The 124,633-nt window shown below is 39.1% G+C and overlaps 4 protein-coding genes across 4 annotated transcripts; 2 read left to right on the top strand and 2 right to left on the bottom strand.

Moving 5' to 3' along the window:
* Positions 1-6,877: 6,877 nt before the first annotated feature.
* On the bottom strand, positions 6,878-26,977 carry PLAA (phospholipase A2 activating protein). The gene is made up of 14 exons (XM_030467237.1): positions 26,743-26,977; positions 23,844-24,037; positions 22,513-22,613; positions 22,310-22,430; positions 21,807-21,974; positions 20,640-20,775; positions 18,994-19,163; positions 17,936-18,093; positions 16,788-17,007; positions 15,719-15,787; positions 14,643-14,714; positions 13,717-13,818; positions 10,167-10,337; positions 6,878-9,591 (listed from the first exon to the last, which is right to left on the bottom strand). Exons 1-14 carry the CDS (start codon positions 26,889-26,891, stop codon positions 9,029-9,031), a joined length of 2,394 nt encoding a protein of 797 aa, XP_030323097.1. The 5' UTR covers positions 26,892-26,977; the 3' UTR covers positions 6,878-9,028.
* Positions 26,978-27,142: 165 nt separating this feature from the next.
* IFT74 (intraflagellar transport 74) lies at positions 27,143-70,128 on the top strand. Its single transcript, XM_030467118.1, has 20 exons — positions 27,143-27,221; positions 27,931-28,065; positions 29,487-29,622; positions 30,111-30,159; positions 30,980-31,078; positions 31,240-31,300; positions 31,751-31,810; positions 32,859-32,920; positions 46,077-46,215; positions 47,195-47,257; positions 48,181-48,324; positions 48,971-49,011; positions 50,429-50,508; positions 53,570-53,623; positions 57,678-57,775; positions 60,396-60,522; positions 64,005-64,168; positions 65,010-65,135; positions 67,514-67,574; positions 69,255-70,128. The coding sequence occupies exons 2-20, from the start codon at positions 27,955-27,957 to the stop codon at positions 69,368-69,370; spliced, it is 1,791 nt and encodes a 596-aa protein (XP_030322978.1). The 5' UTR covers positions 27,143-27,221; positions 27,931-27,954; the 3' UTR covers positions 69,371-70,128.
* On the bottom strand, positions 36,066-42,572 carry LRRC19 (leucine rich repeat containing 19). Its single transcript, XM_008495819.1, has 5 exons — positions 42,546-42,572; positions 39,848-39,940; positions 37,962-38,472; positions 37,557-37,763; positions 36,066-36,385 (listed from the first exon to the last, which is right to left on the bottom strand). The coding sequence occupies exons 1-5, from the start codon at positions 42,570-42,572 to the stop codon at positions 36,066-36,068; spliced, it is 1,158 nt and encodes a 385-aa protein (XP_008494041.1).
* An 8,387-nt stretch (positions 70,129-78,515) lies between the features above and the next one.
* On the top strand, positions 78,516-121,345 carry TEK (TEK receptor tyrosine kinase). The gene is made up of 23 exons (XM_008495859.2): positions 78,516-78,662; positions 90,786-91,097; positions 95,932-96,042; positions 98,826-98,978; positions 101,086-101,217; positions 102,373-102,513; positions 103,223-103,351; positions 104,387-104,541; positions 104,803-104,944; positions 105,307-105,468; positions 111,044-111,178; positions 111,874-112,167; positions 113,518-113,817; positions 114,284-114,441; positions 115,739-115,949; positions 116,846-116,956; positions 117,297-117,487; positions 117,864-117,977; positions 118,806-118,876; positions 119,460-119,500; positions 119,750-119,846; positions 120,304-120,403; positions 120,508-121,345. The coding sequence occupies exons 1-23, from the start codon at positions 78,611-78,613 to the stop codon at positions 120,580-120,582; spliced, it is 3,387 nt and encodes a 1,128-aa protein (XP_008494081.1). The 5' UTR covers positions 78,516-78,610; the 3' UTR covers positions 120,583-121,345.
* The last annotated feature ends 3,288 nt before the right edge of the window (positions 121,346-124,633 follow it).

Raw genomic sequence — 124,633 nt, 5'->3', positions numbered from 1 at the left:
GTACCTGGATGCGTGCCCCGTAACAGTGACAAGAAGGGGTGGATATCTGTATTGGTAAGACCTACATCTGGTTATTGACCTTTCGTAGATCTTGTATTAATTGCCATTTTCCCGATTTTTTGGGGACCACGAATATTGGTGTATTCCATGGGCTTACTGATGGTTGGATGTGCCCCGCATCCAATTGCTCCTTTACTAAGTTTTTAGCAATTTGTAGCCGCTCTCTCTGTAAAGGCCACTGCTCCACCCAGACAGGGGTGTCTGATTTCCATTTTAGTCTGGGTGTTGGCGGTACTCTTGCAGTGGCCCCTACTGAAAATTCTGGAGGGATCGGGTGGGCTCGGGAATGGAAAGGACAGCTCCGAGTTGACTCATCACTTCTCTCCCGATCAAACCTCCGAGTTGTCCAGGCAAGGCTAGTACATAGGGACGCACGGATATCTTTTGACCTTCAGGAAAGTGGAGTTGAATCGGTTCTAGGGCTTGCTGGGGGGTGGAACCACCACCCACTCCCTGAACGGCGTCGCGGGCTGTGACGAGCTTCCAGTGACGTGGCCATACGTTGAGATTGATAATTGTAACATCGGCTCCTGTATCCAACATCACTGAAAGTGTCTTTGCCTCGTTTTCGGCGACCATTTTTATAACAATAATGGGTCTAGTCTTCATCTGTTGTACTAAGCTTACTAGCGTGCCTCCCGAAGACCCAAAACCTCGGTCGCCTCGCGCCGTGTGGGCGTTCTTCCCTATGTTCATTTTTGGAAGGAGGACAAGTTGCGCTACTCGGGTTCCTGCCTTGATTACTAGGGGAGGTGTTAACGTGAAACACGTAATCATTATCTCCCCTGTTGAATCTGCGTCTATGACTCCAGAAAGCACAACAAGTCCTGCCATTCCAGTTGATGAACGTCCTATTAGCAATGCCCCAGCCATGCCATTTTCTTGATGGATTGATCTGTGAATCCCTGACAGTAGCCGATAGACCTGGTTTGTTGTCATTGTAATATCTATTGCACAGGGCACATCGAAGCCCAAGCTCCCTCTTGTGGCTGGGGTGGGGAGTTGTTGCAAAGCGCTGGCCCTGCCACTTGTGTCACGGCGCGGGGGCCTTGCGCGCTGCGCCGTCCGTTTTTTTTGTACCAGCATGCCCGATTGTTGTGATTATCCATCTGGCAGTGGTCACACCAGACGGTGGCTGAACACTCCCTCGCTGAGTGGCCTGATGTCCCGCAGCGATAACAGAAGGGGATGGGATTTCTCGGTCGACTTCTCTTCTTAAAATGGTTTCTTCTTCCACCTAGTTTCTGCGCTACTGCCGCAAGAAGCTTTTGGGTGGGCTCTAAGGCGGCAGCAAAAGCATTAGCCATCCCTTGGTGCTGCTGCGTGTGGGTGGCCCTGGCAGCAACCTCCAGCATGTCCGAGACCCCTGCTGTTTTTGGTAACGTTGAAAATAGTGATTTCATTTTCGGGTTGGCGTTTTCAAATGCCAGAAGTTTGAACATTGAGTCCCTTTGTTCGGCCCCTAATTCAGATTGAGCCGTGACAGACTGCCAGAGTCTGTCAACGAAGTGTTGGTACGGCTCGTTTATCCCTTGTTTCACGGCGGTAAATGAAGGGAGCAGGGTAGGCTCAGGGACTACGTTAAACACCTGGCGGGCCAAACACGCCGTAATATGATGTAGTACGGCTGGGAATTGGAGCTGGACCTGTATGTCCGCGTACTGTCCTGCGCCCGTGAGCATTTCACCGGTTACCCCTGCTAATGGGTCACCGGCTGCTCGCGGGCGGTTTGCCTCTACGTGGGCCAGGTGCTCCCACTCCTTTACCCATACAATCTGTTGGGACAGAGTAAGCAGGTACCTGGCTAGATTATGGCAGTCATGAGGACAGTTAGTGTCCGCGGTGAATAACCAGTCTAAGATGGCTTGGCCGCTTTCTGATCTTAGTCCCCCCTCCCTCAGGGTCTTTTTCGCCTGTTGGAGCGTCTTCCAGCTGTGTTGCTCGTAGATGGGCGGCCTGTTGCTATCATACAGGATAGGGTAGGCTACGGTGTTAGGCTCCCAATCTCCTTCGATGATGGCATCACGAATGATGCCGGACCATCTTCCGGGTTGGGATTTGCCGATGCCCTGGTTGGTCTGCTTTGGCAACAGTGGTGCTGGTATGCTTTCCTCATCATCATCGGGGAGGGAGGGTGGGTCTCGGTAAGTGTGGAATGATGACTGTTGTTCTAGGTTCAATATTCTCTTCTCCAAGGATTTCATTGCTTGGGTGGATTGTTCTAATAATGCTTTTATCGTTGATTCTGGCCCAACGGGTATGGCTGATGGAGTGACTGCTGTTTTGTCACACTTAATTTCTGGGCTGGGAGGTAACGGTAGGGAAGGTTTTACATCGCCACTAGAGTCACTTGTTGATGGCTTTACATTGTCTGGAGCCTTTTCATCCTTTAATCCGAGGTTGGAGAGGAACTCGGCTATAGTGTGATGTACCTTCCCTCTCATGCCCTTGACGGCGAAGCTGTTGTTGCTTAGGATAGGGAATGCCTTCTGGGCTCCTTCATCCTCGGGCGGCAGTGGGGGTGCCGAGGGAACCACGCTGGTTTCTACCTCAGGAGGCGGTGTTTTAATAAAGCTGCCGTTTGGTGGCGTTGCTGCTATTGTGGTGACGGCAGCCCTTGCCTCATTCTTTATCCCTTCTAAGGCGTTAGCCATCACTTTCCAGGTGGCCTCTACCCCCGCTATACTCTTTTGGACCTCCTGATCATGGAGTTCATTTAGTAAGTCTCCGACCTCCCTCCAAAGTGCCTGTGCAGTGATAGCGGATGGGGAGTAGGAAGGTCCCTGTGCAGAGGTGCTGGAAGAGAGTCCCATTTTTAGTGATAATTGAAGGATAATGGATCTTCTTACCCAAATGCCAGTTGTCGTTTGCCCTGGGTCAGGTCCTGTTTTTTTTTTTTTCTTGATCCGATGGAAATTTGGGCTAGACCAAGGTCTTTGCCCGCATTCTCCACCAGATGTAGCCGGAAAGGAGTCTCTTGTCCGGGATCGACGCGTTGATACAGTGATATAGACTCGTAGGATGTGATCTGAGTCTATTGCCCACAGTGTGGAACGAGCAAAGATGGTCTGCTGCTATGGAAGCAACCAGCCACTCTCTCAGTTAGCTCTAGAATGAGCCGCCTCAGTGGGTGTGAGCCTCACTCTTTATTGGCCCCATGGTCTTGCACATGCTCCATAGGGGCCCTGCCCTGTCTGGGCACAGGTGGAGTTGACAGCGGCTCACACCCACTTCTTGATGATCAGAGGCACCTGGTCGCTCTGTTCCACTACACAGCTATGTGCAAAAGATAAGTGAGCTGGCAGCAGAAAAGAAGAATAACAGGATGGGAAAGCATCGCATAGACAGCACATAAACAGTTATATTTAACCAGTTCTGAGCCCCTGAGAAAAAGAAAGTTATGGCAGATAGAAAGTTGCAAACAGGATGCCTGGGATCACCTAAGCAGGACAAGGACGCAACACGACAACAGGTGTGTGAACAGCTACACGCAGCCAATCAACATGAGCCACGAAGACACCAAGACCATATAAATGTAATGCTTTGCTTAATAAAATTGAGCTTTGTTGCTAACTCATATTGAGTCATCTCTTTGCTCCCCAAGCCTGCACCCTCCGACAAGGAAGTAAAAAAAGGAAAGCAGTCTCTTATATATAGTAACGGATGGATCAAACTCAGCTAAGACAAGCTTAACTAAATATCTACAAACAAAAGACTTCACACAATTGGAACCAGCAGCTTATAACATCTCCTAAAGTGCTTACAGTTACCTCCTTTGTACTGATATATTCTATAGATTACTTTAGTAATTCACATTAGAGAAGTGGCAGCATCCAATGAATCATGAATGTATAATTCAATGTACAGTACTTTCAATGAAAAGGTTTGCAGACTGAAGTTAGTGTGTCTGCAGCCTAAGTGTGACTGAGTAGTTTTTAAAAATCCACTTAAGATCAGGCCCAAGTGAGAGCAAGGTGCAACATAATAAAGAGAATTTTTATGAATCATGTGTGCCAGGTTATATGACTATAGTCTCCAATTGTCTTGGCACATACAGCAGTTGGTGCTTACCTAAGTAAGTGTTGACTCCTCATTCAGTGCCCTAGTACATTTTATATTGTATACTGAGCTCTCCTCTAAACAGATCCCAAGTACTTCCACTTCATAAAACTCAAAGCAGGCCTAACAACAAAGATTTAATGTGAAGTGCTACTACATGCTCTTTGCTGTTCTTGCTAAGAGCTTCCATTCTAGCTTAGAAAAGATGTGAATGGAAGAGCTTTATCATCTGCTGAGAAGCTTTGAATCCTTAGAAGACACAACTTTTCTTCAAGGGGCTTTTAAAATCTCTCAAACATACTTTTAGTGTACCCCAGATGAATCAAATCAGGAATATTTGGTACACAGATCAACTTATTTGAAGTTTATGGACAGATGGAAGGCCAGCTCTCAGTTCTGGCCTAGGCACAATCTTGTTTGTGATGTCCTTCAGCCTCAAATGATTTTACACCATGGATCTCCTGTCAGGTATATTTCCTAGACATAGATTTAGCATTCTTTTGCTGAATGGAAACTTCATCCTGGTGACATCCTGAAGGGTTTCTATTTCTTAATGATCTAATCAGCACTTTTTGTAGTACGCTTACATCTAGTTGTGTGTTTATGTACGCTTTGGTGTACCAAACTGGAGTTTTAGAGCAGTATTGCTTAAAGCAAGAGTTGTAGCAATTATTCATGTTCAAGATAACTACTGGCATAAAGAAAATATTTAATGGCTTTATGCTGCAAGATAGAAGAAAATGTCCATTGCTTTGTAAAACTTGTGATCTTTTTGCACTCAGCCTGTGTTAGCACATACCCGGTTTTGCTAGCTTGGGAAAATACTCACTGAAAGCTACTGCACAAATGCATGAAGGCATAAGAATGCCAGCATACTGGAATGTGTGTCCTGTGTGCCCTGGCAGCTGAAAGGGCCAAGAGTGTCCTGGGATGCATCAAGCACAGCAGAGCTAGCTGTTTGAGAGAGGAGATTGTCCCACTCTGCATTGCACTGCATTGCGATGCCCCACCTTGAGACCTTCATCCAGTTTGGGCACCTCCATATGAAAAAGATACCAAGAGGGGGAAGGAGGACCAGCAGAGGTGGAGGTGCTGATCTATGTCTGGTGACCAGGCACAGGACACAAGGCAAGAGAACAATGATATGTCACAGGTAGTTCAGGCTGGACATTTGGACAAGGTTCTGCACTTCAGAGGCTGGCTGGTCACTGGAACAGGCTAAGAGAAGTGGTATCAGCCCCAAGACTGTCAGAGTTTAAGGAGCATCCGGATGATGCTTTTAGGCATATGGTTTAGTTTTAGGTAGCACTTTGAGTACCAGGGAGTTGGAGCTGATGATCCTTACGGGTCCCTTCCAACTTCAGATATTCTATGAGTCTATACTTGCGTCAATTAAAACCAAAAATCCCTTATTTTAAATCTTACCACACGCTGCAAGATCTTGCTTAGTGTTGTAATTATTCTTTTTTAATCACTACCTCTACATATTACCTCCATTGTCTATGCTGCCACTGCATTGCTGTGGAGACAGATATCTAAGGACAAGGTGCACCCTTCACTGGTTTAAAAACTGGTTGGATAACCAGTCCCAGAGGGTGGTGGTGAATGGTGCTACATCCTGGTGTCCCCCAGGGATCTGTATTGGGCCAAATCCTACTCAACATCTTTATGGATAATGTGGATGGGGGCATTAAGTCTACCCTCCATAAATTCACAGATGACACCAAACTGGGGGTAGTGTTGATCTGCTGGAGGGTAGGAAGATACTGCAGAGGGAGTTGGGCAGGCTGGGTCAATTGGCCAAGGCCAGTGCTATGAAGTTCAACAGGACCAACTGCAGGGTCCTACACTTTGGCCACAATAATCCCATGCATCACTACCACCTGAGGAAAGATTGGCTGGAGAGCAGCCCAGCAGAGAGGGACCTGGGAGTACTGGTTGACAACTGGTTGAACATGAGCCAGCAGTGTGCACAGGTGGCCAAGAAGGCAAATGGCATCCTGGCCTGGATCAGGAACAGTGTGGCCATCAGGACTAGGGGTGTTATTCTCCCCCTGTACTCAGCCCTGGGGAGGCCACACCTTGAGTCCTGTGTCCAGTTCTGGGCCCCTCAGTTCAGGAGCGAGATTGAGGAGCTGGAGAAGGTCCAGAGATCAAGGTGGCTGTGAAGGGCCCAGGGGGAGAGTCTTATGAGGAGATGGGGTTGTTTAGCCTGGAGGAGACTCAAGAGGGACCTTATCACTCTCTACAACTACCTGAAGGGGGTTTAGTCAGGTGGGGGTCAGGCTCTTCTCCTGGGTAACTAGTGACAGGATGAGAGGATTTAGGTTGGATATCAGGAAGCACCTCCTCATGGAGAGGGTGATCAGGCATTGGAATGGGCTGTCCAGGGAGTCACCATCATGTGGCACTTAGTGCCATGGTCCAGATGGTGTGGTGGTGTTAGGTCATAGGCTGGACTTCATGATCTTGGAGGACTTTTTCAGCCTCAATAATTCTGTGATTCTGTGACAAATCCTGAGGGGATAGAATCCAATATTCCCCAGTCCCTCTGTATCTTCAAACAGTGATACAGCATGGAAAGTGAGGCATCACTGTACCCTGCAGCATCAGCTGTCCTTCTATCCAAATATTCCTAGATTGCTTTTTGAATAGATTTGCTTTTTTGAATAGATTGCATAACATGATGGATTTTTTTCTGCACCCTGTAATTTCCCTGCAAATTTAAGTGAATTTTTAAATTTTCTTTAATATACAATTTGTTGGAGTTGCCAGAACATGTTTATTAATACAAACATTTTTGGTCTGGGAAATTCATGACAATTTTCATGTAGAGAGGTAATCTGTAACAGAGCAATCCCACAATAACAAAACCAGAATGTGTTAGGGGTGTATAGATTTCTTAAAATAGCACATGTACAAACACAGTTAAAAAGCACATTAAAAAGCTTACGTTTCAAGAACAATTGTATAGTAGGCAACCAAAATTCAACAGACCAGCACATTATTTCACAGATATGTTTCCTAAAGGTAGTTTCTTAGATGTTTTGCCAGGAAAGGATTACCTATTGTTAAGCAATGTAAATCCTGAATAATCTCATGGCCTGCCTTATAGATGGATCAGATGGTGGATCCTACAGTGGATCAGATGATAAAAGTGTAACTAAGGCTGTGATGAAGCTGGAAGATATATATCTGGAAACTCCTTAGAAGTGTAACAGTACAAGTGTACAACTAAGGATCTGAGAAACAGGTTTTGCTGGAAGTGATTTATTTCAGACAAATCAGTTAGATGCAGCAAAATATAGCTTTTGGAGACAAAATCCTTCCCACTTGGCACAGATGAGAAAGACAGGTCTCATGTGATAAAAAGCCCATGAGCCAGAAATGCTGCTCCCTTATTTTCATGTTTTCTATTTTCTTAGTCTAATGAAAAACATACCTTGAACCCTTGCCCATCTTGAATTCAACTTACTTCTATGCCAAAGTCTAACTTTTCACGTGCTGTGTAGTGAGAGGACAAGGGCAAATGGTTTCAAACTTGAAGAGGGGTATTAGGTTAGACATTAGGGAAAAAAAAATCTTTTAGTGTGGCAAGATGCCAGAACAGGTTGCCCACAGTAGTTGTCTGCTGGCTGCTCACTCTTTGGAAGTGTTCAGGGCCAGGTTGGATGGGACCTTGAGCAATCTGGTCTAGTGGGAAATGTCCCTGCCCATGCAGGGCAACAGCTTGGATCTGCTGGAATAGCAATAAAGTATCATTTTCCCTTTTCACATTCATCAGTTACCATGTTAAAGGTACTTCATAAGTAGACTTCACAAGTAAGACTTGACTTTACAGTTGTACAATTAGAATAAATTACTTCAGCTGGAAAGCAACTACATAAATCATCCAAGTCCAACTGCCTGACCTCCACAGAGCTGACCTGAAGTTCAACCTGGTGGTTAAGGGAACTGTCCAAATGCCCCCTGAACACTGACAGTCACATGGCATCAACCACCTCTCATGGAAGTCTGTTTCTGCTGCTCAATCTGTGCTCCACATTTAAATTTCTCCCCCACTCTTCCATGGTTAGGAAAAAAAAAAAAATTCTTTTGTAGCATATATTAGTGATGGAGTATTCCTGTGTCACCGTTTAACACTGGCCCGGCAATTAAACCGAAAAAATCACCTTTATCCTGGCCCAAACCAGGACATCCTGTAATTGAAAGTCAAAAGTCACGTACCAGTTTTTGTAGAAATTCAATTCTAATTTTTATAAACTACAGGAGAATCACCAGTGAAGCACAAAAGAATCTACTCTACTCTTAAAAAGTCACCTAGTTCTAGGCTAAAAACACTAAGAGCCATAGAACATCTAGGTTTGAAAAAGAAGTGGGAAAAAGCTAATGGGAGAATTAGGTAAATGCTATTTCCTTACCAGACCTACCAGCACATTTTACCAGGGTTAGTATTAACCAATGTTAACATAAGCTTGTGAAAAGTACCACTGAACTTAAGTCCTCAGGGCCCCTGCTCTGCTGACAAAAAGCAAGGTCAAGACACAGATTCATGGTGCTGAAACTTAGAAATGTGAATTGATGTGTCGCTAGAGTTTACAGTCATTGATCACAGCCATTCCTAATTTTCCATCTAGGTGACCTTGAAGTACCAAGATGGATTGAGTTCATCGTGATATATTTTGATCTGAGCTACATCAGGACTTCCTGCAAAGATCCTGTGTACTATACACTTCAGAAAAGCAATCAATTGACAAACAGTGTAAAAAGTTTTATTGGCTATGTATCTTGCAACAAATCAAGTTTAATTAATCCCCAATATTCTCTCAGTTATAGTCTGTCATAAAATAGGAATAAAGCATTTTTTTTTTCTGCATACACTGTGTCTTCGAAGTGCTAATAGAAACAGTTATAGCAGATTAAGAACAAACCTACAGCATTCCTTTACTTTAGCTGGTTCTGATACAGAGGCATACTTTTTTACTTGAGAGTCAACTCCAAGAGACTTAGCTAACTGCACAGCATTTTTATCATCACTGATTAGTGTCCCAAGGGCCACCAGCAGTCTAAAGACGGCTTCAAGATCTTGAACAACTTCCATAACTGTGCTGATTACTGATAAACATTGAGCTTTGCCTTCAATGTTGTTGACTTTATGTAAACATACAGCATAGTTCAACGTCAGTGTGGCAAGCGCAATGTGGATGTTCTTATTGCCTGATTTCAATTCTATTGCTTGTGTCAGTATTTCATCTCTCTGTTCCATCATGAGCTTCTGGCCTGCCTGGCTGACAAAACAATTGCAAAGAGCTCTAAGGGCCAGCAGTTGGTTTGCTTGCTTTCCTGTAGGGTTCAGAAATTTAAGGAGAAGGACGATAAATTCTACAAGATCCTTTTCACCGCAGAAGTTCTCATTCACAGTGGGATGCTTGACAGACAATCTAAGAATGTCTAGGGCTGGAAAGACAATATCTAAGAAACAAAACAAAAAATATTTTAGTGTTAATATTGTATTACAGACAAATGTGCTGGTGCGTTTCTTTCAGATACTGACGTTCTTAAACTCCTAGTTTTTGAAACAGACTCTAAGTTTAATGCAGGAAATGATTTACATAAAGCACAAGTTGTTTGAAATTTATAAAGACAAATATTGACAAACACTTCAATAATCACAAAACCCATGCTCCTTAACTTAAAATAAGCACAGTGCTTTGCCTCACACTTCTTCACTCTGTTTCCAAACAAGCCTCACACTTCTTTCTTGATGCTCCTGCTACTGAAACTTGACTGATGTTTATATCGTTTCTCCTTTATGTTTACTGTTGTGCAAATAACAAAACCTTATAATCTATTAGCAGTTTTGCAATTCATGCCACTGCCCCTGCTACTATCAGTACTATTAGCATCTCCTTACCATCTTCTGGTTTCTACTTCAGTCTGTAAGCTCTTTGAGACAAACTCTGTGTAAAAACCAACACAGTAAGACTTTTGGTTCATGGGAAATTATTTATCAGCTGACAGTACAAAAAATAACTGCAAGTATCTACCTTCTGGCCAGTTAACTGCTCTCCATAAAGTCTGAAGTTGCTGGGCTGTAGGTGCTTCTGTGGAGGTGCTTCTGTTGCATGTTGCAGACAATAACTTTTCTAGGATTATTAAGTCATCTTCTGTAAGCTTATGTTCTTCAGTTGCATTGCCATTAAGTTCTTTTAATTTGCCTGTAAAACAAATAGAAGAGGGAGGGCTTTCTGACTCCACAACTTCACAAAAGGACATCTTGAATGAAATACTACAAAAACACTTAACAAACAAGTTAAAGCTATTTTAATTGGTTGGGGGGGTGTTAGATTTTTAAACATTACTTTTACCAGTTTGATCATCTTTCTAGTTTTAAGTTTTTAACCACCAAGTACTGCTACTATAAAGTAGCCCACTAACACTGCAATATAAGGATTCAGAATTCACATCTTAGCCCAGGAGCAGGCAAAAATGCAGAAAATAATCACAAGACCATTATTTTTTATAACTGAAGTAGTGGAAACAATAAAGAAACTCTATGTTCTTAGTGTGGTCAGTGGTTTCTTACTTTTACTTTTTATCAATCCCATTCCCACCATGGTATTGGAAACTTTATTTAGCCAGACACTGTTACAAAAGTGTGTGAAGCTCAACTAAACTAGTTATCATACCTGAGGCTTCAAAACCAAACTACATGCTCAGACTGTGGCAAACATAGTTGTTCTTCAAGAACATTGGACAAAAAATAACTAATACAGTGTTTTAGTGACTAAGTCTTTGCTTTGCTAATTAACAGAAGTCAGTGTGTCTTGTCCCTCTCCATCTTAGTAAGTTCTGAACAAAATTCTACTGTAAAATCTGTGCAAAACTAAGTGGAGGCTAAATCTATTACTCATGACAACCATCAGAAAAAAAAAATTTCTAGTGTGCTAATCCCTTATCTTGTCCTGGAACAAGCAAACACCAGAGCACAAGAAAATCCAGGGAAAGAGGACAAGGCCAGCTGAAGACCCTTCCTGGTATTTTTTCAACAGAAAATGAAACCTAAAAAATCTGTTGAAGAGCAATACTGCAGAGAGAAGGTCCCTGAGAGTCCTGTACAAGGGTCTTGTGTGAATGTCCTGAGGTTTAATACAGCTATGTGCCATGTCCTGCACCTGGATGGGGGCAATCCCCAGTATCAGGACAAAATGGGTGAAGTCCTGATACACAGCAGTCCTGCCAAGAAGGATTAGACTGGTAGATTAGATCCCACCTGGAGTCTGCATCCAACTCTGGGGTCACCAGCACCAGAAAGACACAGACCTGTGAAAGAACAGGTCCAGAGCAAGATCAAGAAAATGATCAGAGGCACAGAATACTTCTCTGGTCATGAAAGGCTGAGTGACTGGGGGTTATTCAGCCCAGAAAAAATGCTCTGGGGACACATTAGGCAGCCTTTCAACAAATAAATGGGGCTTATAAAGAAACTAGAGACAGACTTTTTAGCAGGACCTATAGTAACAAAACACTGTAGGTCCTATCCCTGAAAGTGTTTGAGGTCCGGTTTGCTTTGAACAAGGTGACGTAGTGAAAGATGTTTCAGCCCATGGCAGAAGATATTTTACGGTCCATTCCAACCCAACCCAAACCTTTCTATGATTCCATAACTTTAAAGCCAGGAGCTTGTCCTCTTAAAGAAGTTGAAGCAGAACTGCTTATTTTAATAAAAACTTCCTTATCAGACTATCTAGACATCTACAATATTTTCAAGCTCTTTACATAACAGGGAGGAAAGAAAGTGAGAGATTTTAAATTTGGATACCTCCAAGGTGTTTACAAACACTGTAGATATAAACTAGTTTTACAAAGCCTATAAAAGTACTCAGGCACTCTGAAATATGCAGGTAACAAATAGGCTACATATTCTGTGGTACATTTACAGAAAATACAGAAAAAGATAGTAGAATAGGAATGAAACAGGGTAAAGAGAGGAAAAAATAAGCCAATAATATCTACCAGAAGTATGATAAATACTAAATATTGTATATTTTTTTTTCTTTTTTGCAGAGTACTCTAATTAAACAGAGGAGTGACCACTGTCACATGTTAACTTTCAGAATACCTTACATTAGAACTTAATAAATTACACTCTGCAGCTATCAGGTGAACTAAACTTTCATGCGCAAAATCAGAATGGGACTACACATGATCTGCATACCCAGCAGCTAGATAAAAAGTATAGAATCATAGAATTTTGAGGGTTGGAAGGAACCTTTAAGATCACCTTGTTCCAACCCCCCTGCCATGGGCAGGGACACCTCCCACTAGGTCAGGTTGCTCAGAGCCCTGTCCAGCCTGGCCTTAAACTTCCAGGGATGGGGCTTCCACCACCTCTCTGGGCAACCTGTGCCAGTGCCCCACCACCCTCATGGTGAAGAACTTCTTCCTAACTTCCAATCTAAATCTTCCCTCCTCTAGTTTGGATCCATTGCCCCATGTCCTATCACTACCTGACATCATAACAACTCTCTCCTAAGCTTTCTTGTAGCCCCTTCAGATACTGAAGGCTACAATAAGGTCTCCTTGGAGCTTTCTCCTCTCCAGACTGAACAACCCCAACTCTCCCAGCCTGTCTTCACAAGGAGAGGAGCTCCAGCCCTCTGATCTTCCTCATGGCCCTTCTCTGGACACACTCCAGCACATCCATGTCTTTCTTGTAATAGGGGCTCCAGAACTGGACACAGGACTCCAGGTGGGGTCTCAGGAGAGCAGAGCAGAGGGGGAGAATCACCTCCCTTAACCTGCTGGCCATGTTAGTCTTGATGCAGCCGAGGATCTGGTTGGCTTTCTGGGCTGCTAGAGTGCGCAGTTGACTCATGCTGAACTTCTCATCCACCAGCACCCCCAAGTCTTTCTCCTCATGGTGCTCTCAAGCCAGTCCCTGCCCAGCCTGTATCAGTGCTTGGGATTGCCTTGACCCAGGTGCAGGACCTTGCACTTGGTCTTGTTGAAGTTCATGAGGTTGGCATGGGCCCACCTCTCCAGCCTGTCAAGGTCCCTCTGGATGGCATCCCTTCCCTCCAGTGGGTCAGCCACACAACACAGTTTGGTGTCATCAGAGAACCTGCTGAGGGTGCACTCGATGCTACCATCCATGTCACCAGTAGAGATGTTAAATAGGACTGGTCCCAACACAGACCCTTGAGGGACTTCACTTGGCACTGGCCTCCACTTGGACACAGACCAACTCTTTGGGCGCAGCCATCAGGACAGTTCTTAATTCACCAAGTGGCCCAAAGTAGCATAGTATCCAAAAGTACAAGCTTGATAAAAAACCCGAAACTGACCAACAGTGGAAATGAGCCAAAGCGAAAATAATTTGGTATCTCGTATTAGGCAGAGGTCTTGTGCAATTTACTCAGACTCCTAAGCCATCAAATACATGCACCTATAAAGTGATTAATATAATTTTTAAAAGGTCAAGGCCAAGAACAGTAAGAAGGCCATGGGAAATTACTTGTCTTTTTGAAAAGATCAGAATGAAGTTACTTCAAACAGATTAAAAAACAAAACCATCTTTGACATCAAAATACTGACCTAGTATCTGCATAGGATTGGCCTGGTCAAAGGTGACAGCATCCTTTTTTGGAAAATAAATATTTTCAACCTTATCTGCAGCTGACTGGTAGGCACTCATTCCTACATAAAGAAAACACAAGAAGTTCAACAGTGTACCAAGCTGTGTGACATAAAACAACACTCTGTAAGTCTTTCCTTCTGGACATTACTAAGAAAAAATATCTTTTAAAAAAACAGAGTGCTTATGCAAATACCTGTCATTCCTTCCATTGTTTTTACATTCAAGGCTTTAAGCTTAAAGCAATACCTTCACAATCTTTTCTCCACCAATGTAAAAATTTACTGCACAAGTGTAAATTATTAATAGTAATTTCTGAATTACACTAACTGAATGCACAGTCATTCAAATGAATGGGTATTGCAGTTCAGACATGAAAATTACAAGGGTCATTTCAGAACAAAGATCTATCCTGACCCCGAATTCTTATCTTTTCATTACTTCAACGATAAATAGGCAAAGTTTTTATATACTAAATGATTTGCAGATATGTCCAAGCGACGTCACATGCAATAGCAGCATGAAATGTTTTTAAATATGACATATAATAACTACTTAGAATCACAGATGAGTTACCAATATTGTGTAATTTCCATTAAATACATATAGCAATTTCTTTGGTTAACAGCATGACTAACAGCAAGTTAAAAATGCTTCCCAAATGCAAAAAGATTACTAGCATGTATTTTAAAGCTTCTGTGCATTCCCATGTGTAAAACAAAGGCTCGTTATCCCTATTTCTGAAAAATTTACAGAGTGTAAGCAACATCAACCCACTCATTATTTTTAAATAAGTGCAAATTTGCAACAATATAGAATCCACATCAAAATGAAAACCAAAGCAGAAGATCAGGCATGCTTTTCATTAGCAGGCATCATCTCTTACCTGTATATGGATCAACCCCACCCCCTGGAGTTACTGCATTTGATGCTGAACCAGGAACATAGCGACCAGCACCTGAACAGAGACATTATGCTTTTTAAACACTACAGCTGGTAAAGAAGTACCTTATACCTGAATTCAGTTACTAGTTTTCAACCATCACTACTAAAGGTGCTATTTGCACTTAAAGGATTAACAAGAAGTCTCCAGCACCTCCTGAAATTTAAGGTTTAAATCTATGCATACACGAGGGTGGTGTTTGTGATGATGATGGCAGTGATAATAGCATTCAGAAGCAGTGTAACCCACAGCTGGGAGACATTCTAGCATGGTCTCTGGCAACTGCTGGTGCAAAGGCCTTCAGCACAGCAGAGACCATCACAAGCTCCAGGGGCAGAGGACAGCTGCCCAGCCCTCTGTAACTGGCACCAGCAGTGGCCACTCCTGTGGAAGATGGACTCACTCTGTGGCACTGAGGCCTCAGGGGATGGAACTGCAGGGTCTTTCTTTCTGCAGAGATCATAGCCTGAGCCACACAAAACAATGTTATACTGCAGTACAACAAGAATAGAGAAAACAGAGATGGTGAAGGCTGAAGGCTGTGGAATATATTTGTGAACAGGCTGGCTAAACTAGTGAGGAAGACTTTAAACTAGCTATACCAGGGAAGGTTAGATTCTAAGATTTAGAGTGAGAGGTACAAATAAAAGCCACATAATAAGAAAAAATGAACAGTAGAGACAAAAAGAAAATTACTCTTATGATCACAGCCATTCACACGCGTATCAGACTTCGATAAAACACAAGGTCTAAGACCTTAGAAATGAGGTTTGAGATGCTACACCTCTGCACCCTGCACAGGACAGAGTGACATGAGACAGACCAGACAGCAGAGGGCTCTCCTAAACAGATATGGACGTGGTTCCACAGTGGAGGAGCTCACCTTAGCAGTCTGTCCGACACTCCTGCCCCAAATGGAGAACTGAAACAGTGATCTGGAGCCCAACACTGAATGCCACTGAACACAATAAAATACGCTTCTTTAATAAAACCAAGACAGACTACAGGTTTTACAGTACCTGTAAATGGGTCTGCTGCAGGTATTGTACTTGATACAGATGAAGACCCTGGAACATAACGTCCAGCACCTGGTGAAACAGTAATAAAAGTAATGACTACTGTGCACAGCTTGATGTTATTAGGATGTCAGTACTTTTCAGAAAGAGGCAGCTCAAAAAAAAAGCACCGAACATCAAATACACCTTATCATTACAATGTAAAAAAAATGCTATTCAATTTATACAGACATCCCCTGATGCTGAAAAATACGAGAGGCAGAAATTTATTTTCTGGTGCACACACATTACATTTGGACACAGCCAAATCACAACCTTGTGCCCAAGTTATGTCTGAAGATGGATTCATGCCTTGCACTTGAATTTCTAGTTCACTGAAATAAAAAGATTTACCTCAATTATTTTAATGACATTTCATTCCTAACTTCCTCTTGGAGAAAGCAGTTGAAATAAGAGTAGTTTGTTTTGTAAATACAGTAGAGCAGAATGTAAATATTTTTACGTGGTTCAGTTTTTAAGTAATGAACTTGTTCTAGTTCTATTTACTCCCTGGAAAGGGGTTACTTATGTAATTTATTCATAGCTAGATTTTTGTATTTTATTAACTGCATGAATAGCACCTGGCCACCTCTTACTAACATGAAAAGCGGACTCTTCCACTGGAAAAAAGACTAAACTAAAAAATAAAAATGGCTTGATTACAATTCTCTTGAAGATTTGTTCTGATAAATACTTCACAAGTTCTTAAAGTCTTCATATTTTTCTTGTCAGATCTATCTGTGCCTTTCCCTCAATCATTTGAAGACAAGAAGTGCAGGAGCTATGACAATGAAGTCTGCCTGAGCAGGCTGGGAGGTATCTTGAAAACTGGCCAAGGCCAGAGGGTGGTGATCAGTGGCAGAACATCTAGTTGGAGGCCATTCACTCCAAGGGTCAGTACAGCATTTAGTCCCATTCAACATTTTCATTAATAACTTGGAAGATGGCTCAGCGTGCACTCTCATCAAGTTTGCTGTTGACACAAAAAATGGGTTGAGTGACTGATGTCATCATTTAAATTTCAGATTTTTACCTGTAAATGGATCTGAAAATTGATCACTTGTACTCAACAGTGTTTGCCCCTTCGTGTTGTCTATAATAAAGTTGGCCACTTGATCCAGAAACATAGGATTTAGATCATTCTTTTGCAGGAAGTTGTATGCAGTCAGCCAAGGATCATCAGTGATGTTATATGGCAGTTTGTAGGAGGGCCCACTTTCATTTACATCAATAGTAAAAACATAGTCATACTCCTTTAAGCAGAATGAAAATAAAAATAAATTAGAAGTCTGTCAGCACTTTTTACATATAGATGTATCAAATGCAGACTAATTATGGCCCAGGGCTAACACTAAAAATTTTAAAACTACTATTTGCAGATTGTACCAGTAATACTCTTCTACACAGGCCGTAAATAAAAAATGCTGAAACCAGATGCCAGGTTTTCCAGAATTCTCTGTCTCAGGAAGAGCTGACTACAACAATGTATCATAATAACTTGAGCAGATATATTATAAAATAACAGAAGTATCACATAACTCTCATGGACAGCTCTGGCTGCCTACTAAGCTGGAGGGCGGTCAGATGTCTCAAAAAAATTCAGACAAACAGCACATTTCTAATACCAGAAAACAACAAGCTTCTAAGGTTGCTCTAAACCACATGAGACATAAAATTAGTATCTCTAAGGCACTCCTTCAGTGCTGATACTAGTAGATACTTTTCTGTGTGTATTTCAGTAAAGGAAACATTTTTCAGATTATCTGTCCTTAGGTTCAAAAGTTACTGCAGAAAGGAGTACAAAAAGCCTAGTACCTAACATTTTCAGTAAGCCTCGTGCTGTAAATAGCAAGTGCTTCCTTTGGAAAGAATGTTAAAACTAATTTTTCAAGGTATTAGCAATAAGTACTGGTGAGCTTGATAATTTCTCTATTAAAAGTTTCCTTTTCCCCCAAATAACTTGTCTGCATTGGTTTGCTGGCTTAACAAAATGTACATCAAAAGTAATAAAGCCAGTAGTACTTAAATTTCTTTGTATTAGTAGATCAAAGACAAAAAGTACCAACAAAAACCTACTTTCTAAATTATATTTTATCTAAGAAAAGACTGAAATACACTTTTAACACAAAATGAATAATTTTCCTTAGAAAGTAATAAAAGCAACTGAAGTATTGCATATACCTTTCCTTCGAATAAGACCTTTCCAGATGTTTGCTGTGTGGCTCCAGAAGAACCAACAACATCACCAATCTTTATCCATCTTCCTTCACTAACACTCCACTGATATGCCTCTACTTTCCCATTATCTTTAATAAGCCGTGTCTGTCCATCTCTTGTCCCTGCAAGGAGGAGTGTTTTAGAGTTTGAACAAATTCAAGTATACAATTTACTTTAGGAGAAAAGTCTTCAAACAGCACTCAAATTCAAAGATGAAAAGGTAGCTAACCAAAACTTGAAGTCTAGGCAGAGAAAGTAAACAGTTAAATGGCAGAGCAAGAATAGCAGAAATCTTGACAACAGTATTTTAAAATTACAGTAATGATGCCTTAAGTCAAGTATTTCAAAAGTTCACCATTTTGCCAGAGGGATGACAATAAAGAAAGGTGATATTCTGCTGTGGTCTAACTAGATGGGAGGCTTCACACAATTATAAGGCTTATGGTACTTGCTTATCAGAAAAAAGGTGTGATGGCACTGTTTAATTTGCCACAGGAAAATGTATTTATCTGTTTAAGAGTAATCTTAATTACCACCGCTTCCACTGTATTCTTAATAATCTCCAAAGTACCTGGAAAGTGTAAACTGCCTCAAGACTACAAGATAAACAAGACAATCTCTTTTTCAAGTCAAAAGCTAAAGCAAAAAATTTAGATCTATTCTTAGGAAAAAAATAACACATTCAATAGTCCTTTTGCAAATTATGTAATTATTTTGTATTATATTGGCACAACTGATGTAACAGATACAAAACATCCTGAACATACTGCAGGATCCTGAATTCTACCTTTTCCTACATTATTTCATAAAATAAATTTACCATTTCAGTCTACAAAAAAATAGATCTATATAAACTACAGTCTTGCCTCCTGTAGAGGATAGTAGAGCAAAATTGAGGCGTTTTCTTCCACAGATGCGTTGAAAGTGATCCAATCCTTAATTTTGGAAACTATGGAAAATTTCAATACCTAAGAACCAAGATTGGGAGTAATCTCTAACATGACAGAAGTAAAATAACTTACCAGGATCCTTAAGATGTTCTCTTCCAGGAAGGTCATCAGCATTAATATCTCCCAAATCACCAGTTTTAGGGTCAATGGATGCTTGAGAAAGCTCATTTTCAAAAGCTTGAATCTCTTCAGCACTCGCTGTACGTTCCAAAGACTCTGTAAATACTCTTATAATTCCATCACTAAAGAGAAACATTCAAGCAGAAATACGATTTCAACTGTCAAAATTATTACATACATTCTGATTTTGAGTTCTGTGTCACAAGAAATCACTATTATTTTTAATTATTCCTCCATTATTTTTATGAAAGGAATTCACTCTCATGCTAAAACATCCAGAGAAGGGGCTGCATCCAGTTGGCAGCCGGTCACTAGTGGTGTCCCCCAGGGATCAGTGCTGGGCCCGGTTCTGTTCAATATCTTCATTGATGATTTAGATGAGGGGATTGAGTCCATCATCAGCAAATTTGCAGACGACACTAAGCTGGGGGGGAGTGTGGATCAGCTGGAAGGCAGGAGGGCTCTGCAGAGGGACCTGGACAGACTGGAGAGTTGGGCTGATTCCAATGGGATGAGGTTTAACACGGCCAAGTGCCGGGTCCTGCACTTTGGCCACAACAACCCCATGCAGCGCTACAGGCTGGGGACAGAGTGGCTGAGAGCAGCCAGGCAGAAAGGGACCTGGGTGTCTGGATTGACAGGAAGCTGAACATGAGCCAGCAGTGTGCCCAGGTGGCCAAGAAGGCCAATGGCATCCTGGCCTGTATCCGGAACAGCGTCGCCAGCAGGTCCAAGGAAGTGATTTTGCCCCTGTACTCAGCACTGGTGAGGCCACACCTCGAGTCCTGTGTCCAGTTCTGGGCCCCTCAGTTGAGGAAGGATATTGAGGTCCTGGAGCAGGTCCAAAGGAGGGCAACCAGGCTGGTGAAGGGACTCGAGCACAGACCCTATGAGGAGAGGCTGAGAGAGCTGAGGCTGTTCAGCCTGGAGAAGAGGAGGCTCAGGGGAGACCTCATCACTCTCTACAACTCCCTGAAAGGAGGTTGGAGCCAGGTGGGGGTTGGGCTCTTTTGCTAGACGACTTTCAACAAGACAAGAGGGTATGGTCTTAAGTTGTGCCAGGGGAAGTTTAGGTTAGATATTAGAAAGAATTTCTTTACAGAGAGAGTGATCCGGCATTGGAATGGGCTGCCCAGGGAAGTAGTGGATTCTCCATCCCTGGAGATATTTAAAAAGAGACTGGATGTGGCACTCAGTGCCATAGTCTAGCAACCGCAATGGTGGTAAAAGGGTTGGACTTGATGATCTCTGAGGTCCCTTCCAACCCAGCCAATTCTATGATTCTATGATTTAAGTAGGTTAGCCTATCTGTAGTATAATTTAAAAATTGAAGTAAGATATGACTACCAAAACGATTCATTATAAAATAGCTGTCAAACCATTTTCAGTCTAGTCATGATTTATCATATTTCTGAAGAATTCATTCTATGGCTGTAATTCACATAACAAAAGAATGACTTCTGGATGAAGTACAACACGTTTAAATTTAAGCCCCCCACACACTTTGATAACTGTACTTATAGATGAGTGATATCCAAGATAATGCCTGCAATTTCATCAAGAGTTTGCAGAGTAGACCTAGAAATACATTAAGATACCTTGCACCAACTACGATGTCACCATTGTCTAACACACAGCAGCACCACACAGACTGAGCTGGGAGTCTGATTGTTTGAGCACATTCCCCTTGTTTCCAGATTCTAAGAGATCTATCCTCTCCAGTAGTTACAAAATCTGAAAAGAAAAAAAATATTAAAAAAAAAATACTTTAAAAGTATATTTTTGTGGACTGTGATACTAGATGCCATTCTACAACTGGGAATCACAACACAGAAAAAGAACCTTTCTGTAATTTAGTACTTCTCTCAGTTGCAAGAGAGCTATAAGAAAGCCACTGCAGAGTTCTCTTCTCGGAAAACCCACAGTGCACAAATTGCAGGCTAAGCAGGCAGATAAGGAAATGAAATTCTTCTCAAGAAAACAAAACATTCCTTCCTCCTTTAAAGAATTTAAACAAAGAATTTTAAACAATTTTGTTACCATCACTGTTCCATCTTGCACTAAGCTTGCATAGTTTCACACTTGTTTTAAATTCAGATTTTTGTAAGGTAGGACTGTTTTTTTTCAGGAAACATGCATAAAATACTCTCCAAAATCTATGAAGTCCCCAATGAGGAATTTTGCTGCATAAGAGATTTATGACATACACATAGACCAATACACATGTACTTTGCCTGTGGAAAAAATGTGCAAGTGTCCTATACAACACACAAAAGTCACTGACTTGGAATTTCTCTTGTAACAACTAGTTCTGAACCTCTAAGCCTCTAACTCTGAAAACAAATGCAATTAAGCCCCACACATAAAATTCTTAACCTAAACTATTTATAACATACTTTGAAACCGCCCTGTGGAAGTAACTAAATTTACATTGTCTCAAACTGCTAAGTCACATATTACCATTTGAGTACTCCATGACAGTGCTGAAACATGGATGTAAACCTAGAGGATTATTTTGCCTATGGCTTTGCAAAAGTTTCACTGAGGTCATAGAATTAGGCACAACCCAGGACCTTCTGTCTCATCTGCTGCTGGAACAACTCTGCCAGAACGGGATTTGGAGTCAATCACAGTATTTTTTTAATTATTTATGCTAGAGGAAGGAAGTAAGCTAAATGCAACCTGAGTTCTTTAGTTATGGTGGCTCCACAGAACAACAGAATGCCTACTTTTTCATTTCACAATAGTTACAAAAACAACCTCACCTTTACATCGAGGGAAGACAGAGATGCTGTATATGTAATTTGTATGTCCATAATACACCTGCAGACACTCGCCAGAGATCTGCCATCTTCGAACACTAGCATCATTAGCACAGGAAAGGAATTCCACTTCACTGAGAATAGCTAAACCTCTCACACAATCTTCATGTCCTTTACAAAAGAAAGGAAATCTTTTAATGCAGCTTTTTCTTTCATTTCTATTATATTCCATTTCCATTTAGCTCACATCTATATCCTGGCAACCTATGCACTATGGGAACAGTATTAAAAAAAAAAAAAGACAACAAAACAATTGTTCATCATTCTATGAAAAAAAACCTAATTGTTTTTAAGTCACGTGATTTCTAGGAATAAAAATTGAAAGATTTGAAAAATCCTGCCACAAAACTGTTCACTTCATCTATGGTTTTGAGGGGTTTTAGTTTTCTTCCATTTTTAAAAGAACACAAGACCCTGATGATATTACCAACTGCAGCAACATTTACCAGTGAATGTTCTTTCACATCTGCCTGCCTTCCACAGTTTAATGGTTTTATCAGCTGAACCAGTCAACATTAATCCCTGTTCAGGCAGTATTTTCACTGCCCATATTGCAGCTGTGTGACCCTGCAAGAAAAACAACACTGTTAGACTTACCAGAATCAAATTCAGAATACTTATTTTATATTTAAGAAGAGGAACTTCATACCTGTAATGTCATCATACATCTGTCATTCAACCAGACCTTGGCTGTGGTATCCCATGATCCACTTAAAAGTGTGCCAAATTTTCCAGATGAAAGGCTGCAAACTGAAATGAACATTCAAATCAGCATGGACATGTTTCCTGCACTGCCACCAATATTATGCCAGCAATTTAAAAATATTTAATTAAAGATATTTAGTTGGTATTAGTAGTATATCTAGTGTTGAGGAGACTGGGGAAGAAAAAAGGGGAACTGTGACACCACAGTGGAAAATGGACATTCTACCTTTTTCACTTGTAATGTCCTACTTTTTCCCCACTTTAAGAAAAATCTAAGATTACATTATTATAAAATCTGTTTCAATGTTTTATATTACTGTATAAAATCACTACAAATAATTTTTTGTAAAGGAATTTGTAATGTGCCTAGAACATCTCATCCTTTTTTACACTTCTGCATGGAGCATGTCACATGCTCTTCTAACTGCTCATCAAATCCAGGTTTCTCATAAGGTATGTAAGGTATATTCCATGTCATCTTATTTTTTCTTTTCCTCACAGAAAATCAAGATATTTATAATACAAAAATAATTTTTAGTTGCTGCTTAGCAGTCCAGGGTATTTTTAAGCCAGTTGCTGAAAACAATATTTAATACATTTTTCAAAAGGCTCAAAACAACAAAGATCTGAAATGCTAATTTTTGACACTTTATAATTACATTATTAGATTGTTCAAAAGTCTACTAAAACTAGATCAGTTTACAAATAGGAAAACTTAGTATGCTACCATGAAAACAGCTGCATCTTTTTTTTTAATTAGATCAATACAATGTACACAAGGTTGGTTTAATTTGTCACATGTTGCACTGACCTGACTAAAGAGACGAGATTTCTGCAATGAACTTTTAGTCTTCACTATGTATTTAAAGCAGCAATTAATAATAGATCACCATCTAGGTAACAAAATGGGCAGTGAAAGTTTGTGTGTTTAAGAAGCTCACTTCTTCTACTTACATCAACTTTGACATAAAAATTAGGCTTAATACACTGAGAACTAAATTAACTGCTTCTTAAAAATGCACCTCTTGACAAAATGGTAACAATTTTGTCAACTGTTGTATGTTCACCCATTTGATAAAAGTTCAAACCTCCATCAATGCAAATTTCGAAGCCCCTGCAATGAACTGTGACTGCATGAATGGAGATTATAGAATCAGCCATAATTAAGTATTTTTCTGCATTAAATAGCAAGGAAGTAAAAATTTATTAACTTCATTTCCTAACAAATCATGTTAACTTTTATATAACAAACTCCCAAATAAAACTGCTACAAACCTGTGTTCTTATGGCCTTTAAGGATGTAAAGAGGAGCTTTGCTGTCAACTGTGAAAATGCAAATATTATGATCATTGCCACCGGTTGCAATCAGCCCACGAGGATAGAGGTCACTTGGAGGTATGATGCACACACAAGATACAAAATTTGAGTGGCCACTCATGCAGTGCATTTCAGTAAAACCCCTGTTAAGACTGAACATATATGATAATCATTTTAGAGTTATGATAGAAACAGTACTTATTAAGAGGCACTAAATTACAACAAGTGTTTTATAATCCACCTTTTGAGTTAATAACTATGCTTGTGCTAAATAAATACCATGGATAACACAGAAAGAATGAAAAACTTATGAGAAAAATCATATTCCAGCATTTTAACCTAGCAAGCAGTATTTAAAGCAAAAGCACTATTTAAAGCTTTTCAGTAATGGCAAGCCTGGAAGGATCTAGTTTTGGTTTTCCTTGATCATTGATAAACACTACTGAAAATATGATCACAAGTAGGTGCAGTTTGCCTTTAGGAAATCTTCTGGTGTCTCAAGACTCCAATATGTACCCTTAAACACCCTAAAATAACAGAGCATGTAAATGAAGGAAGTTCACTGCCTGCCAAATCTATTCACTGCCTCTTAATTGGCAGTGAAGATTTTTAATAGTTAAATAGATTATAACCTATTCAAGCAGCACGCTTATTTCTTCATCATAAAGCTGCTTCAGTAGTTACAGCACTAACTGGAAAAAGTTATTTATCACCACACAGTTGGTGGTGTGGAGTTGTGGTGCTGTTTTCTCTGTTTGGAGTTCCTGCCCACCTCCCACCAAAACCATAACATACCTTATCACTCCACTCTAGTGCCTGTAAAGCTTGGAATAGATAAGGAAATGCTAACACTGTAAATTCTAAATCACCCTCTCTGCTAAAGGTACAGAAAACAAATGAAAGTAAATTATCTTCTGTAGAATTTAAATAACATGCATTTTGCTTTCTCACTGAACTCTGTCTACCATAATCTCAGAGTTCTCAAAGCATAGGGAGATAATTACCAACACTGTGATGCAGAATAACTTACTCATGTCTTCCTCAACAAGCCTTCAAACATTATGGGTTAGAATTAGACTTTGCTTCCTGCAATAAACTTCTATGAAATTTAACAAGTTCTTCCCAGGAGAGAACTAATTTTTACTTTAGTGATTTTATTTTTCAGTTAAATCTCATGTAAGTAACTGCATTTGCTGAAATTAAAAGCATGTTTTTCAGCCAGCATCTGCTTCTAAGACTGGTAACACTTGAGTTCCTTCTTGATAATGGTATGTAGAAAGCCACTAGCTTATAATAACTTCTACAGAAACAAACATCACTATTTGGTTCTGCTAAACTTCTCAAGTGGAGGAAACAAAAGGGAAGAAAAAGGGTCATCGTTATGGTTTTCATTAAAGCTAAGCTATTTCCATTGTATAAGTCTCTCTCCCTTATTCTCTTTACTTTCCCTTTCTGGGAAGGGAGAAGGGTTAATAATAATTAATAATAATTAATTAATAAGTGAGCATCTGTCAGTCACTTATTTTCCAGCCCAGTGTTAAGTCTTGGCATTCTTCCTACCACTCAACTGCAGAACCACAGAGATCAACTTAAACATACACACAAGGATTCAAGAGAATTTGCCAATTATCTGTTTCCATGGAAGGCACCAGAAAGAATTTTTATGCCTAGTAACTTCAGAATGCAGCTCACAATTTGAAACTCTAGACAGGTCTGGAAGTATGTCCTGCGCCCTACAACTCCACCATCTTCTATTCAGATTGATAGCAGTAACTCTTCCAGGCATAATGATGTGCTGAAAGATCCACTGAATTCAACAAGACAAAACCAGTAGGAGACAACCCTGAGGAAGAAGAATGCTGCAGAAAATAAGGCTCAATTTTTCCACTTTTCTTTGTATTCAATTTTTCTGTCTAGTTTTTTATTTATATTCCATTTTATGTTGAAAGAAGTCTGCTCAGTAACAGCAAGAATTTTTTTTCAAAAATACTCAGAGCATACCACCTGTCAAAAGTGCAGCATTGTAAATTAGCAGGGTTATACTCACAACTGAACACCAAGAAGTGGAAACACTAATACCAGCTGGAAAAAAGATGCCACGATTTACAGACATTATCAGTATCTGTCCTGGTTTCATCTGGAATAGAGCTCATTTTCCTTTTAGCAGTTAGAATTGCACTTTTTTTTTTTTTTTTTTTTTTATTACATTTAAGTCTGTCCTGTTTTGAAGGATCTGGTATGAGAAAAACACTGATAATACACCGATGTTTTCAGTTGTTTCTAAGAAATAAAGGACTTTTTCAGTTTCAATATTTTGCTAGAGTGCAGGTGCACAAGAAGCTGAGGTGGCTCACAGCCAGAGGAAGAACGGTTCCAAACTGGACAGTGCAATTCTCCGTATCACGCAGTACCCTGCTCAGTATAAAGATATGGGAAGGTTGCCCTCTTCGTGGAACGCAGTTTCAGTTTTTCCCTCCTCCGGCATTGGGTGGTGAGCAATCGCAGTGTACACCACTTACTCTTATGTTCTATTGCTATTATTATTTTATTCCAATCACTAAATTGTTTTCTATCACCACCCACGAGTCGTTTTACAAGCACAACCTTCCCCAAACGCAGGCGTGCAGGCGGTGATGCCTCAGCCGCTCAGGAACTCACCAAAACAGAGTCCCACGGCCACGCACAAGCCCGCCCTTCTCCAGGCCCTCGCCGGCTCAGCCGGGAGTCCCAAGGGAGACCACAGCCGGGGAGACCAACCTGGCGGCTGCGCCTCCGCACCCTTCCTCTCCAGGCACACCCCGGAGCGGCCGCCCAGCGAGGGCGACTCTGCCGACGAGGGCCGCGGCCCGGAACTCACCCGTCAGGAGCCCAGAGCCGCGCAGTTCGGTCCCGCGAAACGGACACGAACCCGCCCTGGGGAAAGAGGCCTCGGGTTAGACCTCGCACGTCCTGCCCATGCCCCACCAGGGAGCAGCGAAGCCGATAAGCGCCGCCTCCGCCCGCCATGGCGGGAGGCCGCCGAGATGTCCTGACACAGCAACTACACCCACAGCCGCCACTGCCGGAAGCCGCCGAGCAGCGTGCCGGAAGAGAAGTCCCGGGGCAAGCCAGAGAGGTGCACAAAGACTCCATGTCCCGGCAGGCACCGCGCCCCAGAGTAACGGGAGGGGGCAGAGGGATGGCGTGAGGCACGCTGGGAGTCGTAGTCTCCGTAGGCTGCGGTAATGAGATTTGGGACTCTCGCGACAGTCACGCTCCGCGCCGTTTGGCGCGGTGGTTGCTGCGATACTGGGTCCGGTGCTGTTTGCGGAGGCTTCAGGGCTGCTTGGGAGTCCGGTGAGGGGACGAGACTGCTGCCTCCGGGAAGCGGGGTCCCCGCCGGCCTCCGGCGCCATGGGACGCCCCGGCGCTGTAGCAGGGGCCGTTGGCGCTGCGGCCTCCGCGGCTCGCCTGCCCCAGAGGCCCTTGGCCGGTCTGGGTCAGGGTCGCTACTACCGCGAGGGAACGGGGAACGGGGGAAGAGAGAAACAGGCTTCCTGCCTGTTTGGGTAATGTCCGACAATACCGCAACCTCACAGGGCTCTCCGAGCGGCCGGGCAGCTTCAGCCAGCGAAAGGCTGTGTGTGTGATGCGGCTGCGGAGGAGGAGGGACTGGAGGGGCTGGAGAAAGCTGCCAGGGGGTATCAGGGTGGGTTTGCGGGGATGGCTGGTGGTGTCTGGAGGCTGTTGACGGACCACCAGGATGGACGTGCTCAACAGCTGTTTGTTTCACGAGGGATTTGAATTGTGTGGACGGATGCCGAAAGAAATGCCACAAGAGGTAGCAGGACTTAACCTATTTAACAATATAAAATGAGCACTGAAGAGGGACTTATGTCTCACTTTGCTGATGGAACTTTGGTGGTTTGTGAGTACCATGCTGTTCCAGAACAAAAGTGAAAACTAAACTCCTTTTAATTGGCATAAGAATTTAGCTTTAAAGAGTTGGTCTTAGCTAGTTTTAAGGAACTTATGCAAACTGGAGGACCGTTTTTGTTCTTTCCAGGTAGATGTTCAAAAGGGGACAGAGATGGCCAGCAGTCAGAAACCTCCAGTACCTCATCCTTCTTCAAGATCAGGGCTGACCACAAGGCCTACCTCTGCGTCAAGGACTCCATCAGGAAGCAGAACGGGAACTGCAGTATGTTAAAGAATTTTAACACTTTTGTCAATATACTTAGATTTTTTTTCTTTTTTTTATTTATAACTTTAAAATTTTTATTCCCATGACTAGAATGATAGTTTCTCAGGAAGAATGTTAAGATTTTTATTTTGTAGAGAGTTTTATCGTATAATTTTTACAGAAAAGGGTCAAGGTCTTGTATCGAGTCACCTGGAAGATCTTAGTAGTATTAGTGTTGCAGAGAGAGACATCAATTAACAAGTGCACAAAGGTGATCTCTTACTTTTATGCTGCCTGGAGTGAAACTTTATTTACCTGAAGAGATGTGAATGCTAGAAGATTCTTAGGAATGCATAATGAGTGTCACACGTGTGATGAATGGTGCTCCTCCAAGGGTCAGTACTCAGACCAGTGCTCTTTAACATCTTTATTGGTGACATGGACAATAGAATAGAATGCACCCTCAGCAAGTTTGCTGACAACACCAAACTGTGTGGTGAAGTCAACACACTGGAGGGAAGGGATGCCATCCACGGGGGACCTTGATAGGCTTGAGAAGTGGGCTTGTGCAAACTGCATGAAGTTCAACAAGGCCAAGTGCAAGGTTCTGCACCTGGGTGGAGGCTATCCCATGCATGAATACAGGTTGGGAGCAGAAAGGATTGAGGACAGCCCTGAGGAGAAGGGCTTGGGGGTGTTGGTGGACCAGAAGCTCAAAATGAGCTGTCAATGTGCCTTGCAGTCCAGAAAGCCAACTGTGTCCTGGGCTGCATCAGAGCAGCACAGACAGACAGTTGAGGGAGGTGATTCTCCCCCTCTGCTCTTGTGAGACCCCACCTGGAGTAATGTGTCCAGTTCTGGAGTCTTCAACATAAGAAGGACATGGAGCTCCTGGAATGTGTCCAGAGGAGAGCCACTAAATGATCAGAGGTCTGGAGCACCTCCCCTATGAATAAAGGCTGAGGATATTGGGGTTGTTCAGTCTGGAGAAGAGGAGGCTCTGAGGTGACCTTATAGCAACCTTCCAATATCCGAAGGGGGCTTCCTGGAAAGCTGGGGTGGGGCTTTTGACATGGGGGTGTAGTGAGAGGACAAGGGGAAACAGTTTCAAACTTGAAGAGTTTGTGAGCATGGGGAGATGCTGGAACAGGTTGCCCAAGGGAGCTGTGGATGTCCCCTCCCTGGAAGTGTTTGAGACCAGGCTGGATGGGTCTTGAGCAACCTGATCTCTTGAGAGCCCATGCAGAGGGGTTGAAGCTGGATGACCTTTAAGGTACCTTCCAATCCAAACCATTCTATAATTGTATGAACAGTGTAGGACTAACCTAAGTATTTAATTGCTTTGGCAGTTTAATGAGGACAACAAATTAATAAATCAGATTTGGGAAGTTTGTGTGGATTTTTTTTTGTTGTTGTTTTTTTTTTGTTTGTTTAAATAGATGCCTCCTAGTTCATCAAGACCCTGTTCCCGTGGTGTTTCTTCGACTACGGGAGGAGTTTTACCATCTCAGATTAAAGTCGCAGACCGCCCAGTGACTCAACAGGGATTAAGTGGAATGAAAACTGCGGTGAAAGGTAATTTTTACTAATAATATCTGTGAAAGTGTCTGCAATTTTTTAAAGAAATACTTAGGTTTTAAAGGTAAACTTTTTGTTGCTATCTTAATTGCAGCATGAATAGCTATGATTAATAGGAGCAAGAGAAAGGAGAGGAGCAGTAAAGCACTGCTCTTTTGTTTTCTTCCTCTTGGCAGTCAGAAGACAATGGCTTTCTGTGCCTGAATTCTATTTAGTAATCATTCAATGGTATAAAAAAGAGTATATCCTATCTTGTTCCATCACTGCAGAATAATTGAAATACTTTGTTATGTAGTAAATATTCATTTATTATTTTTCTCCACAAGTCTAAAATGAATTTCTGACTTTTTAAAACAAGGTAGAATATGTTTTGGAACACTGAGAAGATGGCTGTTCTCTGCAAATTCTGCAGTTTATTTTTGTAATTTATAGTTCAACAAAATTGATTTTTTCTAACAAAATGTCATCCTACTCTCCTTTGTCAGGTCCTCAGAGACAGATAATGGATAAAACATATTACCTTGGACTGCTGAGGTATGTCTTAACAACATGTTCAAACTGCAGAAGGTTTAATGCTCTGTTCCCTTTTTGGCATGAAGTTTGTTGTACTGAGCCATTGCATGGGTTAAGTGGTGTTCATTTCCAATGAAATCTGTCCTATTATAGGACTTACTTTGCATGTGTTTTATAGGAGGAAGGAGTGTCCTTTGACATTTTGTTACTGGCTTGCTCAGTTAAATGCACTCACAGTGTTAGTAAAGGGAGGGTTAATGATTTTGAGCCTCCGTCTGTAACGCTTGCTAGGTCTGATAACTCAATTTTTAAGATGTAGCATCACCACACAAACTTTACAGTGTGGATATCAGGTGACTGACTTGGATTAAACATTGAGTTAACACTGACAAAAGCAAGGCCTTGTGGAAACTGCAATGCATATGCTACTCTATCAGTTGACTGTATTGCAGTATTGAATAATCAGCCCTCAAATGTGTAATTTTAAATATGGATGATACCCATATGCTGTGAAACGATCATGTTACTTTTTTTTCCTATCCATTTGAGAATAAGATACATTTGTTTCACCACCACAAAAAGTGTAAGTAAAACATTTTATTTCAGATTCAGGTTTTCTAACAACTTGTTGGAAAACGGTTTGTTCTGACCCACTCTGCTTTGTATCTAACTTATCCAGCTTTTCTTTGAAATACTAATTTGAAACACAGTGCAGTTTGAGAAAGAGATACTGATTACATATCTCTTGTAGTAAAATACACTATATGTAGTAGAATTGTTCTGTGTTTTTAGTTTTACATTCAAATGTTAATAATTCTTTTTTTTTTATTATTTTTTTTAGAAGCAAAACAAACGAACTCACAACAGAAATTAATAAGCTGCAGGAAGAAGTAGAAATGTACAAGCAAGAGAAATCTGTCTATTTGTCATATGAAAAACGGTGAGATGTAGTCCACCTAATGTAGTCCTACCTTTCTCAGTCACAGGACTTGTCAGATAGTGTGCAGGCTTTAAGGACCTATTAAATAACATTTTTTTCTTTATTTTCTTTTTAAACATAAAAGGCTTCCCCTGCTAAATTTGGCTTTTTTTTCTATTTAGGGCAGAGACTTTAGCTGGTGAAATCAAAGAATTTCAAGGTCATCTAGCAGACTACAACATGGTATGCTGCTGTTAACTTGAGATACTGAATGCTCTCTTTTTATGCTTTTGCTTTATTTCAGCATCTTTTTCATTGATGTTTCTTTACAAATGTTTTGGTTAATAATGCCTAGTATTCAGCTGTTGGAAAGGGAAAATGTGGATACTAAAGGAGACAAAATTTTAAAAAACTGTTTGGTGGATGCAGCCATCATAGGAGAAGCAGTTTCATGTGGCTTTAAGAAACTGCTGCTGCCACGTACATATAGTACAGCTATATATAATGATAATTACTCCTGGAAATGATATGTAATCTATCAAGATTCCCAAATCATGTTTTTCCATTTGCAGTAACAGAAAAGAGTTGTACTTTCTTGAGCAATTTGTGAGTTGCAATGTATTGTCTGGGATTTTTTTGTGTGTGCAATTAAAAAGGAAAGCAATAAGAGGTTGGAATTCTCTCTCATTACAGGTTGTGGATATACTTAACACCAATACAGATATAGCAGAAGTAATTCGAGATTACAATATGGTAAGAATTAGGATATGTGCTGTGTTTGAAAATGAAATAGTTTGTGTTATATTCTTGATGCTTAAATTATAAGACATATATAAGAGAAGCTGGAACTACATTAGAACTTATCTTTTTTTTCCCCAGTAAAATTATTCATAATACTGGCAAAGTATTTTTAGTGAGACAGATGTCTGAAGTGTTTCATTAACAGCCCCATGCCAGTTTGTTGTGTTTTAGGCTTGAGATAGCTGTCACCCCAGCCCAAATTGTGAATGTTAAAATATATTCATTGTTTGACTTTGAATTGTAGAACACAAATGCAAAATGCATTTGCAAAAGGCAAATGCAGAAGCCTGCACTGTCTTGTGCACTGTCTGGTGTTCTAGAAATTTAGTTCTCTTTTCTCTTCTGCCTTTTAAATGACCCCAGTGTAATAAATACTAAATAGATCTCTGACATAGCCAACCACAAAATCAATGAGATTTGTTCTTCTTTTGCTTTTTTTCTTTATTTTCTTAAACAGTTGGACTATTTGGACTATTCCTCTACATGTTAAGGCATGAGTGCTATTAAGTACCTTCTTTTCTATGGTCACTTTGTTCAAGAGCAAAAGAAAGTTGTTTTAGGAGAAATTTTTTGGTACATTGAAAAACCATTTGAGTATTTCTTGATGAAAACAATTGATTTTTTTGGCCCTGCATTTTCTTGAAAGAGTTTTGGTGTCAGAAGAATACTATGCAAGAATTGTATTTTCATTTTGTTCATAGGCTTAAACAGTATTTTACTAATTGTTCCAGTAATAGCTCCCCCAGTAATAGTAAGTGAGTTGATTTGTTACAAATTTTATCATATGTCTCTTTAAAACAGAGTTCTGGTTTGCAGTGGAAGAAGCTCTTTCTTCAGTATAAACTCTGAAAAAAATCTGGAGCAGGAGGCCTCTGTTGCTTCTTCCTGTGCTGCATCCTGAGCAGCTTCTTGTTAATTTACATGAAACCTTGAATTTGTGTATAAAATCTGAATCTTTTTAATTAAATACTATAAAAAAATACCTTTTCCTTTTTTACAGTTAAAGGTGCAGAATGACAGAGATGCTCAGAGTGTGGATAAAATTTTCACAGAAAGACAAGCGTAAGTCCATGTAGCTGTTAAAATTATAACTGAGCTTGACAGAATAGAGATTTTACCTAATTCAGAAATTCCTTAACAACTCAATGCATACCATGAGTGATACACTAGCAGTTTCACAGAATCATGGAATTACTGAATGGATTGGGTTGGAATAGGTTGGAAGATCATCTAGTTCCAACGCCCCTGCATGAGTAGGGACACCTCCCACTAGACCAGGTTATTTGAAACCCCATCCAACCTCGCCTTGAACTGTTTTAGTGGGAGGGCAGACATGGTTTCCCTGTGATGTTCCAGTGTCTCATCACCATCACAAGAAATAATTTCTTCTTAATGCCTAACTTAAATCTGCCCTCTTCAAGTTTAAAGCCATTCCAATTTTTTCTGTCACTACATGGCTTTGTAAAAAGTCCCTCCCTAGCTTTCCTATAGCTCCTTCAGGTACTGGAAGGCAGCCATAGGTCTCCCTGGAATCTACACTTCTCCAGGCAGAACAACCCCAACTTAGTCAGTCTGTCTTCATAGTAGAGGTGCTTCAGTCCTCTGATCATTTTTGTGGCCCTTCTTTGGACTTACTCCAACAGCTCCATGTCATTGTGTTGCAAGAACTTCAGAACTGGATGCAGTACTCTTAAGTGAGTTCTCACAAGACTGGAGTAAAGGGGGGGATCCTCTTCCTTTACCCGGTGGCCACACTTCTCATGATGCAGCAGGGTACAGTTGGCTTTCTGGGCTGTGAGTGTACTTTGCTGGGTAACGTTGAGCTTTTCAACCACAGCCTGAAGTCCTTTTTCCTCAAGACTGTTCTCAATCCATTCACTGCCCAGCTTATACTTGTGCTTGCGATTGCCTTGACCCATGTGCAGGACCTTGCACTTGGCCGTTTTGAACTTCCTGGGATTGGCATGGGCTCACTTCTCAAGCCTTTCAAGGTGCCTCTGAACAGCCTCCTGGATGGCCTTCCCTCAAGTGCATTGATGGATTGTTGTTGTCCAAAAACTTGCTGAGGGTGCACTCAATTCAGCTGTGTGTGTGTCTCCAACAAAGACATTAAACAGCACCAGTGCCAGTACCTATCCTTGAGGAATGTCACTGGTCACTGGTCTCCATTTGGACATCAAGCTGTTGACCACTATTCTTTGTGTGTGACCATCCAGCCAGTTCCTTATCCACCAAAGGGTCTGTACATCAAATCACTAACTTTCCAATTTAGACCAGGATGTCATGTGGGACAGTGTTGAATGCTTTGCCCAAGTCCAGATAGATGATGTCTTTTGCTCTCCGCTTGTCCACCAATGTTGTGACTCCATTCTAAAAGGCTACAAAACTTGTGAAGTATAATTTGCCCTTGGTGAAGTCATGTTGCAACCACCTTCGCGTTTTTCATGTCCCTTAGCAGAGCAGGTCTTCCCTTTTTCCCTTTTTGAAAATGGGGGTTATGCTTGCCCTTTTCCAGTTAGTGGGGACTTCACCAGACTTACAAAACTCCTCTCAGGAAGCTTTGCAATTTTGTCTGCCATTTCTGTCTGGAGCCACAGATGGATTTTGTCAGGTTCCATGTGTTTGTGCACTTTCAGGTTCTTCAGATGGTCTTGAACTTGCTCATCTTCTACTGTATGTGTATCTTCCTTCTCCCAGTCCCTGTCTTTGCTTCCTGCAACTTGGGCGGTGTGGCTCACACACTTGCTGGTGAAGAGTGAGACTCCTCAGCTTTCTCCATATCTTGGGTTACAAGTCTCCTGTTTCCTTCTGGAGAAGGCCCTCATTTTCCCTATTCCTTTTAATCACTGAGGAACCTGTAAAAACTTTTTCTGTTGCCATTGGTGTCCCTGGCTAGGTTTAGTTCTGCCTTGGCTTTAGCATTCCTAACCTGATCCTGGCTGCTTGGACAACTTCTTTGTTCTCCTCCCAGGCCACCTGTCCTTGCTTCAGTCCTCCTCACTCATCATTCAAGGTGATACATCAGTGTCAAGCTGCAGCTGGAGTTCCCAGCTTTGAACTCTTCTGAGTAGGTGGTGTGAAGATACTTACCAGATTATTCCAGAGGGTTTAGTTGGCAGTGGAGACTCCTATCTTTTGGCAACCTGCTGTCAAGCTCCTGGGTTTTGGAAGTTGTGTTGCAGAGTAGTGGAGTGGGGAAAGTGAGCAGAAGTGGGAAGTAGAGCTGAGATTCCTGTCTGGTAAGGTAAGGGTGTGTAGAGGGGAAGATGAGGACAGGGAGATGCTCACAGTAAGACTTCAGAAGCCATGAGAATGGCTTGTATAGCAGTAGGTTGAGAGGGTGAGGTTTAATTTAGGGACAGTAGGTGTACTGGAGAAAGAGATATTGTCTTGCTTGTTTCCAGTAAGAGCAGTCTTAACAATGGGAATTTATGTATCAATAAGCACTTTAAAAACTATATTCCATTTAATAAGAAGTCACTTTTCAATACTACTGTGATTTTCAACCGTTCATAAATGTGTGTATGCTACCCCTGGATGCATTTTTAAGTATTAGGAAAATATGAAGAGAAGAAGTTTAGTTTTGTAGCAAACTGAGTTATAAAGACATTAGTTATCCAGTAAAGGTAATCTATCATTGTACTTTATGTAGAGATATTTAAGGCAGTGGAGCACTTGACCTTTCTTGCACTGGTAATTTGAGTTGAAAAAACTTTAAATGCACTGTTCTCTGATTGTGTTAGTTTTGCCTAATAGCCTACGGAGTTGATACACCATTTATTTGGATTCAGTTCCCAGTCTGGTTGTGGTCTGCTTCAACATTTTAGAGAAGTTATTTTTCCTTTCTGGACCCCTTCACCTATAAAGCATTAGTGATTATGCCAGCCTTACAAATTTCTTTGTAAAGACTTGCTAATGTTATGTAATATACAGAGCATCCCCTGAATCAAATAGTCAAATAGTTTTTTATAAAAGGTGGATTTTGAATATTTTTTTTGCATGTTTTGAAATATTTGTTGTGACACTAATGCATCCACATCACCACTTCTTTAGCTTCGTGATTTTTGGAAGCAATACCTTGTTATGTGTTTGATGAGATGAAAGGACATGGACTGCTTAGCTTCATTTTGTATTGTATATCAGTGTAATATGGAAGTACAAGTGTGCTACAGTTTTGAAATGTCAGCTTATTATCCATTGTTTGACATCAACTCTCCTCAGTTACATAAGAATCTATGTATTTATCCTCAATAAATCCATCTTCCACAGGTGCAAATTCATGATTTTTCTCGAAGATTACTATGGTACCTTCATTGTTTGTAGTTGATACTGTAGGAGAAGTCATGTCAGCTGAAAACTCCTGCTCAAACATTTCAGGGTCAATTTCTTCCAGACGACGGTGGCTGTAGCTGATCAAATAGTGATACCATGTCGGGCATTTTATAGCAGTAAAAATCAGGAGTGTAGTGCCAAGGACAAATCCTAGAACTCCTGCTAGGAAGGTCCAACTTTTGCCAGGTGGTAAATCTTTAAAATGGACATGGAAAAAAAAGTAGAGTCATCTTCATGAGGAATGAAGCAAGAGCTATAGTATGATTTATTTTGTAGTTAGATTGAGAACACATGAAATAATTAGTGATAAGGGAATTAGCAAATGTCTCAAAAGCTTTGGTGGAATGTTACTGCTCTGTTATTGGGCAATCAGTAACATCACTCAGACTGGAATGCATGCACATCTCATATTTTCTAGCAATATAAATCTGCCATGCATATGTATAAAAATTAAATAAAAGTTTTAGGGTCAGATAAAGTTCTTGGTACCCAAAAGAGATAAAATATTTTTTTCCCTAAAATATCACTTTTTTTTTTTTTTTTTTTTTTGCGATATATCCCTTCAATTGCATTTCTTTTGTCATAAAAACTTCAGTAGACTATAGTTGCCAGTAGCCTTAGTTTAGAAGTTGGTCTTGTGTGTACTGGCCACTGTCCTAAAATATATTATATCTGCTACAGCAAAAGAAGTCTGAGGCAGTGATGGCTTATAGTTGTGTATGTTTCTGAAGACGTACATATGTGTACGTACTGAAGTATATCATTATGAAAGAGTGGAGAAGAACATCAATTTGCATTAAAAAAAAAAATACTTTTCTTTACCAAAATCAAAGCCAGGGTATTGCAGAGTGATGGTGGAATTAACATGAAAAGGTGAAGAAAAATAAGATTATCACTGAAATTTTCAAGGAATATGACATGGTCATATCTGTGTCCTTTATACTGAACAGACATGAGGACAGGAGTAAAATAACAGGCTGACTCTTTCTCATTTTAAGACAACAGCTACATCTAGAAATCAGCTAGTTTGGAAGTAGTAGCTGATTTTTAAAAAAAATCCTTCTCTAGTTCTGTTAGGCAGAAGTCTGGACAAGTATCTGAATTCCTAGCCTTTACAATTATATTATCACTCTATAGTATCATTTGAGAATTAAGATGTACTATTTCGACTATTTCTATTTTGAACATGTATTCACTAGAGACTAACATTCACCATAATGTGTGTCCTGTCTAACAAAAACTGGAAATAAGCTAGTTCCATAGCCCTGGAAGAATTATGGTGTACTAGGAATGCAGAAGAGTATGAAATTATGGAACAGCAAATCTAACTGCTTGTAAGCAGTACAGTGAAACATCAGTATGTTACCTGCATGCGTTCCGTTGTTTCCAGTGATGTTATTTGGAGTCAGAGCTGTTAGTAAGGCACTACGTTTAGCCCTAATGGCAGAAGTAGAAGTTACAGGGTTTCCTAAAGAAGCTTTTTCAATTTTGCAGTCGCTTTGGATAGGTGCGGTCTTGATGGACAATTTTTCCATGGTGGCTGGGAAAACACATGTGGTGGTGTTTTCATTTTCTGTGTATGTGAGAATTGGAAAGACTATGAGAAACTGCTTATTATCAGTACTCTTACTAAAAAAAAATGTTTTTGGATGACTGATGTATAGCTGCAAAACACAGATAAGTTGATGTTCAATGAGAATTATCCAGATCAGGAAAATAAAACACTGTTTGGTATAAACAAATATGAAATGTTGCTCTTGCCAAAACTTACCCAGTATCACACTGGAGGCAGTTAGCCATATCTGTAAATCGAGGAGGTCACAGGAGCAGGTCCAAGGATTTCCAACTAAAACAATTTTAATCAATTTAAAAGATGGGTTTATATTAAAATATTCCAGAACATTGTACTGTAGATTTAAAACTGTCAGACTTTTTAGAGAAGTAAACACATTTGAATCTAGCTGAGAAATCATGTTATAGGACAGATTCAACACTGATAGTTGACTTAGTCCTTCAAAAGCTGCTTTATGAACTGTGCTAATATGATTGTTACTGATATCCAGAATTAAGAGTTTTGTCAGGTAGCAGAAGCTGTTATTATACAGTACAGCTATCATGTTTTCATTCAGATAAAGTTCAGTGAGGTTAAGAAAACTTCGAAGAATCTCTTTGTCACTATTGTTTAAAGTTATTTTAATATTTTTGAGGCTTAATTTAGTAACATTTTGGAAAAGGTTTATGGGCAGGTGAGAGAGGCTTTTTCCAGGCTCCTCACAAGTGACCTGTTGAAAAAAAGAGAAAAACAATTAAATATTTCAGGGAAATCTGATGATCAAGGTATCTCAGTGATACTGTAGTGGCCATGAGAAATCTTTCTCTTATTTTTAAATGACAGCACTTTAAAACAAAAGTCCGACTGCTCCTCATGCACATAAAGTATTCATATTTCTCCTGATAAACCTGTGGTCCTGTGATAAAGGGGAATCACTCCTAGCGTAGAGAGACCTGGAATCCTATATTACCTAGCACTTGAACTGTTTCAGAAGCGAGGCTATTTAAGTAATAATGATGCAAAATATAATGATTTCAGCATTCTGTTTTGCAACTAGAAGGGCTTTTGTGGTATCTGGATGAATAGAAAAATGATTCCTTTCCCACATAATCTGTTTTTTCAAATGTGTTTTATTTTAAAATCAGCTAAGTTTATTCTTTAAAACATTTTTGGAATGGACCTTCAACAAAACATTTAGTATAAATTTTTATTAAATATATAACTTAAATTTGTTTTGATTTTCTGGGTTGAAGCTTAGCATATCTGCAAACTTTTACAGGTTTGAATGTTCACTCTCAATTCATGCAAACACTTTTCTTTTATGAAAGAGTAGATTTATTTGTATGTATGAATCACTGCAGACTACAGTTTAGTGTTAAGGTACTTGAACTCTCCTTAAAGTAGATACCAAGTGCTGAAACAGATGGGTTTTGTTATCCCCTTCCCTAAATAAGTAGCCAGTGTTCAGCTTGTTACTTACGTGACCAGACTGACTTTAGATAGCTTATATAAGAAGTGTAGATTAAGTGCCTTTTTTACATTGTATATACCCATTTTCTAAGTTTTTTAGTTCTTCATCTTTGTCCCAAAAATGAACAAGCAGTAAATACTTTATGGACCTGTAGGCAGCGAGTCAGCGTGCGTAGTGCAATATTGACTATTAATCCAGATTTCTTCTTTACCTTCCATTCCCTAATAAAGACAAAATTCATTACATCAAAGTCTAAGAAAAAAACTTTTTTTGGGGGGGAGCAAGTGCTAACTCAATAAATCTATCTTAACTTGAGCAGTATTTGGCCTTGTTTAAATAATTGCTGCTTTTTAGGACTATTCCAAAATTATGTGAAGATAAAGGAGCACACCTGTTGTTTACAGGCAGATAGGACTAAGCTATAGAACTATCTCAAATGTGTTTCAGGGTTATTCATCCAGTTTCAGTGACTACCAGCAGCTAATTGCCCACTGCACAGAAAACCATGTCTTTTTTTTTTCCTCACTGTGCTTTGTTCTTTAGGAATTTTAGGTAAAAGGTAGTTTTCTAAATGCATTTAGTGTAAAGTGTGTCTTTCAAAAGTAAGGTTATATATACACGCATTTAAACTTACAGCTTGAGCAGTAATGTTGCAGTCAGCAGTGACTGGATTCAAAAACAGTGTTCCAGCCCAGATCATAAGCCAAGAGAGTTTCATGATTAGAGCCTGGTGAAAAACAATACTTTTTTGTAACAGGACCAGAATTCCAGTGTCTTCTCTAGTGGTAGTTTAACAAATCAATAGATATGATTATGATTATGATTATTATTATTGTTGTTGTTGTTGTTGTTGTTTTGTTGTTATTTTGTTGTTGTTGTTCTTTAGATGTTTTCACATATATACTTCTGTATATAAATTATGTATATAATATAAACTATTGCTGTACTACATAAATCCTATGAAATGTAAAAGTAAGAGGAAAAATGTGCATTATCAGGATTATTCTGTTCCACTTTCATTTAACTGAACCAATCCTAAAATCAAGCAAGCAGTCTGTATCAGCAGATAAAAACCAGACTGATTAACCAGTTTAGTAGACAATAGTTTCATATATTGATAATACAAACAGGAATGGATGTACTCATTAATATCCCTGATAAAGCAGTTATGGGTACTGGAAGACTATGATAGGAGTAAGTGGCAGAAAGTATTCAGACTTGTATGATGTCCCTATAGAATTTCTAATGTTGCTACAGAGGTAGAATAGTGTACTGGATGGATTGTTGTTTTATCCAGTCAGATTTTGTTTATTCAAGTTATTAAGAATTTTTTGCAATTTTTTAAAGTAGTACTTTGATCTTCTAATCTCTTTATTATCTGTAATATAATATATATCATATGACATAAAACTGGACTTCTGTATTATGTGTAGTTGTTGCTCTGGTCTTTGACACTAAGTAAATGTGGTTCATTCTCCTGTGTTGGAGTTTTTATATGAATTTGAAAGTTATTTTTTGGAGAGTCAGGAAAGCTTTTCCAACAAATGGTATTCACTGTGACATTAATCTCTCTCAGAGAAAGTGTCCCTCATCTACCCCTTTGGAATCCAGTGTTACTTGCTACATGAACTGATTTTTAACAACAATCTCTGTGAATGTTAAACCATCTCTGAACCATCTCTGTCAGATGTTAAACCAGTTCCTGTTTATGTCATACTTGAATTAAAATGCTACATGAAAGTTAAATTATCCCTTTATTTTTATACTTTTTTATAAGAATCTGAAGAGAAAAAAGTGAACTAAGTGAATGAGCATCTTTCTCCTATTTATATCTTCCAGATTAAAAAAGCTCCAAAAGATAAGGTGTAAGATAAAAGTATAAGGTGTGACTCTTGTGTCTTACTCTGTACAAACTATTAACTGAATTTAACAGAGAAAAGTGCAAATTACATAAGGAAGCTCAACTGCATGAACAATGCTAAATATAGGCAGGCAGGCATATTTAACAAACCTCCACCAAACCTTAAAATGAGAGGCAGAAGGGCTTTTCTGGTCAGTATGGAATAGCTGAGCTTGCAGAACAAATTGTTCTGTATATTTGTGTGTCTGAATACTGACCTAACTCACCTAGCTGAATGTGCCTGGAAACTTTTTGGAAAGAAGACAGATGCCACCTAACACTGCTCTAAGCTATGGTGTATTTCTATTGGAAATTTACATTAAATACAAGAAGAGTTCATAGACCTTTTTGTTAAGACATTGGTGGCAGGGATGAGATCTACTAGAGCAGCAGCTGCTGTTTTGTTATGTTTTGTGTTAAGTATTTTTCTTCTCAGGGATGGTACTGTTAGCCTGATACTTTTGGAGCCAGTTTGTATATTTCTGTGACCCAGTTTGAGAACTCCAATAAGCTGTGTTAACAGTTGGATATCATGGCATACTTGGACCTTAAAGATACTGCTTCCAAGATGTTCAGAAACAGACTGGACTTTAACTAGGCCATCTAGAAATACAGATTAATGGTACTATTGTAGTTTGTAGATCTCAAGAAAAATATCTAATAGAGTGGGAAATAGACATTAAAATACTAATTTTAAAGTTAGTCTATAATCTAATCAATATAAAGTTGAAAACTAAGAGTTAATTTAAATGTTTTTCAAAACTTAAACCAAAAAGTTAAAATGTCTGTATGAAGAGGTTGCCATTACTTTGTAAAAAAAAACCAACACAACTTTTCCTCTCTGAAAATTCAGTCTACATATGAACAGCTCAAAAACATAGTTCCTATTTTTTACTTAGTTTCTACAGAAAAGGTAGAGCTTTCTTGCAATTTTTTTCCCCTGAATTGCGTGTCTGGGAACGTATGTAATCAGTAGAAGTAAAACTGTAATTTTAATTGCAGATTAGCTTTTTACTAGAACCAGACTTTAACAATTGCTGTGTAAAGTAATTGCTTTGTAAAGAAACTGAGCCTGGCGATACATTGGTAGTACCTTGACATTTCCTTGTAATTAGAAGTGTTTTCTTAAATAGTTTTTCAAGGAGAACTTTTGAAGATTTTATCATTTAATAGTAATGTAAACCTTTTATTTTGCATACATTTGTGAAGAAAAAGGCAGATTTGAGTATATACAGTCAGGTAGTCTGGGGTTTTCAGAGAAGTAACGTAGTATTACCTGTCTTTCAGTGTACTTAACAACTTGGCATGTCCAAGGTTCATAGTAATTCCTGAACATTTAATTTATCTCGGGTTGTATTTGTTTTCAGTCTAGCAACAAGGTTACTAATAAATCTTTGCCTATAGTTTGAAAAAGATGTGCCAAGTGTCTTACCTGTCTGTTGCTTCTTAGAGGCAGCATATGTACACACATGTAGATTTTTCTGTGCACTGACAAGAAATAATATGGTGCAACAGCACTTTGGTTTTGTTCAACCTTTGTACCTGATGAATAAGCAGGCAGTGTAAAAAAAAATAATAAACCTAGAAAATCCTTAGCAAAAGATTGACTAGGTTGAGCAACTTATTATAATCATCTTGGATTTAATTGGATCTCCAGCCAGTATAGAAGTCTAATAGTAGTATACTTAAGTGTCAAATTCCAGATCACTGAAGCTACAGGGAATTTATAAGCAACTTGGGTTATCACAAATTAAAGAAATGCTGGAGACAGAAAAATACTTGCATTTTTTTATGTGATGAGTTATCAGATGAAGAAAATTTCAAGAAGTACTGAAGTTGGCTAGTAGTTAGTTAAATAAGTGTTACATTCTTGTGTTTTAGAAATGTCCTTAGAGGAGCTGCAGGGTGTGATTCATGAAGGTTGTCATTACAAGCAGTTACCGATATACATCTGTTAAAAGGGATGTACTTTAGAAAGACATGGTGAAAACAAATTACTTTAGAATATGTCTACCTGAGAGATCCTTGAGTCACACCTATATGCAGGCTGAAAAAGGGATTATGTTGATACACAAACACTAAGCCCAGTAATGTTTTTCTTCTCTTGATACTTATTTTGTCCAGTGCACAGCATCAAACTAAAAATAGTTCAGTGTCTTCACATTCTTCATTCCTCTCAAATATGTGGCTGTAGAAACCATTATACTTCACTATCCCTCTTTAATGTTACTGCCACTTTGATTTTTTGCTTAATATTTCACAAGATTCTGCAGTTTTCCCAAGTTTGATGCAGCTGCATCGGTAGGCCTCAAATTGCTTGTGGTGATGGATTATCTTCCTGTGACAGCCATTGCTCATATTTTTATTGCGTCTCCAAAAATCACTTGAGTTTAAACTTCTGTCAAAAGTTTTCTACTAGACAAGATGCATCACAGCTTAGTAAGTCATGTGTAGTCGTAAGGACATAATGGATCACCTTGAAGTGTTTAGCCAGGCTTCCCTATCATATAAGAAAAAAGTTACTTCCCCCTGGTACCTTGGCTGTTCTGTAATATGTCCACACTTACTTCCCATTCATAGGGCTGGAAAAGCAGACTTTCTTTTCCTACTCTGCTATGCATACTTGCAGTCTCAGACATAGGTGAGAAAAATCCACTACAAGTTGGAGACACCACTGCCCTCCATGTTGGCAGCTTTTCTACATGATGTTTTGGAACACAGGAGAAATGTAGCAAGTGATACTCTTTCCCTCCCTAAATGCCCCAGTGATCAACAGGAATAGGCATCCTATTTGTGCTTAAAGACAAGCTCCCTATGATCAGTAGTAACAAGTTGCTCAAGGTGAATTACATTTAGTGTGGAGATTTATCCTGGAAATTGATAGCATTAACATTTTCTTGCATTCTTCATTGCATTTTCTCTGTTTTCATTCTGTCATGTTTTCAGCTTGATTTGAGAGAAACTGTCACACTGCTGACACCTTGCAACAGCTTTCACAGGCCTCGACTGAGGAATGGGGAGCCTCCAATAAAGAAGTAACATGAAAGCTACCTGCAGACTTTCATCTCTGTGCCTATCAGAGGGTCTTGAATTAAACTACTCTCATAACTGAAGAATGTGCTTCACTTTAAAAATCACTCCTTTCCACTACAAAGCATAACATAAATATCCCTTGATAAACAGTTGTGCTTACAGTGAGAGCCTCTTTTGCTGCACTGGTTCTGAGCTAACCATTTTACTCTCAAGAGGCTGAGCCATTTAATGCCACGTTGCAACCATTCAGTATTTCTTGAACAGTCTCAGTGCATTCCAAGTTTCACACAGGGAGTGGGAGAGCGTCACTTGAATTTGTTTATTCATCATCAAGCTCCAAATTTTTTTTTTTGCAGCATGGGTTGCTAAGCTGAATTTGTGCATAGCATCCTTACTTTCCTGGATACACTATAGATCTTTGGAAGACTTGCTGCACTTCTGAATCTCTTGAGAATTCCTTGGAAGTGGTGGAAACCATGAGGAAAGGATGTGTCTCTCTACAAGAGTAGGCTTAGTGTAAATCTTACCCAAGGAAATACCTGTTGAGCAGAAGTAAGGAAAATGGAGCTGGTCACTTCGCGGTGGTGCACAAGGGCTGGACAAGAGACAATGGCCACAAATTGGAGAACAGAAAATTCTGTTTAAGTATGAGAAAAACTTCTTGTACTGTAAGAGGGACCAAACATTGAAACATTGCCCAGACAGCTCATGGGGTCTCCATCCTTCAAAATACTCAAAGCCTGCCTGATCCAGATGTTCACAACCTACTCTAGATGATTGTGCTTTGAGTAGTGGGGTTGGACTACATGACCGTAAGTAGTCCACTCCATCATCAGCTCTACTCTTCTTCTGTGACATTTTCATTATTCCCTTGCCATGAATTTATCCTTATGCCGTTCCACTGTTTTTTATCATCATGCATTCTTGGCTTCAATCATTGATATGATGGCGTCAGTTACACAATTTAAAATTTTTGTCACCTTGCAACTCAGAAAGAATAATGAAAAATAGAAGAAAAATTATTGCTGAAGGAAGGTATCCAGCTGATCTGTCATTCTTAATCAGAAGACACTCTGGAAACAAGAAAACAATTTAAAAATTCTTTTATGAACTGTGAAGGGAAGGAACATATGGTCTTCAGGATCTCAGGAGGTTTTATTTCTCAGGAGGAATTTATTTCCTTTATCTTTAGTTGTATCAAATTGACTCTCTAGTGTCCAGTAATTTCATAGAAATTACTAGACATTACATGAAGCAGTAAGAACAAGTCTTTATGCTTTCCCTGAATCTGCAAGTATATTTTCTTGCATCTCACTGTAGCTGGCAGTGTCAGAGAAGTTTTTATGGTTGCAGCTCACTCATTTCTTAAAGAGATTAAAGTTATGAATCGGGAACAGCTAATTTTTAGTTTATTTTAAGAACTTTCACACTGCCTAAGACTCTGAAGCCCCTCTCAGTTCTTAAGGAATCAAACAATTCATTGCTAAAAGAAAGCCATTATTCCGTACCATCAAGTCATGGTGTCTATATGCATGTTTTTTTTATGTGCATTCACATATTGTATACCAGCTTCTTTATTTCAAACTGCCTTTTCTTACACCAGCAATTCACTGACAGTAGCTCCAAGAGAGTAGTATATTTCTGCCAGTCTTAGCTATGTGTCTATGCATCTAGATGGGGTGGGAATGTTGGAAAGTATTATGTCGGTACTGTAAGGGCAAAGAATTTTCTTCTGCATTCCATAGTGTGAATGCTAATATAGCTAATTATACTCCAAGATTAGAGACAAATAAGTAACTCTTTTATTTAGTCAGTGGAGTTTTCGTGTTAAAAGATTGTTTCAGAGAGGCTAAAGGAGTACCAGATTTTGAAGTGGGTGCTTAAGTAAACATTAACTGGTAAAAGTTACAAAAACATTGTATTTTCACAGCACAGAAAAATTAATTCAAGGTGCAGAAGAAGATATTGAACATGAAAAAGTTGTAGCAGATGACATAATAAAAGACATGTCGCAGGAAAATCAAGCTAAATATATGGAATTGAAGGCTGCAAATGAAAAACTCTCCCAGGTTGGTTTGTTCCATTGTACCTAGCTGAAATGTTTCTCAGTCTGCCTCCATTGATTGCAGGAACAATTTTAAAAATAAAGACCTTGAGAACAGAGTATTACAATAAAAAGGCTTACTAGTGCCTTAATTAGTTGCAGAAGTGCCTGAAAAATAAACAGAGCAATTGACTAAAACCAAATAAGTTGTCTTTTCATATTTCTTATTATAAGTACAGATTTTTGTCCGTAATTTTCCTTTTAAAGTTGAGGACTGACATTTAGTTTTTAAAAGCCACTCCAGTGCTTAGATGTTTCATCATGTGTTGAAAGCAACCAAAAGGGAAAAATAACCCCTGTGGGTTTTTTAGTTCACTTGTGTAGAAAGTTTTCTTCCTTTGTACAAATCTGAGTCAGATGGAGTTTTTTTGTTAGTCTTTTACATCTGAATGTATCTTAAAAATTAATTGAGCCTTGTAAAATCTTTGTCCCTTCACAAATCCTAATGTTAGCAAAACCAGTAAGATTTCTACCTTCTCTGGGATCATCTAGCTTCAGACACAGTCATAGAAAGATTTTTTTGTATACTATGTACTGACATAGGCATCTTTTGAGGCCAGTGCTTCCCAAGTGTTTTAGGGTGACATGAATAACTAGTCAAGGCCTGCCTGTCTCTGGACTATAAAGAAACTGTGGTGGCAAGTTCATATATTAAAATCTGACTATGATAGATTCTTCATTCATTACTGATTTTAAGAAAAATAGAGGGAAAAGAGAAAAAAAAATTTGGTTTTCGCCTAACTGCAAATAACTAGATTATTAGATGAAAGTAAATGGGTGTTACATATGAGGCACTTTGTGAAGTTGGACACAGTTTTCTCTTTTAAATTTGTAAGAGCAGCAATGAGATATTTTATTGGATGTTATAATACTAAGTTCCAGAACAAAAACTAATCTCATCAGGTAGTAATGTTTGTCTGAGTTTTACATTTTTTCCATTTTAGGAATTGGTTGTTCAACAGCAGGAATTGGATGCTCTGCATGTAAAGGAGGAGGCTCTAAGAGCTGTATGTATAACAAGTGATATCTGTACCAGCCTTCTCTGAATATTAGTGTAAAATAAAATAGAACAGAAAAATAGCTATAATCTTTCTCCTTTTATTTTGAGATACTGTAGGATCATGCCCTAGGATGAGAGTGCACTGCCTCTCTGTTGTCCACCAATACTTTCTAATAAGCTGTAGGTAAAAATTGATTTTGTTGGATACCAGGCACAAAATTTTTATAGCAATAGTGAGGTTTCCTAGCTTTAGCCTATGTAACTTCAAATGTTTTGTGTGTCATTTGGTTGATTTGCAATGACTCTTGAAGATAAACATTAATTATCCCTTACATCCTTCTTAAGAATTTTTCATTACACTTTCAATTTTCAAGATGTGTGAGAATTATTTTCTTGTTCTACATTTCATTACAATAGCAACGGGAAGTTGTAGTGCAAGGTGTTGTCTGCTAGGATATTTTTATCCCACATACATAAACACGCACTTCTAAAACACTGTTATGTTGCTAGATTGAGGACAGTTTTCTTATATTGGGTATTTCATGAGTGAAGGATCTATGAGCTGAAACATGCAGTCATATATATATTCAGAAAATGTAATTTTCAAATACTCCTAGACATTTTTCTTGTGCCTTTGAATACTGTATACAGTTTATGATCCCCTAGAACTGATTAAGTCATAAATCTACTCAGAAAATTGGCCTTAGGATTAACTCATAAAGCAAGAAGTAGCTGATGGAGTTATTCTATTCCAGAAAATGCACTATTTCGTATATAGATAATAAAATTTGCTTATACTGTCTCTTCACTGTTTGTAGCAAGCAAGTTTCACTTTCAATGTGTAGATAAGCATAGCTTAACTAAAGCGTAGTTTCTGCAAGGCTCTTTTGCTGTCTGAAAGTAGTTAGTATGTGTTTGCTTTTCCAACAGGAAATAGCACACTCCCTGGTGAAACAAGAGGCTGTGCAGCTGTATGAGAAGCTCCATGAGCTCGAGGAACGTCGAAATCAAATGATTGCTGATGATAAGAACATGGAATCTCCACAGGAGGAAAGAGACAGATTACTAAAGCAGGCAAGAATGTACAATGTGACAATGTAAAACATTGTATGAGTCTATATTTTAAGGGATAAGAACTTATGAAAATACCTGCCTTTCAGTCTTTCCTTGTTTGCTCTTTAAGCAGCTAAAATCATCTGAAATTAAGAACAGTTAATGAATTGGCTGGAGGGGTTGTTTGGCTGGAAGGGGTGTTCCAGGTTCAGCCAAAGCAAAATTGGCACAATCATTTGATTTCAGCCATTTGCCTTGTTCCAGTTCATCACCTTGATATAGGAAACTGGTCTTGTAGAATAGCTTTGAAATATATAACTCCAGACAGTATCCTTGTGGGGTACTGAGATGATGTACTAATCCTGGAACAGGTAGTTTACAAAAGCCTGTGTTATGTAAGTATCCCTATGTACTATATAGGTCATTGGACTGAACAACACTGGAGTGTGTCTGAGTTTCTATGTTTATTGAGGACGCAGAACATTTGGAAGACATAACACTTAAATTGTGTCACTTCTCTTCAATGAAGAGCCATTGTTAGACAATGTGACAACAATCTTTCGTTTCATGAGCTGAATATTCCATGTATAGTAAATTAAGAAATCTTTTTCCATTTTTCACTTATAGTTCTTATTTTGTATTTTACAGTCGTTATACTTTTTTATAGGTTAAGGATGATAGTCAAGAAATAGCAAGCATGGAAAGACAGTGAGTAATCCTATTATACTGTTGACAAATTAAATTTATACCCTACAGACAGATAGTTGAATTCTATCACATATTCCCATGGAGATTTAGCACATAACCACATTATTGAGCCTCTGGTAGTGTTAACCTTTCACTAAGAACAGAATATATCCTTCTGTTTCAGTTAAACAACTTTTACATTGATAGGAAATTTAGACCTGCATGCTAACATTCTTCCTGTCCTTAGGAACATTCCTTGAGAATATAAATTGGAAATAGAAGGGACATAAACTTCTTTAAGGCTGATGAAGATATTCATCCATAAGAGATGTTCATCTGAGATATCCATTAAGTTGAGCCTATTAGCCTGTGATGACAGTTTGAAGAGTTTGTTATGTGTTCTTGGAACCTAAGAGTTACAAAGTTGGTTACAAAGGTCAATTCTAAAAAGTAACAGGGCATAGCTTCTTCATTCTTGAGCACTGGACCTTTCTGAAGATTTGCCAGAAACGCCAGTAAATGTTATAATAAATAGTAATTTATTGGGAGGATGAGGGTATTGGATAAAATGGTACAACATTTTTGTGATTTTGTGCCTTTTGATTTCTCTCTCTTTACAGATAAATTGAGATAAATCTTGAAATCTCCTAGAAACAATTTTAAATGCTTTTAAGCAGTATTACCAGCTGTAATCATTGGTTATTTTCTAATGCAGTGATACCTTTGATTTGGTAATAGCTTGATTAACAGAATTTTTGGAAAGAAACTGTATATTATTACATACAGTTATATTTGAGAGCTTTCTTAGAAATCCTTAAGACAATCTACTTTCTCACTTTGGTGGGTAATGTAGTAGTGTTTTACTTAACAATTTCTTAATGGGTTTAAGTGAACACAAAGGTAATTTTTAAGAAATCCAGTTCCCTGTTGCAGTTTACTACTTCTTTAGCTCTGCAGAGATGCATAGACACCAGCAGAGGTACCAGTTGAGTAAGATAAGAGCTAATGACTCAACAAAACCCTCTTTTCATAAAGAGCAGCAGTAGTGTTCCCCAGGGATCAGTACTGGGTCTAGTCTTACTCAGCATCTTCATTAGCAACCTCCATGATGGGACAGAGAGCATCCCCATCCCATTTGCTGATGTTACAAAATTGAGTGGTAATCCTGCTTTGACAGAAGGGCTGGACTCGATGGATGGACTCTCAAGAGGTTCCTTCCAGCCTGTACTATTCTATGATTCTGTTTATATTCAACAGATATATGGATAAAAGCAACTTGTGTTTTACATGCACGTTTTGTAATAGCAGCAATCCTCCTGATACTCTTTTGGTTTTGATTATGATAGGTTTTCTATTTTAATTCTGATTTTTCTCTCCATTTTCTTTAAAAAAAATATTGTATACCACCATTTTAACTTTGGCTTTCATTATGCACTAGGCTAACAGACGTAAAAGAAAAAATAAACCATTTTAAAAAGGTCATTCAGCAACTTGATATGGATCTGGAGAATCATCAAGGTAATATGACTAGATTTATAGCGAATTATACAGAACTGCATCTTTTCATATTATAAAGCATATTCTTATGGATATTAGTTTCTTGAAAGTTTTAGGCATATGCTGGTGTCCATTTTTGACCATCAGAAGGTTTTGTGTCTGAGGGTACAGGCTTCTCCTTTCCAATGTGAGAAATGGAGACTACCCATCCCCAGAAGCATGTTCATCACCTTCATATAGAGCAGTAAAACTAATATATATAATAATTGTACAGATTTCTGTACAATTGTGTCACAATTTTATTTTTACTTGAGATTTAGAAGTTTCTTTTACTGGCAGAACTTCAGAATCAGCTCAGCCTTAGGAAACCTTTTATTTATTTTACCTTATAGATGATCTGATACACTGAATGAATGTGGAACTAAGAATGTTTAATACTGGGTAAAGCAAACAGAGTTCATTGCTATTTTTGTATGTCTTTAAAACTCTCTGGGCTGATCTTTGCAAGAAGAGTTTGGTAGCTGCCTAGAAATGGTATGAGCTTAGAAACCTTCTTCCAAAAAGCATCTGCTCTAGTACATTAGGCTTGGTTAGGATCTGTCCTAACACTGGAAGGCAGGGTTCTGGAGGAAGTAACTTAGTTTGAGCGTAGACCCTCAACAGCTGTGGAAAATTCTTCTTAAACTGGATACTGGATATTCATCCCACAGAAAACCTTCTCGTTATAAGGACGCTTGGGCATTCTGGGAAATTTTTTAATAAGTTACTTAAATTCTATAAGACTGATGCATTAATGTCTTTGTGTCCTTTTTACTTTATGACATTTCTTGGGCAATTGGTGTAAAATTTATCTGTAATTTTAAAAAAAAATCTTTTTCTCATCTTTTGCATTACAAAATATTTCAAAATATTTCCCTACTTCTTCTGATAATTCATTATTTTTGTACAAATAATTTATTAAGATTGTTTTACTAGCTTTTTTATTTCCAGATGATATCATTGCCAATTTCACTCTTCTGCTTTAATTTTTCCTTTTTGCTTCGCTTGCAACTTTTTTTTTTTATCTTTGGAGAAATGCAGAAGGTAAGAAATGAGTTACTTTTCACATTTGTAGGTTTACACACACAATCACTCATTGCTGGTCTTTGTGTCTTTCACTGTTTCATAAAAAGATCCCTGATGAAGAAAAGGGCTTTAATCACATGTAGGAGAAAGCACATTCTGTCAACATATCAGAAACTGTCAGGATATTCAGTGTAACGTTATCTTGTGGTATAAGATAGAGGGAATTCAACCTATTGATGTAATGGGGAGAGAATAAGGAAGATACTCAAAAGGAGCAGCTTTAAGACAGGGCAATCTAAACTCCCAATGCCACCTCTGTAGTAAATTGAGAGAAAAGCCTGGAGAGTCATTCATGCTTTTGCTTTAAATGAGCATCTTGGAGTTTCCCTTGAGATTCCTGTCCTCCCTCCTCTGTCAGTTACTTTGGTGCAGTATTTAAACTGTTTGTTTCAAAGTATTCTGAAAACTTCAGCTCCTAAGGTTTTTTAGTTAAATTGAAGGTAAATTAGCCAGTGGGGAAAAAAATCAAATTAAGAATTTTTAGATCTTTCAGGATAAGTATTTCAGTGATAAGGTATTTTTGAGGGGAAGAACAAAGTAGAGACCATAAATGAAAATAACTATCTTTAGTTTCACTTAAAAAAATCTAAGGAAGTGAAAAATTCACCAAGTTATTACATGTTCCATATATTAGCAGTCATGTTTAGGCGATTAGTAAAAATCAAATTAGCTTAATATGGGATAAATCTAAGACTTCATAAACTGCAAAAAAGGCTAAGATATTGATATAATAATGCCATATATAATAATGCCAAATGTCTCTGTACATTTTAAAGGTTGTCAGGTTTATTTGGTTTTTTTATTTTATTTTAAACACTTGGCAGATCATGAAGCTCTCCTTTTCATGACTTACTGTAACTGGATGTTTTAGACGGGACTGGGCTGTTAAGTATTGGAGACTTGCCTTGCAAAATCAAAGAAAGTCCAGCAGGGAACAAAGCCCCATCTAGAAGCTGTAGCAGTATAGCAATCCTTTGGGGGCACACTGATGTTCCTTTTGTTTGTATATACTAGATAAGAAGGAAAGCATGGGAGTGTACAAGTAAAAAGACTTGGAGAAACTTGCTTGCTTAGTTATATCTATATCTACTTCATTACTTTTGTTTGTATTCTACAGAGTTACAAGTTCATGCTGAAAATTCATCAATGACCAAGACTCTAGCAATTAAAAATTTAGGTGTTTGAAACTTTAAGTTATTCTTCATTGCTGAATTATCTCATCTTCTTGAAACTTGTGACAAGTGTATCACATCTCCCACTTTACATTTTAATTTGGACCTATTTAAAGTCACTAGTTGTATTTAGAGGTGGAGTGGATTATTTATTGTATGTTACTCATTACTTCCAGTACATCTATTAAAAAATGTGCATGGAAAGGTTCTTCTTTTAAACTCAATTTTAGAAATCTTTCTCTGCAGTTTATTTTTCCGTATCATTATTTGTCCCATTTTCCTGCTTAATTGCCTTATGCTGTCACACTGTTACTTACAAGCTGTGTACCCGTATGAAAGTCCATTCTAATACATGGAAGTGCCATTGATAACGCCCATATGTTAGACAGAGCTGCTGAAAGTTTTAGCTCACCAGGGTGCACAAAAATATTTTTGTCTAGTATTGAAATTCACCTGACTACAGAATCCTATGAAATTCCTTTGTTCAAACCAAGAATTTGCTCCACTCTTATTTTTGAAAAATTCCATCCTCTAAGAAGTTCTAAAAATTGCATTGAGGCTGATTTATTAAGCTAATTATCTTCTTTTAATATAAAAATGTGTATTTAATACTCCATTTAAGTGACTGTATCAGTGAGCATGGGATGAGTCCTATTGTTTCTAAGCATGTAGATTTTTTTAATTTAAAAAAAAGCAAAACAACAAACCAAAACCAAAAACATTTTGCCCACCTAAAGGAGTCTTTGGCTGAGACAATATGAAGTTAAATGTTATGTCTCTTGCAGGAGATGAAAATCGGAAATACAAGGAGCTGAAGAAGAAGGAAGAGAGCATAGACAGTAAGTTTTCTAAGATACTTTCGTTAGGCCTAATTGCACTTAAAATACAGGCTTTCTTGTATTATTGAGACTCAGTTAATTTAGAGCTGAAAACAACTGATATCCTGATCTTTGCATAACGTTTCTGTGATCTACCTCAGGACAAGACAATTGATATTTTAGGAGTAGTAGGACATCCACAAATACTTGGAGATCCTTTTGTGGCTTTTCATCAAACTAAAATTTTTAGGAACATAGCCTTATTTTATGAAAGCAAGACTGAAATTAATTTTTAAGTTTATTTAAATGTAAGATATATCAATCCAGCTGTTCAGGTTTAAACAAGGTTAAAAGCAGAACCTCAAAATTGGCAAGCATAGACATCATAATTCTTTAAATTAAGGTTTTTGTATCTCTTTATTCAAGGTGAATGCTGCTAAAGCTTTCTTCCATATTAGTTGCAGAGACCTCACAGCAAATAGCAGAGGATAAAAACACAAGGATAAAAACATAACTGTTTTTAAAATATCTGATATTGCTAGTATGCTGTAGTAGGCAGTTTACAAAAAAAGCTGGTCAGTTACTCAACAAGAGTGGAAAATGATCAAGAAACACGCCATGAAGGCTGAAGTATATAATGTCTTTCTGTAACAGTGTTCTCTAAAATGTTTGCTATAGCTTATGACTAACATGATACTAGCTAGAAATGTCTCAGCTGACAGTAAGTAAAGATGGGTAAGAGCACTTAGAGAGTCTGCATTTTCAATTTAGCTGTTTGCCAGGGAAAGAGAATGGTAAAAGCCCACTTGATCTTCTACAAATACAGATTGTGAAAATGGGGCCTCCCAGTAGTTCTGACTTAGAGAGTTTTAGATCTGTTCCTGCTCTTCATCAGAGGACAGGAAAAGAGCAAATGTAGTACTTGTCTTTAAGAAGAGCCAAAGAAGTATAGACCAGTCAGCTTAGTATCAATTTCCAGAATGATTGTGGAAAAAATAAGCAAGGAAAAAAATTGTAAATGTTATAGAAACAGGAGTGTGACTAACAGTGGTATTGATTTGTCAATAACAAATAACTGGTTTCCATCTTTTCAATAAAAGTGTTTAAGAAAAAGGGAGTAGCAGCAGATGATGTGTTCTTTGACTTCAGTTGCTGCTGCTGTGTCTTCATGTTCTCAAAAGCAAACTAGGGAAATACTGTCCATTATTAACTTATACTGTGCATTTTTTGATTAAAAAATTAGAAATTCTAAACCATTCAGTGCCAAGTGAGAAGGATGCATTAAGTAGAATTTTGCACTGTGTTTGATGTTCAGATTAGGCAATATTTTTATTAAACATCTTGATAACAGGAGAGACAGGAAATACATAGTTTCAAAGAAAGTGGTGCATTGGAAAAGCCGAAATCATGTTGGAGGACAGGGTTAGAATTTACATAGAGCAGATGAGAACTCAAGTACAAAAAACATCAAAAACGATTAAGGGTGAGTTTATACAATTGGACAGAGTAATCAACAGCAAAAATACAAAATAGGGTGCAGATTTTTAGGAACAGCTCTGAAGTATGCCTCACTGATATCCCACTAACACAGAAGAAAATATACAGCAGGAAGTATACACAAGAGTGCAATTCATCAGAAACATGAAATAACCTCGTTTTCTTTGCACTGAGGAATTCCTCCTTTGGAATATTGTCTCCCCTTCTGCTGCACATGAAGAACGATGTTGGCAGTCCTGAAAAGAGGCTGATGGGGGCAGAGAAAGAATGATCTTCAAGGAAATGTGAAAAAACAAGTCTTTTATTTTAGAGAATTTAGGACAGTCATCAAATATGTAAAAATCTGTTTCCAGTAATAAATGAATAATCTATCTCTTCATACACATGGAGGATAGAAAAGGAGGATACTCAAGCTTTTCCAGAAAGATTTTGAGTTGGATATTAGGAAAAACTTTCAAAAAATAAAAGCTCAACAAGAGTTGGAATAGATTGGCATGAGGAATTGTAGAGTATATATCATGAACTGTCTGTAAGAAGAGTATAGATAAAAGTCTCAATTACTGACCTGCCACTGTTTTTGTACTGGAGCAAGTAAATTAATTAGGTGACATCTTGCTGTCTCTTCTATCAAATTTTTCATGGGCCTGTGAAACATCTAGCATTCAAATGAAACATGATCATTCAGACAGGTATGATGAAAAGGAATGGTTTTTGTAGAAAGTCAGTGAGATGAGATGTAAATATGGACCCTACAGAGTGATTCTCTGTGTAAAAATTACCTATTTACTTTTTTTAACAGAAAGGGAAAGAGCAGCTCAAAGGTTGTCAATATAAAGCATTAAGCAATAATTTCAATATTGTAACTTTCATTACTGCCCTTTCCTTCTGTTGTGTTCAGATATTTTTATAGTGTAGAAGATTTCTGTCAGTATTTCAAAGCAACAGACAGCATGAAATTTTCAGTAGGTGCCCTTTGAGGAAGGAGCTCTTTTTGGAGCTGTTGTTGCTCCTTTTATTGAAGTATAATTGTGCTATATTTTAAAATAAAAGCAGACAAGCTCATTATGAAGGAAAGGAAAATCACACAGAAAACAGAACTTCCCTTTCTTAGGATAGTTTCCTTTGCAGCCTAGATACTGGAGAAGAACAGACCTGGCCATGGTATTATTCAGCACCTAGAACTTAACTAGATTGTTTTCAATTGCAGTCAGCTTAATCTTTGGTTTTAACTGTGTTTCTGGTTACTACTTTATAGCAGTGTTGGCAAAAAATAAACCTTCTTACATTGTTGACCAGTGCTATTGTCTGCACTTACTAGTCAGGTCAGTGGTCATTGTAGGGCTGAACAAAACTATATTTCAACTTTCTGAGCCAATTGAATCTGCACCATTATTTTTAGCAATCAACTGTGCTCATTACAAATGTGTTGTATAATGCTATTCATTGACCTTCAAAGAATTCCAAGTGTCGCTGCTTCAGGGATAGTCTTTGTAGAGTCTGAGTATTATCTTCTGGCTTCAACGATGCACTTTCATCTCTAAAAGTTTTAGAAGCTGTTCTTTGTGAAGCATTTCTGTTAACTCTTTCATGCATAGCATTGCATATTATATCAGGTATTACAATATTTTTCTTATCCATTACTTATTAGTAAAGAATTTTTAAAATAGATAAGGCCCTGGGTGGTGTGGGATCCGCAGTTCTCCTGTCAGTCCTCATCCCTTCAGGGTTCGTCAGTATTTCCAGCAAGAGTTCCTCTTCCAAAGTAATCAATCTTGAGTTTACTAAGCACTTCTGCCCTTTTTCATCCAGATAGTAATTTAGCAAGCTGCTGGATTTTGTGAGTGTTCCTATATAAGCCATGCTTTAGGAGGAGATGCAGCAGGAAAAGGATGATCATAACTCACAGCGCTAGGTACCATCTTGATGAATAGCTGACTTCCATGTGATGTATCCAGCACCTTTTTTTCAATGTCTGCCACAGTGTTGTATGCCTAGAACACAAATGTAGCCAAAAAACCACCATTACAACTGTCCTATCAGATTCAGTTGGACACTTGCTGAAAGGAGCGTATGTTAGAGAAGGAGCAAAGGGACATCATATAGAAGGAAAGAAATGGTATCACATCAGTAGCTCAGATCACAGTAATGTTTGGCATTTAGTCCAGGCCATTAGAGGTAGTGAAGTCAACTTTTTAATTTATTTATTTATTAGCCTGTTTTTATAGCTTTCAGGAAAATGGAGATGAACAGCTACTAGGATAAGTATTCAGAAATTATGGTGTTGAAATTCCGTTCCCATTGGGTGGGAACTCTCACTTAAACATTATCCAAAAAGGAGATGACCTCATGCCACTAATCAGTCAAATATGTTTCTCTGGAAAAACTGTCTTCTTATCCATTTTAACCCAAATGCTGACAGATTTTAAGGACTCTACTACCTTTCTCTTAAATAAACTATTAGTCTTATAGTAACCTGTCTGAAGGTGCACAGCTTGTCAACTTAATACAAAGGTTTGACTGGAAACAGCAAGGGCTTGTGGAAATAACACCCTTCTTTATTATTTTTGTTGATTTCTAGATTTTTTTGAGACTTTTGAAGAAGTGAAGAATCAGGAGCTGGAACGAAAGGCCCAAATAGAAGCTAACATTGTTGCACTCCTGGAGCACTCAAGCAGAGTAAGTGCATTTCCCTCTTTCTGTGGCAAGCTAGAAGTTGAGAAGCACAGAACAGGAGAACAAATGGATAAAGAAGAATGTGAGTTTTATATTTTATCCTGTCAGTACCAGCATAATAATCTCTTCAGAGGAATAAATATTAAACCTGTTACAGCCGTAATTAAAAAAAAAAAACAACAAACAAACAATAAAAGCTGTAGTTAAAAACAAACAACAACAACAAAATAAAAACCCAAACAAACAAAACAGCAATAAAAAGAGATTAATTTCTCTTTATTCCTGAAGCATTCTGAATATTATGTAATATTTGTGACCAGAATAAAAAAAAAAGTTTTCATAATTGCTGTAATCATCATCATCATTATAATAGAAGCCAAAGACAGAGACTGGTAAACTCTTCATCCAATGTGGATGAAGAGCAGAAGCTTCTGAAGAACCTGAAGGAATAATCCACAGCTCCTGAAATAACTCATGGATGAAGTTTCAAAGTCACTGTCCATAGCATTTGGAAAGTCTGGTGAAGTCTGCTGACTGTAAAAGGGGAAACTTAACCCCTATCTTCAAAAATGGAAAAAAAGAAGAACCAGGGATCTACAGGCCTGTCAGTCTCACCTCTGTGCCTGGCAAGATCATGGAGCAGATCCTCCTGGAGGCTCTGCTCAGGCAAGAAGATAACAAAGGAGTGATTGGTGGCAGCTGAACAGGCTTCACCAAGGGCAAGTCCTGCCTGACTAGTTTGGTAGGCTTTTATGGTGGGATCACAGCCTCAGTGGACAAAGGCAGAGCAACAGACACCATCTACTTGGACCTGTGCAAAGCATTTGACACTGTCCCATGAGACATTCTGATCTCTAAACTGGAACAGTACATATTCAATGGATGGACCACTCTGGATAAGGAACTGGCTGGCTGGTCACACCCAAAGAGTTGTGATCAGTGGCTCAGTATCCAAATGGGGATATGTGATGAGTGGTGCTCCTCAAGGGTTTGTACTTGGACCAGAGCTGTTTAATATCTTTGTTTGTGACATGGACAGTGGAATCTGCATCCTCAGCAAGTTTGCTGACAACACCAAACTGTGGTGAAGTCAACACACTGGAGGGAAGGGATGCCATCCAGGGGGACCTTGACAGGCTTGAGAAGTGGGCTTGTGCAAACTGTGTGAAGTTCAACTAGGCCAAGTGCAAGGTTCTGCACCTGGGTGGAGGCAATCCCATGCATGAATACAGGTTGGGAGGAGAAAGGATTGGGGACAGCCCTGAGGAGAAGGACTTGGGGGTGTTGGTGGACCAGAAACTCAACATGAGCTGTCAATGTGCCTTGCAGCCCAGAAAGTCAGTCGTGTCCTGGGCTGCATCAAAGCAGCACAGACGGTCAAGGGAGGTAATCTCTCCTTCTACTCTGCTCTTGTGAGACCCCACCTGGAGTACTGTGTCCAGTTCTGGGGTCTTCAATATAAGAAGGACACAGAGTTCCTGGAACATGTCCAGAGAGCCACTAAATGATCAGAAGTCTGGAGCACCTCCCCTATGAATAAAGGCTGAGGAAATTGGGGTTGTTCAGCCTGGAGAAGGGAAGGCTCCGAGATGACCTTAGAGCAACCTTCAAATATCTGAAGGGGGCCTACAAGAAAGCTGAGGTAGGGCTTTTGACATGGGTGTGTAGTGACAGGACAAGAGGAAATGGTTTTAGACTTAAGGAGGGGAGATTTAGGCTGGAGAATAGGAAAAAATTCTTTCCTGTGAAGGTAGTGAGACCGTGGCACAGGTTGCCCAAAGAAGCTGTGGCTGCCCCCTCCCTGGAAGTGTTCAAGGCCAGGCTGGAAGAGGCCTTGAGCAACCTGGTGAAGTGGAAGGTGTCCCTGCCCATGCAGGGGGGTTGGAGCTGGATGATCTTTAATGTCCCCCCAGCCAACCCAAACCATTCTATGAGTCTATGAATAAATGTTCAAGACAAAGACATTCAAGATAAACGTTTCAGAATATTGCAAATAAACCTACTGCAATGTTTTGGTTCCATAAAGTCTGCAAATCTCTGTTCAGGAGTCACTACACTTTCTGCACTATTATTGAGTAACTGACAATCTTCCAGTCATCTCTCCGATCGAAAATTATGTCTGTAATACTCTACTGCGTAATATTCAATGTAAAAACTTTATAATTGTTCCCATTTGCAGTCTTTTTTTTTTTTTTTTTTTTACTTTCAAAGAATGTTTTAATATTTTTGGTTGCCATTGAATTTTTTCTTATAGAAATTATTCAGTTGAGTAATGCTTTTATTATTTTAACCTCTTGTCTTCTCTTTTAGTATGGCATGACATAAGGTGTATTTTAGGCAATGACACTTACTTTAGATGAGATAGATAGAGCAACACTGTTCATACTTGATGCACTTTTTTTCATTTCAGTGACCTGTGACTACCTCTTTTATCAAAAAGCTGGCAGAATGAAAACAGATGCCATTTAAATCACTTCAGTATGTTTCCAGTATTTTCAATCTTTGTGGTAGAAAAGCCAAATAATAGAAAATATGTTAGGACAGGAGAGTTTTTGTTTGTCCACTTACCATTTTTTTTTCAAGGATGCAGCATGTTCTGATTATTGTTCTTGGTAACACACAGAATGTGAATCACATGAAACAAATTTCATCTGTAACAAATCAAGAGCTGAAGATTATGCAGGAAGACCTGACTTTCAAGTCAAATGAAATGCAGAAATCACAGAGCACTGCTAAGAATCTGGTAACAGGTGAGATTAGCAATGAATTTTCAAATTCATTCCTTAAAAAAATAAAAAATACCCAAGTTGTTACAGTAATAACAAGTTTAGGGTTAATGATAAGCAAATATTAAAATACAAATACAGTGACATGTTGTGGGTAACAATACTTTACACATTTCTCGGTAGCATTTCACTTACTATTATCAGTAAATTATCAGCTTTCTTGTATAGATACACATTAAACAGAAGTATTTGAATTTGAGGTCAAAGCTTGGCTTTACTAATATTCAACTCAAAATAAACATTTTTCACAGTTTTTAATATAGCGTTTAATTAAACTGAACTAGGGACTTCCACAGTTATCTAACCGTGTATTATTTGCAAATGTAGTTCTTAGTGTCACTTACCTAAAATTTGTGTATGTACTGTAGAAGAATGACAACAATGAATAGCTCTCAAACTCTCAGGCTTTCATTCTGCAAAGTGAGTTTTCATTTTTACTTAATTTTGGAAATGCTTAAATATGTAAACTACTTAAATACTTTGTAGAATATTGCCTGTAATTTCAAAAAGCTGACAGAATTTTTTTCTTTCATTTCTATAACAAGTATCTATTTAATTATTTGCACTGTTTATAGTGCAGTTGGTTTCGTAATTTTAAGCTTTTGCTAGTATCATTACTGGTTCAGCAAGCTTTTCCTTGTTTCTTTGGATGAAAGGAAAGGGCAGGAATTAAGACCCTTAGATCATTTTGTAAGGAGGCTGTACTTAGTAATTAATTTTCAAAATAGAAGCCTGTATTGTGGCTTCAAAGTAGTTATGTGCAAAAAAGAAGTCTGTGTGCACAGAATGTTACCAAAATTGATTGTCCTGCTTTGTGTTACGCTTATTTAGCTTTTGCTTGTCTGCAAATACATTCTGAGTTCTAGTGTAGTTTAAAAAGCTGGCCCATATATTACAAGTTCAAAAATTACTTTTTGCTCCTTCAAGTTAGCATGAATTCTTATTACTGTACAATGTAAGGATATTCTGGAAGATACATGTCTTTCTTTGCAAGGGCAGAGAAGAGAGTTACAGTACATAATTATCATTTAAATGATTCATAAGTAAACATCTAAAATCAAAGCCTTATAGATATTGTAATGAACAACTGAAGATTCTTTCAAAAATACTGTGAATATTTAGTATGCACAATTGAAGTTTTCCCTAACTTTTGAATTATAGCAGTCTTCTCTAGGATTCCTTTGTTGTGATTAAAGTCTGGATTTCCACGTTCTCTTGCTGTAACAAAGATAAAAAGTCCAGCAGCAGGACCCTTAAAAAAAAAAGAGTGAAAAAATAATAATATAAGGAAACCATGAAGAGTAAACAAAAGTGCTGATGGCATAGTTTCTCAAAAACATTTCCCTGGGTCAGTGTAGTTTGGTCTGAGATTTTGCTACTGTGTACACACTGCCTGTTAGACACTGCAACTTTATTGCCTATCAGAAGGAACTGGGCTGCATCCTCTTCCTGTCTTTTCCCCTAGAGAAGTTTTGAGATTTTATAGTTATAATTTTTTTTCATTGCAGCTATTGCTGAATAAGGATAGAATTCAGCCCTTAGAGTTTCTTCTCTTTTCTCCAGAAAGTGTGAATGGATAGGAATAGCCCATTGCTGTCTCACCATCAGTTTTTATCCGTATATGGCTGGGGTAGTCTAAGAATCCTTTTAGGCTTTTTGCCTATTAGTCTACTATATCTTATTTTAAAATCTTTAAAAAATACATATTAGAACAACTATAGAGTGAAAGCGGTGTAAATAAATCCTAAATAAATCCTTTCAAAAATGTAAAAGATTTTTTCTGCTACTTCTCTGCCATTTGAATTATTTTTATTTTGTAATTGTCTTTTTACTGTTTTTAGTGTTAAAGCCCTGATTCATTCAGGTCATTTAGCATTTTTCTGTCTTTAAGCAACATTACCACAGGATCAAGAGAAGTAGAGCTGCATTCAGTCATGTTTTGGGATCTGACATTGACCAATACCAGGAACTTCAAAGTGAAACTAGAGGCAGTTATGAAATATTCTAGACACAGGGAAAGTGTTTCCTTAAGTCCTTCAGAGTGCAAGGCAGCATAAAACACTGAATCACAGAAATGCAGTGATGCAGGTGCAAGCCTTTTATTTTTAACTCTTCTTTTACCAATGAGGAAAATGTTCATATTTATATAGATTCTCTTTGCCCTTTCATTCTTACAGAATTCACATATTATGGAAATGTGTTTCTCAGGATAATTACATTTACATATTGTACACACAAATCTTGGCTTTATTTTGATGTTCCTAAAGAAATCACCAGAGCACCTGGCAGTAAGCCAGAAATGTTAATTAAAGCCAGTATTTTGCTCTTAAAAGGTAGTATATGCCATAAATCCAGGAGAGAGAGATTAGTGCTAAAGTCTTGCTATGAGAGGGATTTGATCAGGTGAGATTTTTCCCGAAGAATTCCACTAAGAAAACCATACCCACGGTTTTTGGAAGGTGAAGTCTTTCTCTGTCACATACGCACATCCAATCCCTTCTACTGTGAAGTTCTGTACTGCCTATTACTTCAGAGCATAGAAAAAATACCTGCATTATTTGTATCATTCTTCTGAGTTAGACCCAGCTCTGAAATATAAGAGTGTGCAGCCATGTGTGTGAATGTTCAGGGCATGTGGAAAATACAGTGATAAGGCTGCACATCAGAAAGCCATCCAAAATAAGTCTAGCCACATCTAATCCTTCCACATTCATGCTGAATAACATCCCCAAAACTGGATTTTGTATATATTTATTGTGTTTTCTCTTAAGCATCTCAAGTCTGAACCGTTTCAGTCTTAACATCTTTTGTATAAGAATCCATCAATATTTCTATCTCCTTTAGTTGCCTGTATCTGTTCTTTCTTATTAATGTACTGTGAGAAATAAATGTACTGTGAAAAAATTGTTGCACATGCTGATTTGGTAGGCTGTGACGGTTCTTAATATGAAAGTATTTTCCTGTACAGAGCTAATGTTTAATTGGGTATTTACTCTCAGAAAACTCTTACCATAGACTGGGAACATAAATAAAACCAACACTGTGTTAAAAAAAACTAACAAGGATATTTTTTATCTGCACTATTGCTGTCAACTTTTTGTAAGGTATCACTACTGCTTTAAAATTTGAAATTGACTGTTGCCAGTAACAACTTTAACAATAGAAATGCCACACTGTGGTAGAGAAAATCACAGTTTCATTATTTATACTTAAGGAGTAAAATTATAGTTATAATATGGGAATCTGATTTATAGGATTACTGTAAAGGTGCAATTTTTTTTCTTCAATCACATTCAAATGTGAATATCAAAATCAGAAAGATATGCGGGAGCTTTTTATGTTGTTTAAGTATATCATAAAGCTTTATATTCTGAATGTCTTCTGAATGTAATGTCTTATGAAATTAAAACTACTTCTAATTAGAGGTTGTGTATCCGGTGATCTAGAGAGTCAAAAACTGCAAATGGACCTACAGAAGATGGAGGTCTTGGAAGGCAAGATGGTTGATGAGCTGGCCTCTCTTAAAGACAAAATTGAGCAAACCAAAATGGATTTGGAGGTCTATAATAATTTGCCAGCTCTGAGAGCATCAGGAGAAGAGAAGAAAAAGGTAATGAAAGGAACAAGACTTTGGATTATACAGAATATATGTGGTTTTGAGCACACAGTAGTGAAGGAAAATCCAAGTCTGTGACCAGGAATCCTGACTGATAATGAAAATTAGGCTTTCACATCCGTGCAAATTAATCTGAATGCTTCTCTGCTTATATTTGTGGCTTATTAACTACATACATGTAGCAGGCTGTCAACTAGATGCCTTTTGAACTTCCACAAAATTTCCCTTTTGTTTTAGAGTCCTAGAATGGCTAGGGTTGGAAGGGACCTTAAAGATCATAGAGTTCCAAACCCTTGCATGGGCAGGGACACCTCACACTAGACCAGGCTGTTCAAATCCCCATCCAGCCTGATCTTGAACACTTCCAGGAATGAGGCATCCACAACTTCCCTGGGCAACTTGCGCCAGTATGTTTTAGTGATTCATCTGAACTTTTCTGCTGTACCTTGTGACTACCTGTAAGTTTGAATTTAGCAATCTAACTGTAGCATCCAAACAGGAAAGAAAAATCTGTTCTGTCTGTATTTGCTTTTAAGAAAAACTCTAGATAGATGTCTTCCCTTTTCACATGTGATAAATTTCCTATAAATTCTTAGCATCAGCATTCCCACTTGGCCTGATATACTAAGCCTACAACTTGGTCATAACCGTTGGATATTCTCTTTAAGACAGAGCATACATTGCTAGAGAAAACCTTGGAAGTTCTTTATGCATATGATCTTGTTGTGAAAGGAAGAAAAGGCAGCATCTTGAAACCTAAATTTAAATAATTTGTAGCCCACAGCAAATTAACTCAACTATTAATCAGTTTATATTGTTTCTTTTTTCCAACTAGAAACTCCAGAGTGACAAAGAAAGATTAACAAAACGTAGCTGTACTTTCAATAAAATAATGGAACAGTTGAATACAGAGTATGAGACACTAAAGAGAGAGCTTGAAGAGAATGAGACACATTCTCAGGTATAGCTTAAGCTTCATATTATCTCTTCTGTTCATTTTAGCATATTTTCTTTTTTTCTTTTTTGTACACTGGAAGTATGGATGGAATCAGTTGGTTTCTTCTCAGGGTGCTTTCAAAGTTGTGTTATAAATGTATAGCCATATTTTCTATTTTCAAACAAAAGTTAATATGCCAATGAATTTCTCTTAAGCTTTGGATTTCACACTTGCTAGTCAGAGGTTTTTCTGAGCTTAATAATTGCAAATCCTTTGCTTAAGTGTTTGTATTAATCTTGCTCAGAACTGTCCCTTTATTGCTGTTTCTTTGCTGGCAGAGTTTTAAAGACCAACTTAAAAAAAAACTACAGGGGGGAAAAAAGCCAGTACTAATTAAATAAGATGTCTTTTGCTTTTAAAGTTTTTTTATTGCAACCTGTACTATTAATTCCATTTCCCTTTTCCTATGCCTCTGCTTTTTGCTGACCACTGAAGTTTTAGGGTTTGTTCAGACTTCTTGAAACCCAAGGAACTTTTGAATTTGGTTGTATTTATATTTACATTTCAAAATATCAGGAAAGAAGATGTTTATAAACTCCTGAGCAGCTTTGATGCTTCCATTATAAACACCTATGAACTGCTGTCATTTTGGCAACAGAACTCTACTGGCATTTAAGCTTGAATGCACAGAAGGAAAATGGATAACCTCAAAATAAGCAGAAAAATGAAAATCAATTATTTTATCTGCATTTCACATATTTTAATTGTTTTTGAGTACTTGAAATCCTTGTCCCTTAGAACTGTTACTTTTTCTAATTCCATTAGGAGTTCAAGGTAATATTTGTACATGTTTTAGTTAACTTTCATCAGGAGTGAACTTAATGGAGCAGATGAGAGATAACTCAGGATATACAAACATAAACCTGTACCATATGATCACTGGGGGTTAGCTCTAGGGTGATGATATAGATCTCCAAAACTGCGTGTCAGATTCTGCAAGGCTTCAGTTACTATATATTTTTTATGGCAAGATCAGATTTTTATTCCTAGAGATTATGTAAATCAGAATTAGAGATACAGCCAGTGTTAAAATACTTGCAAAATGATGCTGCAAAGTTTATATAAAATACTAGTTGTAGAGCATTTCTTCATTTGATTCATCTGTGGCAGTTCTATTTCAATGTGTGCAAAAAAAAAATTTGTCTCTTTCTGTCACCAAAGTAAATATCATGAGGGTAAATAAAGATATATCTTAAAATGGCAGTAACTGACATGTATCAAGGATTTTGAAGTGCAGATAGCATTCACATGCATTGAGGGTTTGGGCTGTTTTCTAGGCAGTCACCTGCGTGAGCAGTGACAAGGAGTTACATTAAAGATGCATTGAGTATTTATTTTGGTACATATTTTAAACTAGGCTCCTTTACAGGCTGAACAGCATGTAGAAACATCTACAAAGGGGGCAATAAAAATTATGAATGGTCAGAAATACCATATCTTGGAAATAAAATAAAAAACTCCTATGTTTTCTGTGAAGCAGTACACTAGATAACTGATTCTTCACTGTAAGATTTATTTTGAGTAAAATAACAAGTATTTTTGTATCTTGTAGTTCAAGGAATAAAATGTTTCAAGATTGTCCTGATGTACTAAATTAGTTTCCTCTGAAGGCTTAGTCTCAGAATGATTTTCAGTTTTTGCATTTAAAATAACATCTGCATATCTTGAAATGCAGAACCTTGAACAGTAGCATCAGAAAAACAAATATTATAAAATTGTATTGTAAGGAAGCGGCCATTGATATAATGTCCACATTAGCTTCCTGTTGATGCTGAAAGTATTGAAGAAGTGCCAGCACTTAACCCATGCTCTTACAATCTTCTCACTGCAGCTCTGCTCTTATCACAGCTTCTGGCATCAGACAGGAAACTTAACTATGGAAGTAAGGAAGTTTCTTCTGTATAGCTCAAAGCCTACGACAGTGTCAGGAAATATTGTATCTTTAGTGAGTTTAGATCTTAATCATTTTGAGAAGAGATGACTTAAATTATATGAAGTATAATAAGAATTAGTATCTCCCTTTTTACTTCTGACTTGCTTACACATTTTCCTATGTGACAAGGCTTGAATTCTCATCTGAGTATTTTCATCTACCCTGCAGACAGGTCTTTTATATAAATAACTATATTAAGTGCTACATTATATACAAGTTAATCATTGGCAACTTTAAAACTAATTTTGCCATTGTTTCTCGTTTCTGTGAGCTTTTTGTGAAATAACTTGGATCTTATCATGCAATAGAGTATAAACTATTGATATAATATTTTTTGCAAAATTTCTTTTTATAATGTTATGTGTGCAATAATTACTGTTTTAATTTTTGGCTGTTTTTCTGTTTTCAGCTCACAAATTTGGAGAGGAAGTGGCAACACCATGAGCAAAACAACTTCATGATGAAGGAATGTATCCTTCTCATTAAGAAATACAGTAAAATTCATGCACTATATTAATTGAGGAAGAAGTCTGTTTCCTCCAGCAAAATAAGACAGGACAGAAGGGAGAGCAGCAGATGGGAGGAGAGGAAAGGTGATACTTTGTAAATGTCTGGTTCAGTGATAGGTATTATATTTAGCAACTTGCAAACTTGTTATCTGAAACAATTTCACAATATCCTAAAGCATGAGATTCGTCTCTCAGTCTGGTGTTTTTCCTAGTGGGTCAGTATTACCATTAGGTTCCATGTGAAGATACTCTTCACATCTGTCCATTATTACTGAAAATAATTAGCAAGTGTATAATTATTTGAAAACCTGGTGACTTTACATGGTATTTTGCAGTTTTAAAACACCTTAAATACAAGTGCTGAAAATTCAAATAATTAATGAGATGCCTTTAATGTATTTCTTATGAAATAGAAAAAAATGCATATTAGCAAGAAAACATTCTGATAAATGTAATAATATGACAAGGAGATGCTTTAGATGTAAAATGGACTGGAATGGGCAACTGCATTGTATCTTTCTCATTATGTGTTGCTAAATAAAGGGTTTGCATTCCACTGATTATCCAAAACTTTCCATTATCCAAAAGCATCAGCAATGTCTTACTTGCTTCAAGTGACTTTCATAAGGTAGTGCTTCAGATTAGCAGAAGTACTGAAGTGTTTTTAATTAGAATTGATGGTTCTTCTTATCTTGTTATTCTAGAGATCTGATTCAGGCATATGGGGACTTTGAATTCTGCAGTAAAATTCACTTCAACAAAATGATGTAGGAGCATAGAATCACTGTTTATAGGATGAATGCAACTGATAAAAGCAACAGCAAAACTAGACTGTATCAAGCAGTCTTGTGTATTGGACAGTAGACATTACTACATGTCTCAGAAAATGGTACAACAGTACATTTCAGGCAATTCTGTAATAGCCAGGCCACCGGGGAAAAATAATAATATGAGATCTGCATGTAGCATAATCTTTTTCATGTACCAAATAATCCTATTTCTTGAATCTGGTAAGTGCTGTAAATCTTGGAAAAATTCTGAAAAAAACTTGAACAACATAATGTAATTGAAGCCACTTCCTCTATGAAGAAAGGTCTACAGGAATAGTTTATCAAGACAAGAGACTTAGATCTTCTTTTTCTAACAGAAAAACTATAAAGCAAACCAAGAGAAAAAAGTTCATCAGGATATAAAGGCAGCCTCCTGACTTTTTCCAACATATTACCTGTCCAAGCACAGACCCAGAGTTTATGCAACGGAAAGAGAGGTCCTCTGTTCTTGAACTGGGGCTTTTGCTAGATTCTAAACTGCCAACTGTATGGCTGTAAATAGCTGGGTGCCTTGAAATTATTTTCTTTGCATTGTAACAATGGGCAGAGTCTTCCACAAGGGACCTTTAGTCTGTATATGTGGAAATAAAACTGACTCAGGCATGTAATCTCTTTTTTTACCATACTTGGCATGAGATGGCAGCTGGTAAATTGCTGCAAATCTTTTAGACCTATTTTGAAGTTTCTTTCCATTATTTGCAACCTTTGACGGTTTTCACAGGAGGAAACTTACTTCATTGTCATTCCATTATGATCTCTAATTATGCTAATATTTATATTGGCAGTTTGTTTCCTTAACTCTTTTAATCAGTCATAGCAACAAAAAGTCAGGAGAGTGACTATGAACCAGTAATGAAGAACGTGAGAACACTGGTCACAGACTACAACAAAGCTCTCATAGAAGCTTTACAGAACACCAAGAACTAAATCCAGGCGCTTCCTTCCTGACCCAATGGACCAACAATGAAAGATGTGCACAGGCAGCATGGAAAACTGGACAACTGAGCTCATTCACTTACCACTATGATGACAGACATTCTTAATAATATTTTTCCAGGTTCTCAGAAGTCACAGGTTTTATTAGTATTCCTCTTTTTGCAGCGTTCAAAAATTTTGAAAATAAACTTCTGAGTTTTAGAAACTTGTAGAAATATAAAGGAAATACTGCACAATCAGTGTAAAAATCATCACAATATGTTACTGAGGCCCATTGCTGGATTGCATCTCAAATGTAAAACTTCAGTCTGCTTTACACAGTGAATCTCTGTCTTGCAGTCCTGTCCTTGCCAAACAGAATAGTTTTCCCTGAGTAAGGACTGCCTGACAGTCCTTAAATAAAGCATATAATAAAGAAAGTCAGCATAAGGTAATATATAAAGTAATATCATACATTTCCTGTTTAAATATAAATTTGTAACAACTAAAGGAAACATCGAAGGATAAAAATCATCCTTTCGAGACAAAATTTGTTTCATAGTGTAAAGTCTTAGAATAAAAGCAAGTGGACCTGTAAGCAAATTTTAATATCCCAGAGGAGAACAAATAAACTCCCTTATTTTCTACTTTTTTAATGCCATTCCAAAGAGAAAACTGTGATAAAAAATATTGAAACACAGCTAATACTGAGCTTGTGCAGCGCACTTTACTTTTGTAGTATTCACTAATAAAGTAAATAACAAGGATGATAATTTGTATCTTCTGCTATTTTTTAACTTGGATTTCAAGATGCAATACTAGCTTCAAGTTGCAGCTTCTACTTTAAAATAAAACGCATAGAGATTCAGCATAGTAGAAAACTGGGACTGGTACAGAAATAACAATATGCTTTTTGATACAGAAGACCTTTTTGATTCAGAAAACCTTTACATAAAACGAGATTTCTATGTGCATATTTCACTCACATTCTACATTTAATGTAATTATAAACTGTCTCACCTGTTGTGTTGTAAGGCAGTCCTGATCAGACAGAAGAAAGCACAGCTGACTAAAGATGGGAATGCTAGCCAGAGAGTAATCTAGCCTTCTTAAAAAAATTAATAAAAAGGAGTGGGGTCTGGATTTTTAGTGGGTTCTGCTCTCTTAAGAGAAGTTTTCTATAAAAGTAGTAGTCTACATGCTTCACTTTACAGACTAGAATAAGCAAAGAATTAGAAAATGCTCTGAGTCTGTTGCATCTCAGTATTTTTGTGTCTAAATGTCTCCAAATCTATGATTGTTATTTTGAGTATAAAGAGGTATTTAAAATAAAGACATTAGAGATTCTTACAGAGAGGACTGTGTTTCCAAACTGAGCACAGCAAATGCTTCTGCCTTGCGTATTTATATCTGTATAATATTTAAGAGATAATGGAACAGGATTTCTATAAACCAAGGACTGTTATCTAGGGGAAATTCCCACTAATGTATCTTCCTTCCTGTTAAAGTTCTGGCTATTCCAGAGAGAGACCATTATTTGCTGAGATATAGTTGAAGTCTAATATTCTCACCAATCAACCCATCAGCCAGAGAGATTGCCTTCTGAACTCTGCTTGTGGTATAATAATATATTTTAATGAACAATGGAAAAATGCTACAGAGTGAATAAACAGACTGTTTTAAATTCATATTCGTTCAAGGCTGGGATGGTCTTATTCCTTGGTAGTGATTCTGCAAGATTTTTTTGTGTGTTTTTGGGTTTTTTTGTGTTGTCCAGGAGATGACTGTTTTAAAAACTCTCTCTTCATCATTCTGTTCTTTTCCTTGTTGCATTGAACAAGCTCCACTTTACTTGTTTCTGTGTGAGAAACTTGTAAATTGTTCCTTAGCAATTTCTCTTTATTGTCTTGGATCGTGGTCATAGTACCCATGGCTGAAAAGGATTGCTGTGTGGATTTTAAATGGTGAACTATGCAGCAGGCATTTCATTTCCTCTAACTCCTAATGTCTCAATGAAAAACAACCTTCTCTTTAGCTTTTCTTTTTAATTCAATCTCAAGTACCGACATGTGGCAATTTTTCACCAGAGATCCTTTGTGCATATCAAAACACTGATTCAGTACCACAGGTCTTTCTACCCATGCAGTCTTTTCTCCATTTAATATAATGACTTCAAACTGAGAGGACATTATTGAGCGCTATCCTCTACAGGGTGGAGAAATTTAAAAACTTTTCTGCTCAAGTGTCTCAACAGAACTGAGTAGAGGTCAGGATCACCTCCCTCAGCCTGCTGGCAGTGTGCTGCCTCATATACCACAGTCAGCCTTTTTTGCTGTGCATTGTTGGCTCTTGGTCAGCTTAGTTTCCACCAGGAAACTAAGGAACCACCAGGAACCTCAAGGTTCTTCTCAGCAAAGATGGGTTTCCGGCCACTCAGTCCCTAGTGTGTATGGATGGGTACCTGGGTTGTTCCTCCTTAGAGATAGCAATGTGCATTTATCTTTGTAGAATTTCATGAGATACCTGTCTATGTGTTTCTTCAGCCTGTTGAGGTCCCTCTGAACAGCAGACACATCTGTCTGGTGTATCAGCCACTCCTCCCAGCTTTATACAATGTGCAAACTTCTTGAGGGTCCACTCTTAAATCATCATCCAGGTCTACAGTGGAAATGTTAAAACAGTATTGGCATGAGTACTTTCCCCTGGATACACCACTATTGACTGACCTCCAACTGGGCTTTGTGCCACTGATCACACATTGAGCCTCAAGCCAGTTTTTCAGTCCACCCCACTGTTAACTTGCTTAACCCATACCTTGTGAGTTTGTCTATGAGGACTATAGAAAACCACGTGAAACACCTTGCTAGTGTTGAGGTAAACAACATGACACCTCTATCCTTCCTTGCTGAGTTAGTTAACACATTGTGCGAAGATGCCATGATGGTTAAGCATAATTTCCCCTACAGGAATGCATGCCATCATCTCACCATCCCCTTCCCGTCCCTCATGTGCCTGGAAGTTGTTTCCAGTAGAATTTGCTACATCAGTTTCTAAGGGATGAAGTTGAGGCTGATTGGCTTGTAGATTGCCTGGCTAGCTCTTGCTCTACCTGAAGATAGGAATGACATTTACTTTCTTTCGGTGCTCCGAAGCCTCTCATTATTACCATGAAAAAGTCAATAGAGACTGGGCTCACTGAGCAGAAGAAATGTTCCTTGCCCTGACTTGTGGTCTACACTTACAGGTTCTCTTTTCAGGAAGGAGGACTAACTGGACAATATGCCAAATGTGTGAAACAGAGGAAGCCTCCCATATTTTTTCTTAAAAAAACAACAGCAGAAATATAAAAATGATCTGCTCTTGCTTTCTTTTGTAAAGCTAGTTCCTTGAAAGTTACATTAATTTAAAGTGATTGACCTGGATTCACTGAGCACTGACTTATTTGAATCAGGCCCAAACTTGCTGTTGAGCAGCAAAGGATGAGTAAGGTATAAGACCTCTGTCTTCAACATACAAGATAGGTTTGCCCACAAATACAATTTCAAAGCCCTCTGAAAATTAGAAACAAAAAGAAAATTATTATTATAGGAGAAATTATCAGTGGTATTAGCAATGCCAACAGTTATGCATGAGAGACAAAACTCTAAATAAAACTATGAAATTTTCAGCATCATTCCTGTTCCTTCTTTTTCTTCAAATTATATGAAGGGAAGGTGTTTAATGGGTTGAATTTGTGTTAACATTCATGGCATTTAAGATTTTTTTTTAGGATTAATAAATAATGAGGTTTCTTGCCTATATGCAAATCTATATCTTAACTTCTTAAAAGGAGCGGTGCATGTCTTCCACCCTTTCAAAAATTACAAGAATTGTTAAAATTACATGTTCAAACTCTCAACAATAACAAAAAAAAAGATATTTAGAAATCATTCTCTCACACAGACAGAAGACCAAAGTTAAAGCTGGAGCAGTCAAGAGGAGGAATTGTTACAGTACAGCTCACCAACAGAGCACAGAGATTTTAGCCAAACCTGAAGTCAAAGTTGAAAGCACAGCCAGGTAGACAGCAGACTTATCACTATGTTGCACTTGCTGATTGCTTGTTAAAGTTAAATGAAGTTAAATGATGCAATCATCAAATTAAAATTAGCATTAGAATTACATTAAGATTTTTATATTAATTGTGGAAGATAGTGGCTCCTGCAAAATCTTTTAAGAATGAATTTTTGTAACCTTAATGGATAAAAAAAACTAACCCTGAGATCTAACTAGCATGACCCACCTATTCCTCCTTTAAAGCAATAGTCAGATTGGCAAACTTCACATACATGAAGTGGCCTAAGCCATTAAACTTTTTCTCTCCAGATTACCCAGACAGGAAATTTGCCTCACTAATGCTGTGCTGGTTCAGGTAGGCATTATTTGGGGTGAGTCAGTGTTCGTACTTTAAAGACAAGGATATGCATTTGTTATCATTAAATGTAAATGTACAGACTTATTTGGGCTTTAAAATGTATTGTAGAAAAACAAAGCAGAAAACCAGTAAGAGAACAAAGAGGAGAAAAAATGTGACCTTCGTAGTTTCTGTATGAGCTCTGCTTACCTCCTGTTGAATGATGCCTCTCTCAAGTCGAAGAATCTCTTTTATCTCCAGACTTCTTTTGACTTTGAGGCAGCAGGAGTATTAACTTTACTTACATTTGTGCTCTCAGAACCTGATCTACTCTTGGCAGAGAAACAAAAGCTTGATCTGAGGTTAATTTAGCACATGTTCAGAATCATTCATTTTACCAGAACTTTAATGCTCATCCTTTTTTTTTTCCCCCAAGCATTTTTAAAATAGTCTTGGTCCCTTTTGTCAGTAAAGAATTGGGAAACAATTCTTTTCTTCCTTCTGCTGACAACTGTCCATTCTAAAATCCACAGGAAGCCCATTTCAGCGAAATACAAATTACTCACAAAGTAAAAGCTTTCCTAATAAAGACCTTTGTCAAACAGTCTGATATTCTTCACTGTTACTTTACAGATACAGGGGCCCTAAATGTGTTGTTTTGTCAGCTGAACTCCGAGGGAAACGTGAGTTTCTTATGAGATCCTGTGTTTAATTCCATTGTAGTTAATTCCTTCCCTTTCATTTCACATAGCACAGAAGGCAGGAAATCAACATTTATCTTTGGATAAAGCTGTTCTGTAGACCGCTCAATACTCAGACATTTTCCAGGTTATAGCCCCCTGAAAATCTAAAAAAAGCCTTATTTTGTTTGGTTTTCTTGAGAAGAAAGCAAAAATGGTGAGCAAAGAAACTTCATTATAGCTACGTTTGTTATCTTGACTTAGCTTTCAAGTATGCATATGCAGGAGATGCAGTAGAAGAAGCAAGAAGTAACTGGACCTCCTCAGCATAGGCTGCCAAGTCAAGAATATGAGCTGCAACAAATAAAAACCTGTCTCAGTTATCTTTCCTACCACACCTTAAAGTTTCTCACAACCCCCTATTGCAATATGACCACTCCTCCATGCTGTCCCTTCCATGTTAATATGATTTATCTTTAGCTATGCAGCTTTATTGACCTGCAGTTTCCACACTGCCATGGCATTGCACCATGATGCACAGTGGCATCCCAGCTGCTCAGATGAGAGGCAGCACCTGTCTTCTGACTGGGCACCTGGCTGCTATGCCTCACCTCCTGGTGATCCCAAATGGTTGGCTTAGGACCTGTGGTTGGCCTCAGTTCCACGGGCTGTTCTGTAGGGGAGAACAGGATCTGTGTAAGCAAAGCAGCTTAAACTCTCATTTATGACCCTTTGCTTCACATTGGCTGACTGCAGTGAGTAATAATTCCTGAAGTTCCTTTAGTGCCTCCTACTAAACACATATTAACATCAAGTCAAGGCCAAAGTAATGGCTTGTTTCCAAAAATCATAATGCAGCCAGACACCTCAAAAGGATATGTGCTTTCTGCTAACACATCTACCTGATTAAAGAAGTGCAGAGTGGCATTGTTTCTTTTTCCTCCTTATATATTTCCATGTGCTACAGCATGTATGAATGGTTTGTCCTTGAGACCGGCATGCTGCTTATCTAAAGAGGAAAGCTTTGTGTTAGGAGTTCAGGGCACTTGACATATCATAAAATTAGCCTTCAGCAAACAGCGTTATGAAAAGCCATGTTAAATGCTAGGCTTATATTTACAAGCTGAAAGATACTTTTTCTCCCTACTGTAACTAGTTTTAAAATTCATGCATGCCATTTTGATGGGTGCTGAGTTAGATGTGAATATTGGTATGTATGAATCAGCAGTTAACTACCAATAAAACAGAAGACTTTAGAAATCACATGGAGTTGGACTTAGTCTTTCTAAGTACCTTTCCAAAAGACAATAGCTGCAGTCTGTGAGGTCCACCTAAAGACAAACTATGGGCATGGTCACTGGCCAGCCCAGTACTCAACACCCCCTTTTGTTGCATGTCCAACATACAACAAAAAATTCAAGTAACTCAGTGTCATATTTTACTTTTACTGCCAGCCTCACACGCAGTTTCTTTCACTGGCAATCTTGTTTTGCCAGAAGGCTATTTCCAGTTCTTCTGCTCTACAACACTGAATGTAGGCTGAGATTTAGGATCCTCTTGTTTGTAGATCCATCAACATCAGCTGAGGACTGGAGAGCAAGAGCTGGGCTTGAGGAGGGGGTTCTGGTATGGTATCCCTACTTGGTGGAGGAAACAGTCAATTCTGCTGCTCTTCTGTTTTGTTCAGTAAACAGAGAGATGATCAGGTCATGCAGTTCACAGCACAGAAAATGGATGTGGTCCACTTTTAGGAAGACTCATATTCTAATAAAATGAAATCTAAGCATGAAAATGTGGAATTTAGCTGGCAAACATGGAAATATGAGTAAGAATAAATCACAGTAGGGAAATCCTTCAAATTCCACAGTCTAACAGTACCTTATTATGTGGTTAAGTTTTACACCTGTGACAGCAATAACAAACAGATCAGAGCTGAAACACTTACTACACAATATCCCCACACATTGGTGGTGGACTAGAGGACCTTTAAAGCTACTTTCCAATCCAAACCATTCTACTATTCTACGATAAAAAGTTCTTAAATGCAGAATCACAGATGCTATTCTTTATTTGTTCACAAATGAAATTATATAATGAAAAAAACAAACAAACACAAAAACACAAGTCTGCAGAGGCTGATATCTATGTCATATTTGCACTTGGTCAAGTATGCGTTTCCTCTCTTCCAGCTTCAGCAAGTCTTTACAACCTTCTTATATCTGTAGAGCACTGCATGCTGAGGTTGTCTGCTCTCATCCTGGAGATAACTACCTTGTCATGGGGTGTAAAATGACCAGTAGTCACAAGTTGATTCTACAAAAAATATTGAATAGCTGACCTGGCCAGCTATGCAGACTGCAAAATTGGTATCAGCAGCAGTCTACATGCACTGCTTTGCACTTACGTGCAGTTAAAAGGGAGACATGATGTATCTCTCCTCACTACTTATGCCCTGAGGAGTGAGATTTAAGTGGAGAGCTTAAAAATCCCTCTAAGCTGACAATAACAGTCTGGAGAACCACAGCCTCTACAGAAGTGGTTTAATCCCTCATCTTCCAGCAAAACAAAATACACTGAAAAAAATTAAGGACAGACCATGTTAGAAGTAGGTTAAATGAGCAATAGAACAGAAGTATTCACTAAACAAGAATTATGGTTATACTTAGTACGAAACAAGATATTCTGATGTTGGATGGAGCTATACTAGTTGGTTTATAAGGGCAAATGTAATGTGGATAATCACTCCCTCATCATGTCTAAGAGCAGAAGGAAATCTTCCAAAAAATCAACAGTGGACACACGTGTCTGTTGGTCTGGAACCAGACCAGATATATATCTTATGTTCTGCCTCCTTTAAGCTTCAAATGGAATTTTAGTAGAACTTGGACTTCACACTGTGTTTTTGCTCTCAGAATGTATTTTCAGTTCCTACTTGGTTTAGCTTTTAATTATAGTAAATTATATTTTGGGATGAGGGGGTGGGGGAGGGAGGGCATGTCAGGAGCAGTCCTGGGTTAAAGCATTGACCTGTGCTGTAGATAAAACCCTATGTCCACATGGTAATAGATCTTGGGTGCAAAGGACTTCCTCTGAAATTTACACCCGTAGAAGGCTAAAAGGTCTTCCTAAGGAAACTAAATCAAAGCAGGATCAACTCAATTCCTATTTCCAAAATTATGCTGAACACCCACTTTTCTATACTCCTGTAAAAGTCATTCTGGGTGTTAGCATCTTGGCAGAACTACAGGACTTAAAATGCTACATTGTCATGGGTTATATTTAGTCAAGTAGTAAATAAGATTGCCCTTTATTTGCAGTTCTGTTTATATAGCTGAGTGCTGCCTTTCCATTTATTTCATTATTTTTTTCACTAATTCTTTGTATTTTTCCCTCAAGTTTTGTTTTAGCTTCTAAGTTTTAAGACCCCCCTGAGTGATGTGGCATTTTGATCACTGAATTCATAATAGCTCTGGGTACAATTTATTATTACAACATGTTTTCAGTCTGTTTCCAATTGTCAAACATAGAGAAAAATTGTTTCCAGAAAAGCACATGGACTAATGGAGTAATTTGCTGGACTGTGACTGGCTTTGGTCTATACTGGATTCATCTGGTTGTTTTGTCACTGTTTACCTCATATTTTTATTACTATGTGCTGAGCTGCATTACAGCCAGCAGCTTCCACATGGACTAAATAAATGAGGACCCTGAGAAAACAGCCCATCTGCACTTTGAGAATGACACTTTCCACTCACTGTACCTAGGTGGAGGACTTTTTACTTGCACTCTCCCTCCTGCTGGAGGATGCCTTCATTGTTCCTGTTTTGCTGACTGTGACCAACAGCAGTCTCCTGCTTCTCCTGCAGCTCCAGATAACTGTTTTGATGTATTGCTGGATGGACGGGATTTGCACTACCCTGCAGTCCCGCTGGTACGAAAATGCCTTTAAGATCCTGCCTTTCCCATCCTAATCTACAAAGGAAACAGGAAAAAGGAACTTAAACTCCCTGTACTCAGATAGCAATGAGACTGTTCCAGCCTGCATCAGCGCTATGATTTCTTGCCTGTGACTTGTAAACAGCGTACTATGCCCAGGGAGAGCCACTGGTGAGCGTCTGCCCCACGAAGAGGTTACTCCATGAGAGACTGTAGGAACTGGATGGATATATTTTGGAAAGCATGGACCCTTTAGCACATATAGTTCTCTATGGATTCAGCCTGGTGATTTTAGGTAAGCCTTTTCTTCGGTATCTGAACATTGACCTGTAATGACTTTCTTGTCTCTCATGTGATATGCAAACAAAAGGCAGGACTCCTACTCCTTACTCAAGCATCTGCCTCTACTGAGCTGAGCAGCTGTGTTTGTTTCAGTGAGTCCACTCATGTCTGTGCAGTGGGCGAGGGCAAGGCTGTGGCCAAGCTTCTGGGGAGGATTTAAGATACATACAGAATACCTCTGCTGTTGCTTTTTAGTTTCTGAGGTCATTCATTGACATATATGCATATTGGAACAGAGTTTCTCTTCTGTCTAACTTTTTCACAGAACACATTACTTTGAAAATATTCATGTCTTCTCCCAAGAATATCTGCTCTAAATACAGATTAAATGTTGAGTTTTTCTGACTGGCTTTATAAACTGGCTGTGCAGTAAGAGATGTTCTAGGTATCCCCTGATTTTAGACAACTTTTTAGACAAGATTCAACAACTGGAATCTAGATGAAAGTCAGTGGATAAAAAGGGCAGAAAAGTTCAGCGCTTAAGAGATCTATTAATAATACTTTAAATAGAGCCAAAGAATGGTTCAGTATTATCAGAAAATGTCACAAGTTTTGCAAGTAAGAAGTTAGTCGTGAGGTACATTTGCAGAAGGTCATACAGTAAGATTATACTAATGCAAATTTATTTAGTAGTATTCAAAGCATTAATGTTAGAGATACTTTTCTGTAGCTATCATAAAAGGAGCCCTGAGGAAACCTGCACTCTTCTCATCAGATCCTAAATTGCTCAGCATTTAAATATTGCTTTTACCATCCATATTTTTATTTTCTAGATGGTTTCTTCTGGGTAATATACCAAGCAAAATCCATAAAAGAGAAATACAGCACACACAGTTACCTGAGTTAACTCAGTCCTAACCATGTAATAGAGTTTCACATAGGTTGTTCTAGTCCATCTCACAGTAAAAGTGTAATGTGCTGTAAAACTGCAGACTGTGTTTTGATGAGAACCAGAAAGAAAGAAAAACAAAACAAAACAAAACAAAACAAAAACAAAAACAAAACCAACAACAACAAAAAAAGGCAGAAACCTTCATTGCTGCCTAACTTACTTTAAAATGTCCAGACCTTCTAGGTTAACAGCATGTTATAGGGAAGGAAAACTATGAACAAATGAGTTTGAGGTTCTACTTTTTAGTCTAGAGGTTAACACATGGGAAAAAGAAAGTATTTAAAATCTTTTTGAATGTGTGTTTGGAAGTAGTTTTATCTATCCTCTACTGGAAGAGGCTGCATATTGTTTACTAATTCCTCTCTTGCATTTTAAGTTTCTTGGTTGTTTAGATGTTTATTGGTTTTAATCTATTTAGCCCTCAGATCACTTCCAGCTGTTTTCTTTAAGAAGATACCTGGTGCTGTAAGCATTATGGATGGAGAAGAAAGGAAAGTCCAGTTTACCCCAAGTCTTTTTGCCTTGTCTCTCCTGTTTCTCTATGTGGTAGCATACACATAACTGCAACAGAAAACAAGCAACATTCACAAAGTCATAAGCAGGGGAGAAACAGAAGTTGGCTGCAAAGATTAGCTCTAAGGAAGAGCTGCCAGTCTCTGCCTTTTCCACAGGGGCTGACCAGCGAGGTGTGTGCTGCAGTCACACCCATCTCAATAGATCTGTCAGCTTTCCCGCTTTTGTTTGAGAATGATATCATGTTTCCTGGGGCCAGCTACAGGCGAGACAATGCCTGAGCTGGCTTTCCTCTAGATACTGTAGGCAGAATTCAGGAAAGCAGGAATGACATTCCCTGAGCAGGGGAGGCTTTGCACCCAGAGCAGACAGTGAACTGGCTTAACCTTGTCCCTGATGATCAAGGGCTTCTCTGGGTGTGTTGCTGGGTAGGCACAAAATGTGTTCCACCCTTTTCCAAGGTGAAGACCATCAGCTTGGGTCCTATTACAAAAGAACAAGAGACGGTCTTTGGTTTAATGTGGGGTTGGGTTTTTTTTTCTTTTTTCTTTTTTCTTTTTCCCTTTACTTTTCTCTTTCTTCTTTTTCTTCTTTCTTTCTTTTTTCTTTTTTTTTTTCTTCTTTTAAAATTTTTTTTCTTACTTCCTTTTCCTTTTTTCTCTTTTCTTTTTTCTTATTTCTTTTTTTTCTTTTATATATAACAGTATTCCATTTGCAGCTAGAACTTAAAACATGATTTGGAAGATACCACTTAAAGTACTCACAGATGTTCATTTTTGCACTGTATATATAATCACTTCTTGCCATAGCAAATGTTCAATTAGACAGACAAGGGACTGAATATAATCCTGTTGGAATTCTTGAAAATAGGATGGGGCATTACCATGTTTTTCTTCTAGCTGAGTCCAGTCAACATTTTGTAGAATCAGAATTACCCTGTCATCCATCCTGAAGTGTGGATTCAAAACCCACAGCTGTGGCAAAGTACAATCTGTTAAATTCTGACCAAAGAAGAGATGTGGGCTCACGTATTCTCTCCAAAGGCTGAGGAAAAGGCAAGGAATGAGTGTCAGAACTTGCCTTTTGCCTCTTAACAACATCCTCAGGTGGCCTGGAAATTTGCTCACAGCTTCTCACAGTGGTGTCTCAAAAATGTTCATTTGTGGGGCTTATTTTATCAAGATGCCCATCGTAAGTTAGAGACTTGTGGAAACCAGCAACAATTCAAACCAGTTTCAATCCCTCTTCTTCGACTATTTCTGGAAGAAACAAACACTTTGTCAAATATCTCCATTCTCCAAGACAGGTAGATTCTTCTGTGCTATAGTTCAATCTAGAAAGAATCTCAGATCCAGTTTTCTAAAAGTGTAGAAATTTTTATTTTATTTTATCTGTTGTAGCTGTTAGACCCAAATATGGTAAAAGACTCAAAAAGTTATATTAGTCTTGTAAGAAAGGGTAATATTTGAGCTAAGAGTGCAGTGGCATTCAGAAGTAGTTCTCTGTCATCCCTCTTAATGGCTGCATTTTCTTTGGAATTAGATTTTATGGAAAAAAAACATGAATAGTATTTCTTGTCATTATTATGTGACTCATTTATATACTTAGAAATTTAAGCAGCTTCTAACATACATTACCAGAAACAAAAGTACAATTATGATGTTGTAGGTTCTTCAAAATTATGAGAAACAGGAATTCTTAGATTGTTTCCAGACTTATTTTTCCCTTGTGAAGCTTTACTTAGCCTAAAGAAAACCTGTTAATACTTCTGGCTAATACAAGTCTATGGCAACAAACATGAATGTAATTTTTACCACAATTAAAGGGACTCAGCCTCTGAGAGTAACTCCAGATATGCTGTTAGCAGACCCAAGTGACACTTGAACTTAAAACTATGGGATTCTGTGCTGGGATTCTGAGCCTTAGAATAGATTCATAGAATGGTTTGGAAGGTTGGAAGGAACCTTAAAGATCATCCAGCTCCAGCCCCTGTGCATGGGCAGGGACACCTCCCACTAGACCAGGTTGCTCAAGGCCCCATCCAACCTGACCTTGAGCACTTCCAGGGAGGAGGCAGCCACAACTTCCCTGGGCAACCTGTTCCAGCATCTCACCACCCTCACAGAAAAGAATTTCTCCCTGATCTCTAACATAAATCTCTTCAAGTTTTAAACCATTTCCCCTTGTCCCATGTCAAAAGCCCTACCTCAGCTTTCTTGTAGGCCCCCTTCAGATACTGGACGGTTGCTATAAGGTCACCTTGAAGTTTCCTCTTCTCCAGGTTGAACAACCCCAATTTCCTCAGCCTTTCTTCATAGGGGAGGTGCCCCAGACATCTGAGCATTTTAGTGTCTCTCATCTGGACATGTTCCATATCCATCTTATGCTGGAGACTCCAGAACTGGACACAGGACTCCAGGTGGGGTCTCACAAGAGCAAAGCAGAGGGGGAGAATCACCTCCCTCAACTGGCTGCCTGTGCTGCTTTGATGCAGCCCAGGACACAGTTGGCTTTCTGGGCTGCAAATACACATTGATGGCTCATTACCTTCTACAGCCAGAGCAGTGGACACAAACCATGCTCGAGCCTTTAATTTTAGGTATTTTGAAATGCTATTGGCTAGATATTAGACTGACACACAACCTGCTGGAAACAGAAATTATCAAACTACTAATGTGAATTGGAAGGCAAATTTAAGAGGGAAATACATTTCTTGTTCCTGAAATTAATTCAATTTTTCAGACCCCGCAATTGCATCTGCCCACCACACTCAGGTTATTTACCCAGAGTGAAGCAGTATCCTGATCCCTTTTTCTTAAGTCTGAAACTTAGACTCTTCTTCAGGTGTAGCCTTCATCTACTCCAGAAATGGTCACCCTGCCACAGAAATCACTGGTTGAATCTCTGACCTGCTGAATTTTGGCATTTCTGCACAGTTCCGCTAGGCTGATCATGACTACAAAATCCATCTATCAGTTTTATGAGAGAAATAGAAGTTTTCTTGTTTAGTTACATTTCTGGCTACATGTTTCCATAGAAAAAGTTCCATATGTGCCCTAATTCATTGCTCCCTGGACTACAGATGGAAGCCAAAACCAACAACTTCAGTCTGTGCAGGCCCCTCTCTGCACCTTCTCTAAGTGGACTTACAAAGCTGGGATGATCCTCTCCAGTTCTTCTATTTTTTTTAGCTTTCTAATTTCCTTTTGGCGTGTGCCTGGTTTAGACCTAGTGAGAGGTAGAGTATCTCTGAGGAATTCTGTGTTCCTGAAGGTCATCTCAGCAGATGGGAAGAGTTGTGAGTGAAAAGGCATTGCATCAGACCCAGGGGGATCAAATCTAAATGGGCAAAATGAAATCACACTGCAGTTGTAAGTGTTAACATATGCTATTGCTTTAGATACAGATTTCATATATACACACACATATATACATACATTAGATTGTTGTGGTATTAAGTCATAATTAAACTGGTTAGATGGATTATGTTTTTGCTGAATTTCACTTCAGGGGAAAAAAAACCCCAAAGTTGTAACATTTTGCAGAGATGGTCTGATACCCACAAGAATTTAATCAGGAAAGCTTTAGGTGGCCAAGAGGGACCATACAAGTCAGTGAGGTTGACTGCAGTGGAGCAGCTGGCTTTGGAGGAGGGCACAGGTTGAGTTGGTGGTTAATGTGCTCACAATGAGAACTACCTGGGTTAGAAACCTGCTCTGTATTGGCTACATAGACCTGAGCCTGCTTGGCCCAGACCTGCCACTTAAACATACAAAAAAAACCCTGTTCAACTTTCTCTGGAAGACCAAAAAGCCATTGTGGTGTAGAGATTATTGGGCAGGCACAGAAGAAAGGAATTCCAAATAGATGTGCTTACTATTTATGTGAAATAAATGTATAGTTTTGTGGGATGCAAATCTACCTTGGACTGAAGGGGTGAAAATCTTGTACCAATTGTAATGAATAACTGCCCTCCAAATATCTACCCTGTCCACGTGGAAAGGTGGTATTTAGGATTGCTGTTCCACTCTGGTTTCAGTGGGGGCACATAGCAAAGAATCAGCCAGTGTCTGAACTGGAGACTTTCCTGTATAGTGTTTAAAAAGATGATTGTTTTTAGGGTACAGATTTTATAACTGTTCCCTTACACCCAAACTAAGAACATACCTTTCTTAGGATTAATCATAATGTTAAACAAGGGTCATATCATAAAGATATAAAAAAGTCCTATCGACATTAATTTCTTAATTCATTACCAGAAAATACAAGCACTTTTAGGTGTGAAGATATTAGGCATTTACTTAGTTCTGAAGGACTTTTTAAATACAGGTTCACATTTCCATAATCTAGGGTAATTTTGTAAATTTTTTGCTTGAAAGCCAGTATTTTCCTTGCTTTGTATTAATTTACTTTTTAAATTGTGTCAGCCTCTCTAATGAAGTGGCTTGGTTAATTTCCCCTTCAGAGAGTAAATATTCTCTCTTGGCATTGCAGTTCTGTCTGCACTTCCAATCCTACTGCTGATGTTATCTTGTATTATTTTTGAGGTCTTCATCCCAAACCTGCCACTGAACAGGGACCTCAGCCTCAGCAATTACAAAGTGTGCTTAGCCCCAGAAACATTTGCCAACCCTCTACTCAAAAAAACCCCAGTATGTGGCAAAGTGAGGGTACAGGAGAGAATATATCAGAGTCTGTCCATCCAGCATCCAGTGCTCATAAACACTTCCAGTTAACCTTATGGATGCTGTATGCACTGATATATCCTATGAAGACTAATTGCCTGTGTAATTCAGTATACTTTACCTTGGCACATGCAACATATAGTATACATATGCAGTATATATGGTAGCTTCATAATGCATTTCATAAGGACCACCCTCATGGACAAATTTATTCTTCCTTGCAAGTACTTTCTTAATAGTAGTACTTTTGTTTGGCTAGCTTTAAATTGAGCCAGATGTAGCTGAACTACACACCTGTTCTACTCGAGCCTTCCCACGTTCCTCATCTTTTTCCAGCATTACCTAGCTCACACCAGCTGGTAATTCAACAAGCAATTTCTGCTGATAAGTTGCTGTCTCATTGTTTGTCATCAACCAGGTGTAAGGAGAATGAATGAGAAAATGTCCTCCTACATATTTGCTATTTACACACAAGTATTCAGGCATTCTCACCGGAAAGCCTCCAACCAAGATTCACCAGTGTTTCTTTTCTAGTTTTTACATCTTAGAAGACTGCCTTGATGAGCTGTGAAATGGTTGAAATGTAGAGAAAACAATTTCACTCTATTTTACAAGAAAGTAGCTGCATTTCTTTCAGCTGTTCCAGATGTATCCAAGGACCCATAAGAAACTAATAGCCCTAGTAGCTTCAACATATTATTTAATTTTTCACAGTTGTACTCTGGTCTTCCCACTAATACTAAGTAGCAAAGTGATGTTCTGTCACTCATCTTATTGTCTCTTATTACTTTTGTAATAGCTTTGCTCCACAAATAACACCAGATTCCTAAAGGCAGGAGTTCTCGGAGGTCCCACAGCTGCCCAGTAAGATCACATAAGATGGATGATGTCCATGGACAACATGAAGGCTTTATTGGAAAAACTGGGGGTTTTTGCTGATTTATGAGGGGTTTTTTAGCAGCATTTCTGTTTCTTTCTTTTTTCACCTTTCTGCTGCTGCTGCCATGTGGCAGAGAATCTCCACCTGTTTGGGTATTAGTGTCTTCAGCATTGTTTTCCTGTGGAGGGCTGAGCTGTCAAGACGACAGCTTGACTCATTGGTATTGGATATTACCTGAGCTGCTGCCATCTTTGCATTCCAGATAAAGTTTCCAAGACACTAAGACACTACTAAGACACTAAAATCATAAAATTAATGTCTTCTTTCAAAGCTTCCCAGACTGTTTACTTCTCTGGAGAATGAACAAAAAATAGCCTATATTGGTAAGAGAAATGCTGAGCGCACAAAAAAAGAGAAATCAGTATTGCCAAATTCTGGTGTGGTATGTGTTTCACTCTCCATATGAATGATGTTCCCAACCAGCTAATGTTTAGGTTAGTTTCTGACTATTTTTAATATTAAGTAAGCAGCACTCTTATTTATTTATTTATTTAATAGGGGAGAGGAGGCATGGAAGTTCAATCTCTTTTTTATTAACATCTGTATTTTTCACTCACATTATTTCCATCCTGATTATCTTATAAATTAGATATTCTTTTAGTTTAAAAAAAATCAATGTGATTTATTCTATACTTCATGAAGAATTAAATGCTACACATGTTTCAGCAAAATTGTTCATGATTCTCACTTGTATTGCTGAACAGATTTTAATTTTTTTAATCTGGTGTGTGGTTGTAAATGGAAAAATACAATAAAAAAGGGTACAGCTGAACTTGTAACTGCAAAACAAGACACAATGAGAAATACTGAGGTGAAGGCTATTTAGTGAGCTAGGTTAGTTCTAAACCAAAATCTCATTCTTCCAAGCAGAGAGATTACTTGGCGTTGCTCTTTTAAGAGACTTGAAGGAAGAGGAGTTGATGACTTGCAAATCTGGGATGTACATTTCCATCAATCTTAAAATGATTTTTAAATCCTGCAGTGGCTATCACATGTAACTGACCGTTTACGTTCAGGATAACATCAAACATAAGAGATTAGCTTGTTTCCCTGCTAATATAATATCAATATGTTTTATGTTCATATTCCCAGGCAGTGAATAGCAGAGACAATCAGTGTTCCAAGAAACAACAGCAAAAAATAAGAACTGCCTAAGCATTTCAAACTACATTACCTTTTTTATTCACCTTGTTTCACCTAATGAGCAAAGGGGTGGAATTTACTGGAAATTTATGCTTCCCCCTCTTCTCTTAAATAATTAGTATTTTAAAAATATTAATCTCTCTACTTACCTTTTATCACAGTTTTTCTTTTTTCTCTGCTCGAAATGCCAAGGGAAGGATTCCCCACTTATCACTTCAACTAGTTAAAAAGAAAGCTCTACAAATGTAAGAAAAATGAACACATCCTTACATTCATAGTGTTTAAAAACTTTCCTTCTGCTACTACTGAGTATTAATACTTAAAACATCTACTCATAATTTGCATTCTCAATACACATTGCAAATATGGATTACTGATTAAATACGTGTTTGAGGGGCAGTGGGGAATGGATGTTCCACACTCTGACTGCTCACTATGCTAGAGAAGCATTTGTCATTCCACATTATTGAACACTTTTGCAATTAACAGGCCACTTTGCAAAGGCCTCACATCAGGTAGAAATTGTCTTGAATATTTCCATGTTTTTTCAGATGACCATCAAAGGTTAATCACTGTGATATACATTTAATCTTTGTTCGACACAATTTCTCCAGGCAAATATGTTCTAGAGAAAGACAGAGCCAGCTATCACCTAACAAGAGAGAACACAATCCTGTGGTTAAGAGTAGTAGAAGAGGAACTGCAAAGGTCTCCCTGCATTAATTTTGTTATAGTTATAGTGCGTGTGCTATTATTTAATGTACTGCTTTATTGGATGTCACTTTCCCTGTGCTAGAAGGGCTCAAAACACTGCACCACAATGAATGTCACAAATTCAAGGCAATGAATCCTCTCTGCACAGTATCTGTAATTTCCATCGTTAGCCTTCCACAAGTGCTTTCCTCAAATTCTATTTGCACACACAGCAAATTGCCTTCCTGATAAGGTCAGTTCTTCAGAGACCAGGGCAGGAGCCAAAGGACATTTTCAAGGAAGCAGAGGATTGTCACTGATACAGACACAGGCTGTTTCCTGCCTGAATTTGTTGTGCTTTTCTCAGAGAGCTAAATCCTGTTGTCCTTGCTTGGTCCTTACATACTAAAAGTCTTTATTAACATCAAGGGTAGGCTTTGCCTAAATTTTGCCAGACTAGGTAAATTCCTTTTCAGCATGGACTGTTGGGTTATTTTAAGTTTTATTACCACGTTATGAGAAAAAGATGCTGCAGGAACACATAAGCATAGGTCATATGTGCTTTTCACACTTTTCTGGCTATTTTGTGATTGTTTGTTTGTTTGTTTACGATCTGAGGGTAGATCCTGGGGGGTCAAAGAAACCTTCCTATCGCCTCAGAGGTCTTAGGCTGATCTTAAAATGCCACTCTTCCTAGATTTTTGCCAAATGCACCTAAAGCTTAGCTCTTCTTATGCAAAACTTTCCTTTGAATATATTTTAATTTCTGCTTGCAGTGTATTCCAGTTGTGGAACCTTAGCTGACAAATAATGCTTGGTGTATGGCTCCATACTTATGCATGGACATGACTCCCTTTTTGACACAGAAAGGCCTTCCAGTGTTTCTCCAGGAAGACATGAAACTCCATGTGCTCTGCCTGCCTCATGCAGGTGTCTGGGTTACTGTGCAGTGTTTCATATGATGAAAAGACCCATTTTGTATTAGACAATCAATCAGAACACTATCCACCCACCAACAGAAAAATGTCATTTAATTCAGAATAAACACAGTGTAAATAAGCAATAGGCCTGAGCCATGGTTGCTCTATACCTTGATTACATGATTTGTACTACTACAGTGAAAGAGAAAAATATGCAGCAGACACCCTGAATCTGATATGATACTGCTTTGCTATGTCTTGCACAGGGATCAAAGACAACATCAAAGCTAGTCCTCAAAACCCAAGAGTTCTCCTACTACTTTTTCTCTGTGTGCATACACAAATGTTGAGCTGGGGAGGAAGGTGTTATTTTCATTTCCACCTCTGTTGGAAGTCAAAGAAATGCTAGACAAATGGAAGCAAAGCCCTGGATGAGGAGCCTTCCTCTAAAGGATTCTACCAACATGGGCTCGTATCTCTGTATTGGGAAGGCTTGTTGCAGCTCTGTGCCCTGTGCTAGCCAGAAACCTCAAAAAAATTCAGCTCTGATCTGCAGCCCCCCACCTGACCTCAGCAGAGATAATCATATCAAGTCACAGAGTTTGGATCCACATTTGGTTCTGAGTTTCACAAAGTCTACAGTAATAAGGATTTTGTAGTTTATGATTTTAAGAATACCTCTGAATGGCATGTGATCTATGCTGATGCAAACTGAAGGCCTCTGCTTTCAATGACACTGATTACTGAATTTCACCTTCCTCCAGCTGATGCATGAGACCCGTAGTGAGAGTACATATGTACTTCTCATAAAAGTAGGAGCATTGAGATGAATGTCACCTAAAAAACACACACAAGCCTGGCCTAATTTTTATCCACTACTTCTTTAACTTTGTTGAAAGGATTTATTTTTGTAGTGTGCAGCAGAATGAACTGACTTCTCTAACCTGCACCTTTGTGCAATATTTCCTTTAACAGCCGTTGCATCCTTTCCAGAAAGTTTTGTTTCTCCATTATGCAACTGCAAATTATCTGGGCAGATTAAAGGGTGGTGACTGTGGCAAACTGGCTGGGTGTGGTGAGTGTCAGCATGCTGTCAAGATACTTCAGTCCCCAGAGTGGTTGCTGGCACTGAGAGCAGAGGAGGACCTCTTCCCTTGGCCCCAGTGCTGCAGAGACGCACGCAAAGACTGCAGTCAACACTAAGACCCTTTGACCTCCCTTATCTAAGACTATACCCCTTCCTTCCAATCAGAGAAACATTTGGAAGCTGAGTGGTACTAAATATTATGCCTCTCAGAGTAAATGCAAAACATACTTCTATCCAGAGCTGAAAAATAGATGTGATGAATAAAATAAATCAATTATTCTTCCTGTTTCAGATGGAAAAAAGTTACCATTTCCCTTCTCCTTACCCTGAATTTCAAAAGCAAAGGGAAACATCTATTATTTGCAAATTGTTGATTATAGGAGAACTGTATTTCCCTCCTGCTATGCACATTTGAACAGCTGAATCTGTAGCACTCCACCAGAGACTGCTTTAATTGAGCTTGTATCTACCATTTTCAAAGAACTTCCATCTCTTTCTGGCAGTTCTATTTATCAGAAAGAGCCAGTTCGATTGATTTAAACTGAACCTCATAAAAAAACAGCTTTACAAGGCCTGCCAGCTCACTCTTCTTTTTTGTCGAAGTTTCTTTGTGCAGTGGTTCTTCTCACTGTCTCTTAAGGCTTTGAATGGTAACATGTGAATGACTCTGAAATCATTAATCCAAAATAATAAAGCAGCTGAAAAAAATTCTCTGTTTAAAGTACTACCACATCCTATAACTGAAAGATATATCTGCTTCACATCAATTCAAGCATATTAAAGGACACAAAAGAAAATCTATTAAATTGACAACCTTATGATTTTCTAACTCAGTTACCAGCTAAACACTATACACATGACATTTATGCACGTGTCTAGCTATCCAAGGATCCATCTGCTTCTGCAGTCCATGGATTTCCTTGGGCTCCTGAAACAGCTCCTAAAAGAACTTACACAAGTTGTAAGGGTTATTTCCTCTTCTGAGGAGACCAGGCTCCATATGTTTGTGGCATTCAAAGTAAATCCTAAAATCAGTGTAGCAGAATAGTTAATATACTGTCTTCTTATTTTGCACAAAAGCTGTACAAGGCACCAGCCAGAGAAAACCTGAGCACTGTGTCAAACAGCTTGTCTGGTGATTGCAGTGGTCACATAATCAGACTATGCAGTCAGCTTTTTTCACTTGATGCTTTTTTTCCATAGGTAAAGTGGAAGCAGCACTGGACCTTATCCTGATCAATTCATTCCCTCTGGTGGGCAACTCTGAGACATCACTTATCTGTATCACTTCCAAATGGCGTTCCCGTGAGTCTATCACAATAGATCGAGACCAGGAGGATGTGACAAACCAGCACAGGGAGCCACTGGAAGTCAATGAAGATTTAAAGAGAGCAGCAGCCAAAACAGTGGTGTGGAAGAGGGAACAGGCCAGTGAAACAATTGGAGCTTATTACTGTGAAGGGAAGCTCAAGGATGAGGTGACAAGGATACACACTATGAAGATGCCTCTGGGAGGTACTGTATGGTGGCCAGACCTGAATTTTGCATGTCCCTGCTTGCAGTGCTGACAAAAATGGGCACAATCCTGGTTATGGACCAGGCAAGGCAGTCTGGAGTCAACAAAAATAGACTCGGCTCAAGACAGTGAGGTTTTTTTCTAGAGTGCAGAGACAACTGGTTGATACTATCTGCTAGTCATTTCCTTGTGGAAGTTAGTCAGACATCTGTAGGTATTCCGCCTGCTCCTGACTACTCCCAGGAACACAAGTGGCAGTGAGTGGCAAGTGGCAGGTGGCAAGTGAGTACTGGCCTTGCTGATTCCATGAAACTTCATATACAGTAAACTCCTGCTATGGATTTTCCATAGATTATCCCAGACCTTTGACTTGTAAACATTCTTTCATTTCAAAGTCTTGACAGGTCTGAGATGTAGATAGCTAAAGATAGCTAATGGGCAGCCTGATCCTAGGAAAATAAACACCTTGCCTAAGGATCAGTAGGACTACAGATCATGAGCAGTGTATCTGAACAATCTGTCAGCATGAAAAAACTAACCCATCTTAACACTGGAAAGACACTCCTGAGATATTTCCCAGAAATTAAGAAGGCTGTTTTTCATTATAGACTTAGATTTGGACTTAAGCCTAAGAACCTGAAAATATGTCAGGGACACAGTGAGATTTCCAAGGTCCAGTACTCTAGCCATTTAAATTAACATTTTTTTTTCTGGGCAAAATTTTGCTTGTCTTTGGATTTCATTAAGCTGCTGGGACAAGTTTCAAAGCAGAGATCACAATAAATTGCTGAAAAGTGTTAGAAATCTTGGCTAATGTTCTGCAGCAAATCAAGCTTTCAAAACTTCAGCTGATTAGTAGATTTCACAATATAGCTAATGTTTTCTGCCATGCTAGTTCATCTGTGAGGAGATGCTTTGTAGCTTTCTTTATAAAACTTAAATAATAGCAATTGTTATTGTTGCCATCTCCTGAAATTATATAGCAAATTTAGAAAAGGAGGTTATTCACTCACAGCTACATATAGTGTCTAAGCTGAACATGAGCCAGCAGTGCCCAGGTGGCCAAGAAGGCCAATGGCATCCTGGCCTGGATCAGGAATAGTGTGGCCAGCAGGCCCAGTGAAGGGATTCTGCCCCTGTACTCAGCCCTGAGGCCACAGCTTGAGTCTTGTGTCCAGTTCTGGGCCCCTCAGCTCAGGAAGGAGATTGAGGTGCTGGAGCAGGTCCAGAGAAGAGCAAGGAGGCTGTGAAGGGATCCAGCACAAGTCCTGTGAGGAAGGGCTGAGGGAGCTGGGGGTGTTCAGTCTGGAGAAGAGGAGGCTCAGGGGAGACCTCATCACTCTCTACAACTCCCTGAAAGGAGGCTGGAGCCGGGGGGGGGGGTCAGGCTCTTCTCCCAAGGAGCTACCAGGAAGACAAGAGGGCATGGACTTAAGCTCTGTCAGGGGAGGTTTAGGTTGGATATTAGGAAGAAATTCTTTACAGAGAGGGTGATCAGGCATTGGAATGGGCTCCTCAGAGAGGTAGTGGATTCTCTGTCCCTGGATGTTTTTAAGAAGAGACTGATGTGGCACTCAGTGCCATGGTCTGGGAACCACAGTGGCAGTGGATCAAGGGTTGGACTTGATGATCTCAGAGGTCCTTTCCAACCCAGATGATTCTGTGATTCTGTTTATTTCTTTTTAGAAAGCAAGGTGGGTGAGACAGAGACAGGTGCATTTTTCTTTCATCTATGTTTTCTCTGACCAGATGTGGTCTTGGAAGTGTTGAAGTGGTCACCAATAAAGCTTTGCAGGTGCAGGCTGAAAAATCCATTGTTTCAAAGGAGGCTGCATTGAGGAAGAAGAAGAGACAAGACCATGGAAAATCAGTATGACTTTGACTGTGACAGAATGCCAGTGAGCTGAGCATATCTCTGGCTGTACTGTAGAATAGCCTTCATGGGTGAAAGAGTATCTACTGAATCAATCAGTTTTTTGCACTAAAACTATGGATCTAGGAGCTGAGAATTCAAGCAATCAAACTTTGAGGGATTACTGTGTAACAGAAGTTGTTCTAACCACAAGCAGCACAACATACACACACAGAGTAGGTTTTAGTCAATTTCTCAGATTTTCTCTGCAAAACCTTTCACTGAAGAAACCAGCTAGCAACACATTGGTGAATTTGTATAATGTAATTAGGCTAGATGGGTGAGAAAGAGGCATGACAGAAATTCTCAAAGCTATTAAAGTGCACAGAAAGAGGAAGAAGAGGTCAGTGAAGGACTGTGAGGTTTGGCAAAACATCTGTAGCTGGAAAACAGGCCTTTTCCCCTTTGCTGTCTGAATAATTTTTAAAGGCAGAGTGTTTTTCAACACCAGAAGCTGAGCAAGAGTTGAAATGTGCCATTTTCCACTGAGAACACAAAAGGCACAGGAAGGAGAAGCACTGCCGAAAACCTATCCACTGCTTTACAGCCTCAAGGAAAAAAGCTGCTGAAGCACTCACTAAGCATTAAGCATTTGAGTCATCCCACTGACTTCAGTGGGAACTGTGATTTGTCTTATTACATGCTTATTATCAGACAGATATAGTGAAGATTTTTTGCTTTTTAATATGGAAAGATAACAGGTTCATCTTCCTGTTCTACTCTGTGCATGGGACATTCTGAAAGCATTGAGTCCATTCTAATGTAGTATTATGTTTACACATGTAATATCCATACATACAACGAGAGGGAACAAATTATTCTTTATTTACATACGAGGAGTAATGCTTATGCTGTATAAAGCACACATATCTATAATGAAGCACTATATACCCTGTTCTGCATCTAATTTATGCAATTTCTCTACACAATAAATGTCTGTTTTCACACATGTGGTTGACTTTCACCCACAGAAACTCTCCAGAGCAGACAAAGGGACAAGTATGGGAATGCTGGCAACAGAGCATTGTGGCATTTGCCCTGCAACTCAGTTAATTATGTCTCTATAAGGTATTGGCACACTCAAGATGTGAAATCATAAAATACAAGTCACAATCTAAAAATGCACTGGAACTGAGTCCTCCAGGGAGTGTGGGTTCCTTTCTATTGCAACAACACTCTGCAGAAATAGTCTTGTGGTTAAGCTGAACATCATGCACAGAACAGAAAAAGGGAATACAAAAGTTTAAATCTTGTTACAACAATTAGCAACGCCTCACTAAATTTGGTCCAAAAGAAACTGCAACTACAGCACTTAGGATCATTTGAAATGAACAATTAATTTTTGTGAAATCTGTTGAATTTTTGTTTCCTAAATAGATGATTTTCACTGTGTGTTTGTTATTCATAAATAGCCTCCAACTCCAGAGATGACAGTAAGTCTGTTTTCAGATTTTCTTGCCTGTTTCTAATAAGATCTCTTTTCAGTATTCTGTATTGGAGTTTTCTAGTCTTGTAAGATGAAAGTTCAGATACCAGTACCTAGGTAACATGGCAAAAAAGATTCTCATGCATTTTCTTAGTATTATGCAGGAAATGTCCTGCTGAAATCAACTGATAGCACTTGCAAGGGATGAGAACATGTAGCAGAGGCTCAGAGCTTAAACACAAGAACTCCACAAAGGCTGGAAAATCTATTCTGCAAGGAACTGTGAGTTTTCAAGAGTTGTCTTATTTCCAATCTGAAAAGTGTTGAATAGCTTGGAAGTTAACTTTGCTCAATTTTAGGGGAGTTTCTGTAATATTTTTGACAGACAGCATATCAACGACACTATGGCATAAAAACCTCAGAACTAAAAATGGTCAGAAACCCTGAATTTCCCCTCTGAAAGTCTCACGGCTTTCTCTTGGTATTTTAAACTAAATGAAAGGAAGCATTGTTAACTTTTAAGTTTCTTCAAAGCAGTACTGCAATTAAAATTATTTTTTCACTGCTGCAAAAAAAAGTACTATTTCTTGTGGTTTTTCTATCACTTCCCTATTTATCCTCTGATCTTTTTATCCACTAGAAATGATAAGGAAAGAAAAAAAAATCTTTAAAAATATCTCTCTCTACTACTTTCTTTTCCTTCTTATATCAAGACCAATAATTTATTTTATAAATATAAATGCTATAAGCAAAAGAATTAATTTCAATTTCTAAACTGAAAAAACTGAAAAAATACCACCAGTCATGGCAGTTCCTCATACAGATTTTTTATTTTAATTAAGCTGCATTTTCAGATGGGAATATTTTGGTAAAAGTATCACTGACTGTGAATATTTTTTTCTTTCATTCTGAGCGCAAGCCAGCACTCTCAGTATTTTAAAAGAGCATAGTGAACCAATATGAGCAAAGAAATACCCTACCTTACCTTACCAGAACTCCCCAGATTGAGGTCTCATGAACTGTGTTGAGTGTTGTGCATCACAGAGTTTAAACAGAAAATAACTGAGTCACTCAGGGTATTTGTCTGGCAATGACAGATGTTGTTCCCTACAATACATTTTCCAGTACTTTATCAAGTCTGTTTTTAAAATGTCTCAAGGGATAAAGAAACTTGGGAAAGTGTTTTAGAGCCAGATGGAGCTCCTAGTAAGGGTTTCCAGTTACTCAGCCAAAATCAATTTTTTTTTTAAACTTCATGCCCCAGGTAGTAGGGAAGATGAAGTTTAGAGGCACTCTGTTCTTCCAGGGTATAGGGGAATCCTCTATTTTTGTGAAAACATGGAGTTGAGGTTGCTGGAGGTGTCAGTGCGTGCTCTGAAGAAATTTAAGTGTCAGAATTCGAGACAGGGTCTATTCTCAACCTTTGTCTCAGAGACCAGATAAAGATAAAAACTGTTGCTCTTCATTGCCTGCTTCTGCTCTGTTCTGTTTTCAGCCTCATTCCACCCAGTGGCATTAACTGTTACAGCAAATAAAGGAGAGCATGTGAATATTTCATTCATCCGAATGGCAGCAAAAGAGGAAGATGCAGTGATCTACAAGAATGGTAATTAACCTTTCATCTTTTCCTGCTATCATTGTCTTAGCCAAGTGCCACCTAGCTGTTCTAAAGGAATTTCTCATGAAACCCAGGCTGTGCAACTGGAGCAGAAATTCCTCAGGCATATAGTGTTCTCCAAAGGAACTATTTTGCATATCCAGTATAATGACCTGATCTTTTTCTCCTACACCAGAGTGCCAAATCCTCTGTTTATACCTCTCAGGTCAGTGAGAGGTGCTGTTTTGCTGTCAGCGTTTTGTTATATAAAAAACAGTTGGTATGTTAAAGCAGGAGTTCTTACATCATGGTGCTGCTTTAGCTGGGATTCCACCTGAAATTTGGCAGGAAGCCTCAATTTAACCATGCATCTGGACAGCGGGTCACATTCTCTACCTTACACTGCAGCTGCAATAGCATCCCTGAGTATTCCTGCTACAGCAGCTGGCAGAAGAGAAAATACTTGTCCTTTTGTATTTAACTGTTGCAGTCATTTAAAAGTACCAGTTTCCCCTTGCAGACCCTCATAAAGGCTGTCTTCGGAATGAAACTGTTCTGCTAAACAGGATTCCTTTAAAACATTGATGTAACTTGTGCCATCTTGGAAAACAAGCCACAAAAGCCTTACTAACAGTGAGCATGAGGCTATCTTAATACTTTGCTGCAAATTTGTTTTGCACCTTGTAACTCTAAATATTTGGGAAAAAAAAAAGAAAAAAAAAAAGAAAAAAAAAAAGAAAAAAAAAAAAAAGAAAAAAAAATGAAAAAAAGAAAAAAAATAGAACACCCACCCCCAGTTTCAAAACTAATCCCTTTTATTCTTTGCTCTTTTTGTTTGTTGCTGTTTTTTTATGAACTCTTACATGTTATCATGGACTAAACTGATCCAGCATCTTTTTGCTGTTTTGCTTGTCTTCCTGAGCAAAGTTTTACATTTCTAGGATGCCTGAAATTGATAGTATGATAATATGTATGATCACAAACAGTAAAGGTCCTGCCTGATGCTGTTTAACTTCTGAATTATTTCAGCAAAGTAAGAGAGTTGTTTCTTTACCAGTGTAGTTACAAGGGGACGTAGAAGGTAAGAGCATGTGATATGTGGAAGTATTGTCTGGTTAACAGACATCCAGGATAAAAGACTAAGAAAAGAAACATGAGAAGTGATAAATGTAAAGCTGCATAAGTCATAAGGAGTAGCAGATGACAGAGAACACATCAAAGAACAGAGCTTCCGAGCTTCTGAGAACCCCTGAGAGAAAAATACAAAGATCTGTGCAGCTTAAACCAGACGAACCAGAGTGATGGAATACTGTGGATCTCAGGGAAAAAGAGCAAACTTATTATGACGAAATTGAGGGGAACTTTGAACATGTGTGAAATAATGGAATATTTATAGAAAGAGCCAAATAGGAGAAACAGGGCACGGAGTTAACAGGAATGGAACAAGCATGAGAAAATGGTGTGGGGGAAAGGTAAAAGGTGCCACGGGGCTGGCCAAGCTCTGCAGTAGTTGGTGTGATCTTATTAAACTGTATTCTAAATTATTCGTAAACATAAAACTGCTCTGTAGCTGGTATGCAGATGTATAATCTATAGTGACCTTCAGGCCAGACTAAAAAGCTCAAAAGGTTTGACTCATAGTAACTGGTAAGCTGTGGCAGGGGTCAAAGGGGCTTGTATGCCTGGGGCCAGAAGCAGGAAGATAAAGTGTCTAAGGCCTGTTACAGCAGGGATCATTTGCATGGGCAAGGGTGTGAGTGTGCACATGTGACACGAGCAAATTTTAAGCCAGGTTAAGTAGGATAAGAGGTCTGACAGCCAACTATGAGAGGTCCAGGCCAGCTAAGTCTCATTTTTGTGTGTGTGAGTGTATGAGATCTCTTAGTAGGACTTGCCTAGCTGGCAAGTGATAACTGTTTTGGGCTGTCTCAATTGTTCATGTGTATGTGGGTCCCATCTGCACATGCATTACTTGTAAAGGGACAGTACTGTTGTGTGGGTCTGCTGGTGGCTGGTTTTGTCAGTACAGTGTGTATGATTAGGTGCATGTATGTTTGTGCATGTATGTAACCTGGCATTAGCTGTCTGCTTCAGCCTTGCTCACTGCCACAGAAAGACTCCAAGGAGTCCTTAAGCCCTTGATGCAGCTTCCCCTTGACAGCAGCCAGTGTTCAAATGTAATTACCTGATGATCAAGAGGGATGGGAGAAGACCAAAAGCTATTGCCTTACTTAGTAAGCATGTATGACCACCTACAGCAAACCTAGAATAACATAGATAAGTTTCCTTGGTAAAAAAAAATAGAAACATGTTAAGATGGGAAGAAAAGATAAAGCTCTGCTGTGTTCTTACTGCTTTGCTCTGCTAAGTAAATCTTTGTGCTACTCAGATTAATTTAAGTAGGACCTGGCTGGCACTTGCTATTTTGCCCCTTCCAGACACACTAAGACTTCTTGCAGATAGTCAGCCCTCACTTATGGCAAGGCCAATAAACAAAATGAGCACTTTCAAATTCTAGATTTTTTGCAACATTCCTGTAAAGCAACGCTGAACATAAAGTTGTTTATCCCATTTATCTAGTAAGTGTCCTTCGAGGTCTACCTTCCCTTTTACTTGCAACTCTCCTCCAATTATCAAAAACTAGCATAAAGAGCTGTCAGCAGACTGATAAATAATAAATAGATTCTGATGCTTAGCTCATTCCATCTGTCCTCCCTCAGCAACAAATGCAAACACTTCTGTCTGTGGAGGGCAAATGGCTTGTCTGTGTTGTCCCTGTTCTCCTCCCCCAGGTTCCTTCATCCACTCTGTACCCAGGCATGAAGTGCCAGGGGAGCTGGAAGTCTCCTATGCTCAAGTTCAACCACAGGATGCAGGAGTTTACTCTGCGAGATACATAGGAGGAAACCTCTTTACTTCTGCTTACACAAGGCTGATTGTAAGACGTAAGTTCCATTAATGTGTGCTGATGAGTAATTGTTTAAGTTGTCATGCATATGAAGTGGAACATACTGTGCCCAAATAGGGACTAAAATCTTTTTTGGTATAAGATTGCCAATTTTCTTGCTATTAGATTATATGAGAAAAAATTATTTTCCCAAGAGTCTTTGCTTACAAGCTGATCTTGATTTAAGCAGCCAAGAGAGAAAATGATTTATGTTCAATTCATCTTAGCTATTGCCAGGACAGCTTGCTGTTTCCTCAGTACAGCAGCTTTTCAAACACCAAGTAAGCATCAATGAAAAAAAGTGGCATTGGGTCTTCGATGAGATGTGGGTCTGAGCACAAAACAGGATTTTTCAAATGTTAGTTTTTTTCTATAGTGGGCTATACCCAAATACTATTCATCCTAATATTTCTCATCTTTAGCATACATTATTGTGAATTTACAAACTACCCCCTAACTTAGTTAACTCCTGAAGTTCATCTCTTTGTGTTTACAATGCAGGTAGATATTTTCTATTAAGTGTTCTACATGTCTTGTAGCTCATGCTGATACGTCCATTTTCATCAGATAAAAAGAAAGTTATGTTCTATTAACTTGGATAGAAATATAAATCCAATATGTAAAATTAAATAGGTGTTCAAATATGTTATAGAATGGAGAAAATTTTTCTGATGGCAAAATGTATTTTACATGCTAACATCCACAGGTTATTTCCAGTAGTTGAAAATGAATCAACATAATGCCCCAAATCTGGATTTTGAAAATAGTGCCACCTTTCTAAATAAAATGGACCAAGATTTGTTTTCAACTTTAGTGCCAAGCTGCACAGCAGAAGACTTGTCCATAGATGCTGTCTCCTTCCTCAGAATAGGCTTTTGTCTTGCTGTCTTGCCTATTGGGAAAGTTCATGGGGTATAACCTGGGAGAGTGGTAGGGAGCACACTAACAGTGAAGAGAGGGAATTATTACATGCTACTGCTCAGACATTTCCTGTCTTTCTTTGAATTAACTTTAGCATTATAGACAGAGACTGATGAGCAAAGCTTTTTTTTGCCTTTTTCTGTGTTTTCAGCATTTCATTCTGAGGGAAGAAGGAGATAGAACTCCAAGTGTCCTGTTGATTCATTAAATGCTTGCAGAAATTTGAAAATCCAGGTCTATCAGTTCTAGCGAGCATAGCTCAGGACTTTCCAGCATGTTATCTTCTTGGTCTAGCTTTACATTAGAAGTCAAAAAGGTCAGTTTCTGTCATGTAAGACACATTTTTATGAATAAAATACTCAAAATTATCAAGTCATTTCATCTCTTGATGATTTCAAAAGGAGCTAAGAGAAGTTTGCAACTCCTAGTGATAAATTTTGCATTTGTATGATGAAGTCATGTAGATTTGTTCAGACCTCAAACTCTGTTGTTATAAAATCAGTATCAAGCTCCCTAGCAGGGTTAATGATAGTCGTATCTTCTTAAATTATGCAGTGGGAAAGAAAATCATGACAGGCATGGAAAAAACTGATTGCTCTTAGTCTATTTACTCCAGAAACATGTCAACAGTTGACTAATCCCACTTTTAAAGACCCTGTGAAGACAGTAAAAATGCAGCTGATGATATCCTGATCTAATGAATTTTGAAGACAAATATTGTTACAGAAAAAAGCATGACTTGCCAAATGCTGGTGTGCTGCCAGCAATACTAAACTTGGTCCTGCTGAATTACTACCAGTACAGCCAGCTCTACGTGATGTCTGGACCTTTTGTAGGTCTTGAATCCCTCCCACAAGAACAAAAATCTTAAATATGACTTTTTGTCAACTTCCAAACTTTTTCTTCTAAAGGAAAAAATTATCTAATTTCAAAAATCAAGACTTTTCCAGTTACTTTCTGGAAGATGTTACATAGTAATACTGTGTACTCTGCAGCAGTTCTGCTCTAGGAATAGAGGCATTTTGACAATTAAAAAGGTGGTTTCTTACATTAGGTCAGTTGACTGGGGGTTTCGGGGCCCACATGGATCTTTTACTGTATGCCTCAACTGAAAAGAATTTTGTGGCTTGATTGGTTACTGAAGAGGAAGATAAAAAATATGTCATTATATTTTTACATAAAAGGATGTGAAGCTCAGAAATGGGGTCCTTCCTGTAGTTCCCACTGCCCTTCCTGCATGAACAATGGCATTTGTCATGAAGATACTGGGGAATGTATCTGTCCTCCAGGTTTCATGGGAAAAACATGTGAGAAAGGTGAGCAAATATAATTTTCACAATTGCTTATAGATTTGTTCCTAGTAGCAGAAATTGGCAAATTTTTGAGAGAATCATCAAAACAAATACCCTTGTATTAGTCTTTATAAGCTACAAAATTTACTGCTGGTGCTGGAGACTGGGCAGCGTTGGGTAAGATGAAGCCTGACTAAGTAAGGCTGTTCTTGAAGATGTGATTTAGCTTCACCCTCTCTTCTCCTAGCAGGGATTGTATTGCCAGGAGAGATGAGTGTTTCCCATTCTTCTTGATCAATAAGCACTTGGGCAGTGTGCCGGGTAATCTCATCTAGGCTTATTTTCCCATCAAGCAGATGATCTTTTGAGGTCCCTTCCAACCTGGGCCATTCTCTCATTATCTAGAAACTCAGCATGCTCAAAGCTACAGATTTATGTTAAATACATGACAGAATATAAGATTTTAAGGATACACTTCCAAAAAACCTAATCTGCCCGGTGTTAGAGATTCCCTGCCTACTTCTGAACAAGCTGTTAATGTGCTCACAGGGGGATTTGTCTCTGTAGGGGCATATCAACAGTGTATGTCTGTTTGTGCACATCTGTATCTCTAACAATTAATTTGGATTCTGGAATACTTACTGCAGGCAGCACCTCTCTAAGGAACTTCTGGGTCCAGTCCTAAATATATATCCTACTATTCTGACTGTACTCCTGTGCTGCAAATACTGCAGCTGACCTATTGGAATAGTTAATGTAGGATCCCCTCTAATATGGCACTGATCTTACCAGAAAGGCAAAAGCTTGAGCTTGACAGTTTTGTATGCACTGGTTTCTAAAAAGAATACTTGCTTTCTTTGCACTGTTTCCCCATTTTATAGTGAAAAAACTTATTGCTGAAGCTCTGTCCTCATATATCAAAAGCAAAGGGTGCTTTGCTGATAGAGCCTCACATGCAAGGATGTCTGAACTTGGACATTAAAGCAGCTGTGGCATATTAATATTAGTATGGATATTAATATGGCAAATGGATATTAATATACCTGGTGCCTGAATGATAAAAACTATGATTTTTTTTAACTAACCTTTTCTGGTTTTTAACGATCCATTATTACAATAATTTGGTCTTTTGTGTACTTAATGCTGTTAGACTGTTCTTTCCCTCTCTCTCTTCAATAGCTTGTGGATCCAATACATTTGGCAAAACATGTGAAGAGAGCTGTAAAGAAAGCTATGGCTGCAGAAACTATATGTTCTGTCTACCAGATCCTTATGGTTGTTCTTGTGCCACAGGATGGATGGGACTGGAATGTGACAAAGGTACAGTAAAATGTGAGGAACAGTGAAAATTCTCCTGTACATAGGAAATATAGAAGCAAACTGACAAAGAGTAAAAGACAAGATTTTTCACATTCTATAAAAGAGGGTTAATGGTATTCACTCATCTCAAAGCACTATCTCAGGATCCCAGACAGACATAGTGAAGTCCAAAATATTTCAAATTATTCTGCAAAAGGAAATTATGTTCTACTGAGATGTTAAAATCTTCCAGCAGCTACAGTATTGCTGTAATTCTACAAGTCAGACGGAGCAATTTGACACCAAAGCTATAGCCACTGCTGAGCAATATTGAACATAATCAGCCTTGTTCACTTCAATTAGACTTTAATCTTTTTGGAACACAAAACACATCTTCCTTTATGAATATGTCCCATCTTACTCAATTGTGACATCACCGGTGAAGCTTTTGAACACTAACTCAGTGCAAGTGGAAAAACTGAGACAGAAGATTCTTCCCGTTGGCATCTAGTCTACAAATGGCAGGCATAGATGCTAATTTACTGTATTTTTCTGACATTAGTCTGTTCTCATGATTCTCTGTGGATGATCTAGTGCTGATATATATACTTTCAAACTCAAGACAACCATGGAAACTAATCCATACTGGAGAATTGATGTATAGGATTGAAAATTAATTGAAGACATTTTCTAGTTCCTTTACACTAACCATAAACTTATGAACCTGCAGAATGCAAACCTGGTTTTTATGGGTCGGATTGCAAACTCAAATGTAATTGTCACAATCGAGGGACATGTGACAGATTTAAAGGCTGCATCTGCTCCCTTGGATGGCATGGTCTGCAATGTGAAAAAGAAGGTAAAGCAAGGTAACACGGTAGTAAATGTCTTTTCCCAGTGCAACTGAAACAGATATTCATGCTCATATAGCATTTCCACTCCAGGCTGGTATCTTTGTCCTGTCAGTTACATTCCAGAGTCCCAGACACTTCTGTACAGCTTTATTTCAGTGAAGTGGTTTCAAGCTTCTGCCCCATATGCTGCTTCTAGCAATCTGCTATGCTACCATTTAATCTGATTTTCCTTACATTAGAGGTAGATTTGCAAACCTTACTCAAGAGGATTTGACACTGACCTCCATATCAATTACTGACAGAAGCTGCACATCCTACCTGCATGTTCAACCTTTGGTTAGACTCATGGTACTTTACCATTACCTACTTCTTATTCATCTGCATACACTCCTATACAATATGCCCCATGATCTGAAATGGATGGCTGAGACACCAAGACAATCCCAGAGTTTAAAAAAGGTCTGTCCATCTGAGAGAAAGTTAAGTATGAAACCTGAACATATCTCATTCATAACCTCTTTGGATTCAGGCAAAGCTCACACACAGTATTTTTAAGATGCACTCAGCATCACTGCTTAATAAATAAAATTCCAAATTCACTGTTAACTAGTAAGATCATTTGCGAGAAAAAAACAACCAGAGAACTAAGACTGCAATCCATTCAGATGAACTATTCTGTTGTGATCTGACTGCTCTTACAGACAAAATGGAGAACAAATAGATATGGTACATTCAGTACAAAATGTGCTTGATTTTGTCATAGCTAGACTGTCTGTGCTTAGAATGTCAATGAGAAAGAGAGAGGAGGAGATGGAAAGGAAAGAAGAGTGGACACAGGGTTTGCTCTATCTCTGTGGTATTTAGACTGATGTAACATTGCTGACTTTGGTAAGGTTGGTGATTATGTGTGTCCACATGAGTGAGGGGAGAAGTGGACATCTATGCTGCTTAGGCTCATTGTACACCTAAACCTGTTTCAGTGCTACCTTTTAAAAATTCTGTTTGAAGGATGACTTTAAAATACTACATATCTTCTGTAGGTTCATCAGATCTGTCACCTCAGATAGAAAACTTACTAGATCCTGTAGAACTCAATTCTGGCGTCGAGTTCAAGCCTTTTTGTATAGCAACTGGGATGCCACTTCCTAAATCTGATGAATTTAAACTTTTTAAGCAAGATGGAACTGTCCTAAGGGTATGGTCTTGATTAATTTCTTCCTATTTCTGATATTTATATTGACTTTATCTGTAGCTAGTGCACACTAAGCATTTCAAGCATAATGTGAAGTTTCCATATTCTGAGCTACCTCATCAATTCATGATATGGAGCTCATATAAAACTATGGAATTGATCATTGTGCACCCTTTCTATTGTTATCACAAAACACTAGTTCCTAAGCTGTGAGAAAGTGCCTTGAGAATATCCTTAAATGCTGTGTGTCTTTTGCCATTTCAGCCTGCCCTAATTGTTACCAGTAATCGCTCTGAAGCCATGTTCACAATTAATCGAATCCAGCCCCGTGATACAGGAACCTGGGTCTGCAGCGTGCAGACAGTAGCGGGAATGGCCGAGAAACCATTTCAAGTTACAGTCAAAGGTAAAAGAATGAGTCTTCAAATGTGTTTGCCTCTGTACTCTTATGGACAGCTTTATACTCTGGCATGGCAGAGCTTTCTGTTCTCTGCTCTGCAAAATAATAAATACCATCAGTCAGAATACAAATAGAAACCTTTTACAAGCAACATAGTAGTTATGCGTGTTGGAAAAATAAGTGTGATGGTAAGAATCAGAAGAAAACCCAAGATTTTTTTAAAGACCTGAACTGTCAGCTTTAGTGCTCTCTGTACTTCTAAGAGTTTTGAAGAACATTTTCCATTTTCCTGTAGATCTAGGAAGGCACCAGAGTTTTTCTGATACAGGGAATTAAAAAGCTGGTTTAATACTTGCATTCTTGCTTAGTTCCACCTGTGCCACAGTATGCCCCAAGGCTGACAGACAGTGGACATAATTTTCTCATAATTGATATCAATGCTGAGTTACATCTTGGAGATGGACCTGTTGTGTCAACAAAACTCCTGTACAAGCCAGCAAAACGTTATCAGTCCTGGATGTCTGTGGAAGGTAAGAAGATGGTTTTTAATTCCCTTAAGCACAAACTTTAGCAGCATGCTGAAACACAAGGTGGTGTCTACTCTTGCCTTGACTCGAGGACTCTGCAACACACGGAAGTTCAGTCTCTGTGTGACTGATGTATGACTCTTTGTATATCACTGTATATCACTTTGTATATAATGTTACTGTGTATGTGGTACATCAACAATAGTCAGAAGTATGTACTCAGTTTTCAGTAACTAGAGGGTTCCCCCCTCCTTCCTTAAGATAAAGAGTATGTGAGGCTGGGCCCAACAGTTGAAAACTTGCAAGTAAATAACAAGTTTTCAAATGTAGTGCAACCAGTATGGAGATAACTGGTAGCATCTACAATCTTGCTTCACGTCTATTGTGCCCTCTGGTGGAACAAATATCTCACCTAAATATTTATTAGGAATGGTATGGGTAAAATGCAACCTGCAGCCTATTTGGGAGTCAGATGAGCTCTTTCATCCCTATTTTAACATATTAAGCACCTAAAGTATTATGGGAAACATTACAGGAACTATTTAGCATAACCCAAAAGCTGCATACACAATGCACACTGCCTAAGCACGCGGCAGCGCGGAGCAGAGAGCGGCAGCGGCACCGGTACCGGTGTGACCTGTGCCTTTAAATTGAAGAGGAATTGAGAAGGAATTGGGCTTCCCAGAGACGGTGAAGCCAGGGCAGAGCGAGGAGACCTGAGTCTGAGTGGGAATCCTGCGAGGTGAGGAAGGCTGACGTGGCAGGAGGCGGGGCTGTGAAGGGCGGCAAGGTTTAAAAAGCGGCCATTTGGCAGCCTCCTCTGAGCACGCGGCAGCGCGGAGCAGAGAGCGGCAGCGGCACCGGTACCGGTGTGACCTGTGCCTTTAAATTGAAGAGGATTTGAGAAGGAATTGGGCTTCCCAGAGACGGTGAAGCCAGGGCAGAGCGAGGAGACCTGAGTCTGAGTGGGAATCCTGCGAGGTGAGGAAGGCTGACGTGGCAGGAGGCGGGGCTGTGAAGGGCGCGGCCCCCACACCGGTGAGAAGGTATTTAAGAGGTTTCCGGGAGCGCCAACGACCCGGAGCGCGGCGAACAGGAGTAGGCAAACAGGAAAGTGAAGCGGCAGTTTGCGAGGCAGTTCGCGCGGGCAGGGCAAGCACACAAAGTAAGCAGGAGTAAGCACGCGGCAGCGCTGAGCAGAGAGGAGAGAGCGGCAGCTAGCTTCCAGAGGGCAGGAGCGAGGCTAGACAGGGAGCACCAGTGGATAGATACATCATGGTCACAACACGGCCAAAAGCCATTGTGAAAAAGAATGTGGGGACGCAGACAGAGCTCCCAAGCAGGCACGCAGCAGTGCAGGTCTCTGGCTGCAGTGAATGCCTGTGTCTGGCACTGGTACCAAAGGGAACCAGTGACACCACATGTGTGCGGTGTGAGCAAGTAGATGATCTCCTCAGGCAGGTGGTTAAACTGACAGAGGAGGTGGAGAGACTGCGAGCCATTAGAGAGTGTGAGAGGGAAATAGACTGGTGGAATCTCACCCTGAGGCAGGGGCAGATGGGAGAGGTTGAGGAAGCGATGGATCCCCTCCCCTCCAGTCACCAGACAGAAAGAGAGGACTTAAGAGTTACGAATGAATGGAAGGAGGTCCGGCCTCGGAAGGGCATAAAAAAATCCTCCCAACCCCCTCCACCCTCCCCATTGTCCTTGAAGAATAGGTATGAGGCCTTGGAAGTTCAGGGACAGGATAATGTAGTGACAGAGGTAGACTTACCTACTGAACCACCTAGGACTCGTCAGTCACCCCGTGTCCTTAAGACTTCTTCAATCAAGAAGGACAGGAGAGTAGTTGTGGTGGGTGACTCCCTTCTGAGGGGGACAGAAGGCCCCATCTGTCGACCGAACCCATCCCACAGGGAGGTCTGTTGCCTCCCTGGGTCTCGGATTAGAGATGTTAAAAGGAAACTCCCTAATCTTGTGGGTTCCTCTGATTACTATCCACTGCTGATTTTTCAGGTTGGCAGTGATGAAATTATCTCAGGAAATGTAAGGACAATGAAAAGGGACTTCAGGGCCCTGGGACGGCTAGTTAGGGGATCTGGAGCGCAAGTAGTGTTTGCCTCCATCCCTCCTGTAAGAATGGGTGGGGAGGTATATAGGAAGAGTTTACAGGTCAATGAGTGGCTAAGAGACTGGTGCCAAAGACAGGGTTTTGGTTTTTTTGATCATGGAATGCTGTATGAGACACCTGGCCTGGTGGTGGCAGGTGGGATGCACCTGTCCCAGAGGGGGAAGAGGCTTTTGGGGCAGGACTTAGCAGGGCTCATTGAGAGGGCTTTAAACTAGATGTGAAGGGGGAAGGGGAGAAAACTGGGTCTGTTAGGGACAAACACAAGAATGAACCAGTGTCCGAAGGCAGGTGGTCTAGGGAGGATTTAGTCCCACCAGTGTGCTCTGCTTGTTTCCTGAAATGTCTGTATGCTAATGCACGCAGCATGGGGAATAAGCAAGAAGAGTTAGAGGTCTGTGTACGGGCTAAGGGTTATGATCTGGTAGCGATAACAGAGACATGGTGGGATAGGTCACACGACTGGAATGTGGCCATGGATGGTTATGTGCTTTTTCGGAAAGATAGGGTAGGGAAGCGAGGTGGTGGAGTTGCTCTTTATGTGAGGGAGCAACTAGAATGTGCTGAGTTTTGTGCAGGGGCTGATGAGGGGCAAGTTGAAAGTTTGTGGGTAAGAATTAAGGGGCAGGCTGGTGTGGGTGATACAGTTGTGGGGGTCTACTACAGACCTCCTGATCAAGGCGAGAAAGTTGATGAGGCCTTCTACAGGCAGCTGAAAGTAGCCTCACAACTTCAATCCCTAGTCCTCATGGGTGATTTTAACTACCCTGATATCTGCTGGTTGACTCACACAGCCAGCCTTTCACAGTCTAAGAGGTTCCTCCAGTGCATTGACGATAACTTCTTAATGCAAATGGTGGACAAGCCGACTAGAAGAGGAGCGCTGCTGGATCTTGTACTAACCAACAAGGAGGGCCTTGTTGAAGCAGTGGTGGTCAATGGCAGCCTTGGCTGCAGTGATCATGAGATGGTTGAGTTCAGGATCCTGTGTGGAAGGACCAGAATGCCCAGTAGGACCAGAACCCTGGACTTCCGCAGGGCAAACTTTGGCCTCCTCAATCAACTGTTAAGAGAAATCCCATGGGACAGGGTGTTAGAAGATAAAGGGGCTCAAGATAGCTGGTCAATATTCAAAGACCACTATCTGCAAGCACAGGATCAGAGCATCCCTATGGTTAGGAAATCCAGTAAGGGAGCTAGGAGGCCTGCATGGTTAAAAAAGGAACTGCTGGGAAAACTTAAGTGGAAAAGGAAAATCTACAGATCATGGAAGGGGGGGCTGGTCACTTGGGAGGAATACAGGACTGTCGTCAGAGGATGTAGGGAGGCAATTCGGAAAGCTAAGGCCTCCTTGGAACTTAACCTTGCAAGTCAGGTTAAGGATAATAGAAAGGGCTTTTTCAAATACATAGCTAGTAAAACTAACACTAGAGGCAATATTGGCCCACTAAGGGATGAGATGGGAGCCCTGGTGACAGAGGATATAAAGAAGGCAGAGGTGCTGAACACCTTCTTTGCCTCTGTCTTTACTCCTGCAGGGTTTCCGCATGAGCCCCAGATTCATTTAGCCCCAGAAGTAGTCGAGATAGATGAGGAGCTTGACATAGTAGATGAGGATTGGGTTAGGGATCAGCTGAGTAATCTGGACATCCATAAGTCGATGGGTCCAGATGGAATGCATCCAAGGGTGCTGAGGGAACTGGTGGAGGTCATTGCTAGGCCACTCTCCATCATCTTCAGTAAGTCATGGGTAACAGGAGAGGTGCCTGAGGACTGGAGGATAGCAAATGTCACTCCAGTCTACAAGAAGGGCAAGAAGGAAGACCCGGGTAACTATAGACCGGTCAGCCTCACCTCCATCCCTGGAAAGGTGATGGAACAACTTGTTCTTGTCGCTATCTCCAGGCATATCAAGGACATGGGGGTCATCAAGAGCAGTCAGCATGGTTTTATCAAGGGTAAATCATGTTTGACTAACCTCATAGCCTTCTATGAGGAAATTACTAGGTGGATAGATGATGGAAGAGCGGTAGATGTGGTTTATCTTGATTTCAGTAAAGCATTTGACACCGTCTCTCACAGCATCCTTGTAGATAAGTTGACCAAGTGTGGGTTTGGTGATCAGGTAGTGAGGTGGATCAGGAACTGGTTGAAAGGAAGGAGTCAGAGAGTTGTAGTCAATGGGGCAGAATCTGGTTGGAGGTGTGTGACTAGTGGAGTCCCTCAGGGGTCGGTACTGGGACCAGTGTTGTTCAATATCTTCATCAACGACTTGGATGAGGGTATAGAGTGTACCCTCAGCAAGTTTGCTGATGACACTAAGCTGGGAGGAGTGGCTGACACACCGGAAGGCCGTGCGGCCATTCAGAGAGACTTAGACAGGCTAGAGAGTTGGGCAGAGAGAAACATGATGAAGTTCAACAAGGGGAAGTGTAGAGTTTTGCATTTGGGGAAGAACAACACGATGTCCCAGTATAGGTTGGGGGCTGACCTGCTGGAGAGCAGTGTAGGTGAAAGAGACCTGGGGGTCCTGGTAGACAAGAGGATGACCATGAGCCAGCAATGTGCCCTTGTGGCCAAGAAGGCCAATGGCATCCTGGGGTGCATTAGGAAGGGTGTGGTTAGTAGGTCAAGAGAGGTTCTCCTCCCCCTCTATTCTGCATTGGTGAGGCCACACCTGGAGTATTGTGTCCAGTTCTGGGCCCCTCAGTTCAAGAAGGACAGGGAAGTGCTTGAAAGAGTCCAGCGCAGAGCTACGAAGATGATTAAGGGAGTGGAACATCTCCCTTATGAGGAAAGGCTGAGGGAGCTGGGTCTCTTTAGTTTGGAGAAAAGGAGACTGAGGGGTGACCTCATCAATGTTTTCAAATATGTAAGGAGCGAGTGTCAGGGAGATGGAGTTAGGCTTTTCTCAGTGATTACCAGTGATAGGACAAGGGGTAATGGGTGTAAATTGGAGCATAGGAGGTTCAAGTTGAATATTCGAAAAAATTTTTTTACTGTAAGGGTGACAGAGCCCTGGAACAGGCTGCCCAGGGAGGTTGTGGAGTCTCCTTCACTGGAGACATTCAAAACCCGCTTGGACACGTTCCTGCGCGATGTACTCTAGGTGGCCCTGCTCTGGCAGGGGGGGTTGGACTAGATGATCTTTCGAGGTCCCTTCCAACCCCTAGGATTCTATGATTCTATGATTCTATGATTCTAAGCATCCCATCTTGTTCTGTACTGAAGGAAGGGCACAAAGAAACATCCTTTGGGCTGGATTGGAGCTCAGCTTAAATATAAGTATTTTATACTTCTAAATAGTTTTTCTTAGGGAGTCAGGAATGAAAGAATAACCTGAGTATCTTACTTCCCATAATTAGTGTGGTTCAGGAATATTTTCCACACCTTTTCTTCTTTAACATATTCAGCATGGGCTATGGCTTTACTTTTTCCTTCCACTGTCAGTAAAAGGAACAACCAAAAGACTGGACAATCTGGAACCAAAAACAGAATATCAGTTCTGTGTTCAGCTAAGTCGGCAAGGGGAAGGTGGAGAAGGACATCCTGGACCACAGGCTAGCTTCACAACAGCCGCGCTTGGTAAGGCATCAGCTTGGCTTTTCTCAAAAGGGCCATTTGAGATGTTTTTCTCTGTGATCTTTTCCCTGATTTTTGCTAGAACACTTTCATTTGAAAAAAGGCAGCTGGAGATGAAAAGGATGTAAAACCTTTCAAAATCATCACAGGCAAGGAAACAAAAAAAGGAAAAGAAAGATCAGAAAAGGTCAGAGCTATTAATTCTTCCTTATTTAGAGATAGGGCATCAGGGAAAGGAAAATTTACACAATTTGTCTACCTATGCAATAGAGTTGGACATCAAAATTCCTTTCCATGGCAGCCCTTCCTCCTAACGCCAGGTCAGTTCTTCTTCTTAGTATTAAATCAGTTTAGTTTAAAAATAAAGTTGACTGAACAAGCATATAAGCTTTTAGTCCACTAAGGATACTGCCCAAACTAAATGCAGACATACAGAATAAACGAGGGTTGCATGAGGAAAAAAAGAGCTAAAAAACTGGCTTCTCACATCTAAGAAGTGCATTTGTAACACCATTGGGACTATCATCATCACTTAGGCTCACAGATAGTTGCTGCTAAATTGGGCTGTATGGTGGGGAGAATTACCCTTTGCCATACCAGCTTAGGGAAAGTGGTTAGGAATAATGGGTATCCCTATTTCAGCTTGCATACTAGACTTCAAATGTTGTTCCCTGTCTCACTGTCTTGGCTTTTCCAAGGTCTTCCTCCACCAGAAGGTCTCACTCTCTTTCCAAAAAGTATGACATCACTGAATTTATCATGGCATCCTTTAACACTGAGGACAGAAGATGATATTCGTGTTGAAGTGGAAAGGAAAAGCGTGAATGACAATGGTGATGAGAGCAGTGTTATTACTCAAGTGCCAGGAAATATGTCCACCCTGATTATTAAAGATCTTGAGCCTAGACAGCAATACATGTGCAGGGTACGAGTGAACACCAGGTCCCAAGGAGAATGGAGCAACTATCTCTATGCATGGACTTTCAGTGACAGTAAGTAGCTGAACCATATCCTTCAGTTTAATTCTGCCTCTTTCCACCAGTTATCAGCCTGATTGTCACTTATTGACTACATACATTAAGTGTAATCCTTTGTTCTGGTAACACTAATCTTGTGATAATAACTTTTGGGTTGTATTACTATTATTACAAAGATAGCTAAGTGTCCAAAGAAATTCTTAGGCCAGAAATTATCAGGAACTAATATTTTTAAAATTAAAACCCTAGGAATCCATGTCTTCATGTCACTGTAACTCGTGCTTCTGACACGTAGTTTTTTCCCCCCTCATAATGATAAACCCAGAAAGCTCCCTATACCAAGCTCTTGTTACTAAAAATGAAATCCCCACCTAGACCCTGCAATTCCCCCCTCATAATGGTAAGCCCAGAAAGTTCCCTATGCCAAGCTCTTGTTAATAATAAAGAAATCCCCACTTGGACCCTTCAATTCAGCTATATCTGTAGAGAAATAGGCAGTAGTTAAGGAAGGTGTAGAAGTTACAAATCAAGGCAAAACCTCTGTGAGCAAAGAGTATTAGTGTTACACTAGTGACCAGTGACTGCCCTACAATTCTGAGTGAGCAATGTGCTTTCATAATGTCACAACAAACATCCTATCTGAGTGAAATACCATCTGAACAGATAACCATCTGAATGGCTGATGAGTCCTCCTCCCCACACCACACACTGGAAAGCTGGGCATCTTCATCCTTACAGGTGACATAGGGAGGCCCCCACTGGGATCCTACATGTAGTAACAGAAGTGTCAATGACTGTCAAGGCACACTCCAGTTTCCTGAGCTCTGATGCTGAACTGCACTAAGGAGAACATAATAGTACTCTTTTCCAGGAGAAAGCACTTAGCTTAGTAGTCACAGGTATGTCCACAAGTCCAGCACTCATGCTGGCTGATTAAATTTGTGGAAATGTTGGTATTGATTTCCCTTCTTTTTAAAAGCCTGTATCCTGAGAGATAATTGCTACCTGCAGCCATAAATCTATTGGGAATTACCTGGGGATGATGATTCAGTATATAAGGAAACCAACCCTTTGTGCATTAATTTGAAAGCAAAAACATCCTTACAGACAATTCAGTGCATTGGTATCTTCATCCAAGGACAGGAGTCCTTGCCACTCCAACCTCTGCTGGAAGTAGAGAGTACTGCAATTTGAGTGTCACCAAGTTCCTGAAACTATTGCATTTGATTACCACAGCTTGTCAACAAAATCCTGCTTCTTTTTAGTACAGCAAAAGCACCAAGGAAAATGTTTGGCTCAGTGTGGGATGGAGAAAGAGGTGGATGTACACTCCAACACTTTGTGTGTGTTTGTGTTTGTTCTCAGGAATCCCTCCTGCACCATACAACATCAGGTTTTCTAACACCACTGACACATCCTCAGTTATATCATGGACAACTGCTGAGGGTCATTCCATCTCCTCCATCATCATCAGCTACAAAATTTATGGCAAGGCTGAGTACAACCACATCGATATTATCATAAAGAACACCAGCATTACTCAATACCATCTGAAGGGCCTTGAGCCAAATACTGTGTACCAGGTTCAGATTAATGCTCAGAACAATATTGGCTTGAGCAATCCAAACACATCGTTTGAACTGAAGACTCTTCCAGAAACTAAAGGTTGGTTATTCCAGCATGCTGGATTTGCACAGAACAGGGCTGGTGACATAAACTGGTTGCCTAAGGCAAAGTCATAATATTATTTTGCAATATTGTTTTTCTTTCACTCTTAATTTTGACACACAACACAGCATCACCAAAATTTGATTATCAGTTCACTGCATGGCATTAGCAAAGTGGCAACATACAACATTTGTGTGAACTCACTAGAAAGCGGTCAACAGCTTGTAAATTAAAGGACTATTAAATAATAGGACTATTAGATCACTAAATATGACCCCAATTCTGCTCTGCCTGAATTCAGCCAGACCTGCAGGAGCATCAAACATCTGTGACATTTTATGAAAACAAAGGGATGATTTTACATTTTTATAGTTTACAAGCAGTATTTAGCTATGTATTGTTCATAACTATTTCAGAATTAGCTGAGAAATAGTGATGAGCTCTTCATGTGCTTCCTTAACAGCTCCACATGAATCAAAAGGAGGAAGAATGCTGCTTATTGCTATACTTGGCTCTGCAGGGATGACCTGTGTAACAATTCTCCTGGCCTTTCTCATCATGCTGCAGTTAAAGAGAGCCAACTTCCAGCGCCGAATGGCTCAGGCTTTCCAAAATGTGGTGGTGGGTTTCCAGCTTTCCTGTGTCAGTGTGATAATAAATTCTGGGTCCATCTTTTCCTGTTTTCTCCAATTCCTATTCCTGAGCTTTTCTAAATACTGTCTCCTCATGTGCAGTTAGTACTGCTGTAAAGCTCCTCTGCTAGTGATTCCAGAGCTAAATCAATTACAGTTATACGCTATGAGATAGAAAACCTGATTTGAAAAAAGTTCCATATCATTAATCCTTCTCCCTTTTCTGCTTTGTTACATCCATGTATGACAGCTACCAAGCCAGATGGAATGGAGAAGGCTCTGTCTCAATGTTCCCTCTTAATGAAGTTGTGCCTGATTTTGAAAACTACAATATTATTTCATGTTGGTTTTGAGCATCAGCAAAAAGCATTGTGGCTTTTCAACTTGGGGACAGTATGCCAGGGATCAGTCACCAACACCATATTTCTGTCCATGAGGAAATTGCTTAAGTCCATAACACCAGAGAGATGTCTTTTTATCTACACACATCCATATTTGTATCTTGCTGTGGTCTTTATCACTCTGTTTTCCAGTGCTGTTGTCTTGCTTCAGAGGTGAACCTGAAGCTGGTCCAAATTGCTCTTCCATATCAATCTGCATAGGCTGTGCCATTAGCAGGGTATCAGAGGGCTCATCCAAAGAAATAATCGGTCACCAGACCATATAGAATAGCTCTTGCTCCTTGTCCTGAAATCATTCCCACAGAAGTGTTTCATGGGAATGAGTAACTGAAGTACCAAGGTCTCCTAAAGTATGGAGAGAGTCTGTTTCCTCTTTGCTTCCTCACTTCTGTCCTCAGTCTTCTGACTGCACCAATTGACACATTAGTCAAACTTAATATGAGAAAAATCACAAACCCTACACTTAAAAATGGATCTGTTTTACCAAATAATTTTGTCCATCTCCTTCACCTTCAAGATGATTATGAAACAGTTCAGGATGCCTGGCTCTACAAAGGTACTTATGCATGAATTCAGAGCCTGCTTAGTTTTGTGGATCTCATCAGAAGTGCATGATGCAATTAGTGTCTAAAATAGGTGTAACTGTCTAGTGTACTTACTCTTACATAACCAGGAGATGGATCAGGCTCTCTGTAGATGTCCACAGAGGTGTAATTATCCTATGTAGGTGTAATTCTCTACTGTACTCACTCTTGGATAAGAAAGAGATACATCAGGCTGTATGTCTGTGCATGAGAGAATATACATATATTCAGGAGTATAATCAAAGCATTGCTCAGTAAAGTAAAAAAATCAGTTAATGTCATTTCCTTAACTCTGTTACAGAGAGAAGAACCAGCCGTACAGTTCAACTCAGGTACTCTCACTCTGAGCAGGAAAGCAAAAAACAGCCCAGATCCCACCATTTATCCAGTTCTTGAGTGGAATGACATAAAATTTCAAGATGTGATTGGGGAAGGGAACTTCGGGCAAGTCCTGAAAGCACGCATTAAGAAAGATGGCTTGCGCATGGATGCAGCAATCAAAAGGATGAAAGGTAGCAAAGATCAGAGACTCTGAGACTAAAGATTTCTATTGGATGGTTGTTCGAAGCATTTCATTGTCATTAGAAATGCTTAGTATCCCTCTTTTAAATTTAGAGGAAATATTCACAGCTGCTAGTGAAATTGTATCAAGTGTCACTAGACCAAGGGTTGTGTCCCAGCAAAGACTGCACTTCTGCATGATGAAGTTGGTTTATACTTCTCTCTAATTGATAATATCATTAACTATTATATATTTTTCAATTCACAGGTCAGCATGAATTTAATGTCTAAGATCACCTGCAAAGTGGGAAACTTTAAAAGATGTCTTTTAAAGATAGAGTAGCACAGAGCTAGCCTTGGGGCACAGCATTTGCTCATTTAGAGACAAGTGTTTCTATGTATCTCTATGTATAAATACTATGAGGATCACTCACTTTCTTTGTACTTGTTGGGCCTGACTGCCAGATTTCAGAGAAAACTACAATACAAACAAGAGTGCCGGAATTTTCTTACAATTCACCAGATCATTATCTAGGCAACATGGGAAATAGTTAAAAAAGACCCGTGGTCTGCATGCAGGCAAAAATAACCAACAGCACACAGAAAGATTTTTAGGCAGCTCATTTTCACATGGTCTGCTACAACATTTTACACCTTCAATAAGGGAAGTAATGTGGTATACTAAGATGCTTTCTTTCTCTGCAGATGGTTACTACAGACATTAAGTTCTCTCTTTTTTTTCTTCAATTGAAAAGTCCTACTTTTTCCAGTAAATATCAATTAGAGTTTTTCTGTTTGGGGTGAAGAAGTAGTGCCCCAGGCAGACCAGGGTCCTCATAATGAAAAAAAATATGGTCATACATTCGGTTCAAAAGAAAATATAAATGCATGATTTTTTTATTTTTAGAGTATGCCTCAAAAGATGATCACAGAGACTTTGCTGGAGAACTCGAAGTTCTTTGTAAACTGGGTCATCATCCAAATATCATAAATCTTTTGGGAGCATGTGAACATCGGGGTAAGACACTTTTGAATGTGTGCTTCAAAAATGAATTAAAAAAACACCTCACCACAGTACAGCCCATAGAGACCCTTGAAATTGTAGCTTATAAGCAGGTCTTTCTGCAACGTTTGTTAGAAGGACATGTAAACTTGTCTTTAAATCTACAAACCCACATTAATCCTTCAGAAATGATGTTCATCAGTGGTTCTAAATTCTCCTCTGCACGTAGGAATTGTGCTGTTTGATATTTTCCCTGCCAGTATGTTTCATGGTTACTTCTTTTGTTTCAGTGTCCCAATACTACTACTGACCATCTTTTACTTTGTGATATTCTCACTGTCTGATGTTTCATTAGGATATCTTTATCTTGCTATTGAGTATGCCCCCCATGGAAATTTACTGGACTTCCTTCGGAAAAGCAGAGTGCTGGAGACAGACCCAGCATTTGCTATTGCAAACAGTACTGCATCTACACTTTCCTCTCAGCAACTTCTACATTTTGCAGCAGATGTTGCTAGAGGGATGGACTACCTGAGCCAGAAGCAGGTCAGTCTTCAACTCTCTACACAATAACAGCACAGCAATTAATTTTTGTGGGACCATGACTTTTAATGAAATCAAAGCAATGTTTTAATTTTAGCTTCTATAGCACCAACTGGATCAGTTTTATTTTGTTGTGTTCACATAGCCCAATCAAATACTATGGACATGGGGAATAATGGCAGAGATATTAAAACTTACAGTGTGGTAACTAACTCCTCAGATAAAGTTTTAAATGCTCTTGACAATGACATACCAAGGCACTTATTATGGGTTTTGTTCTTATTCTTCATGTTTGAAATTTTCAATATAGCACTGCAATAATACATGTAAAGCTCATAGACAGTGTAGTGATTTTTTTTTTTTAACTTTTGAATTTCAGTTTATTCACCGAGATTTGGCAGCAAGGAACATCTTGGTTGGAGAAAATTATGTTGCAAAAATAGCTGATTTTGGTTTATCAAGAGGTCAAGAAGTTTACGTCAAGAAGACAATGGTAAGAATTAAACAGATACAATCTGTTTTTCTCACTTTTTGTTTTCTTATTTAGTTGCATTTTCACATGAACAAAAATGCGTAATCATGGGTAATAAGGAACAGCATATTTAAATGCTATATATTAACATGTATCAGTATATTAGCATTTTACCTGTAAATCAGTTCTATACCACATTTATAATATAATATACAATTATACTTATATAATATGTATTATATTTATATGGGTATGGTTTGTAGTAAAATAACCAATTATGCAGCGAGTTATGAGATTCAATAAAATGTATCATGAAAAAAATATGAAGAGGCTATGTGCATATCCCATGTGGAATTGTACAGCAACAAAAGAAGTATTTTTGTATGAGAATTTTTCTAGTTAAGGGAAGCTAATCTAATTCTACTAATCCATCCAAAGTTAACAGGATAGTCACTACAGGTATGTCAAGATCTGAGAGCTGGAAAGCCAGGAGTCCAGAGCTAATGCTTTGGAAGATCTGAAAGGAAAATGTGCAATAAGCATCATGCAGTTATATACCACTTATAACACTGGGTGATGAAGAGACCAGAGTAGGCTAAGGCACCATAAGATATCACTCAGGAATTATTTCCATTTCCTCTTCATGGTCCTTTTTTTTGTTAGCTTTAGACTGAACTGTCCCTTTGGGAAGTAAATTCACAACTGAAAGAAATGTTTATTTACTTGACAAAGCTTACTTGCACAGAGTCAGTTTTCATTAAGGTAACACACAGAATAACTGTTGGGGTACAAATTTCAATGTTTCTATTCCAACCATCACCAAATAATCTTCCATCAAATAATTTCCAGGGACGGCTTCCAGTACGATGGATGGCAATTGAGTCTTTGAATTACAGTGTTTACACCACAAACAGTGATGTGTAAGTATGTTTTTCAAGTAGTCTTTCTTTGATAAAGAAATATTTTTCAATACCAAGGAAAAGTTTGACAGTCAGAATGAGACATCCACTCTTAACTCAAAGCACTCAGTAATTGCATCACCAGGAATAAGCAATCGAAGCAAAAATACAAACCACAGCAAAAAAGTTTTTATTTCATCATCAATGTCTGAACAAGTCCTCTGTTCATGCCCTAGTTGGATTTGGGCCACTACTTGAGCTACATTTCTCAATTGAAATTAGAAGCCTGATGAGTCTTTGGGAGACCCAGAAAGACTCAGTATTTTAGTCAGGAAAGTGGAAGTTATATTTGGCAAAGCAATTTTGTATTAGCCCTATTTTCTGAGAGCTCACAGTCCAGTAAAATACTCTACTTGATGGACTCACAGTGAATTATTTTTCCTAAGATACCATTCCTGCTTTCTGATTTTATAAACACTGTAGTTATACAAAAATTAAATCACATTTCTCTGTGCTCTCTGAATACTGGCAAAACTATCTACCATTTTAAAATATGAAATCTTGTTGCATTAATGTTGTGCTGCATAATATCTTTCTGTTCCAGATGGTCATACGGTGTCCTATTATGGGAAATTGTTAGCTTAGGTAAGTATATGAATTTTGAACTGCACAAATCAAAAACTGCACGTATACTCGTTTTTATTTTCTCTTCATTACTATGCATTAAACAGTATGGAAATACCAACAGGAAAAATGTAGCTGCAAAATATTCTGTAATGTAAACTGATTTACCTGTTACTGAGTCAATCATTCTTTTTCAATTCTGCTATGAAAGTAAACTTCCTTTTACTAAAAACATGACATGTCAATGACATTGGTTAAACTCTGCCTTAGGTGGAACACCATATTGTGGAATGACATGTGCAGAACTCTATGAAAAACTGCCTCAAGGGTACAGACTGGAAAAGCCTCTCAACTGTGATGATGAAGTGTAAGTAACCACCTCAGCAAACAAAACTGAGCAGAACAACACATCTGCTATTGAGAATATATGACGTCGAGAAGAAATTATTGAAACAAACATTTTTTCAGGAAAACATAGAAACTGCATTTAAAACAAACAACCATTTTTAAAAGGGTGCATGATTGAAAATAATTACTTAGGTCCTTTTGTATCCAGCATATGACTTGCCATGAACACTTTCCTGGCTCCTGCCAGATACCCTAGTCTTTGCACAGCATGGCTGGTCTTTAGCTCAAAGGTAACTTTTTGACTATTCCAGAGAAAAGAAAATTATGTTCAGGCAGCAACCAGATGTGGAAATGTAACTTCAGCAATTTATTGACACATTTTCCTTTAAAAAATGGAATGTACATGACCTCCCAATGAATTTGTAGCTTTATTCTACATATTTAAACTATCAGACGCTGATGTTTGATTTTTAAAGGTACGACCTTATGAGACAGTGCTGGAGAGAGAAGCCATATGAAAGACCATCATTTGCTCAGATACTGGTGTCACTGAATAGGATGTTAGAAGAAAGGAAGGTAAGAATGAATCCCTAGAAAATAATTAGGCCATGAATAATTTCAGTGTGGATTCTTGAAGTAATCACCTTGTGTCACACTCTTCCTGTTTACTCCCTTCCCAGACCTACGTGAACACTACCCTATATGAGAAGTTTACTTACGCAGGCATTGATTGCTCCGCTGAAGAAGCTGCTTAAGACAGGAGAAATCTTTAATCAACGAGGATGTATTGATGAAAAACAAAACTCAGTCTCCTGAAGCCCAAAATGTGATGTGCTGTGTAGAACTGTGTATAGCTCTAACTGTATATAATACAGTAATACTGTTTTACTACAGATACGTATGTGTATCTCACACAGTAACCTTTGCTTCCACAGGATGTAGAAGTGTATATACTGTTCAGAGTAGAAATTGACTGAAGTCATAAAATAAGCTGTTTCATATGCAGGGTTTTCTTTTTTTCTAGTTGTGCAGATACAGTATATACATATATATTGTAATCCATTAGGTATTGCAATCTTAGATATTTTTTACACTTTCCAAGAGCTAATAATGGCAAAGTGGGTATCTCCTAGCAGTATTCCATAGAAATTTCATTGTGATTAAAAAAAAACAAACCTAACTTCAATCTGACAATGGAAGCTGCAAGCAGATGTCAATCCACTATGTTCACAAAAGATGTTTTCTAAGTAAGACTCTGATTTGAATGCAAAGCTAACTAGTAGAAATAATCTGTTCAAAAATTCTACTGATTCCTGTAAGATATAAGCATGTTACTGCTCTTCCATTGTCCAGTTTTACAGTCGGTGTTTTCCTGTATGCAAAATATGCATATATTTTGAAGTGTGTAATGCTATTGGAGGCAGCCATACAACAATGGCAATCCTATGCTTTACCATATGGGGATTAAGGATTACTACATACTGTAAAACACATTTTTACAATTAGCCTGGATGTACATGAGGCTTATTAAATTTGTATTTCATTTAATAATTTCATTGAATAATTGTAAATTACTACCTACTATATACAAGCAAGGCTTACTTACTTTTGCTTCTTTCATCCCTTATGCAGTACCTAGTGTGATATAGCCTCTTAAAAATACTGTACTGAAATGCTTCAAAATTATATTTGGCCTGACAGGAAGATCTTCTAGTACCTAGTTTACACAAATGGAGGCAGAATTGGCCTGAGCCTCTGGTATCAAGTCAATCATGTGGGATCCTTATTCAAACTTCATACTAGCTAACATCATGCTTTGCACATATGTCTCTTTCATCCCCCTGCCTCACCAGCTCATAACTGATCATCAAACTACACTGACTTTCTAGCTGGCTGGACCATGTCACCCTCCAAGACCTGGAGGAAGATGTTAGAGAGACAAAGAGAAGAAGGTGTGTGTGGGGGGGTATTTGGTTGGTTCCAAAGCTGAGGTATCACAGCAGAGTATAGAGTAACATTACTGGCATACACCAGGCTGTCTCAAATAGATGAAGCACCAAGGGCCTTATTAAAAGGGAGTAAGTCAACAGGCAAGGATGCTGAAACACTTGTGTGTCCTTGAGACAGGTAAAACTTACACTGTAAATACAGCTGCTACCTCTGAGTTTATAGAGTACACAGATTCACTGGGACAAGGAACAATTCCAAAATGAAAAAGAGAAACAAATTCTACTGTATTTTTCATAAGGGACTACTTGGCTGGGCACCATTGAAGTAGGGGCATTGCATTTTTGCAGTCCAATTAGGTTGCTACAGGTCAGTGAGGTGAACAAGAATGGACCTTCATGGATGCTTTCTAGGCTACCAGGCAAAGCCAGCTGATGGTTTCTGCTGAAACTGCTCCATGTCCTGTTGAGAATTTCTTCATGGGTCCAAACCATCTCATCATCTCATACCTCTCTAACAAACAAACACAACTGACTATCCTATTACTTGATGTAAACCCATTCTTCTGTGGCAAAAATTTTACTTGGACCGCTATACCACCTAAAGAAAGAATCAGAGTAATCAAACTAGTAAGTTTGACAACACTCTGCATTTTAAGTTTGACAACACTCTGTATTTTAAGTGCCCAAGTCTCACTGTAAATTTAGCTGAAGGTTGTTTAAGTATTCTTGTAAATATTTTTCATAATTTTATTTAACATTGTAGCATGCATTAACTTTCTAATCTGCTGCAGTGAAATTTTTTTTTTTAATTGCCATTTTTCTAAAATCACACAGAATCACAGAATTGTCACAGTTGGAAAAGACCTCTAAGATCACAACATCCAACTTTCAACATTCCCCCTCTCCCCAAATAAAATATACCAATATCTGTATCATCCACTAGAGCATGTCCTGAAATGCCTCATCTACAAGGTTTTCAAATATTTCCAGGTATGGTGATTCTGCCACCTCCCTGGGAAGCCCATTCAAACACCTAACTACTCTCTCCTACCTAGTCTAAACCTCCCCTGATGTAACTTCAGGCCATTTCCTCTGGTACTATCATTATTCACTTGGGAGAAGAGGCAGCACCCACCTCACTACAAACTCCCTTCAGGTAGTTGTAGGGAACAATAAGGTCTCCTCTCAGTTTTCTCTTCTCCAAACTAAACATTCCCAATTCCCTCAACCTCTCCTTATAGGATTTGTTTTCCATATCCTTCACCAGCTTGTGGAAGGGCTTGGTTGCCCTTCTCTGAACTTGCTTCAGCAAGTCCTTCTTGTCCTTCTTGAAGTGAGAGGCTCAGAACTGAACAAAGCACTCAAGGTGTGGTCTCACCACTGCTGAATACAGGACCATGGTCAATTCAGCCTCTCCTGCTGGCCACACTGTTCCTGATACAAGCCAGGATGCTGTTGGCCTTCCTGGCCACCTGGGCATGCTGCTGGCTCATAACTAGCAAGGTATTGACCAGCACCCCCTTGGTCCTTTTCTGCCTGGCAGTGGTCCAGCCACGCCTCCCCACATCTGTAGCATTGCATGGGGTTGTTGTGATCACGGTACAGGACCCATCACTTGGCCTTGCTAAACCTCATTTTATTGACCTTAGCCCACTGATCCATCCTTTCCAGGTCTCTTTGCAGAGTCTTCCTACCCTCTAGCAGATCAACATCCCACCCAACATGGTTTGTCTGCAAACTTACAAAGGAAGCCCTGAACTCCTTCATCCAGATCATTAATGAAGATATTTAACATGACCAGCCCTAAAACTAAGCCCTGGGGAACACCACTGGTGACTGCCCACCACCTGGACTTAACTTGCTTGCCTACAACACTCTGGGCCCAGCCATGTAGCTAGTTTCTAATCCAGTGTGTGTGTCTATGCCATGAGAAACCAACTTTTCTGGAGAATGCTGTGGGAGATGGTCTCAAAGGCTTTACTAAAGCTGAGGTAGATAATGACCACAGCTTTCCCTTCATCCACTAGGCAGCTCACCTGGTCATAAAACGAGACCAGGCTGGTCAGGCAGGACCTGCCTTTTCTGAACCCATGCTGGCTGGGCCTGATCCCTTGGCTGTCCCGCATTTGCCACATAAGTGCACTCAAGATGAACCTCTCCATAATTTTTACATGCACTGAGACGAGGCTGACAGGCCTGTAGTTCCTTGGATCCTCCTTCTGGCCCTTCCTGTAGATGGGCATCCTACTGAGGAGCCTCCAGTCATCTGGTAGCTCCTGGGCTAAGCCAGACTGCTGCTAGAAGATGGAGAGAGGCTTGGTGAGCTCCTCTGCCAGCTGCCTCAAGACTCTCGCATGGATCCTGTCCAGCCCCATGGACCTATGTGTGTCCAGGTGGTGTAGCAGGTCATTAATTGCTTTCTCCTGTATTATCGGGGGCTTGTTCTGCTCTCCATCCTTATCTTCCAGCTCAGGTGGATGAATACCCTGGGGGTGGCTAGTCTGACTAATGAAGACAGAGGCAAAGGCAGCTTTAAGTGTGTCAGCCTTTTAATCGTCCTTGGTTGCGATGTTTCCCTCACATTCAATAAGGGAAGGAGATTCTCCCTGGCTATCTTTTCGTTATTGATGTATTTGTAGAAAAAAATTTTGTAGTCCTTTATGGCAGCAGCCAGATTGATCTCCAGCTAGACTTTTGTCTTCCTAATTTTTCTTGTACATGACCTAACTAGATCCTGGTACTCACCCTGAGATGCCTGCCCCTTCTTCCAGAGGAGGTAAACTTCTTTTTTTTCCTAAGTCTTAGTAAAAGTTCCCTGTTAAGGCAGGCTGGTTGTCTTCGCTGCCATATTGTCTTA

The sequence above is a fragment of the Calypte anna genome, chromosome Z, assembly GCF_003957555.1.
Source record: "Calypte anna isolate BGI_N300 chromosome Z, bCalAnn1_v1.p, whole genome shotgun sequence".
Taxonomy (NCBI): Eukaryota; Metazoa; Chordata; class Aves; order Apodiformes; family Trochilidae; genus Calypte; species Calypte anna.
Note: the sequence above shows the minus strand (reverse complement) of the source record. Positions and strands in the feature narration are given on the sequence as shown.

Coding starts and splice junctions, on each gene's coding strand:
- PLAA (XM_030467237.1), bottom strand. CDS start 26,891: ATGGCGGGCGGAGGCGGCGCTTATCGGCTTCGCTGCTCCCTGGTGGGG. Junction 22,614..23,843: donor TAAAGGCCATAAGAACACAG/GTTTGTAGCAGT, acceptor TGTTCATTTCAG/TTTGCAGCCTTTCATCTGGA. Junction 18,094..18,993: donor AGAACATCTTAAGGATCCTG/GTAAGTTATTTT, acceptor TCCTCCTTGCAG/GGACAAGAGATGGACAGACA.
- IFT74 (XM_030467118.1), top strand. CDS start 27,955: ATGGCCAGCAGTCAGAAACCTCCAGTACCTCATCCTTCTTCAAGATCA. Junction 30,160..30,979: donor TATTACCTTGGACTGCTGAG/GTATGTCTTAAC, acceptor TATTTTTTTTAG/AAGCAAAACAAACGAACTCA. Junction 49,012..50,428: donor ATAGCAAGCATGGAAAGACA/GTGAGTAATCCT, acceptor ATTATGCACTAG/GCTAACAGACGTAAAAGAAA.
- LRRC19 (XM_008495819.1), bottom strand. CDS start 42,572: ATGCTGCCTCTAAGAAGCAACAGACAG. Junction 37,764..37,961: donor TGCCTCCAGTGTGATACTGG/GTAAGTTTTGGC, acceptor TCACATACACAG/AAAATGAAAACACCACCACA. Junction 36,386..37,556: donor AAACAACGGAACGCATGCAG/GTAACATACTGA, acceptor TCCATTTTAAAG/ATTTACCACCTGGCAAAAGT.
- TEK (XM_008495859.2), top strand. CDS start 78,611: ATGGACCCTTTAGCACATATAGTTCTCTATGGATTCAGCCTGGTGATT. Junction 102,514..103,222: donor GGGACTGGAATGTGACAAAG/GTACAGTAAAAT, acceptor ATGAACCTGCAG/AATGCAAACCTGGTTTTTAT. Junction 112,168..113,517: donor TGCATGGACTTTCAGTGACA/GTAAGTAGCTGA, acceptor GTTTGTTCTCAG/GAATCCCTCCTGCACCATAC.